Source organism: Bacillus rossius, chromosome 1 (genome assembly GCF_032445375.1).
Source record: "Bacillus rossius redtenbacheri isolate Brsri chromosome 1, Brsri_v3, whole genome shotgun sequence".
In the NCBI taxonomy this organism is placed as follows: domain Eukaryota; kingdom Metazoa; phylum Arthropoda; class Insecta; order Phasmatodea; family Bacillidae; genus Bacillus; species Bacillus rossius.
Genome location: NC_086330.1, coordinates 364,385,243 through 364,516,204, shown reverse-complemented (window position 1 = coordinate 364,516,204; position 130,962 = coordinate 364,385,243). Strand labels below are relative to the sequence as shown.

Sequence of the window (130,962 nt, the reverse complement as noted above, 5' to 3'; positions counted from 1 at the left end):
ATTTGAAACATCAACAGGTAAAATAATTGACTCAGTAAAAAGTCAAGTTTAAACAATGTTACATTAAAAAAAAATCCCTTTCGGCACAACTTACAGGCGTAGGTAGATTTCGAAGTAACGATTTCTTCTGGAAACGTTCTTGAAAATTATATAAACTTCTGGGACATTATAAGAACTTAATGTACATATCATCCTATGTGTTCTACAATATTTCAAAATGATCGATTGAACATTTTCTAATATTACGTGTAACGAAAATTTTTGGACGAATTAGAACGAATTTCATATCATGCCTACATTAATACGTGGTCGTTTAAAAATTAGTTTTGGACTAAGGTTTGAGATAATATTAAGATGGTTAGTAATAAATTCAAACGAAATCGATAGCAAGGGAAATTTTTATTTATTTTTTATTTCAACCCCGGTTTTTACGGTAATAGTTGGTCTCATCAAAAGTTGTTTCAGCCATATGTTTTTGATAATGTTTAGAATTTTCACAATAAATTATAACGGATTATATAGTATACTACTAAAACATTTTATGATTGTTTTTTTGTCTTTGAACCTTGTTATTTTCACCCCTTGAAGTAATTGTTGGTTACATAAAAATTTACTTAAGCCAAATGTTTTAGACAATATTTATAAAATTTAAAATAAATAATAAGGGATTTGATAATGTACGTGGTACAGAAGGTTTTATTTATTTATGTTTACTCCAACCCCCTTTTTTTTTTCACACTCCCTTTCAGTAATGGTTCATCTTATCAGAAACGGTTTCATACAAAAGTTTTAGATATTTTTCACTTTTTAGAAGATTTAGAATTAATAATTATTGCGTGTTTAACAGTTTTCCTAATAAGGGAGTTATGATTTATTTTCCCTTTGACCCATGTTTACTTAACCCTTAGCAGCTTTAGTTGGTCGTATCAAAGATCTTTCCAGACAAAAGTTTCAGATAATATTTATAAGTTTTACAAAAAAATTAAAAGGATTTGTTATTTTTTTTTTTTGTCCTTCAACCCCTGTTATTTTCCATTCCTTGCAATAGCATGGCGGTCAAGACATGCGCACATTACTGCTGTTACTATTTGTTACTGTTACTGTTACTGTTACGGTTGTTTTAGTCTATTGTGAACAAACTTAACGTCGCAATGGGAGGATAAGCGTGCAAGAAGGGCGTGGAAAAGTGCCGTTATGGAAAACTACAGGAGTTTCTCCCTCAGAGTTTGGAGTAAGTAGTTTATAGAATACGTCGGTAGGTAATGCTGTCAACCCGAGCATTTTCTTAGGCTAACTTCAAACACTACAGATAGCAGTTTTTGGGACATACACCATTGCAGTTTTTCACTGTTTGTCATGGAAAAATTCCGAAAATCCAAGACTAATTAATAATTTTTTTTTTTATTTTCGGAATTTTTCCATGACAAACAGTGAAAAACTGCAATGGCGTATGTAAAAAAAACTGCATTCAAACAAGATTCCCCATTGCATGACTCATTTAAAGAACTACAGAAAGCACTTCTGACGGTGACTACATGAAGTTGCAATCATAAATAAACTCAACTGACCGCGCACCGAAAGAACAAAAAATGTTTTCGAAAATGTACTGTAGGTAACACTGTGGTGTTATAACTGTAGTGAGTAAGAAATTATGGTAGTTTTCCAATTAAGGCACTTTTACCCATGTTTCAAGGAGGGGGATGGGATAAGCACCATTTCAATTAAGGCACTTCTCACCCACCCCGTAAGAACGAAGGATCAATTTTTTTTCCCTTAACTAACTAAAAATAATTTAATTTGTTTGGGAGATAAAGTTGCGAGGGAAGACTCTAAGTGCGTCTCAGGCCGAAGCCTATACACCTAATCATGCTGGGTTTCAGCCACGCAGAAAGGGCAGCGCTCATTGGGGATTGGCCAGCCATGGCAGCAACTGATGCCATGACTTACTCCCTTTAATAAACACTAAGGGCCACATTCCAAGACACAAAAATAAGGGTTTAGGTGTTGAATATGCAATACCTGTACCCTAACCATATTCCAAGTGCACGATAGGACACAGCCAGTCCCTTATTTTTAGGGCACTGATTTTTGGTGTCCTATCTGTTGCCGATTTGATACATAATTGTATATATATATTTTTTCCTTTTTAATGAACTTTAACGGAACTTTTACGATTACAATTCCCCCCCCCCCCCCTAATAACTAAAAAAAACAGCAAACATAAATACGGCCAAAATTCATCGTTTATTCTTGTACAACCAAAATTAAATATTTTATTTCACATTATAATTCCATAGTTTTAAAAAATAAGCTAAAATTACGATGGATTCCACGAAGTACAACTGTTTATAGCCTCGCACAAGTCCTCGTTTATTAAAACGGCTGCCGATCTGATACCTTACAGCGGTTCAGTTAGGACACGTTTTGGAATATGACCCGAGAGTTAGGGTACGGCAGTTGTCCAACAAGGCAGTGCATATTCGCTACCTTATTCAAACGTCTTGGAATACCGCCCATAGACTGTAACTAGTTAAGCTGGGCCCAGGTGAATCCTGCATGGACACACAGAGGGAACCCTGGGCTCATTCGTGCGGGGTTAAATAGTGCAAGCATTAAGCATTAGGCAGGTTCAGTACAGGATAAGAAGGGTGGCCCAGGAAGAAGAGTTGGTAAGGGGCAGACAGGTTCACCCATGCCGGGGTCGGAGGTCCGCGTTGTTTCTTGGGCGCGTCTTAGTTGGTACCACTGGCGGTGAGCGACTTCCTTCGTCGCTCGACGGCTGCCGGTCAGCGAAGGTGCTGACTGGCGGCGGAGTGAGTGGTCAGTGTAACCACTCACCACCAGGGGCGCTTGCGTCCCATGTCAAATATTCCAGATACAAATAAAATACAAAGCGGACCACGAGTCCAAGTGCCCAACCCTCCCGCATGGTAGACTCTTTTCTACTCTGTCCAACACTTCATCCAGACCATCCTCTGTCTCCTGTAAATTCCTACACGTAATGCATGCCAATTTACATCCCGCATGAATGTGCCCAGGGTTTTCCCTGTGTCTATGCAGGTTTTACCTGGGCCCAACCTGTCTCTAGTTATAGTCTAGATTTAAGAGTGAGGGGAGTTAGTCATGGCGCCAATCGCTGCCATGGCTGGCCAATCCCCTCCTAGCACACGATGCATGCGACCCTCTCCCTGCATGGCTAATCCCAGCATGACTAGGCGTATAGGCTTCGGTCTGAGACGCACCTAGGTCCCTCCCTAACCCGGACCCCTCCAAAATACACTTAGTTTTAGTTAGGTTAGAAAAAAAATCGAAGACTGTGTTGGCCGCATGTTAGTAATACTTTTTCGTGAGTTAAATTACGTTAGTTGATCGCGTGCTGGCGCGGCGGGGTGTCAACTCCAGAAGGGACAGTCGGAGCAGAGGCTGTCGGCAGTTAGCGAAATCCTCAAATCTGTGATTGCAAAAGGAAGGGTCAGGGGGGAGGGTGGCTAGGGAAGGGGGAAGCGGAGAAAGTCGGGCCGCCGGGGTTCTTGCCCCGGGCAGAGACGCTCGGATGCCCGCGTCCACCCGGAAGGAACCGCCGCGAGGGACGTCGTGCGTGAGACCGCGCCGTCCGCCGATCGATTGATCGATCCTCCGTACAACCGCGCGGGAGATGTCCCCCCCCCCCCCCCTCCAGAGAGAGGTCGAGTTCCACACGTGCTGCAGTCGATACCGCGGCCCGACTTCTAGGGAAATGTCCTCATAGTTGTTATTTCTTTTCGCGGCCCCGACACCCTGAAACCGTTGTCAACTTCGCAAAATGTAAAATTTGTGGTTGGTAGTTTTCGTAAAATTATTATGGGTAAAATTTTTTTTATTATGGTTGATTAAATTTTAAGTTAAATTTATTTATCTTAAAACCATATTCAAACCTTTTTTCAAAAATTAAGTTACGAAATGGTAAAATTTTGTTTGCGTTTATTGGTCTTTTGTATCTTTTGTTATGCTTGGTCGGCTTAGGAGATATAATTAATTATTATCTTCAATCCCTATTTACCTCTTTTTCACCCCTTAGGAGTTGGATTTCACAAAATGGTAAAATTGTGGTTAGTAGTTTTCTTATGTTCATTATTAGTAACAAATAATTTTAATCATGCTTAATTTTATCCGGAAATATAACTATTAATCTTAAAACAATATTTACATTTTTCATCCCGTAGAGTTTGCATTTTTCAATATATCTTCTTTGTGTATATATATATATATATATATATATATATATATATATATATATATAAATCCAGTGTCCTGATGTTTGTTTCCAGTGAACTCTTCACCAAGTCAACCGATTTCGATGAGAATTGGCATTTATGTGTAATTTTTTTCCAACTTGAGAGATAGGATAGTTTTTATTTCGATTAATGGTCTTAATAATAAATTTATAATTAATAATAAACTGATTATCAATGTTGATTGGTGTTTAACCCCGGGAAACAGTGGGTACTTCGTCTCCATGACAACGTTGCGTGCTCGAGAGTCGGGAAACCATCGGTGCTATTCGTTTACAAAGGATTGTATTAAGTTTTTGTCAAAATTAATTAATTTTATTTTTATTTCATTTATTATAACTGTAAATAAGAGATTTGGTCTCATTTCCCCCCCCCCCCCCCCGTCAAAATCAATACAACCGTGCGAAGCCGGGTCGGGCAGCTAGTGTGTGTGTGTGTGTGTGTGTGTGTGTGTGTGTGTGTATACAGGGTGTAAATGAAATGGCGGAAAATCTCTCGGATGCAGGTAGCCAGACCTACACCAAGAAGAATGGGTATAGGAACCACCCCTCTGTTGCCAATAGTATGGGCGCAAAACCACTGTGAATGTTGTGTTGAGGAAACGGTTAAACGAAGATAAATCAAAAACCACAACTAATGAAAAGCTGACCTTCCGGATTCAATTAAGATGCATGACAGCACGTATGCAGGGAATAAAAGGTGACCACAATTCCATCGCATACGTAGGAAACATGGCGTCGCCTCTGTTATTATGTACGTATTACTGTACCTGTACGCCTGTTCTAAGCTATCGTAGTGAATCAATAACAGGAATGACATAAGGAACATAAAAGGTCCTTGTACTTGAACACGCTCAGACAAACCGTTTCTGAGATACAGGCACTCAAAGTCAGAGCATTATGGCAATGCGGACAGGTAGGCAACACGCGCAGCCCGCACGTGGTGACATGCGTGTGGGGAAAACTAGCGACAGAGGCGACGCCATGTTTCCTACTTATGCGATGGAATTGTGGTCACATTTTATTCCCTGCATACGTGTTGTCATGCATCATAATTGAATCCGGAAGGTCAGCGTTTCATTAGTTGTGGTTGTTGATTTATCTTCGCTTTACCGTTTCCTCAACACTACATTCACAGTGGTTTTGTGCCCATACTATTGGCAACAGAGGGGTGGTTCCTATACCCATTCTTCTTGGTGTAGGTCTGGCTACCTGCATCCGCGAGATTTTCCGCCATTTCATTTACACCCTGTATATATATATATATATCGTGGTTGATAGTTTTCTTATTGTAATTAATTGTACCCAAAATCACTAATTACGCTTAATTAAATTCGGAGTATCAAAAATAGTTTCGGGAAAAGGTTTTGGATAACATTTATAAGGTTTACAAACAATTAAAACCGATTCGATAGTTTGCCTAGCATAGGCAATGTGAATGTTTTTTTGTCATTCAACCCCTGTTTTTTTTCCCACCCCTTGCAGTAACGATTAGACGTATAAAAATTATTCCAGACGAAAGTTGTAGATAATATTTTGAGGTTTTACAATAAATAAAAACGTATTTAATAGTGTACATGGAAAATAACGATTTTATTTTTTCACCACTGTTTTTTTTCACCCCCTTGTTCTACCAAAAAATTGTTTAAGACAAAAGTTTTAGATTTTTTTTTTTACAAGTTAAAAACGATCCGATTGGATTCAACAGTGTATCTACTAAGGGATATATGATTTCTTCTGTTCTTCAATCTTTTTTTTCCACCCCTTGCTATAATGGTTGGTCGTATAAAAAAAAATATTTCGGACCAAAGTTGAAGATAATATTTTAAGGTTTTACAATAAATAAGAATGGATATGATAGTGTACGTGGTACGGAAATTATGAAATTATTTTTTTAGTTCCACCCCTGTAATGCACAGTCCTTTATCTACTCAGGCCGGTGTCACACGTTAATTGGCACCTTTACTACGAGACGTCCCGACAGGATTGTAGTGGATCCGTTACTTCTTTGACTGATGGCATTCTATCGGCTGATGGTCCCGGGCGTGTCAGTCGCATGGAGCTAATATACAGTAATACATCTGGAGAGGACATGGGAAGGCCAGCAAAGGATGCGAGGTGAAGCCGGGTATCGGCGTTTATTCCCTGCTTCCTACGCTGGAAGAAAACGAAAACGAGCCAAACTTGTCTCGCGCGGCCGTAAAATCCTCCAAACTAAACTCGCAACAGCTCCGAAACTATCAAAACAATCAAACTGAAAATTTTACTGGATTATCTGTAAACATTCTTCCCCGCACCGCTTTAATCTTTTTTTCGAAACATGAATACTTTCATTTTTAAAAATTAAATACCTATTTACTGCCAAATTTTTTTGTGAATACGCAGAGTAAATTTCAACATCGAGGAAAAATTTTTGTTTGCAACTATAGGTGGGGGACACCTGCGTATGAAATTAGGAAGAAGCTTCAAATTTTATTTATATACCACTCTTGACGCATTCAACCCCATACTTTTATTTTTACAGAGAGTTGAAGTGGGAATAATGTTTCAGTGGGTAACACTACCGACATATGTCTTCGTAACGCACTTCTTTTTGTTATTATACTTCTCAAATTTTATAATTTCATACACAACGTTTATAAAAAACTAATTCTTACTTACTTCATTTAATCTATTACAAATCTCTTGTAATATACGTGTATTAGTAGAAGTTAGAAGTATTTTCAATATCATGTTCATGTTCCAGTCTACTTACTCAACCAACGTAACATGCAAACCTTAGCTAAACACTGGTAGAGAATTGTTTGTAATAACTGTAATGCTATGCATATACTGACAATGTAAGAAACTTTCAATTTTATTAATTGTTTGCATAAGAATTAATAATTTTAAAAAAGCATAGAATAGGCCTTTATAGACTGAAAACCTTTCACGTAGTTTCAAGTAGCGTACATAAAAGTTTTTAAATATATATAATTACCAAATATTGTTGAATATATTTAACATTTTTATACATGTTACAACACACATATAATAACAAGCCTATATAGGATATAAAAAGACAGACGCCAAATTTTAGCATTTTGTATTTCTTTTCTCTGTGTGAATAAAATAACAGTTCTTAACGTAGTTGCTAATACATACTGTACTATATTTCTTAAAAAAATACGAAAACCCCTGACATCGTCACCATAACAATGATAAATTTGCAAAATAATTAAGGCACGTCTTTTAATGGTACGAAGCACACTTTTAAGAGAAATGTTTTAAACTTATGTTGGGATTTATCTAATATCTTAAAAGCATTGTGAAACCGTTCCTTTGAGGGAAACCTTAATATACCGAACACCATATCATCCTTTAATCGAGTTAGATTTTCGCTTCTTAAGACCCATTTGTCTTCAAAATGCACTGTACACAATGCATGGTTCGGAGACGCAGTCCAATTTTTCCGCTTTGTCGCTTTTTCCCAGATCTGTCGTTGATCGTCACGTTTTGGAAATCTATGAAAAAAGTAAAGAATTATACTTACAACTGAAACAACTTCTCTTTGTTAAATAGTTTTCTTAGGTTTTTCGAAAAGTTCGAAGATTAGTTACTTCCGTTTAAAAAATTTGCCACTTTTTTCTGATGCTTCAAAAGTTTTGGGAATTAATTTAGTTAACAAATGAAAAAAAAATCTTTAATACATGTGAAAAGCAACGCCATCCGGCTTGGAATTCCATCGATCTGTACAGCCATATGCGCTACAGGAAATCACCATTGTAGCCGCACACCAGCGCCACTCAAACCTCAAGGACAAGTGGGCTGGGGCTGCGTTTGCAGTAGAAATACACTCTCTTCCTCTTTCTTTTCAACCCTTCTTCGCAACCGGCTGGCTTCGCTCTCGCCCTACACATGTCCACTCCAGATCTTCTTACATGCTCCTTGGTCAGTCGCCGATATATGAAGAAATTGAACTTCACTCCCATACGTGAGAGACAGGCCGGAGACGGAAGAAGGAAATAACAAAATCGAGGAGGAGCCACGGAGGTCACGGAAAAACCTCGCAAAAAGTTCCAGCATATCCTCATAGAGCGCTCTGTCGTAGCTGGGTAGCTGCTGTCAATCAAGCAGGATTAGCTGCCGCCACTGTGTCTGGCTAGAGCGGTTGGGGTTGGGTTGGGCCTTTGAATATATATACTGTATAGAAGTCGCGAGTGGATAGGATCCACAAGTCGATGCCCTAGAGATGGTGGCGATTGCGGCGGTGAATTAACCAACTACCTCAAACCGTATTAGAAATTTTAACCTGGGCTGGCGACTTCTATACAGTATATATTGTCGCGGGTTGAAATTTTGCAGGGTTGTTGAAATCAAATTTAGGGACTTTACTGACGGGACTCTGGGCTGGCTGCTCTGTTCACTCGTCAGCGCAAGTGGCGTGACCATGTAATTGGGGCACGGGGCCGGCGCGGCGCGCTGCGGGCTTGCAGAATTTTGTTTGTTTGTTTGGCCGCGCGCTGGCGCAGCCACGGGCCGCAGTTACTGGGGCGCGCTGTCGTAACAAGCCGCGCGGTGTGGCCTGCACATCGGGGTAGAGGGGGGGTAGTCTTCCCAGATGTTCTAGTTAGTTGTTTAGTAAATTTGACTTCAATAACGAGCTTTTGTTATGCTAGGCGCGGCAGGGCGCGCGAATTTAAGCGCAAGTGATTGGTGACTCGGGGCTCACTCAGGCGGAGGCTATGCGTCTCACCTGTGGTCACGAGTTGTTAGTTCGTTCGTGATGTAGGAATTCAGGCTCACTCAGGCGGAGGCTATGCGTCTCACCTGTGGTCACGAGTTGTTAGTTCGTTCGTGATGTAGGAATTCAGGCTCACTCAGGCGGAGGCTATGCGTCTCACCTGTGGTCACGAGTTGTTAGTTCGTTCGTGATGTAGGAATTCAAGCTTTCGGGCGGAAGCTATGGCCGACGCCAGAGGCCACGAGTCGTTTAATTTAAGTTAGGTCATAATGTAGTCATCTTCAAGCTTTCGGGCGGAGGCTATGGCCCTCGTCAGGGGTCACGCGTCATAGTTTTTAAAATGTAATGTTCGTTCGGGATTTCAAGGGCAGGAGAGGCCCCTACGTTATTTTTTTAAAGTAATCGATCAAGAAAGGCTTTTCGGAAAATGTGAGTATGGACTTATCTTTGTTTTAATTTTAAGTATTAATTATGATTTGAGGTATTCGGAAGGACTAGGGAAGTGTTTAGTGAAGTTCTCTCATTCTCTCTCTTGTAAGGTCGTTCAATCGTTAAGGAAGTAAAGAGATTATTGTTTTAAATTGTAATCCTGCTATTTAAATGTTCTTTAAAATGATGTTGAGTATTTGACTTTAAGAATAAAATAATTTTAATTAAGTATTATGTTATTTTGCAAAATCTCCTTAGTTCAGCTCTCACCAGACATCCTGTACGGGATGACGAACCTATGATCCTAGGTACAGTAAAGTATTTTATGAAGTTAAGACTAGTTGATGCCAAGCGAGTTGTTTCTATGTAAAGAGCTACGATTCTCTCCCCCCTCTGAAAGTGAGACGTGACAGAAATGGCGGTGGCACCGGCTAGGTGCACGTGACAGAAATGGTGGAGGCGCCGGGTAGGTTCTATTTCTGGAGAGAGAGAGGTAGATTTTTATGTTTATTATTAAGTTAGTTTCAGCTTCTGATAGCAGGTTATTAAGAGTTTACTTGAGGAGAGGATTACGGAATTTTAGTCTATAGTGGAGGAAGTCTTTGAGATTTTTTTTTGACGTAACAGATGTTTATTTGAGGATACTTGTAAGGATAAAGTTTATAGTGATAAGTTGTTTTAAGTCGTTGAATTTATTGTAGATTTATATCGGGGATTATTACGTGAGGAGAATACGTTATAAGTTAAATGCTTATTAGAGATAATGCAAGTGGTTTAATTTAATTGAAGTTCATTTTAAGATTGTAGGTTAAGAGAATTATAATTTAAAATAAAGTTTTTTGTCGTAAATAGGAATTATTTTCAAGAGAAGTTTGTTTAGTTGTCGTGCGCGTAGGAGACGAGACGTACGAATTAAATCAGTCGAGGGAAGGATAAACGTTAGAAAGGAATTAAAGAGAAAACGAGAGTTTATGTAAAAGAGAGTTATAGAATTTATAGTGATGTTTTGTTTTAATTAGAAAAATGTTGAGAGTTGTTTCAGAACGACACGTCAGTGGACGTGGCAGAATGAACACGTGACGGGGAGGTGCTGAGACCTAGCGGAGAACGGAGGAACCGCAAGCGAGGGTTGGCGCACCTGATGGAATTCGGTGACGTCACGGGCTCATACGGAGACGTGGACAGGCCGTGACCTTGTTTTGATCAGCTGTACGGTAACTTAGCGATAAGAAAATAGACTATTGGTTAAATACATTTAAATTTAAGTGTGTTTTAGGAGAAGAGGAACTTTCAGTATGTAAGTAATTTAATTTAAGAAGTGTATGATGTATAGGCTAGAAGTGTTTCGTTGTAAGTTGTTTATGTTTTTGTTAGTTAAATTCTACCTCGGTTTTAAAAATATTTTTTTGGGATTTGTAAACATTATTAAGGAGGTACACTATAAAATCGATAAGCATTGAGAAAACTGGGAAGGCTAGATTTTGTGTGTAGAGGGAATTTACTCCAAAAGAACAGAGAGACAAAATTAATGTTTTCATTAGGGCGAGGGACCCTAAGGTGAGGCGTTGTGTCCCTGGGAAGAAAGGGAATTGTAGCGCAGACCATAGGAGATGGGCTGGCTACGTGAATTAAGGGTCAGGAGAATCCTGAGAGTTGTGAGTAGTTTGGGGCAGGAGTTCCCCATGGTAGTACCGAAGTGGCTATCCTGTATGGGATAGGGTACCATTTCAATGAAGTTTGTTGGTGGGGTTAGAATCCCTTGCTGTGTAGTGGGCCTATAGCAGATAGGCACTACAGTGAAATTTTTGGTTATTTTGTGAGGTAAATTCCCTGGAGGTTAAGTAAGATTGGATTCAGTTAGGAAGGAGGGAAATGAGAAACATTGCTGTAGAGAGTTAGTGTACTTGCCTAATGTGAAATTGAATTTTACTAAATTAATTTAGGAGAAAGTTTTGTTCGGTAAATAAATAATAATGGAAGATAGCTAGATAATTAATTAATTTTTTGAGTAAGGTGTTTTAAGTAATGAAATAAAATAAGGTGAAGTAATTTGAATAATTGGGGAGGAGTTTCTTTAAGAGTTTAGATACTTGTTTTTGAATTTATTGAGATATTCAGCCAGTGGAGTTTGAGAGATACAGTGAGATTTTAAGGAAATCGGTTGTTTATTAATTAGGACAAATGAGATTTTTTGATTAAGAGTCAGTAAGCATAGTTAAAATTTACGACATGATATTTGTTGATAGTTTACAGTTATTAAGGAGAAAACAGAGTAATCTATTTATTTTTATTTTAATGGTTTGAAGATAAGATTATGAATTTTTTTTTGGAAGTTTCTTTGGCATGTTGGAATAATTTTTTTTGATTTTTAGAATTTACAGAGAAAATTTAATTGATTTACATTAGTTTGGAAGTATGGAGGTTTAGTGTTCGATTAGCCCTAACTTGATGGTCGGATCCCAAAAGAATGCCGTAAAACCGATAGCCAATTGAGAGGAATGCGGTAGGCGCTTGTGTAGAGAGGGGTTGTGGGAAAACTCCTTGGGACTGATGGCAGATCAGGGGCCCTAAATAGTGTGTGATGCTGTAAAACCAGTGCAGAGAAAGCCTGGTATGCTTAAATTTTTGGGCACAGGTTATGTAAACCTGGGGTTCCATGGGATTTAGTCATGTTAGCTGCTGTGAGACATTAAGATTTCCAGGCTCCATAGTAAATTCAATGTAAATTTTTGTTTTCTTAAAATAATAAATTTGTTTTTAATTTATTTGAGATATTTGATTTGGAACAGTGAATACAGACCCCGAGGAATAAGAGTTGTCATGCTGTGAGAGGAGAAGGTGGTAGGCCTAAAAGGGTACAGGCACCACAGAGGTTATGTGCATTGCATAATTTAAATATAAGGAAACTTGAGAATTTGAAATTTTGTTGTTGGTTTGTACACCCATAAGAAGAGTATAGGCAGAATTTTTATTGTTATGAGATGTCTAATTTAATTGAAAAGAAGAAAGTTTAAAGATACAAGGTAACATTATTATTGTAATAATTGAAAGAGATTAAGAGGTAGAGAGAAATAGGCAGTTTTTGTTTGTAAGTACTAAAGTTTACATATAGAAATTTAGTAACTAAGAATGAATAATAAGTTAAGTCTAGTGTAAAAGTTTTTTTTAAGTTTGTTAAGTTAAGAGTCACAAGTAAATTTTTTTTAGAGAGAATGTCTTTGATAGGAAGTATTAGAAACTTATGGGAATTTTAGGGTAACATAAATAATGTAGGTAATGAATAATAAATAGATGGTAGGTCTTAAGTTAGGATTAACATTTGAAGCAGAATTTAATTAAGAAGAAGGAAAATAAATAGGCCTAATGAAAAGAACAAAAAAGGATTTTATGGTAAAGCATTTTTTTTAAGTAATAAACAATGAATAATAATGTTGTTTCAGGGTAATGTGTACTAATAATACAATTGTTTTTTTTAGGACCAAAGAACAGGAATTATGTAATTTAAATTAACATGTATTTTTGAAACTGTTACAGATTCCTTAAGATGAGCTGAGCAGCAGTCCAGTTTACAAGATGACAAGAGTTCGAGAGACAAGATACAAGATCACTGAAACAAGAGCCAAGACTGAAGATTCAAGAGAAGAGAAAGCTGGCAGCCATGGACTTACAAGTGGAGATTAATAAGGTCATGTAAAGTTTTATTTTTTTTTATGGAAGACAGTAACTGGAGTTTTTTTTTGTTATAAACATTATTTACAGAACTTTTTAGGTTATAGTAATGTAATGGAACTAGTGAGTTGTGGTAGCTGTCAAAAAGAACTAATACCTTAAGTTTAATTTTTAAAGTTAATTTTCTTAATTTACAGAGGGATTAGTAGTTTTTTTTAAAACCTTATTTAGGTTGGAATTTAAATACAATAGCTTATTATAAATGTGTACGAACAGTTCAAGTTCACAGTACTGATAGGTAGGTCAGATGATCTTATTGATTTTGATGATTTGTTGTTTTGAGTTGATTTTTAAGTGTTGTGAATTAGACAATGAAATAGTTCTGAAAACTTAAATTATTTCAAGCTAAGAAATAGTAAAGTTAATTGTAACTCAAAGGACACCAGAATTTAATTTTTTTTTGAATTAGTAATGTTTGAAAATTTTATACTTTACAAGAAAGGTTATAAACAAACAGATCGGATGGAACAAGGATGCAGTAAATCACAATTTCATTTAGAATTATTGATTAGCTTTTGAGGTTATGAAGTAAAAGTAATTATAGTTTAAAAGTTTGAATAAAAAAAAATGTTTTTTTTTATTTGTTTGAAATAGAAAGTTTAAAAGTTAATTAGTCATGATCTAGGTGGGTGATGGGGTGGGAATTGGCCACTCTTTTTCCCTATAACCTCCCTAACATGGCCTTCTATTACAACTAACAGAAATAAAGAAGAAGAAAAATGAAGAATTATTAGTTAGAATGTTTCTTTCATGAAGATACCTGATGAACTTTTACTGTTTGGAAGAATAGAAGCAAGGTTAGTCAGATATTTTTACTCAGAAGAAGAAGAAGATAAAGCAGTTTTATGACTCGACAAGCCAGAGATTGGTGTTTCCCCTCTGCGCTTCTATTGACTACGTTGTTTACTCTCATGGGATAGCTGGTTCGGCACCATGGAGAGAGATTGGTGGGCATTGTGGTTGCCCCCAGAAGAAAAGAAGAGTAGAAGAGGTTATGGGTGGGTCATGTGAACTGACCTTCAACCCAGTTACTTCGTGGGGACTATTTGCTGTATAGAGAAGATCAAGACTCAAGAGTTAGGGAAAATCATTGGAGGTCATGTTTCCCTTCCTTAAGTTTTTCCTATCAAATTATTTGCCTGATTAGATTATGCTAAGGGTGGGATACTTTATGTTAGCAGTTGAATTAATTAATTTTATTTTTTTGTGTGTTTGTATCCTTGCCCATCGATTGCAGTTTAGTAGTTAGTTTTGTATTTGTCAGGCGTGATGGTAATGCCTGTTGATGATGTTTCAGAATTGTAATCTGTTCGTGATGAGGATGGCACAACTCCGAAGCAGATGTGGGGAGAAGTTGTGAGCTGCCCTGGAAGCCAGTCCAGTAGCTGTTGGAGTTGAGTGGTGTTTGCTGATGGCCAGCCCAGGGAGCTACTCTTCTCGACAACACTGACTTCGAGGAGTTGCACCAACCTTCACGAGATAAGAGTTTAATTAATTGAAACACTGTAAGGACACTTAATTTTTTTTGAAGAACGAAAGAAGTATGGTAATAAACGGAAACCGAAAAAAAAAAATAATAATAATTATCAAGAATTTGCACATTGTTTAACGAATACTGAGAAACTAAGAACAGTAATTTAATTTGTAAAGAGAGCTTCACTAACAGAACAATTTTTTTAGAATTGAGAACTCGAGCCTCTGAAGGTTCCTGTGAGAACAAACCAGATAAAAGTTTTACATTTAATTTTATGAATACTTGTTGTTTTAAAATAAATCTTATGCAGAATCTAGATGTATGTTCAGACAGCAAGGAACTAAGAAAATTATTATTTTTGTGAAATGAGGAATTTATAGTTATGGTTTAATGGAAAAAGACAATTTGTAATTTTGAGGTAGCTCGATGGGGCTCGAGCTCTGTGAGGGGAGGGTTATGTCGCGGGTTGAAATTTTGCAGGGTTGTTGAAATCAAATTTAGGGACTTTACTGACGGGACTCTGGGCTGGCTGCTCTGTTCACTCGTCAGCGCAAGTGGCGTGACCATGTAATTGGGGCACGGGGCCGGCGCGGCGCGCTGCGGGCTTGCAGAATTTTGTTTGTTTGTTTGGCCGCGCGCTGGCGCAGCCACGGGCCGCAGTTACTGGGGCGCGCTGTCGTAACAAGCCGCGCGGTGTGGCCTGCACATCGGGGTAGAGGGGGGGTAGTCTTCCCAGATGTTCTAGTTAGTTGTTTAGTAAATTTGACTTCAATAACGAGCTTTTGTTATGCTAGGCGCGGCAGGGCGCGCGAATTTAAGCGCAAGTGATTGGTGACTCGGGGCTCACTCAGGCGGAGGCTATGCGTCTCACCTGTGGTCACGAGTTGTTAGTTCGTTCGTGATGTAGGAATTCAGGCTCACTCAGGCGGAGGCTATGCGTCTCACCTGTGGTCACGAGTTGTTAGTTCGTTCGTGATGTAGGAATTCAGGCTCACTCAGGCGGAGGCTATGCGTCTCACCTGTGGTCACGAGTTGTTAGTTCGTTCGTGATGTAGGAATTCAAGCTTTCGGGCGGAAGCTATGGCCGACGCCAGAGGCCACGAGTCGTTTAATTTAAGTTAGGTCATAATGTAGTCATCTTCAAGCTTTCGGGCGGAGGCTATGGCCCTCGTCAGGGGTCACGCGTCATAGTTTTTAAAATGTAATGTTCGTTCGGGATTTCAAGGGCAGGAGAGGCCCCTACGTTATTTTTTTAAAGTAATCGATCAAGAAAGGCTTTTCGGAAAATGTGAGTATGGACTTATCTTTGTTTTAATTTTAAGTATTAATTATGATTTGAGGTATTCGGAAGGACTAGGGAAGTGTTTAGTGAAGTTCTCTCATTCTCTCTCTTGTAAGGTCGTTCAATCGTTAAGGAAGTAAAGAGATTATTGTTTTAAATTGTAATCCTGCTATTTAAATGTTCTTTAAAATGATGTTGAGTATTTGACTTTAAGAATAAAATAATTTTAATTAAGTATTATGTTATTTTGCAAAATCTCCTTAGTTCAGCTCTCACCAGACATCCTGTACGGGATGACGAACCTATGATCCTAGGTACAGTAAAGTATTTTATGAAGTTAAGACTAGTTGATGCCAAGCGAGTTGTTTCTATGTAAAGAGCTACGATTCTCTCCCCCCTCTGAAAGTGAGACGTGACAGAAATGGCGGTGGCACCGGCTAGGTGCACGTGACAATATATTCAAAGGTTGGGCTGTTATGAAGAGCCAAACAGGAGGGGGGGGGGGGGGAGCGATCTCGTCCTGTGACGTAGCTGGGATGCGTAAGGCGCAAGGAGTGTGTATGCGCGTCCGCTATTTTTGATCGTCAGTTGCTAGCGCGTGCAGTAGTAAATGCTCACGCGCATCAAAAAAATCTGTCAAACTCAACTCGCCATAAATCAAAATCCATTTAGTCAAACGACGTCCAAATTTGTCAGTATAATTGTGAACTGTTTTGCCAACAATAATATCCGTTAATCTTCTTAAAATGAATAATTTCATTTAAATATATATATTAAACCTAGGAGGCTTTAAAAAACCTAACCAGGGCATTTCATGAGCTATCGCTTTCTAGCCACCTGTAAACAAAGAGCAGGCCTCGTTAGCATGAGGCCAAGAATGCTAGAGGCCGGGAGAAAGTATTTGTTTTGTTTTTTCCCGTCGCAGAAGCGCTGTCCGCCATCCTACCGCGACTCCTTTCACTAAACGAGAAAAAAATTAGTGTTTTTTTTTCAAGTGCATAGTAAAACATGCACCACTGCATTGAAATTGGTATCAAATACGCGGCTTTGAAAATATCAAAATATGACTACTCACATTCATACCGGCCTTCTTGCGTGGATGACGTTGATTCCCCTGAATCGCTCCAGCGCATGTTACCGAGTCATTCCCTGTGGCTGCATTGCGCAGTTGCAATGCGCTCGAAGAGCCAGTAAGACAACAAATGTCACACTCAGCTTACAGAAGGTCTGTTTTGAAAATTAAAAAAAAAAAAATAAAAAAAAATATCGTAACTTGAAATGGGTAGTGATTGTGGTCCCTTTTTTATTTTTTATTTTACGCACCTTCAGGTATGAGAATGTGTGTGTATGGTTGGCCTATACATTCTATGAGATAAGTTAATTAGATTAATATGTATGGTTAAATAATGAATATTTTTTAGTTGTTAAAGCAATACTGTCTTATTTTTGTTGTAAATTATAAACTTTCTTCTGGTTTAGCTATTTTTTTTTTAAATTTATATTTATATTGTGTACTTTTTCTCTTAAAAACTGATGTTGAAAAAATAATTAATTATACATTTTTATTCCGTAGTGTAAGTGTGAGTTCTTTTCATAGTTAAGTCTTTATTTCTAAAGTTATCAATTTTTTTATTCTTTTCTGTTTAAAGTTAATTTTTATTTGTAAAAGTAATATTGTTTTAATTCTGTGGTTAAGTGTAAGACACGGCTGTGTCCTCGCCTGAACTTCGTCACTTGTAAAAATAAGACCAATATATAAATAACGAATTATATTGTAAAACAATGATGGCCAACTTCACCTTTTTGAATGGCCTGATATTTTCGAAACTTATATGAGGGCTAGACAACATGAATTAATATTACATTTTTTAAAACAATTTTAATTTAGTGTTTTTCGGTACAGTATGTGACATGTGATGAAGAAAACGAGAAAATATTCGCTTAAAAATAGTACTTACAAAAAAAATTCAGATCCAAGAAGAATAACAACGAAAATAATATAAAAAATGACATAAAAATAAATAACATTTACAAAATATAGTATGTCCCAAAATTCACGCATGATTTTATCTGTGCGCCATTTGTGCATTTAAAATTTTTAAATTTAAAAACCTGTGTTTTCTATCACAGTTATTTCTTGCGTGAATTATGCTATTCTATATACTGTATACTTTATGAATCAATAAAAAAAATTACAATTTCTTATTAAAAACATATGTTTTTTTAATCAAAAATTTATATTTGCGTTAAATTTGGGACGTTCTATACTTCTATGAGAATATCATGGTTTCATAACAGTGCCGTTGACAGCCCATTCTACATTATGCAAACCGAGACGGCTGAAACAACAGTATACCGGGCCGTGCGAATTGAGCGAAACTGGTGTAAAACACGGCGTCATCGCTGAAATAATAATATAATAATAATTTTTTTTCCCTCTTTTTTTAGACTTGACTGCAATAATTCACTAAATTAAACATGAAATTTACCACTAACAAAAGCATACTTGTGTGTGAATGATCAATTCACTTTAATCTACGTGTGGTATTTTGACTAATGTAAACATACATAACTACCAACAGTACATTACACCTTACTTAAATATTAACGAAATCTCATCAGTTATATTATTAAGCCAAATATTGACACAATTTTTTGTTTCATTACGAATCATAATTAAATATTTGTTAGTGTAATATGATTAAGTAACAAAAGTAAATACCCAAACGTATTATACTAATGGTTAGAATAACTACCTTATTTGCTAAATATCTTCTTGGCTTATCTGTCGAGGCCATTGCCTGGTGTTCCGACGTTCCGGCATGCCTCGTTGCAGCATCTTCAAGAGCGACTAACAACCTTGATTTGGAATTGAATGAACTATATAAGTGGATTCTGACTTTTTTGTAAGTTTTATTATGGAATTACCACTACCTAGATTAACATTTGTCAAATAAGAACAAACATATTATATTTCCAACTAATGATAGCTGTGTTACCTGGCTTCGAATGAGTAGATGAAGATTTCCACCAGAGCTATCTATGGTGATCGTTGGCTATTTAAATTTCCCATTTCGTTGCAAAGCATCTTCATGCACTTAGAACTGTATACATTTATGTCTCAATGGAAACTTACAAAGATGTATCTGTAACCGTTCACAAGGCGTAAACCAAGGGGGAAAAAATAACAATTTGCTCGTTTTTTATACGTATTTAGTCAAAATCTTGTTATAATGGAACCATACGTTTACTTAAATTAAACAAAGCCCATGTTCATCTGGAATTATGTAGGTGTACAAAAGGGAAATACATATATATTTTTTTAATTGGTCCAGCGCAAACACTCTTCATTTATAATACTGTATTTTTTTTTGTAAATGGAACATTATTATTCATGTAAAATCCAGATACTTGTAAATTTGAACATTTACACGAAAGGAACTGTACCACTACAAATTAGTGTTCACATTAGTAATACTGGGTTCGTATTCTTAACCAGGCATTTATGCTTTTTGTTGTCCCGATACCTTCAATAGTTGAAGTAATTTGTAAACCGTTTACCTGAATAACTTTCCCGTATTTAATGCGCACATTAATAAGCACAATAAAATTAAATCCAATTACTGAAAAATTCGATTATAATTCTACGGTTTAAAATATATATATATATATATATATATATATATATATATATATATATATATATATATATATAAGCTTGAATGAAACATCAGTCAAAATATAAAATTACTATCTGCCCGACCCGGATTCGCACGGTTGTGTTAATTGGGGGGGGGGGAGGGGGGGGAATGAGACCAAATCTCTTATTTACAGTTATAATAAATGAAATAAAATGAAAATTAATTAATTTTGACAAAAACTTAATACAATGCTTTGTAATGTACCGAAGAAAAAACGAATAGCACCGATGGTTTCCCGACTCTCGAGCACGCAACGTTGTCATGGAGACGAAGTACCCACTGTTTCCCGGGCTTAAACACCAATCAACATAGATAATCAGTTTATTATTAATTATAAATTATTAAGACCATTAATCGAAATAAAAACTATCATATCTCTTAAGTTGGAAAAAATTACACATAGGCTAAATGCCAATTTTCATCGAAATCGGTTGACTTGGTGAAGAGTTCACTGGAAACAAACATCAGGACACTGGATTTATATATATTAAGATAAGATGGGTCAAGTCCCGTAAGAAATACTCAGTATTATCTCGATGAGAGTTATTTCCTACGTGCGTTAGTAACCGCAGCCATGTGTTGTACAAAGATGCAGTGTGTTTCTCGCGGCATTAAAAACCACTGGGACGTAGCCGACACGGCACGGGGAGACACGGGGAGACGTCTCAGAGCGGGCGGGCGTCTCCTGGGCGACGGAGCGCGGACACCCCCCGCCGTGCGAAATGCACGCTCACGCTCAGTGTTCACGCTCACGCTCACGCTCCGCGGGGGACGTCTTCCAGGCGCCTCGGACGACCTCCGAGTGGACCCGACGATGCACGAGCCGGGTGTTCACAGTTAGTACTTTCGTACCAGATCTAGCACTTTTATAAGTTTTTTAGTGTGTGGCCGGCAGGGCCACATTTTTACTTGTAATTTATTTTTGTTGCTGGTCTCTAGTTTTATATGGTTTTTTATTTCACGTATTTTTACGCCTTTTTTAATTAATGTTAATTTATCTGTAAATTGTTTTAATTATATTTGTTTCTTTTAATTAGGTATACGACGTTTGGTAGCTATCGATTATGAGTTTAAGAACATCGATTGTGTTTCACGTAAATACCACTTGGCGAGCGCCCGGCGGTTGGCTGATGACGTCGGACATTCGGCTTGCCGGAAAGAAAAATCAGCTGGGGCCAGGTGGGAGTTTGTGCCGAGCGACCGTCGAGGACAGAGCCATGTGACGGCGAGACTGGTGTGCCGGGCGGCGAAGAGTATGGGGGTGGAGGCTCCACGCTGGGTGACAGGGCAATGGTTTGCCCTGTGATACTGAACTTATCAAGGTAAAGAGAGGCCGCAATTTTGATTTTTACCCTCGTGGTGCTGCACTGGTTTTTGGCAAACCTAGTGAACTGTGTATTTTCCCATACTAAATTTTATTTGGACGGAACTTTTATTAGCCAGTTTGGTGAAGAGGCCCATTTGTTTCACACGTTGTTCCAGTGTGGGATTTTTTAAAAAAGGTCGCCCGTTTGCCTGTAGTTGTAATAAAAGTATAAGTTTGGAAGAAACGAACATTTTGCAATTTGTTTTTGAGACTTTGTCTTCGGAATTGGCATACTTAAAGTTGCATTTAGCTAATATATCAGCTTGTGCAGTATTATTAAATGTATGCGATCGGTATTGGACTACATGCGCAGCCTGATGTTGGCTGGTGCGGCCATTCTACGTTTTTATAAAATCATTGGCAAGTTAATAAAGAAGTAAGACTTTGTTTGAAGCTGATGATAAATACTTCTGTGGTAACATGGTTATGTTACGTGAAGAGTTTTTGCTACATTTCCCTTAAAAATAAGATAATTTTTTTTTGGTCATCGTTCACGCCTTTGTGAATTCGTACCTATGGCCCGGCGTGGCATTAGACTCTGGAGTTGGTGAGGAAGGTCAGGAAGCCAGCGCACGCCTAGGATATTAACTTTGTTTTTTTGGCAAGTCTTTAGCAACGAACATCTGAAGAAAGACTAAACCGTTGATTGAGAGTTTAAGAACTTTATTTAAATAATTTGTTTGTACTTCAGTATTATTTTTGTAGATTTTTTATATATTTGTATTGATTGTCTTGTTTGATTTTTGGTATTAGGGCAGTCAGTAAATTTTGATATTTTATAGTGGCCACGCCTCACGCCCTTATATATTTTTATACTTGTTGTTATCAGTATTTATATTTTTACGATTTTTTAAAGGTTATTGTTAGTATCGCAAATGGGGATAAGATGCTGCCATTATTAACGTCAGCTTTTGTAACTAAGCTTGTATGGTTATGTATAGTAAAAATTATTTTTGCAAATTTCTATTTTTTAATAACATACGTCCAAAGTCTTGCCTCTTGTTTGTTTAATGGTTACTCTGCTATTATATCCTTTAAATTTTTTGGCCTGACCCCTGGGCAGTGGTGTGGGGAATTTATATTGTTTAGCTTTTTATGCCTGGTTTTAATATTTATTTTTTCCCTTCGCGCCCAGAGTGAGTCGGGGACGCAACCCCTCTTCCAATTAAGGAGGAAGAAGGGTTACAACCTGCGCCACTCTGCTTGGCAGAGACTTTGGACTTTTGCGATTTTGCTGACTTTTTTGATTTTTTTAATAATGGCAGTTTCTTGGATTTATAAACTTCCCAAAGAACAGGTTTACGCTAATTTGAAAGCTGCGGGAGCAGGATCAGCACCAGGAATTTTAGTGGTCTTTTAGATTTCCAGTGATGGTTTTGATTTTTTTCCTGTGAGGTTATAGTTTTTATAGTTCTTAGCTTTAGTTTGCAACCTTTAGTTATTGATTATTTTGAGAGAGAAGGTTTTGTCTAATACGTTTCGGATTTGACTTGGGAGCTTGTTTGTTTGTTTTGGCATACTTAGATCCCGTTTGTTCGGTTTGTGAGTTTAGTTTGTCTTTTCCGTTACTTGTTGGAAAATCCTTCTCTTGTTTTTTTTTGAGCGTTGAAATTTTGGCTGGGGCTTTGGAGGCAAGTATTCCTTGTTGCTGGTTTGTTTGTTTGAGTTTGGGCTGGTTTGTTGGATAAGAAGTTTTTGTGAATACTTTTCTCCAAGTCCAGGGTTTTTGTTTTGACGTTTTAGTTATTTAAGGTTGCTGTTTAATTTTTTTTTTTGTTCAAGGCGGAGGTTGTGGCCGGCAGGGCCACATTTTTACTTGTAATTTATTTTTGTTGCTGGTCTCTAGTTTTATATGGTTTTTTATTTCACGTATTTTTACGCCTTTTTTAATTAATGTTAATTTATCTGTAAATTGTTTTAATTATATTTGTTTCTTTTAATTAGGTATACGACGTTTGGTAGCTATCGATTATGAGTTTAAGAACATCGATTGTGTTTCACGTAAATACCACTTGGCGAGCGCCCGGCGGTTGGCTGATGACGTCGGACATTCGGCTTGCCGGAAAGAAAAATCAGCTGGGGCCAGGTGGGAGTTTGTGCCGAGCGACCGTCGAGGACAGAGCCATGTGACGGCGAGACTGGTGTGCCGGGCGGCGAAGAGTATGGGGGTGGAGGCTCCACGCTGGGTGACAGGGCAATGGTTTGCCCTGTGATACTGAACTTATCAAGGTAAAGAGAGGCCGCAATTTTGATTTTTACCCTCGTGGTGCTGCACTGGTTTTTGGCAAACCTAGTGAACTGTGTATTTTCCCATACTAAATTTTATTTGGACGGAACTTTTATTAGCCAGTTTGGTGAAGAGGCCCATTTGTTTCACACGTTGTTCCAGTGTGGGATTTTTTAAAAAAGGTCGCCCGTTTGCCTGTAGTTGTAATAAAAGTATAAGTTTGGAAGAAACGAACATTTTGCAATTTGTTTTTGAGACTTTGTCTTCGGAATTGGCATACTTAAAGTTGCATTTAGCTAATATATCAGCTTGTGCAGTATTATTAAATGTATGCGATCGGTATTGGACTACATGCGCAGCCTGATGTTGGCTGGTGCGGCCATTCTACGTTTTTATAAAATCATTGGCAAGTTAATAAAGAAGTAAGACTTTGTTTGAAGCTGATGATAAATACTTCTGTGGTAACATGGTTATGTTACGTGAAGAGTTTTTGCTACATTTCCCTTAAAAATAAGATAATTTTTTTTTGGTCATCGTTCACGCCTTTGTGAATTCGTACCTATGGCCCGGCGTGGCATTAGACTCTGGAGTTGGTGAGGAAGGTCAGGAAGCCAGCGCACGCCTAGGATATTAACTTTGTTTTTTTGGCAAGTCTTTAGCAACGAACATCTGAAGAAAGACTAAACCGTTGATTGAGAGTTTAAGAACTTTATTTAAATAATTTGTTTGTACTTCAGTATTATTTTTGTAGATTTTTTATATATTTGTATTGATTGTCTTGTTTGATTTTTGGTATTAGGGCAGTCAGTAAATTTTGATATTTTATAGTGGCCACGCCTCACGCCCTTATATATTTTTTATACTTGTTGTTATCAGTATTTATATTTTTACGATTTTTTAAAGGTTATTGTTAGTATCGCAAATGGGGATAAGATGCTGCCATTATTAACGTCAGCTTTTGTAACTAAGCTTGTATGGTTATGTATAGTAAAAATTATTTTTGCAAATTTCTATTTTTTAATAACATACGTCCAAAGTCTTGCCTCTTGTTTGTTTAATGGTTACTCTGCTATTATATCCTTTAAATTTTTTGGCCTGACCCCTGGGCAGTGGTGTGGGGAATTTATATTGTTTAGCTTTTTATGCCTGGTTTTAATATTTATTTTTTCCCTTCGCGCCCAGAGTGAGTCGGGGACGCAACCCCTCTTCCAATTAAGGAGGAAGAAGGGTTACAAGTGGTCAAGTACATTTACGTTCATATCTAGTACTGTTTTCTTTAATATAATAATATTACAGTAACTCCAATATGTTTTATTATTAAGCGTAATTATTTTTAAAAAAATATGAAATGTATGTGTGTGTGTGGTGTGATATTTAAGTTCGAGCATTGCAATGCCATGTTAACTTCCTAAATTGTTAAAACCATAACAAATTATAATTTAGTACTTTTTTTTCAAATGTAGTACTTTTTTCTCGCCTAAGTTGGTACGAAATATTTTTTTCCTTGTGGACACCCTGTGCACGAGTTCTGTGACGTCAACTGGCGATGTTCCTCCAGCTGTTACCGTGTCCGCCTCGCGGTTTGCGGACTTTCACGACAAATTATTCCCCTGGAAACCAGCTCGTCATACCGCAAGAAACATAACTTACCACAACACGTGGCTATAGTTTTTTTTTTTGAATTTATCAAATACGATTTTTTTTCGAGAAAACACTGAGAATTTCTTACGAAAATTGTCGCATAATTTTACGTGTATTTTTATTGGTGTTTCATTCAAGCATGTATAGTTTTTTAAAAACCATGATAAAGATAACAGATTATTGTACAATTTGACTTTATTTTGTTGTATCATGCTTACCAATGTGCGCAGTTGATACTGGAAAGCTATTCAGGAAACGGTTTACAAGTAACTTTAACTAGGTATTTATTGGAGGTACTGGGACAACACAAGGCATAAATGGCCGGATAAAAATCTGAACCCAGTGTTACTGCAAAACACTATTTTGTAGTGATACAGTTGTTTTTAAGTAAGTGTACCAATTTACAAAAATCTGTTTTTTTTACATGGTTATTTTAATTCCATTTACTAAAATCATTTACAGTGTACGTGAGCCACTGCTTCGGCCATAGTGCCGCCGGAAGGTCAACTGACCACGGAAGAATGATGAGATGGATCACGCAGGAAGGCTGCTTGGCCCAAACAAAGGGCGGCTTATTTGCTAACAGAAACATCAACAAAATAAAACCACGCATGCTTTTGGCACATTGTTGGGGTTATCAAATCTCACTACCCTTAAGGGCCCCGCCTACCTGGGCACACATACGGTGTGCAGAGCTTCAGTAAAAACAACGCGATTTCAAAACTACTTACGAATAGCATTTAAGAGTTCGCTGAGGACCGAAAAAGTACTTTTGATTTCGGATTAAGTTTTTAAAATGTATTTCTAGAAGAGTTAAATTGGCTAAAACGCGTGTTTTCAGAGTAACTTTTAGGCGTAAAACCACCAGTACAGATTCTTGAAAGCACTTAAGGTACTTGCATTACACCTTTATCTTCATTTCTCGGCCACATAATGTTACGGTCACCGCTCAAATTTCACAGTTATCCTGTGACGACGAGACGAATGCGCGCCAGTTCAGAGCCTTGCGCTTAGAGGCTATACCGCGCTGGAAGCACCAGCGAGCGTCGCGCTTATCATCCCGCCTCACTAACACACATACACCCCTGACGAGGCGGGCCCCTTAAGATGTAAGTACAATAAATAGCCAGTCGCCTCCATCCGTCCGTCACATGACCTGAAGCCAATCAGATGGCCCGAAAAATTCCATCCTTCCGCCCGCCAAAAGTTTGGCAAACTCATACCGACGGGCAGTTGAAATTATATCTATGGTTGACTGCGCCTGTCAACTAACTGTTCTCAGAATACAAGCCTGTGGTAGTGGATGTTGTTTTTGTTATGTTCAACTATTTTGCGACTGTTAAAATTCACGTCTGAACAATCCAATCATGAGGCTGAATATTCCCGATACAATACGTATGGGAACATGACATGAATAGCAAACAACAAGAGATAAATATCTTGTGGCTGCCCAACCCCTGCATGGTTGATTCCCTCTGCCCCGCAAAACTCTTCTTACCTGGACCTTTTTCCCCTCTTGCCATTAGCTATCTTGCTTGCTTTAATGCATGATTAATTGATCCCCGCATGACCCGGCCCAGGGTTTTCCCTGCGTCTATGCAGGTTTTACCTGGGGCACTTTAGTTAGCTTTGAGGCTAGGCAACTAAAGGGGCGTCAGATATGGCGCCAATCGCAGCCATGGCTGGCCATTAAACCCCAATAGCACACGATGCACGCGGCCTTGTTCTGCATAGTTAAAACCCCGCATGGTAGAGTGTATATGCTTTGGCCTGAGACACACTTAGGTCCTTTCTAGCCTGGATCCTTACACACACACTTAGATTAACTTAGGCTAGGAGAAAAAAATACTATTTGAGAGAAAAAAAATTGGTTGTCTGTAAAGTCGGTTTACGGACGATAGTTTAACGTGACAACGTCATAACAAAACATTGATGAAATGATTGCATACTTTTATGAATAAAATTGAATCATTTTTAAATTTTAATAATAAAAGAATAAATACTTGAAATCATACTAGTAATCAGATTTTTAAAATGCAAGATTAATTAACCTTTATTGCCGAAATTGTTGTAATAAGCAATGAAAACCACATTAACTTATCACTTCACTTTATAAACAGTCGACGAAACAGTTCACATGTAGATGACTGGTAATTAATTTTAAAAGTGGCGTTTAGCTATAAAGTTTAAATATAATATTATGAACAAGTTTTCATATAAATAAAGTGTAATCAAATATCTGACATAACCTATTATTACTGCACTCGCCGACAGATGCCACTTTTTTTAACAATAAAAGAATAAATACTTGAAATTATACTAGTATCAGATTAATTTTCTCACGTACATTTGACGTAGATATTATTTCATATTACACATTTATAAACAAGGTTTTAATTTTTCACTTCTGTCGGTGCGGCGCAAGCGTACAATGAGCGTAACGGGACACAGCGTAACGGAACAATGAGCGTACGGGACACAGCGTAACGGAACAATGTGCGCAACGGGACACTTTCTCGTGCGTGCAGCCGGCGTTCATCGATTTATTAGGCGTTGTCACGTCAAAAGTTTTGGTTGTTGGCCGCGCTGATTTGGGAAACTGCTTCGACGGAAGGAAGAAGTGCTGTGATTCGCTCGGCTAGCTTCACGGAGCCGAGGGACGAAAGTGCGACGGACCAAAGGATGTCGGGCGGACGCGACGGTCTATTGTGATTCCGGTTTCAGAAAGTTCAATTTTCAGTTCAGTAAACGAGCAATATTTAGTGGCTTTTAATACTTTGGTGACTAGTAATCACGTTAGATATTATCTTTGAAAGATTTGTGCAATGGGAGTGCATGACTTGATGTAAGCTTTTGGACATGCGCCATTGCTAAGCAATTTTTCTGTAAAAGAAAACTAAAAAAATACCCGCTTTAACTGTTGTGCTGAATTTTTTTTTTGGTTCAATATTTTTGTACTGTCATCATTTGTAGGGTTTTTTTCGTTCTCTTAGTCCATTTTTCTTTGTTTTTCTTTGTTTGTTGACCATATTCCTGTAATGGAATATTATGTGGTGGTTATATCCTGTTAACAACAACAATGTTTTGCTTAATTTGTGTTTTTGTCTTTTGGGTATATTTTTTTTAGTATTCTTCTACAGAAAAAGTGCTTAGCAATGGCGTATGTCCAAAAGCTTACATCAAGTCAATCACGTTAGAGATTTACATTTAAAGATTTCGACGAAAGCGCCATGTCTGTTGACTGTTGGAGAGCCAGCGAACGTAAACAAACGCTCGCGTCATCGTTTGATTGACAGTTTTCCAACGCACGGCTATGCACCGAGTCTTGAGGGCGTATGTCCCAATACAGGCCATTATTTCATCAGCTCATGTTCTCCGCGAGTTTCGTTGAATGATTGACCAAAATCAGGGAATATACGCATTATTTTTTTATCCACCGAGAAAAAATGAGCAAAACATAGATAACAAACAGCTTGCATGGTATCGGTTGTCAACCACTTGCACCATCAACAGAATATTTAAACAACGTGGTTGAACTTGCCGACTTCTTGAGTGGCTGGACTTTCACATAGTAAATTTGAAAAGTTATTATTCTTATTTTTTAGTTTTTGTGCAGTATTGATAAGGAGATTGAAATGTAATATACAACTGGAACTTTCAAAGTTTAAAGTCAATGTTACTGGCTACTATGTGATATGGTTTAATTTATTTTAGGAAACAATTATTTGATTTTACTAGCCTTTTAAAATCCCCAGAATGTTTATGATTTTAAAAGGCTGAATAAAATTTAAAAAAAAATTTCTAAAATAAATTCATAACATACCACGCAGTGGCCATAAGCATTGTCTTTAAATCCAAATATTCCCAGTTATTCATTCAATTTGGTTATCCTTGTCCATAGTTCACAAAAATGTTACAACTTCAAATTTGCCATCAAATCATGCAAAACTTTTGCACTATGTATTTTTTTTAAATTTTAATTTTGATGAAGTTTGGTCACACAAGAAGTCTGCAAGTTTAACCGTGTTAAAAGAAAATATAAACACGACATATAGCATTAAGGACCCCGCCTACCCGGGCACACACACGTTGCGCAGAGCTTCGTAATAAACCACACGATTTGAAAACCACTCGAGAGATCCGAGAAGGGTCTGTTTACAAAAAGCATTTAAGACTTCGTTGAGGGCGGATAAGTAGTTTTGTTTCCGGATTAAGTTTTTAGTCTGTAATTTTCGAAGAGTTAAAATAGCTTAAAGGCGTATTTCCAGAGTAATTTTTAGGCATAAAAACAAACGTTACAATTACTTTAAAACACTTAAGCGACGTGCATTACACATTTGTCTTATTTTTGTCCGCTCAAATTTCATAGTTGTCCTGTGCACGGCGAGAAGACTGCGCGCCAGTTCAGAGCCTTGCACTTAGAGGCGACACCGCGCTGGAAGCACCAGGGAGCGTCGCACTTATCATCCCGACTCACCAGCACAGATAAACCCCCTGACTAGGAGGGGCCATTGAGGCAACGGGACCTTTAAGATCACACAGTACGCTCAGAATCATCTGGGCATCAACTCAGTGCTCCTGAATTAGAGCCATGCCATGGTGTTGAAGGATCGAACCCGCGACTCCTACCCCATACGTCCCCTGAGTACCCTTCGTGTTATTGATTACAGTTATTTTTTGAAGTGAAAAATCTTTACTGAGGCGGCTACAATTTTCGAGTGTTACGAAAATTCCGATCGCACGAGGGGAATAGCTAGGTACGTGGTGGGGGAACCGGTAGAGGAGGAGAGTGCGTCAGCGGCGACGCCACTCCAACGCATGCGCTAGCGGTCGAATGGGAAGGTGGTGGACGAGGGTGGGGGGGGGGATACGTACGTAGCGTAGCATGTTATATGCTATTAGAGACGGCAGGGGAGAGGTAGAAATGACGCAGCAGTGATGCTACGAAATTCTCGTAACGCCGCTTGTATTTGTCTATTCCTCAGTTTTCGTAACGGCCAACGATTGACCCTACCATATTAATTTTTTTTATTTAAAGTATCTACATTTTACTTATTCTGTGTGGATTAGAGATATTGATTTTTGCAATTACATTTATAAGTATAATTCCTTTTTATGTGAATAGTGTGACTGAAAATATAAATAACGTGGACTCCACGCACAAACATGTATTGGCAAACAGACCGAGGTCCAATGACGAACAGTGCGTACAAGACAAAGAACCGGCATCGCGGTGTTCTCATTTCCCAACTGTCACCTGCAAAGCAACACGTGACGTTAGTTTGCGAACACCGGTAACCACATGAATTTGTTTCCAAACAACTGTTGACAGAACAAAAGTGGCGGAAGCATACCTAGACCGCAGTGGCGGATCCAAGGGGGTGGGGGGATGGCACCAGGGGCAAATGCCCCCCCCCTCTTAAAACCAGTTGTCTGCTACATTAATATTGCCAACAAAAATGATTGTTTCTGAAACCAATAAAATATTTTAATATAATTAATGAATTTATTGTAGAATCATAAAACCTGGTGGTTGGATGTTATGTGAAGTGTGAGTAGATTAAATACAAATTTAGTAATTTTAAGACATTTTTTCTCTGGCTGTTCTGAAATCCTAGAGGTGAACCTCTGGATCCGCTACTGCTAGACCGTTGGTACTACATTTGAGAACTGTCAAATTGGAGACAAGTCACGCGATCAAGGGCGGATTGCCCGTCGTCAGCAATTCGTAACTAGTACCTCGGTCATACCCTGTATTTATTTTTGTAAAGGGAACAGAAATACTCTCGTATAATTACAGATACAACTAAATTTTTTCATTACTATAAAGGCAATATTTACCCTTTATAGAAAGTAAATATTTAATTTATTTAGTATTTATTTTGTTAATTACACTTTATTCCGTATGTTTACGTTTGTAATCTATGATTAATTCAGATTTAAATTTCTTTGGTTAGCGTTTTGTCTATGGATTACTCGATGTTAATTTTTATTTTAAATAATTGTCAAAGCTAGTATAGCAGTATTTTTTGAAACTAATATTAATTTAAAGATGAACAACGACAGTAATTGGTAGTAATTTTAATAGTTTTGTTTTATCAACAACTTTAAGAGAGTCGTTTATTAGTAACGGTGAAAAAGATTCTTTAGAACAAATTGAGACTCGATGAAGGCAACATCTAAAAACGCAACGATTTCGACCTTAATTGATAATTGACTATTCCTAGAAGAATTGAAAATGTTTATTAATGCTAATATTGAATCAGATTTCGAAGGAATTACTAATTTGAATCAACGAAGATAAAACTCAAACGTCAAGAATTCAAACGATTATTTAAGAAGAGAGGGCGACGAATATCCAGATTTCAAGAGAGCGTCTAATGAATATAAATTGTTTGAAACTACGAAGAATAGATGTCGTTGATCATCCTGAAGAAAGAAGAATTCAGTCGAATAATGAAAAGTCGCAGTTCGAGCCCGGGAAGGATGACCGTCGTGCAGTCCAGCCCAGTTCCCGCCCACAGCCCGAAGGATGGAGTCGTGACGGCGCGTATTCCTGCCGCCCGCTAGAGACCGGAGGAGCAACACCGAGTTCACAGTCCTGACTGAGGCGAACCAAGGATCCTTCGAGAACCTACACGTCTCGTGGGTATCCTGCAGCAAGGTTTGGTCCCTTACCCCATCACCCGAAGACTCGCTGATTAAACAAGTATCCTCACGAACGACGATTTAAACAAGACAAACATTTTTCACCGAAATAGAATTTTTTTTTGTTATCAAACGTATTATTTGTATAGAAAGACCGTGTACTTGTTCATCTTTAGATTTATCATTTAAATTACGGAATCGCGATCCCGAACCTAATAATATTAGATATTATAGATGGAACTTGATATTGAAAGAACATGTTGCTATTTTGTTTGACGGGTACTGCAAGTTACTTACCTAGTAGTCCACGCTCTGCGGACTGAAGCTAGTTTAAAATAAATAACACACAAACGATTAACATTTTAACCTAAAGATAATTTACTCTAATGAAAGAATTGGTAGAATCTTTGAAGTCGAGAATAATAACAAATTCCATCTGTATTTTAACATAACTTATTTTAGTTAAGTTATTCATATAAAGTGTGATATTGTGCTTGTCGAAGTATATTGTCACCGTCTGCACAAAACCTTACACGCAAATATAAATATTACATTTGAATTTGTTTACACGTCATTACCAGGTCTAGTCACGAAATTAGTATTTAACATACTTTTGACACACTGTAATTTTGACTTTCAGACACAAACTTCTAGAAACAATTCTTAAAACTGATACAGGTAGGCTAGAGAAACTGGAATTATTAAGTACATTTAATAATTTACATAATTACACTAGCTAACTCTACATTACAATTAAAACAGCCTTATCACTAAAAAAAAAAAAAAAATAGTGGGTTCGGATTCTTACCCGAACATTTATGCTTGGTGTTGTCCCTGTACCTCCAATAGTTAAAGTTATTTTCAAACCGTTCCCTCAATAGCTTTCCTTTATTAATTCCGCATATTAATAAACATAATACCATTAAATAAAGATAACATTTTTCATTATTTGATAATATTTTCCATGGTTTATAATAATAATGCTTGACTGAAACATCAATTAAAATATAAATTTATGCGCCAATTTTAGTAAGAAATATTTCGAAAAACGTATTTCATATATGCAAAAATAACCATAGCCATGTGTTATACAAAATTTACAATATCCATCTTGGCAACTGGTTGCCCAAGGGAATCTTTTGTAAAAGAACAGAACATTTTTTTTTCTGTATTTCGTGGGTTATTTTAATTTCAGACTAGACTTGATTGTCATGTACATTAGAAAGTCACGCGAATGTTCTCATAGGCCGACCTTACGCACTAGGTTTCACATGATTTAATCAAGACTTGTTCTCCTTGTTTGGTGCTGCCGCAGAGTTACAAAGACGTGCCGCGAAAATTGTGGCCCGAACATTAAGGGGGTCTATACCCCGCCATCTTTCATTTCCTAAAATACTAGCCGCTACTCGCAGTAAAGATGTACAGGATGTCCATAAAATAATGTCCCATTTGCAATGGTATATTATACCAGTTTACTTTAGACTATCTACAACACAGACATCAAAATTGAGAGTTAAACTAAACTAGTTTTTTTTTTTTGACGTGAAACGTCTAATAAATCGATGAACGCCGGCTGCACGCACGAAAAAGTGTCCCGTTACGCACATTGTTCCGTTACGCTGTGTCCCTTTACGCTCATTGTACGCTTGCGCCGCATCTATCTATCTTCCACTCGACTGTTTATAAAGTGAAGTGAAAAGTTAATGTGGTTTTCATGCTTATTACAACAACCATTTCGGCAATAAAGGTTTATTATTCTTGCATTTTAAAAATATGATTACTAGTATAATTTAAAGTATTTATTCTTTTATTATTAAAATAAAAATGATTCAATTTTATTCATAAAGTATGCAATCATTTCATCAATGTTTTGTTATGACGTTGTCACGTTAAACTATCGTCCGTAAACCGACTTTACAGACAACCATTTTTTACAAATGTTTAATATGTGCACCTTTAGTTGTACGACACACATTCAACCTAAAGTACAATTATTCCCACACTTTTGTTAACAAATCCGGAGTAATGGAAGTAATAGCCTCTTCAATTCTGTGTCTCAACTCTGGCAAATCATGAGGTAGCAGCGGAACGTAAGACACTATCCCACTAATATTATAAATGTGAAAGTTTGGATGGATGGATGAATGGATGGATGGATGTTTGTTACTCAATAACGCCAGAACGGCTGAACGGATCTGGATGAAATTTGGTCTACAGCGAGCTCATAACCTGGATTAACACATAGATCACATATTAATATGAAATTCCATCCCTAAGGGAGTGAAAAAGTGATAATTTCATTTTATAACAGAAAAAATCATAGGTCATAGACATACAAATAGTGAGTGAGTGTCATTTCTCTATGTCTGACACACGATCATACACATAGTAAGGTCTGGTAAATTCATATTTTTCTCCTTGGTGAGACCAGCCCGCTTAGTGGAGCTCGCAGCGGCTAGCAAAATAAAGGCACTAATAACAGTCTTGTTCTGAACTTCGTCAATGGATAGAGTTGCCTTGAATTTTAAACGCACCATCGTTTGATGCATTTGTAATGTCTATAATTTTCGCTTGTTTGTGCCGTATGCGTTCCTATACCATTCATCCGATTGCGATGAAATTTTGGTGATTTGTTATGCGCATGCCCATGATGGTTATTGAGACGGTATGACTATTTTTCAATAGTTGGAGCACGAATCGTTTCAAAAAATGTGTTTATTTCATATTATATAGCGGCACTTTGTTTTTGTTGTATAAGTGCGCACGCATAACACAATTTATTTAAATATAAAAGAGACGCAGAGATAGAGTGAGAAAGTCAGTGTGAGATAGAGAGAGACAGAGAGATAAGTTGAGATAGAGCAAGGTATAGAGAATGAAATGGGTTAGATAAAGAGATATAAAAATGTATATAGCTATATAGAGATTTATATATAGCAGAGATAGAGATAGTGGGAGGTATATATGTAGATATAAAGAGATAAATAGAGATAGAGAGATACATATATATATAGATGTAGATAGAGATAAATATATATTTAGAGAGATGGATATATTATTTGTTTATGTGAAACTACTTCAAACATATTACAAAACAAAACTGAATGAGGCATTGCAATGCATGCCGAGCATTAGCTAGATAATGGAATCTTTTCAATATTAATAATCTCTTATTTTTCAGATTTTTTCTATAGTGCTTTATAGAGTCTAGATTACATACAGACCGCCAATTTTTAGATATATACAGGTGAATAACTATACACTGGCAGAACAACGTCTGTCGGGATCTGAAAGTGATATAAATTATTATGCACACATGGCATTCAAATTAAGAAGACAATTACTAACTACATATGATTTCTAAAAAGGTCCCCTTCACCTTGTGTTCAGCCCGGGCAACGCCGGGTACTGCAGCTAGTCTTTTATAAAGTCCCAAAGGATAAAAAAATAAATCTCTTGGTGTTATGTCAGGTGAACGTGGAGGCCAGCGAAAAAAAGCTCTGTCGTCTCGACCATTACGGCCAATCCAACGGTCAATGACTTCGACGTTCAACCACTCTCGTTTTCTGGTACAAAGAGATTCCAATGGGGAAGGGCTTCATCCTGTTACCAAATAAAGTTTACAGTTTTACCCTCTACTAATTGGGGAAAGAGCCATTCTTTAGCGCTGCAAGCGATACAAAAACAAAGCAGTATTCGCGCATGCACTTACCTAAAACTGTTTGAGTTACTCTTTAATTGTGACCATGAACCAGAATTCTACAACGCTTACAGTTGATACTATTACCATTTATAACTTGGACATTATTTTATGGATATACTGTATTATTGCGTGCTTCGTCTCGACAAAACACAATAACTAGCTACGGACACTTGTTGAATGAAGCTAACATTCATGTCCAAGTGGGCTACGTCAACTTCAGTCTCCCACCCCTTCAACCGCTACAGTGGGGAGCCTGTTAATTAATACCATTATACTACAACTCAAACAAGATTTAAATATATATATAGTTTATTTTTCAATAAATCAGTAATTTGACGCGCTAATGATTCCCCGTAAGAGAAAGCAGATTTCTAACATGCTCCAAGTATAGCCACTTTGCTACAAAATAAATCTGCCAGAGAGAAAAAAAAAATGCTGTGACGTACCTCACCATCGCCATATTGTTCCGCCCAAAACATAGCGGAAACGGTGCTTGACCACGTCTGATGATGGCTAGTAAGTGATTATAATCTCCGTCTTTAAAAACAAGTCACTTTCATAAAAAAAAAGTAATTGAAAACTGCAAACAGTGCACTTTAGCCAATGTTTTGGGTGTTTAAAGAATATGACGTAACAATTAGCTGAAGGAAAAGAAAAACAAAAGGCTGCACGCAGATAGCACGTAATCATGCAGACATGGCCACCCCCTGAGTTTGATAAACCCAGTGTATCATATATATAAAATTGGATGTTGGTATACATATATATAATTATATGTTTAACAAAAAATTGGTTGTCTGTAAAGTCGGTTTACGGACGATAGTTTAACGTGACAACGCTATAACAAAAAAATTGATGAAATGATTGCATACTTTATGAATAAAATTGAATCATTTTTATTTTAATAATAAAAGAATAAATACTTATAATTATACTTACTAGTAATCAAGATTTTTAAAATGCAAGAATAATTAACCTTTATTGCCGAAATCGTTGTTGTAATAAGCAATGGAAACCACATGAACTTTTCACTTCACTTCATAAACAGTCGAGTGGAAGAGAGATAGATGCGGCGCCAGCGTACAATGAGCGAAACGGGACACAGCGTAACGGAACAATGTGCGTAACGGGACACTTTTTCGTGCGTGCAGCCGGCGTTCATCGAATTATTATACGTTGTCACGTCAAAAAAACAATAATAATCGTTTGTTAATACTACTATTTATTATTTAATGCCGTCATAAAGAGTTGAATAATAGTTATCGGATGGCACGTGGACGGACAGAAGAGTACACGAGCAGCGGAGCACGAAGAGGCGTCCCCCCACTCCCCCACGGGGGGCGACAAGAGGCGGGGCATGGCGCGGGGAAAGCGCCCGCCGCGACGCTATAAGACGGCGACGCGCCACGCCCCTCCCGAGCTGATCCCTGGCCGAACTCCGCCGGACGGACAGAGCTGACGGCAGGACCCCCCTCGGACTCAAGCAGACGCCGCGATGCTCCTAGCGGGGAGCCATCTCGCCAAGGTAAGGCCGCTCCCGGCTCCCAGCCGTCGGCCTCGCGTGCTACACAGAGCATTGGTGTTTATTGCCGGGATCAAAGGGTTTATCTATGTAAATAAAAAAATGTAAATGTTGGTTAGTTCAAATCCTTAAACCTCCGAAAGTTCTCCACCGATTGCTTTGATATTTTGGCACACACGTTGCATTCGAATACGCGCGTGTTTTCATATACATATGTCACATCGGTGACAGGTAAAAAGATAGATAAAAATAAAGGTAGGTAAAAACATATATATTTAATAGTTTAATTGCTATAGACTGACATTTATAGAGATATAGAGAGATATAGGTGTATAGAGGAGAGAGATAGAGAGATATTTAGGGATACATAGATAGAGATATAAGGATATACATGGAGATATAAATATAGAGATAGGGAATTAGAGAGAAATATAGAGATGCTTTGTATATGTGTACATACTTCAAACAAATTCCAAAGAAAATTGAAGCATTTCAAACGCATTCCGGGCATTAGCTAGTTTCGTTATAAAAATCTGTTCTTTACATTTCATTTAATTTTAATTCAATTTCAGTTGTCTCCAGTTTTTTGCAGAAGCGATCACGTGGTAGCACATCACCGTAGCACAGTTCGACGCCCGCCGGCTTGCGGTGCGAGAAAATTCTGGGTTCGAGTCCCGGTCGAGGCATTTGTGTGAATTTTTGTAACTATCTAAATTGGTGACTCATTCGTCCAAGTCACGGAACCGGTTGAAAGAAACCATCAAGCAACAAGTAAATAAAGGGGGAATGTTTGGCCGGTGGGTGATGAGAATCACCAGCGAGCCAAACATTTTAAGAGAGGTCACATCTGCGTTCGAGCCAAGGCTAGGTCGCCAAAGGAAAACGTAGTCGTTGCCGGGAACCGCCAGTCCTTTCCAATGGTAATTGATCGTCATAGACTTTAAACGATTGTACGTTTAGCTTCGATCTCACCAGCAGCATGCTATTTTCCCCTTCATTTCATCATGATTTCTATTATTTAATTACTATTTCTGAAGTTTCAACACGCTTGTTGTTCCGTAAAAAATATTTTCAATATAGATTTTTTTTTCTAAAATTAATATAATAGGTGTAAAATGTCAAGCAAGATTACGTAATAATTATCACTTGCAGGACTTTGCACCCATCATGCTACGGTAAGTTAATATCTGTTGGAAATATTTGTGGCAGGACAACAATGCAGAGGAGGTATCGAGTTAAAATGCCACGACTAGCCGTCGAATAACAGTAAAGACGAGGATAAGAACACAACGAAGATGGCGTGTGCGAAAGGGGGTCGCGCCCCTGATGAACTGGGTGACTCCCCGAGCAGCTAGCGTCTCTGGTCGCGACCAATGAGCGCCCGTCGGCACCGCCGTGGAGGGGGGGGGGAGGGAGGTGGGAAGCGTCATTACCCATCCGGCAACTCATCGGACCCGCCAACTGTTTCACAACAAAAGAAAAATAAATAAATTTAATAATATTCTGCTCTAAATTGCTTCTTAACTGCAATGAATCTTTAAAAAAAACAAAAAAAAACGATAAGATTATTTTCTCTGAACTGCTGTTCATTTACGTATTTTCCTCAAGATTGTGGATTTTTTTTCTCTTCAAAATAAATCACCGTACATTTTCGAGAGGCATTTGTTTTTTTTACTAGGTACATAATTGTTCAAATTAACAAAAAAAAATATATTTCTAAAGCATTCATTTTTGCTTAAGAAGTTATTTTAAATACTAGGGATGATCTACAAGATTTTTAACAACGAAGTTAATTTGCAGCGTCATGCGTTTTTAAAACTACGTATTAATTTCTAGCAGAATGTAATAACCAAAACAATAATGTAAACTGTTAGCACTGGTGGGTGTAACGGGAAGCCTTCTTTTCACAGACGAGAGAGCCAAAACCCGAAGTTCCCCGAAGTTCATGCTCGCTTTTTTTTTCCGGATCTTTAATGTAGCTATCCTAACCAAATAAACCGTCCACAATGTTTTAAAGTATTTATAATGTAGCTAACCTAACCTAATTGACCATTAGTAGGTATCCTTTTATCAACACATTTACAATGAACAAAAAAACAAAAAAAAAAAAACCGCAGATGCACGATCGGGCGTTTGGCTCTCTCGTCTGTGAAAAGAAGGTTTCCCTGGTGTAGAGACCGGAAAAATTCGCGAATTCATTTCGCGACAGGCTAAATTACAAATAGTTATACCTCAGTGCTGCCTCTGCTATTGGCTTACAACTCACCTGGATGACTCTGAGACCAATGAGAAACGCACGGCCAAAGCTCTATAAGAATCACAGGCTGCTACGTTGGGACGTCTCGCAAGACAGCAGCCAATGAGTGGGTGGCGTTTGACCGAGTGTACGTAGAACTATGGAGTTCATCCTGCAGGTCATTGAACCCGCGAATTTTTCCTGTCCCTACGCCGGGTGTAGCAGTCGCGGCGGGACCTGCCTTCCACGTAGCGCGGGGTGAAGGGACCGTCCTCCCGTGTCTGTGTCCTCCAGGCGTGTCTGTGTCCGGTGCTTCTGCCGCGGCGTGGCCTCCGCTTCTCCCGGTGCACTGAGCGGTCACAGCTCATGGAAACACGAGCTTTAGCCATCGTCACTATTATAAAAAAAAAAAAAAATTGGTTGTCTGTAAAGTCGGTTTACGGACGATAGTTTAACGTGACAACGTCACAACAAAACATTCATGAAATGATTGCATACTTTTATGAATAAAATTGAATCATTTTTATTGAATTATCACTATTTTGTATGGATACAAAGAGAGAGTGAAATGAAATCTACAATTTAATTGATAAATTTACTTTTGTTTGCACTTCATTAATTCAAATATGTTTATTACTTCAACGAAGAGATTATTTTAACTATAACTTTCATACATGTTTGCTATTTAACTTCTTACAATCTGTGTTATTCTGTTAAGGATAGGACGATGATAGGAAAAGTAGGAAACGAATGGGAGTGTTTCAAGTTTAATGTGCCTCGAAAAAGTCAAATCGATGGTTGTCCCAATCGGGTGGAAGAGAGTTAGTTGCGGCGCAAGCGTACAATGAGCGTAACGGGACAACGTGCGTAACGGGACAATGTGTCATCCTTTTTCGTGCGTGCAGCCGGCGTTCATCGATTTATTAGACGTTGTCACGTCAAAAAGTTTACTGTTTTCTGCACGAGATAACGCGAGTGTCCGATGTCTGCTCCCAAAGTGAAAAGAGTCATCCGGAAACTTGCCTATCACTTGTAGTGACCAGCTAATGTACACAAATGGTTTACGATGACGCAAGCGTGAACACTTACCATTCCTGTACCCATGCGTAACTCGAACATGCTGAGCCCGGTTTATATTTTATAAATCTTTTGAAACCTAACTTGTTTTCATTACACCCCGCTCTTTAATCAGGCATCCCGATTCAAAATACTGTTCAGTTGAATATGTTCTTCTCAGCAGGAAAGGGTGTCTCTCGCCCGCACTTACTGCGCCGTGCATTTGTTCCTGCGTGTGCAACAGATATATTCATGTCAAATAATATATATTTGTAAACTTGTACATTCGCATGAAAACAAATGTATCACTGCAAAATAGTTTTCGCGGTAATTCGGGGTTCGGACTCTTACCCTGGCACTTGTGCTTTGTGTTGTCCCAGTACTTCCAATAGTTAAAGGTTATTTGTAAGCATTTCACTGAATAGCTTTCCAGTATTAACTGCGCACATTAATAAGCACAATAAAACAAAATAAAGTCATTATTGTTGAATATTTGATTATCTTGAAGTGTTTTCAGAATTTTCCCTTTTCTTCTGTTATTTTTCAGACAGCTCCAAGGATGAGCGACCAAAATTTCAAAAGGGTGTGCCACCGTTGGGTGATCAAAAATTCTATAAGTATTTTCAGAATTACTCTATGGAGTATATTTACTAAAATGCCAATATCTATAATGTAAAATGTGGTCTAGTTGGGCGCCGTGAAAACTCTATAAAGTACTAGTGCTGTGATTGTGTATGTAGCACAACTACTAACCTCTACAGAATATTAACTAAAATATGTCTTGTTATGTTGATAGTGAAAATAAATTATTCTCAAGTTGTATGTACTGGAGTAGTTTGACACAGTGTGAATACCAAACAATAAAATGTCGTATAATTCCTTAGCAGTATGTCTCCTTCTCTTTGGTGTAAGTATTCTGACCTTAAAATCAACAAATATAAGTAGTGTGTTTAAAAGCATTAACTTCTCTATGACTGCTGATCTCAGTGTAATAAAAACTAATTATTCTTTCAAGACAATCCAAGCTAAATATTTCTGTCTATCTGGTTTAACATACACATGATATGTAAGTATGGTTATCAATCGGAAAATTAAAATATAATGAAAATTTAACTTTTTACTAGGGTCAAAATCATGGTTGTATGGGTGACAATACTCTTTTGCAACATATCCAACTGTAACATGAAAAGTGACAGAGTCAATGATTAGCAAGCAACATACAAATACCTTTGAGACAATTATTCATGTTTAAATAGGTTTTTCATTAAACAAAATTTCAATATCCGTTATACTTAAATGTCTTTCAGAACTAATTACGTTTTACGTAATTGTATCACTGAATAATAGTTTGGTTATCAGTCAATATTTTAAATATTATTGAAACACATTTTAACTGGCAAATTAGTCTTTTCTTTGTTTTTACTAGCTCAGTCTCTTTCGGTAGATCAAACTGTCTCAAGACTTCTGGACCTGGGGCTATTCTTTAAACATTCAAGACAATTAATGACTTTAACAGATTTTAACTTTGATATCGTACATATTACTGATCAATGTCAGTTAACCAGGTCCAGTATGTACAAGCTACAAGTCTTTACGTAGTTAAGTAGTATTAAGTTGTTTTTGCGAGTTTCAAATTAGGTCTTGATCGTAAACATCATAGTTTAAGATATCTTGCCATTAAAATAGGACAGGTAACTTCTCGCTGTTCTTGTTAATTCGGGGATGGGGCAAACAAACCTCGTCGCGTCGTTACAATACCAAGAGGCTGTGGAAAACCTCTCCGAACCCCTGTCTCTCCTCCGATGTTGCTGGTTGGGTCTCCGTCTCGATGCACCTCCTCTCGTGCTGCTGGTACTACAGCAGGACTGGCGTCGGTCACCTGGAGTCGTTTAGAAGGATGATGTCCTCCGGTACACCGTCTACGATGCCGTCTACCGCTGTCGAACTCCTTCCATCTCGAAGATTGATAGTCCTTTTCTTCTTTTTTTCTTAATTCGTCGTTGATCCAGTTCTATTTATGCTGTTAGTCAAAACTTATCGTCGTCGTCGATTCTTTAGTAGAGCTTCGAACATCGGTAACTACCTCTTCTTCATTGTGTAGTTCCGGTATTTATTATAAAATCATCAATTTCACGTAGATTCTAGCTATTCAGTCGTCGTACCAATGTTTTACGTGATATTCTTACATTCATTTATGACTAAATCACGGAGCTCTTTCTCTCTAATCCTTCTCCCATGATAGTAGAACAGAAACTCCAGTTCCAATTTGTTTCAAACAGTCAAAGCTTTCTCTATTGAACACTCTCCGAAATCACACTGGAAATACTAAATTCTTTAAATAAAATATATGCGCAGTCGAGCGTCCAATCACATATACTCTTTCCTCAGTAATGACCCAAAACAATATTAAAAGGTGTAAGCTCATTTCCTATTCGTCGCCGTTTAACAAATGTTTGCAAAGACATTTCATAAAATTATTACTTAGATAAAACATGAAAATACTTAAAGAGTAAAACCAAATTGACCTGACCATAGAGATACAATACTGGTAAATATAATTCATAACAGGACTAAGACAAAGTCATAGAGGTAAGAAGTAAAATAATAAACATAAAATTCATTTCTATTGAGGGCTTCTCAAATACCTCTATAGAATAGTCCCCTTCAGAAATGTGACTAACGAACTATACTCTGATATAGGTCTTAGGACCATTTCTCATCATACAAACATCTCATCTATATTCTAATTATTTGCAGAAAATTTACATTTCATATTATTGACCTTATTTACATACTTACTTGCAAACATAGAGTATTGTCACCGATATATGTCTTCAAACGGACATATGTGTAACAGTGTATACTATTCTACAGGAGTGTAATATTTCCTCAACTGCGTTATATTATAGTGTCCTATTACTTGTTTCGTTTTAATGTCAGACAGTTCGTAACAGTTACTTCTAATAATCTTCGTGATCATATATGGTCCATCGAAGAGTAGAAATAGCTTCTTAGTAACGTACTTCCAAAATTGGCTTACTGGATTCGTTCTCTTGAGTACTAAATCTCCACAATTAAAACTCATCTTGCTGGAATCTTTCTGGTATTTTCTCCGAAGATCCGCCGTGGATGTCAACTTGGCTGCGACCAACTCTTCAGTTTCCTTCTGTATCTCGACTAATTCTTTATCTTCTGCGGCCAGAGCTTCATCGTGATGTCTCGGTAGTAACGATGACGGTATTATCAATGATCTTTTTCCTGTTAACGCTTCATATGGAGTAACACTGGTAGAACTGTGTACAGTATTATTCAAAATGCATTCAATGAACGTTAATTTACTCATCCAGTTCTGCTGTGTATCGTGGCAGAATGTCCGCAACATATTACCAAGTGTGCGCATTTGTCTCTCCACAGGATTACTCTGCGGGTGTCTCACCGAAGACGTGGTGGGTACGATTTGCAGTTTTCTGAGTCCTTCTTGCCAAACTTGACTCATGAATTGTGTGGCATGATCTGAAATAATTTTCTCCGGTCGACCCACTTCCGCGATAAACTGTTTAACTTTCTGGAATACTATCTTGCTGGTGGCATTGACTATGGGATACAACTTGGTGTATTTTGTAAATAAATCTACCATCACGAACACATATTTCACCCCGGCTGTTGATATAGGTAATGGTCCCAATACATCCACTGATACCAACTGCAGTGGTCTCTCCGGAAGGATAGGTTTAAACTCACCTTCGAGATTTTGTTGGGCATGTTTCGCTTTCTGACACAAGTCGCACGATCGAGTAATGGCGGCGACTGACTTGTGCAGATTCGGAGAGTATAGCTGCCTAATCAATGACTGTGTCAGCTTCTTTGAACCAATATGCCCGCAATTCCTATGAACCTCCCAAATAATCGAGTTGATGTTTCGCTTCGGTATTACCGGCTTCCATGGCTCTTCAAATCTGGCTTTTCCCTTGCTATGATTGAACAATACTCCCTCCGACATGCAGTATCTCTCCTCTAACCTAGTTGGAACCTCTGAACCCTTCAATTTATCTATTATGACCTTGCAGAATTCATCTTTCTGTTGCAGTTGAGCTATCTGGTCAAAAACATTCTTGATTGTTGCGTTATCTTTAAGTTGTTGTGTCACAAGATTAGCTACCAAAAATTCCTTGGAGTTCTTCCTCGGTGTCAATTCATCATTCAATACATCGGGTATTCGACTTAGGTAATCGGCGACTACATTCTCTTTCCCTTTAATGTGGCATATTTCCAAGTCAAACTCTTGCATCAGCAAGCACCATCGTGTCAGCCTGCTACCAAAAATTTTGCCTGCTTTTAGACACATCAGGGCTTGATGGTCAGTCATTAGCTTTATATGTTCTCCCAGAAGCAGGTCTCGAAACTTCTGCAGAGCCCATATTATTGCTAGTGTCTCTTTCTCCGTGACCGTGTAATTTCGCTCTGCCGAATTCAATGTTCTACTCGCCATCGCTACGGTACGTTCTACTCCCTCATCGTCCATTTGCGCGAGCTTCGCCCCTAAGGCATAATCAGATGCGTCTGTGTATAGTAGAAATTCCCGACCTAACATGGGATGATAGATGACTCGTTCTTCGAGAAAGACCTTCTTGAGTTCTTCAAAAGCTTCCCGCTGTTCTGCTTCCCATTTCCACAGCTTGTCCTTCTTGAGTAGATCAAACAATGGGACTGCGATCTTGGCTATCTTGTCGCTGTAATTTCGGTAAAACCCGATAACTCCCAGGAATGTACGTAGTTGTTTAACATTCTTTGGTGTAGGGAAGTTGGAAATACTGTTCAATTTTTCAGGATCGGTATGAATTCCGGTCGGTGTCAGAATATGCCCTAGAAATGGTAACTCTTGTCGGCAAAATACGGATTTTCGCAGTTTCACCGTCATTCCTGCGTCACGTAGTTTCGTTAGGACAATGCCGATATGCTCCAGGTGTTCTTCGAATGATGACGATGTAATCAAAATGTCGTCGACATATGCTCGCGCGAATCCTTTGCACTCAGATCCTAGCGTTTCGTCCAGACAACGAGTAAACTCAGCTACCGCATTACATAAGCCGAACGGCATGACTTGGAACACATACTGCGAGTTCTTGAATAGGAATGATGTGTACTGTCTAGATCTTTCTTCTAAGGGTATTTGCCAGTACCCTGCCGACAAATCAAGTGTGGTTAGAAACTTGACACCCTGATATAATCGCAGAATATCATTCGTTGGTCTCGGACTTTCCCGATCTCGAACAGTAATTTTGTTGATCTCCCTCGCGTCAAGGCATAAACGTACTGTTCCGTCTTTCTTTCGCACACAGAGTATCGCATTCGTGAATGGGCTAGGCGCTCGCTTTATTACATTCCATTCCAACATTAAGTCTAGATATTCTTCAGCCTCTTTCAAATATTTCGCCGGGATGGGATACGACTTTTTATGGAATGGTTCACCGGGTATGACCTGAATACTAGCTGTATATAATTTGTTTAACCCAGGTTTTTCGGAAAATATATTTTGAAAATTTCTTAAGACATGAAGAAGATTATTTCTACCGGTTTCATTTACCATGGTAATTCCCTTTACAGCTTCTATTAAATCAGCTCCGGTCGCCATCAAATTTATGTCACTATTAATACACGAAGTTTCCTTATGAATGATTGCAATGCATTTTTCCGAAACTTCCCAATTTTCAGTAGTTTTCGTATTTTCTGTGTCATCCATAGCAGTTACCATCCAACCTGCAAAATTCAAAATTATTTTATGGCTAGTTAAAAAGTCTACACCGAAAATTACTGGTTTAGCCAATCCTTTTACGATTAATACATTAATGTACTTGGTGCTACCTAAACCTTCTACTTCCAATAAGGTCTGACGATTAATGATGGGACTAGCCCTTGATGTAACCCCTAGAATCTTTAAACTCGGTACTGGCATTCTCGGTAATGATATTCCGGTGCTCTCTATCATGGCTACGCAGTCTTCGCTGATGCAGGATATCTCTGCGCCGCTGTCTAATAGTACAGGCACTTTAACTCCGTTTAAAGTTAACGATATCTCCGGACATAGTGCTTGTTTCGCTTGAACTTCGGTTTCTGTGGGCTCGCTGAGTAAAAATTCACGCTCGTTTTCTTTGAACATAATGGTGTGTATGCTTCGACAATTATTCTTGTCATTTGCGTCGGGATCCAATTTTATACTAGCCCCGTCTAACTTACAATTAGGGACTGACGTGCGGAGCGGGTTTTCGCCATCCCTAATTAGTTTACCGCACTGTCCTTAAATCCTCTAATTTGCTCTTGTGACAAATTAGCAAATCCATTATTTGCATTCGGTGAAATCAAAAATGTGTTACTACCTCCTTGGTTTGTGTCTGGGTTTCCGCTAGATTGCATGCGCGGCCATTCCGTGTTGCTTTGCTCGTGACTTGGCGCTATAGAATATGAATTTCTTTCTCCTTGTCGCGCGTCGTGAATGGTGGTGCTAAAGCTGTTCCCTTTTTCAGACGGTACAAACGTTTGTGCATTTATGCTGTACTGACCTCCGGAATGATTATTGTAATTTGCCGATCGTTCTTTCGTTGTTCGATTTTCGCCTGAATTCTCTCTGAAATTAACTGTCCCCTCCTGACGTTTATTCTCCCACTGTGATTCATTTTCGCGTCTGTCTTGTCGCTTCTCGTTTCTACGACGATAGTACTGTGGTTTATAAAATCCGTTACCATATCGCTGACCTCGATATCTATTGTGATACCAATTACTTCCGCAGTTTTCAACGTTCAGTGTGTGAATTTGAGGTTGTTTGTGTCCGCTGTTCTGCCCTTCATTTCGGTTACGCCAGTTATTGTATAACGGTGTCTGTTGGTTCGTGTTCTTGCGCTCGTTAGTTTCTTTGTGCGTTACCGTTTTATCGAGCTTAACGAGTCGTTCATACGTTAACAGTTGTTCCTTGAAATCTACAATATTACTGTATTGCCGTCCACTAAGTTGTAATTGATAATTGAGTGGTAATTGCGAAATTATCATGGCCATAAACTCTTCGTCTTCCATACGGCAATCAAGATAACGAGTTCTCTCGTACATATCGCTGATATGCGCCTCTAAATTTTGAAATTTACGATTTTCGAATTTTTCAGAATGCAACTGTATTCGCAAATTGCTTTGGATACGAGTATTCCAAAATTGGGATATGAAAGCTTTCTGAAACGATTCGTATGCGTGTACCGAATCTTTCGCCAACTCCCACCAATAATATGCAGTGTTTTTCAAGCAGTGGCTAACGCATTTCAATTTTTCTGCGTCTGTTAACTTAAATGTGTGGCAATATTCTCCAAACTGATTTAAGAATCTTCGAGGGTTTTCATTACTTTTCCCTGAATATGTTGGAACGTCATCCAACCATTTCTTAGAAGGGTGGTGTAGTGTAAGTACCGGATCTGCTGACATAATTGCAGTACTAATATTCGCGGGATTTCGCTCGGCTTCTATCGTTATCGATTTGTTTACCGGCGTGTCTTCCTTGTCGGTATTACATTCGCTAGTGTGGTGAGTCGTTAGTTGGGGCGAGAATGTTGCGATGTGTCTGGATTCTCTTTCTATTTCCCCTATTTTCGCCTCTACCATATCTAACCTTCCTGTTAGACGCTCGCTTAAGTGTACTACTTTATCGTCAGTGCGTTTACTGAATATTTCTACACCTTCAATACGAGTGTGTACACTGGAAAACTTCTGTTGCATCTCGTGCTGTGTTTCAGTTAAGTCATGCCTGATTTCTGCTGTTTCATCTGCAATCCTGCCTAAAGTGTTATTTAAGACTTGCACTAAATTGTCTAGTCTTTCGGCGTTTTCTCGCTCCTTTTGTTCCCTTTCTAACTTCTCCTCCTGTTCTATACGCTCCCGTTCTTGTTTCTCCCGTTCCCGTTCTAGTTTCTCCTCCTGTTCTTTACGCTCCCGTTCTTGTTTCTCCCGTTCCCGTTCTAGTTTCTCCTCCTGTTCTTTACGCTCCCGTTCTTGTTTCTCCCGTTCCCGTTCTAGTTTCTCCTCCTGTTCTTTACGCTCCCGTTCTAGTTTCTCCTTATTCATGAACTGGAACAGTGCATCTAGGGTAACAGTTGGTGTCGGCGGCGAATGACCCAACTCCATTTCCTGCTGTGACTCCATACCAGTAGTCTCGATGTGCTGTTCTGGTACTACTTCTCTAGGTTCTCGTTCAGGACTAGAGTCAGAAGTGTCATTGCTACCTCTCAAAAAATATGACTTCCTACCTGTGTCTGTCATCTTGACAAAATAAAATTACTGTCTGTATTTTTCAAAGCGTCTTGAGTTGTTCAAAAAAAGATCATAAAATAGTCCCTAACGTTGGCTTACACGTTGTGCGCCAAAAATTCTGAAGTATTTTCAGAATTTTCCCTTTTCTTCTGTTATTTTTCAGACAGCTCCAAGGATGAGCGACCAAAATTTCAAAAGGGTGTGCCACCGTTGGGTGATCAAAAATTCTATAAGTATTTTCAGAATTACTCTATGGAGTATATTTACTAAAATGCCAATATCTATAATGTAAAATGTGGTCTAGTTGGGCGCCGTGAAAACTCTATAAAGTACTAGTGCTGTGATTGTGTATGTAGCACAACTACTAACCTCTACAGAATATTAACTAAAATATGTCTTGTTATGTTGATAGTGAAAATAAATTATTCTCAAGTTGTATGTACTGGTGTAGTTTGACTCAGTGTGAATACCAAACAATAAAATGTCGTATAATTCCTTAGCAGTATGTCTCCTTCTCTTTGGTGTAAGTATTCTGACCTTAAAATCAACAAATATAAGTAGTGTGTTTAAAAGCATTAACTTCTCTATGACTGCTGATCTCAGTGTAATAAAAACTAATTATTCTTTCAAGACAATCCAAGCTAAATATTTCTGTCTATCTGGTTTAACATACACATGATATGTAAGTATGGTTATCAATCGGAAAATTAAAATATAATGAAAATTTAACTTTTTACTAGGGTCAAAATCATGGTTGTATGGGTGACAATACTCTTTTGCAACATATCCAACTGTAACATGAAAAGTGACAGAGTCAATGATTAGCAAGCAACATACAAATACCTTTGAGACAATTATTCATGTTTAAATAGGTTTTTCATTAAACAAAATTTCAATATCCGTTATACTTAAATGTCTTTCAGAACTAATTACGTTTTACGTAATTGTATCACTGAATAATAGTTTGGTTATCAGTCAATATTTTAAATATTATTGAAACACATTTTAACTGGCAAATTAGTCTTTTCTTTGTTTTTACTAGCTCAGTCTCTTTCGGTAGATCAAACTGTCTCAAGACTTCTGGACCTGGGGCTATTCTTTAAACATTCAAGACAATTAATGACTTTAACAGATTTTAACTTTGATATCGTACATATTACTGATCAATGTCAGTTAACCAGGTCCAGTATGTACAAGCTACAAGTCTTTACGTAGTTAAGTAGTATTAAGTTGTTTTTGCGAGTTTCAAATTAGGTCTTGATCGTAAACATCATAGTTTAAGATATCTTGCCATTAAAATAGGACAGGTAACTTCTCGCTGTTCTTGTTAATTCGGGGATGGGGCAAACAAACCTCGTCGCGTCGTTACAATACCAAGAGGCTGTGGAAAACCTCTCCGAACCCCTGTCTCTCCTCCGATGTTGCTGGTTGGGTCTCCGTCTCGATGCACCTCCTCTCGTGCTGCTGGTACTACAGCAGGACTGGCGTCGGTCACCTGGAGTCGTTTAGAAGGATGATGTCCTCCGGTACACCGTCTACGATGCCGTCTACCGCTGTCAAACTCCTTCCATCTCGAAGATTGATAGTCCTTTTCTTCTTTTTTTCTTAATTCGTCGTTGATCCAGTTCTATTTATGCTGTTAGTCAAAACTTATCGTCGTCGTCGATTCTTTAGTAGAGCTTCGAACATCGGTAACTACCTCTTCTTCATTGTGTAGTTCCGGTATTTATTATAAAATCATCAATTTCACGTAGATTCTAGCTATTCAGTCGTCGTACCAATGTTTTACGTGATATTCTTACATTCATTTATGACTAAATCACGGAGCTCTTTCTCTCTAATCCTTCTCCCATGATAGTAGAACAGAAACTCCAGTTCCAATTTGTTTCAAACAGTCAAAGCTTTCTCTATTGAACACTCTCCGAAATCACACTGGAAATACTAAATTCTTTAAATAAAATATATGCGCAGTCGAGCGTCCAATCACATATACTCTTTCCTCAGTAATGACCCAAAACAATATTAAAAGGTGTAAGCTCATTTCCTATTCGTCGCCGTTTAACAAATGTTTGCAAAGACATTTCATAAAATTATTACTTAGATAAAACATGAAAATACTTAAAGAGTAAAACCAAATTGACCTGACCATAGAGATACAATACTGGTAAATATAATTCATAACAGGACTAAGACAAAGTCATAGAGGTAAGAAGTAAAATAATAAACATAAAATTCATTTCTATTGAGGGCTTCTCAAATACCTCTATAATCTTTTCCACAAATCCGCACGGATTAGCTTAGCAACGCCCAGCTCTTCCGTCTACGTCATTCCGTGCGACCAATGAAACCGAGTATATGTCCGCTGTGGTAACCACGTTTATTCCAAATATAAAATACTTAAAAAAATTTCCAAGTACAAAAAATATTTATTGATATGTATATCATTACTTTGAACGTCATTTTTTGACGTGACGTCGAATAAATCGATGAACGCCGGCTGCACGTACGAAAAAGTGTCCCATTACGCACATTGTTCCGTTACGCTGTGTCCCGTTACGCTCATTGTACGCTTGCGCCGCATCTATCTCTCTTCCACTCGATTGGCCTATGCGTCCGAGGAGAAGAAAGACAGCGGCAGCACACAACTTACATCTGCACGTGAACTGTTTCGTCGACTGTTTATAAAGTGAAGTGAAAAGTTAATGTGGTTATCATTGCTTATTATAACAACAATTTCGGCAATAAAGGTTAATTATTCTTGCATTTTAAAAATCTGATTACTAGTATAATTTCAAGTATTTATTATTTTATTATTAAAATAAAAAGATTCAATTTTATTCATAAAGTATGCAATCATTTCATCAATGTTTTGTTATGACATTGTCACGTTAAACTATCGTCCGTAAACCGACTTTACAGACAACCAATTTTGTTTAATATAACATTTTAATCCTAACCATGTTTCGTTCTCGAATCTCATTTTTTTTTCTCCCAGTTAAATGAATTTTTTGCAACCGTGAAGTTTACACTCATTGGTTACCGTTTGTTATGTTTCAGTACATTATAGAAGCGACAGACGGATAATGAAACGTAAATGTCTTATAGTCCGGATCCGTTTCCGTTTCCGTGTGAGAACGGACCTTACTGTTGAATGCTAGGAAATCATGTCGTTTTATCTACTGATGAAGCTTGCAGCTGTCTGATCATAAACAACTGAGCGGCGACTATTTATAAATCTACACTATGTGGAACGAATTACAATTGTTAATTTTGTTCGTACATAAATTTTCAGCAGCCATCGATTTGTCTGCGTGTAAACGTAGCCTCAGTCACTATTCTCCCAGGTTTTGAGGTTAAACTAACTGAACCTCAACCTCAATATATTTGTAGTGATTTACCATCGTATGCCATATGTGTGTGTATAAATATATATATATATATATTTATACACACACACACACACACCCATGTTGAGAATGGTTCGTTAAGCATTTTATGAAGGCGTGATGAGCTTTTTGTTGACAAGACGTTAATAAACAAAAAAATAGACTTTTTAAGGACAAAAGCCGTAAATAAACTGTTTTAACAATCACCACAGACCTCCATTAAATAAGAGAAAATTCAATTTTCATTTTATGAACTTTTTTAAAATTTTTGCTTTATAAATCTATTGTTTTTGTGTTTTATTAAGTTGCAATGTGAAAGATGTTAATTTTTTGTGAAATAGCTGCTGCAAGTCAAATAAATTCAGTAAAAAATAATTTGATGTCTTGACTAGACACAAACTATATTAATACATAATTACTCTTTTCATTAGGATATTTTCATATGCTCGTCGATTAAATTCTAATATTAGATTTAGCAGATTATTGCAGGCTGTCTAAGCTCCGATTCAAAACTGCAAGTCGCGAGTTAGGTGACACGAACACTTCAGGCGCCACAATAACGATAGCTTCCTCGGGCCACAGCTTCGTGCATCTTCGGCAATGTTCGTCCTCGACTTCCGAAGCTACACGGAATACACGGAGTAGTTCCGTATTAAAAAAAAAAACAATATTGGTGGTTCACGTCTCATTATATTTACTGTATATGTTTTTGTAATAATATTTTGTGAACATTCAGAAGTTGAAAGTGTACGAGATCGGAATTATCTGTGATGGACGTAAAAAATAACTAAAAGAAAGGTTATGAAATTTTTTCTCACATTCAAATAAAATTTGTTTTAAATTTTGCTTCGAAAGTATTATCAGACCATTGTGTTTTGTCTTACGACAGGCCTAAACTATTTGTGCCATGGGACTTAACGACTTATATACATTACGCTGGATATCCCGATTCTAAAACATGGTTTTGAAAAAAAAATTACTAAGAGGGACAAATTTTCTCTTAAAATGCCCGAAACAAAAGCTAACGGGAACAAGGTTTTTATTTCTGAAAGAGAGAGAGAAAAATATATATTTGCTCCAATTTGAAACTTGTGATCTCAGTACAGTACCAGTTCCCTGGAACTTTAATGTGTATGCAATCTGCATTACAATTGTGTTTCGCAGCGAAGTATCCTGAATTGTCACGGCGCTTCGTTCCAAAACGATTGCGTTCGGAATGTTTCTGCTGCAGATGTTAGTGATGGAAATGGGGGTATTGAAGGATTGATCAACCAAAATGCCGTTTAATGGTACTCAGTTATAACCGCATATGGATCGCATATGAATACATTATAACAGTTTTCTTAAAATCTGTAAAAGTAAATGGCATACTGATTTAAAGTCAGCTAAGCAGGAATGATTAAAAGAATATATAATTTAAAAAAAAAAACATTCTTTAAAAAGAATTAAATATGTGTAAAATTCGTGAAATAATTTTTAATCCAACGGAAATTTTTGAATCTTTAGTACTTATTCCAATTTGATAATTAAGGGGTATTGGTTGTAAACCAACATTCATCAAAAAAGTACTTATTCAGAACATTTGGAACGAATCCAAACCATGTAATTTTATTAAAACGAGCTAAGTAGCATTTTTTACTTATACTATTCAAATGTTTTAAATATTCGCTAAATGTTAACAGAGGTTTGACATGGTATTTATGATGAGAAAAATATAATTGAATTATTTCCGGATTTATAGTGTTAATGTATTGAACAAAAACATATAACATATTAATTTTTTTGGAGAAAATAAAAAAAAAATGGCAAAATCCCAAATTTTACGTTATCGGTTTAGCGGAAATGTTTAAGGAATACCATAAGTAAATTAGATGGAATTGAATCAGTTTTTAGTTTAGTAATAAAGATTAAAAATTTTAACTTTTTGTGTTTGGATTACTTTAATGTAAGGCATATCTTTGTAGATATTGCTGACTACATTATTTATAAAGTGAAGTAGTGAGGGTTAAAACAACATTCGTTTTCATTATGGATTTAGTAAGAAATAAATAACAAAATTAATTGAAATCGGCCAAGTTGAAAGGTTGATATAGTTTTATTTAAGCACGATAAATTCTTAAAGAAAATTGACAAATATTTTAAGATAATCTAATAGGGAATCAATTATATTAACTTTTATGATATACACATTTTTAAACGATACTTTTTTTAATACTGCATATCATTAAATTTTAGGCTGAAGTAAAGTGCTAGAGTTTTTCAATTTTAATAATAAAAAATCGTTAATTTTTAACGCATAAAATTACTACCAAATGCTCAACAAAATTGGATATGAGGTTAATATTTTATAAAAATGAGTAAATGTACCAAATTCTTAGAAAATGACCGATTGTTCTTACAAAGACACCACAAAAAATTTGGTTGTAATAATTTTTCATGTGATACATACTTTTCAAGTTTGCATTAAGGGCCTTAATAAAGTGCTAGTTTTGCAAATACATTTTATCTTAAAATGTATGTTAGAACTAGAAAACTAAAAACTTTTAGATAAGAAACTTAATCAAAATCGGCCCAGGGGAACAAATTTAATACGCAGGCAGAAAGGTGAATCTAAGAGAAAATTAATCTTTCCTTTTAAATTACACAATACAAGAAACCAAGTTTATTTAATTCTCCATCTCTTTAGTTTGTGAAAACTATGAAAACTAGCATTATTAATGCCATCATATACACACAAACTTGGGACAACGGGTAGGTATTACTTTTCAAGCACCATTTATGGCAAATTTTCTCTGAATCAAATAACCGTTGTAATATTTAATAGTATTTCCTTAAAAATCTACACGGAAATTTGGAAAAGTGGTTCAAAATCCTTGTCTCTCTGGAAACTAGTCATTTTTTTACGTCAGACGGTGAAATCTTTGTCCGATGGGAGAAAAGATACCTCATAATCACTCGAGAAAAAAGTCGTAAGTGGTTTTCGTCAGGACAACGCGACTGAGAGGATAAGGCTAGTGAGATTAGACGTCAAACTGATAAGTCACAATTTGAGGTAGCCGGAAATAGCCACGAAAACAGAAATGAGCTCTAAGAAAATTAAGCGACCGTCAGTAACTTAAGACGACTAACTGCGAAAGCAAGTTTACGTTTAACGAGCCGCAAAGCAACAAGAAAAAAATATATGTGTTACAGTTCAGAAACATGCAGATCAAAATTTTTTTTGTAATAGTTATAACTGCAATATCAATGGATGAGAGTAAATGCGATACTTCGGCATCAGTTATATATATATAGGCCTATATATAATCTGTGTGTGTGTGAGCGAGTTTTTCTGTACTCTCCAGAGATATGTAACATCTAACCTCGGTAACGATCAAAATTCATGCAAATAAACATATAATTCGAAGCCGTGATAAACATACAAAAATTAGTGCTTTTTCAAGCACATTGCTCGACGCGAATTACACGTAGTTTCCACATCCACCTGTAGAATTCGCTGCCGGTGTATTTAGTCGACTATAGAATCATTTTATTAGCAGAGCGAAATTTCAAACTATATAATGAAACGGCTCGGATAAAAGCTAAAAGTCAAAAAAAAAAAATAAACCCTGGCTTGGGACCTGATTTCCGATAAGGAATTTCTTTAAAATTCCACCCATCTTGTTAAAATTAATGTGACCGTTAATACTGTAATGTTTCCCTTTGTCCTTGTGAACTTTGGTCCGCGCCATCCGCCACAGATGGCAGCACTGCGGTTACACATTTTCGTTCCACGCTACTTCCGTTCCATTCACGAAATTATCCCTACGAAATGCCGTAGACCGAGAGCTAAGAAGTTTACACATAAGAAAAAAAAATGACTTCAATAAAGACGTTTGCAGCCAACCGTGAAAAAAAAAACACAATGTATGAAGTGTTACGGTGTGTTGCGGCATCGGGAATCTGCTTTTCGTATATGTGCACGTGCGATAATCGATGCGTATCCGTGCGTGAACGCTGTGAAACCACGCACGGGGAACACGGACACGCATGATTGTTCCGAAACACACACCGAGACGGCAATTCCGTGGCACGGGCGCGGCGCGACCCTGCCACGCTCCAATTGTATTCGTGCGCGACATCCTCGGACAGTGAGTTCACTGTGGACTCATTACGACCCTCCAGCCCGCGCCAATCATTCACAGACCAGCACTTGAGGATCAGGCTGGGGAAACTAAGATAATAAAAAAAATTGGTTGTCTGTAACGTCGGTTTACGGACGATAGTTTAACGTGACGTCATAACAAAACATTGATGAAATTATTGCATACTTTTATGAATAAAATTGAATCATTTTTATTTTAATAATAAATGAATAAATACTTGAAATTATACTAGTAATCAGATTTTTAAAATCCAAGAATAATTAACCTTTAGTGCCGAAATTGTTATTGTAATAAGCAATGAAAACCACATTAACTTTTCACTTCACATTATAAACAGTCGAGTGGAAGATAGATAGATGCGGCGCAAGCGTACAATGAGCGTAAAGGGACACAGCGTAACGGAACAATGTGCGTAACGGGACACTTTTTCTTGCGTGCAGCCGGCGTTCATCGATTTATTAGACGTTGTCACGTCAAAAATAAAAACTAAATTTGTCCAAGAATATAAAAGCTAGAATAAATTATGACTGTCCTTTTTTTTACTGTAAGATACGTAAGATATCGTTTTAATATTCAACTTTTATTATTATTACTTTGAGGAGACTTTGCCTTAGTTGTGTGTTGTATGACGTATATTTATATATCATTATGCGTGAGTTAATCAAAAATATCATTAAATAAGAAATTACAAGCGAATACTAGTTTACCATTTTCAACGTGTCACTGTATTCGGATTGTTCACGATCAACTGATTAAATATTTGAGAAATAATTATTCATGCAAAATGAGACAGTCCGAAGTAATTATCATCAGCGACGTCGACCCTTCAAGAACCTTGAAAAATCCTGTTATTTTAATAAGTCAGGAAACTTTTTGCGATCAAATTATAGTTATGAAGGTGTTAAGTGTGAGAAATACTGGCTGAAAGTATATTTCCTCTTTGTTGATGAAGTTTACTGGTGATGTATTGTTATCGTATTAATGTCTGTAACGGTGGAATGAAGTCGATTGTTTTAACCGATCATTAACTAACATGTTGAAATTATTTACAGCAAAATAAAATAAAATGTTGCCTTAGTGCTACATTCTTATTTCAACGGTTTTCCTTGAAACAGCACAAAAGGTCTGATAGTGTGGGGCTGAATGAACAGCGTTCATTACAACCAACGTAATTTGCGTCGCGAAAGTTGAATGACATTACCGCAAATTGTCATTCGCTGCTCCATAGAGGTGCGGTGGGTGTCTGTTCTGAAGTTGATGTCGACTGGTTAGCAATCGGAAAGCAAAACAAATCGTAGCTGTATAAAGACTGATATGCTATATATTTTTGTCTAATAGCTTGATCATAACTCGGTATAATGAATCGTAAAGCTGCCGTCATTTAGTGAGTATTGCTAAACAAGCATAATACCTTTACATCTGCAAGGAATTAGCGATAAACTTCATTACAACAAAAATAGTTTTGCTATGCAGATAGGAAAAGGGGTGGGGGTCTTTCTCGTTTTGGCTTCAAGAATCAACACGGCAAAGAGAGTCCACACTAACTCCCTTACTTCTTACATCCGTGCGCTGCGCTATCATTGCATCGTCTTATAGATAGAGACTCGAAAAATTCGCGATTTCGATCTCTAGGATAGACTCCACAATCCCCTACACACTCGGGCAAATGCCACCTGCTGATTGGCTACTGTCTCGTGACAGCTGTCAACTGGGACGCTTGCGATTCGATACTTTTTTGGTTGAAGGTTTTCCATTGGCTCAAAGTCTTTCAGATGAACTGTAAGCTAATCAGAGAAGCAATATAAAGGTACAGTTGTTTGGATTCTATCATATCGTGAATATAATCCGCGAATTTTTCCCGGTCTCTACTTATAGATACAAAAAAAGACTCTCTAACGGTTGCAAATCGGATTTATTAGTTTAGTACTCAGCTCGCATTCCTGATGGTCCGGGTTTGAGTCCCGTTTCGGGAATCTTGGTTTAGACTTCCAATTGTTCTTTCCGGAATCTGTCCAGACAGACATTGGGATGGTTCCTTACCCAGTTCCCATGAGCTGTGTTGTTGAGTTTATCCACCTCTAATGACCTCGCTTTCTGCGAGACGTTAAGGGGTCCGCCTAGTCTGGGATATATCTGTGTCAGTGAGGCGGGATGATAAGCGCGACGTTAGCTGGTGCTTCTAGCGTGGTATAGCCTCTAAGCGCAAGTCTCTGAACTGACGCGCAGTCTTCTCGTCGTCACATGATAACTGTGAAATTTGAGCTGTGACCGTAACATTATCTTGCGGAGAAATTAAGATAAAGGTGTAATGAAAGTCCCTTAAGTGCTTTCAAGAATCTGTAACGATTGATCTACGCCTAAAATTCACTCTGAAAACATGCGTTTTAGCCATTTTAACTCCTCTAAAAAATACAATTTAAAAACTTCATCCAAAATAAAAAAAAGTACTTGTCGGCCCTCAGCGAACTCTTAAATTCTTTTCGTAAACAGACACCGCTGATGTCTCGGGCAGTTTTCAAATGGCTCTGCGCAGCGAGTGAGTGACCGGGTAGGAAGGGCGCCGCCTCTGGTGCAGCGCGCGCAACGGACAGTCCTGTGTCAGTTCCTTCCTGGTTTCCCGCGACGACCGAAGAGCTTCGGGCAGGCGCCGCCCGCGGGTTGCGCAAAGGGAAAGGCAAACGGCCCCACTTTCCCCGGCGCCCCGTCTCGCGCCGCTGTGCACGGCTCCTTCGCGGTTTTCGCCCCGTAGTACTGCTCTCGGGCCTTTCCTCGCCTCGTTTTTGTCGCGCGCTTAGCTCCACGCCTCAATGGCGGCCGGTTTCCCCTGTAGCCAGGCGTGCCAACCTCACCTTGCGCAATTCCCCCCCCCCCCCCCCCTTCACCGGGCCAGGGTCGACAAACTGCCTCGCGCGGCTATCGATACTCCGTCGGAAACCGGAGAAGCCTTCATTTCACAGACGAGAGAGTCAAACCCGAAGTTCCCCGAAGTTCATGCTGGTTTTTTTCCCCCCCGTTCTATCTCATTGTATAAACCGGTGTGGCATTAAATTTTGCGGTCGATTAGGATAGGTTAGCTACATTATAAATACTTTAAAACATTGTGGATGGTTGGTTATATTAGGTTAAGTATAGCTACAGTAAAAATACTGTAAAATCATGTAAGGTTGCTTAGCAAATAACTTTTTAATATGTAGCTATCCAGCGCTAGGAAACCGTTTACATGATTTCACAGTAGGATCTTTAATGTAGCTATCCTAAACAAATCAACCGTCCACAATGTTTTAAAGTATTTATAATGTAGCTAACCTAACCTTTTACAATGAACAAAAAAAAAACCGAAGATGCACGATCGGGCGTTTGGCTCTCTCGTCTGTGAAAAGAAGGCTTCCCTCGGCAACCGCCGGTACCAGCCTACTCGCGCACACGTGCGGTGCGCAGACCACGAGCTTCAGAGGACACGACTTGAAAACTGCTCAAGAGTGCTGTCTGCTTACGAAAAAGCATTTAGAAACAAGCTGAGGACGTATGAATAATTCTGCTCGCACGTATTTCGTTTTCAAACTTTATTTTTATAAGAGTGAACATGTCTAAAACGAGTCTTTTGGAAGTAGTTTTTTAAAGTACGAAACACCCGGTACGGATACTTGAAACCATTCAAGGGCCTTGCATCACACATTTATCTTCATTTCTTCATCAAGCCGCTTCGTTACCGCTCAAACCTCACATTTGCCTACGCACAAGAAGACTGCGCGCCAGTCCACAGCCTTGCGTTTCTGCGGATTCAAATAGCGCCCGGCTACAAATTAACTGTTCCAAACACATATATCATTATAATGACGCTGGTGCGTGTATCTACGTAACGCTCGCTAAGCACTATATACGTAGTCAACATATTTTGTACTTATATACATATATCGCGCTCAAGGATATTTTCCAATCTCCTTGGTTGCAACCCACTGATACTCATTCATTTTCCCTATTTCCCCTAACGACACGAAAACGTAAAAAACGGAAACGAAACCGGACCTGTAAGATATTTACGATTCCCTATCCGTCCCGTCACTTCAATGCACGGAACTGTTAACAAACAGCAACAAATAAGATTCAACCTTACGGTTACTAAAATTTAATTTAATTGAAAACAAAAAATTGCTATCCAAAAACAAAGCACGGTCAGGCTTTATGTATAACTATACTGCGAAACTGCTTCACGTATGAGTTCTGGAAGGAGAGGTCAATAAAGTGTGTACAGGAAAGGTCTGTATATTCTTAATTTGATTTGAGGAACTCCAAATACCAAAACTGTTATTGACAGTTCCGGGCACCCTCCTCCCCCCCCCCCCCCCCAGGGCAGGGCAAGCCCAGGGCCGCGCGCCGATTTTTTTTCACGTGACGTCAATAAATCGATGAACGCCGGCTGCACGCACGAAAAAGTGTCCCGTTACATACATCGTCCCGTTACGCTTTGTCCCGTTACGGTCATTGTACGCTTTCGCCGCATCTGTCTCTCTTCCACTCGATTGGAACAACCATCGATTTGACTTTTTCGAGGCACATTAAACTTGAAACACTCCCATTAGTTTCCTACTTTTCCTATCATCGTCCTATCCTTAACAGAATAACACAGATTGGAAGAAATTAAATAGCAAACATGTATAAAAGTTATAGTTAATATAATCTCTTCGTTAAAGTAATAAACATATTTGAATTAATGAGTGCAAATAAAAGTAAATTTATCAATTAAATTGTAGATTTCATTTCACTCCTTCTTTGTATCCATACAAAATAGTGATAATTCAATAAAAATGATTCAATTTTATTCATAAAATTATGCAATCATTTCATCAATTTTTTTGTTATGACGTTGTCACGTTAAACTATCGTCCGTAAACCGACTTTACAGACAACCAATTTTTTTTTTCCATTTTTATTTTTCTTGTTTCGTCGCTGTCCCGTCTCCGTTAGAGGGGAGGAGACGTGGCGGATTTCGCTCGGTCGCTTCGCTGATGACTGGATGTTTGCTTGTCCGGCGCCAGCTCTGAGGCGGAAGGGGACCGTCCGGCCCAGTGTGGCTGACAGAGGACGTCACCCGCGCGGACACTTAGTGGACTGCTAGTTGGTGCACGTGTGTGACGAGGCAAATAGGAGGCGGGCGGATTAAGTCGCAAACAAATACTTACAGTTCAGTGGCAATTTATTAGAGCACAGGGCACTAAGAAGTTATCTTTGAAAGATTTGTGCAATAAGAGTGCATGACTTGATGCACGCTTTTGGACATACACCATTGCTATGCACTTTTTCTGTAGAAGAAAACTAAAAAATACCTAAAAGTAAAAAAAAACACATACATTGCTTAATTTGTGTTTTTTTTTGTCTTTTGGGTATTTTTTAGTTTTCTTCTACAGAAAAAGTGCTTAGAAATGGCGTATGTCCAAAAGCTTACATCAAGCACATAAAGTGCCGCTACAAAACACACACATGATACAAAAGAGAACAAACAGTAAAACAAAAGTAACAAAGAGAGGGCGCCTCGAGACCGCGTCTGGTCCGGGCGGTGGCCTGCAGACCAGAACGCAGGGACCACACTCCTGCGCGCACGGAGCGGAAGTGACGTCACAAACACTGCCGCGGACAGGACTGGAACCCGGGCTTTGATTAAGAGTCGAGGAGGTGCGACGTCAGTTTGTCTAGTGTTTTTAAAATATGAACATTGATGAAGGGGAAAATAATTACAATTTTACTAGCATGAAAATTAAAAATGCTGGCCAATACCAATTTCAATTCATGATTTCGTATTAGCGAAACCTCCAAATATTTCCACGTATGACTATGCGATTCCACTGGACTTTGATCGTAAGCATTTATAAAACTGACCCGACGTTAACATTTCTTAAGATAAATGAGCAAAACCGTCATCGAAATTTTAGTTCCAGGTTGGCTTGCAATTTTGGTTGAAAGAGTAAAATTTCTTTCCCCCCCCCCCCCCCCCCAGGGGAGGGCCTCCATAAAAGTAAAAAGCCCAGGCCGACAATGCATGCCCCTCCCTTCACTAAGTAGTGCAGGCACAAGCTTACATACTAGCGTTTCTTGGCTTGTGGGATTTTGTCGCGTTGAGGTCGCCCTCATCAGGGCGCCATCCCAGCATGCTACCCTGATGATGGCGACAGCGATGCCGACCGAAACGTCGGTGAAACTTTCGCCCTCTACACGAGTAAGTCCCACAAGCCAATAAACCTTAGACGATGGCCGCGAAAGGCTGCGATCTTTATTATGCCCACTCGATATTTTTATTTAATTGTAAATTTGTGTGATTGCTAAACACTCGTCACATTTGCGTGATTGCTAAACACTATATCCACTAGTTTTTCGACGCAACTTCCTGCGTTCAACGGCTGAGAAGGTAGATGAGGGTAGAAGAGTGCAGATGCAGGGTGTGATGTGGTTGCAGATACTGCTGCTGGCGGCAGCGGTGTCGTGCCAGCAGTACGCCAGGGCGCCGCCGCAGTACCAGGTGCAGGACAGCGGGGACAGCCCGCAGCAGGTGGACTACACGGCCTACCTCGGGCCGCCCGCCCCGGCCAAGGCGCAGGCCGCGGAAGAGAAGGGCTTCCTGGAGCCCATAGACTTCTCCGGGCTGTTCGCCGGCGCCAGCAGCGGCGTGGCGGCGCTGTCTCCCAGCAGCGGGCCCGTCCTCCGGAGCTTCTTCCCCGCGGCCGGCGGCGACCCCTTCTCCGCGCTGGGCAGCGCCACCTCCCACTTCCCCGCCGAGGTGGAGGCCGTGCCCAACAACGGCTCGGGCTTCACGAGCCCGCAGGTCCAGTTCCAGTCGCTGTTCGACGTCTCCGGGTCGGCCCCCGAGGCCGGCTTCCGGCCGCAGGACTTCCTGCAGCCCAAGAAGGCGAGCGAGGACGAGCAGGGCTCGGAGGAGGCGGACGCCTACTCGCCGTCCTACGACTACAAGTCGCCCTACGCCAAGGCCGCGCCCGGCTACCGCGGCGGGGCCAAGGACCACGAGCTGTACCGCGCGTCGCCCTCCGGCGAGAGCCCCGGCTACAGGCCCGAGTACACCGCCGGCCCGCCCAAGTACCTCAAGAACAAATACGTGTCCGAAGTCGCCCCGGGAAAGTCCAGCTATCCCGCACCACCTTCTTCCCCTGCTCTCTACTCCAGCCCTGGAGCTTACAGGCCTGTTTCAAGTGAATCGAGACCAGAGAAGGCCAAAGCACAGGAAGAGTCTTACGGTGGATACTCCTCGTATGCGCCGCCGAACACAGAGTACCGTTCTGACGCCAGTGCAGCACCACAGGGGAAATCGATTTACCCCGTTCCGTCATCGGCTTATGGAGCAAAGTCTTCAGAAAGCAATGCTTCACCAAACGAAAAAAGGACCTATACCTCTTCCCCATCGGATATCTACAAGCAATTCGGCATAGAAGCTTCTCAACCCTCCACCATAAGCCAAGCATCGCCCAATACTGCGATACCACAAGCTCCTAAAACACCTTCAGCTTCATTCGGCATCTACCCTTCAGTGTCCACCACACTTGGTTCATACCTGCCACAGGCTACTGATTACAGCAGCGTCCCGAGCAACCAGGGACCAAACTTTGATAAAAGGGGAGCTGGTGCCCAGCCCAAAGAAGCGAGTGCCACAGAAAACCAAGAAAAAAAGTGCAAAAAGGTTGAAAAGCACGTGAGCTCTGATGATATTGTCAAGGGGCGTTTCCGCCGTGATGCTATGTCGTGCTTCGTATGTGAGGATCCCAAAACAAAACTCAGCTACGAAAAATGTTCCTATGAGCCTGAACCACAAGGTTCAAATTATTTCAAAGGCCACACACAATCTTATAAGGTTAACCTCGCTAAGGCACCAGGTTTCAGGTTCCGAAGGGACTTAGCAAAAATTATATTTGACTTTGAAAAAGAATGGAACTTAGAGAGTACAAAAATTTACCCAAGAAAGGTGCGGCAGCCATCGGCGTCAGGATATGGTTACAGCGCAAAGGATGGCTATAAGTATGGACCTGATTATTTTGGACCATACTACGAGGATAAATACTCATCCCCTGCTGAGTACACGCCATCTGCCTCGGCGCCAGATCCTAAAAACTGCAAGAAGGTCGAGAAAGATAAAATGACGTGCTACGAGTGCACGGACCCAAAGAATGGCGGCACTTACGAGCAATGCTCGTATTCTGCTAAACCTAAGGATAAAAACTATTTCATTGCACACGAGACCTCGTTCAACAAAGACAGCAAACACGATAAGCCTCAGACGAAAAACGAGAGGAATCGGAGGGGATTCGCGGGGAATGGCGACGGCGTAGGCGAAGCCTCATCCCGCATACCAAGAGAAGATTCTGGTTCTGGGTACGGTTATAAGGCCGATGTCAAAGCCAGCGCACCAGCTAGCAGCGAAGGCGACAAAAGCTATTATTCTCCTAGCGAGTTCTCGACAAGTGAAAGTAAGGAAAATAAAAATACTGGACCGGGTTACGAGCCCTACGCGTACAGTGGACCTGACTACTACAATGCCAAAGACAAGACATCTGAAGGAAGTGGTCGTGTAGAATCATACTTCGAGCCGGGCCGCAACTACGACGAATACTTTCGAAAGTTGTTTCCCGAACTAGTAGAGGCTGAAAAAACGTCTGCTAGCACAGATGACTCTGAAAGACACGTGAAACCGCTCTACACGTACACTCCATCCACGCCATCAGAATCTCAGAGTCAACACCTGAAGTCAGCACCACCAGGATTCTTCACAAACAACGAAAACAAGAAAGACTTGGAGAAAGTACTGGGCGAGTTCAGCAAAAAGGACTGGTCTTCCTGCAAGAAAGTCAATAAGGATAAAATGACATGCTACCAGTGCGTCGACAAGAACGGCCTGCAGCACGAAGAGTGCATGTTCGTGGCTGCTTCAGAACCGAAGACCCAGCACCTCGCCTACCACGAGAAGAAGGAGTTCAGGTTAGTGCCAGCGGCCAACGATAACGAATCTGCTTCCGCTTCTGACACCCAGTCCCAAGCCTCTTCTTCCAAAGACTCCGACTCCTCCCCGTCCAACCTGTCCGAGGAAAACACTTCCCCAATCTGCACACTTGCCAGCAGCAAAGCTTTGCCGAGCACTCTCACCCCCGCAATCACTAGCAAACCCAAACGGAAGACGTTCTTTAAAAAAGTGACCACCACGTCCTCCCCGGCGGACAGTAAGATTGACGAGACGCAACAGAGACTTGTGAAAAAGACGAGGGCGAGGGCAGGGGACAGCAAGTCTCCCGCAGTGGGTGTTAGGTTGACCAGAAGAACGACCCAGTCCGTGACCAGCACGAGGAGGGCCTCGGAGACCACGCCGGCCCCGCTGGCCACGCCGGAGGGCCAGCCCGCTCGCCGGCTGGTCCGGCGGAAGGTCACCGTGTCCACCACGGACATGCTCGAGTCCGCGAGCTCCCCGGGCAAGAAGCAGGCCCGGCCGAGGTCCCAGGCGCCCCTGCCGCCAGAGCCCCGGCTCTCGGAGCGCGACCGCAGTCCGGACGGCTACTACAGCGCGGAGACCAGGACCCGCTTTGACCCCGTGCTGAAGGTCACCTTGCCAGAGTACATGCTCAGTCGGTCCGAGCACGAGGCCATCTTCGATGAGGTCATGGCGTCCGGACACAGGCAATAAAGGCCTTGCTTACAAGTAATTTCATCTCTCTTCGTTTAACATAGCATTATATTTTCTTTGGAGTTACAAGTTAGTGAGTTTCATGGTTTACGTGAATTCAATGTCTATCTATGCTGCACAACTGGCAATAAAAAAATTGTACAGGAAACTTGTTGCACACTGTAAACACTGCTTTCTGAGCTAAGTATCCCTCCATCACCAGCAAACACTGCCATTTGATTTCTACGTAATCTATATCACAACACATGACTCCACCTTACTGCAATCTATTTAAAGATATAACAAGTCAGTCGGAAGTTTGTTGTAACAATGTTTTTTAAATAAAACTTTTGCTTAAATAACTGTTTGAATTTTTACAAACTAGTAAATTCAATTTTGAAGTTACCAGTTAATGAAGTTGTTTTCCAAAATCTACATATTTAAATTCCCAAATAACATGCAATTCAAAATTAATTTTTTAAAAGAAGGGTTTATTACAAGGGGCATGCATTTTTCACAGAAAGATTTCAAGACTAGCTCAAAGTCCAAACTGTAGTATTGTCTGTGTTTCATGATTGGTTGAGTTTCTTTCAGTGAACATGTTGACGTCAGCCGGGGCTTCGCCCCACGAGCCTGATCATCCTCCGTTCCCTCTCCCAACACCTTCCCTACCCGGCATTTGTGTCGTAACGTACGTAGCCGTGTGCGATTCAAACTGCGCGCCACGAACTACAGCAAGAGGGCGCTTAGATGCAGTGCGCCGCACCCCTAAATATATTAATTCACATTGTAACCCTTTTTATTTTATTCTTTTGCCCCAGTGTTTTGTTACAGTTTAATCAGGTGTTTCTTTAATTTAAATATTATGTTAAATATAAAACTATAGACGTTGCCCGGGCGGACCCGAATAGGCACGGACTTGGACGAGGGTAGAAATGTTTATAATAATTCTCAATAACTACGTAAACTGACGTGTCCCGGCAGCAGCGTCGGGTGATGGAGTGGCATGAAGTGGGGCGACAGGCCCCAATGGTAGGTTAGCAGCTGCTCCTTGACGCACAGATATTGGTCTAACCTGCCCTCTTGCTTGGCATGAGCGAAGATAAGGAAAAGGGGGGGGGGAAACAGGAGCCTAGAGCGAAATCCCCGAAGGGCCGCTTCAAGGGGGGAAGGGAGTCTAGAGCGTAATCCCGAAGGCCACTCCAGGGGAGGAAGGATGCTAGAGCGTAATCTCGAAGGCCGCTCCAGCAAAGAATTACAGAGCGTAATCCCGAAGGCCGCTCCAGAGGAAGGAAGAGAGTAAGAGAGAGAGAGAGGAGAGGAGAGGAAAGGAGAGGAGAGCAGTAAGTAAAAACACCAATTCAATATTACTGCTATATCTCCCCAGATTTCTCTGGGATAAGGATCTCTGGCTAGGCCGCCGTTTCCTCATATGCTCGGCCGGGAGCGTGTGACAGCGATACCGGGAACTATTACGTTTCCATAACTCGCTTCTGGCTAGGCACATTTCGACTTAGCTTAAATACAGCTCCTTCAGACATTGGTCACTGACAAAGCGACAATCTTTCCCCAATACAGGAAAACAGGCCATCCTGTGCCCTCCCCAGTAATTCACACACTAGGATATTATTTACTTATAACATATATAGCACTGACACACATTTTATATTATACAGTCATTAATAAATCCATATGCACTGCTATAACCATTCAAAAGATGCGTGCTGCCATCTATGATATGTAAACGGCACCACTCGTAGCCTATATCCCACGGCTGGTGTAGAGAAGCCTGTTGGGATACGGCTTTCTTGGCGAAGCGGCCATGTTGGTTGCAGAGAGAGGCCGAGGACAAATATAGGACACAACAAAGCATTGACGTATATTAAATTGCCAGTAATTTTTATATATTTATTAATGTAATCTATTATTTACTTAACTTTCACCGGGGCACGGAATCGCAGAATGTTGTAACGGTAATTGTGTTCGGCGCGAAGGGCGCCATGTTGCCACCTGCAAACCATGATCTCATCCCAGTCTCCTTCTACAGCCGGCCGAGAGCGGACGTCTCTGTCGACACCCCGAGGACATCACCGTTGAGTCACTGAGTAATAATTCCATAGTTTAATTTATTCGAATCTCTTTCTTTCATCCTCGGGGCCTCTCTCGGTCGGAGAGACTGTTTAAATAATTAATATTAACTCCTCGGAGTTTTTAATATCACCATCGTAATACGTAACGACTTGGGGCGGCCACGTGCGTGGTCCGCCTCTTCATCTAAGCCGATTCGTGCCCCGGGCATTTTATCAGTTGTACCAGTGAAAGAACGTGTACGGAAATAAATCGTGAGTACAATAAACTAATTAACTGTGTTACGTGTCTTTGTGTTCGGGGGACCACGTGGGACCCCAACCTGGTCGGCGGCGTGTGGGACGCCCTGAGAACCCACTGCGTGTTAGAAGCGTGCCCGACGCTGGGAGCGGGCTTAGGTAGGGTCGAGAGCGGCGTGTTCAATATCCAGAGGGCCAAATATCTCGTCGCACACGGGCCACGTAACGCCCTGGGTTAGAGTCTCTCGCCGGGTCCATGCGCCCACTCACGTGGTGGCGCCCACTAATTCGCTCCGATAATTTCTCCATAACACCGTACGCCTTCAATGTTCACTGCTGATACACCAGTTACAGCCATTTAGTGCTGAAGCAAACATGTTCTGACTTGCCCCGTCATACCTTAATGCAGTACGAGTGTTCAGATTTTTTGGCGGAAAATAAATTCCCCTATTTATGACCTTCCCCCTTAAAACCCTCTTACAATAGGTAAAATGTAGTACTTTTTTCAAAAAACTTTCGAAATGCAAAATTGTTGAAAATCTGCTTGCTGTGTTGGCTGTACAAATTAGATACTTTATTTTTATAGTAGTCTTAATATATTAATTCATGACATCTTCCATAAATTACAATTTTGAAAATCGTAATCACTGGCAAAACTAAATTGATACTCCAGACTTAACAGTCTTCATAAAATTATTGTAAAGATACCAGCTCTGTACTATTTTGATACTTTAAAAAATTTATCATCATTTAACTTCCTAAATAATTATCCAGTAATAAAATGCAATGAAATCTGCTTATGCAAAAACTGTTTTCAAGTACACATCAGACAAATTAACTTTCAGTACATTTATCATCCATTTATGCTAGCAAATCATAGAGCATACAAATTATTTCATAAAAATTTTCATCAGACTTGGACTTAATTGTCGAAATTTTAATTACTTTGGGTTCTCAGTGGTCCAAATGCTAATGTGTAATATTTGCGTGGTTAGAGTTGTTCGTTCAGTACAAACTTCAAGTACAACTAAATTAATGAGCACTGAATGTATGTCCTTTCAAGTTCAGCATTTCTTTTATTTTTAATGAATGCACTTAAATAGTTACAACAGCTTTAACCACAAACCCTAAATTTATAATTTTTCTATTTGTGTATTCATTTATTGGCAGTAATATAATGCTCACAAACTTAATACTGTACTGGATGGTGAAGGTCAGCTAAAAAAAAATGCATGTGTATGTCAAAAAATTACTAAACATCAAAAGGTGTTTCCTTAAAATGCTCAAGTTGATGCTGTATGAACCTAATACACATTATACAGGTTTTTTCTTTTTACCCAGCTCCCGAAACTATTCTAAATTATTTATGCCTAACTTTTGTTTCTTTTCAGCCTTATACCACCGGAGAAATCTCGCTATGTTGAGTACTGATGAACATACATGGACATCATCGAAGAAGAAAGCGTGCTTAAAAGATGAAGTTATTTATGAAGACACACACTGATGACATGTTTCCAATATCGGCTTTGTGTGATGGACTAATGTGTAGAAATCATAAACCGCATTGTGCACTGGCCAGAACAATAATTGTATTGAATTGCAATTCCATACTTGTTACGTGAACATTTTTAGTACTTATCATAACTGACTATTTTTATTCTTTAATCTGTAACCAGAGCAAGTCCAGATTATAATTTATGTACATACTAACAACATTATAGGAATAACTAACAAATGCACCATTTAGATATTGTATACTGTCTTCCCACAAATGGTGACATAAACAGCAATATGGTACAAATATAAGTATAGTTGTTGAATAAAATCTCACAAGTTTAAGCATACCTACAGTAATGTAGATTCGAAACAAAAATGGTAAGGTATATAGACACACAAAAAATAATTTATGCCAAAGAATATTTATTTACCTCTCCAACGGTTAAACTTTATAAATTAAGGGGTAAGTAATAACTATGTTAAAAATTACTTGAAGCTGTGTTCAGGCAATACAATTGAGTGATTAAAACTCATCTAATATATCTGTTATGCTTTGAGAGATTTTAGTTCTAAGTGTTAAATAAAACAAGTTTAAAAAAACAAGTATATTGTTAGAAAACCATTTTAGGTAGTACTTGTGAATGAAACATATTTACAACGAGGTTTACGACTAACCAACTGGGCCTGTGAAAAAAAGTTCACTAAAACCAAGTAAAAATTGTTTTATGATGAGATACCTTTCCCATGTATCAAAATCAGAGTTCTTTCATGAAGCTCACCATACATTAGTACCACAAATTTATTATTCAAAACCATAAAAACTAAACCTATTCAAGTTTTATTTGCATTGCATTTTACTGTTAAATTTTTTCCATGCATTTTTTTATATGAAATATCTTCCAGTAAATCTGATTAGTTTAATATAGGCCTACTCTAAGTAGATAAATTTTATTTTAAATGTTTGATGAATATTTTTGCTATCTAAAATTTAGTATTTTAAAACCAAACTGGAACACGAGCATGGATAAATTTTGACATTTTTTTGCAATTCCGACATAGTGGCTCTGAGAACCAACCCAAACGTCAGTGCAGTGATAATATTACACACCCTGATCAGAGCACAGGATTATATAAAAACTTTGGCACAGTAATTCTGCACATTATTAAATTTAAAAAAAAAGTAAAATATTGTTATAGAAGTGCAGTGTAAGTTCTCCAGAATGCAAGATGCTTTCAAGGTGGGCAAGGCCGACAACCTAAATTCCTGAACACCACAAATTTTAGAGCCACGCTTATTTCGCAGATTCATTTCACTCCATTTCACTCGACTTACCTATAGATAATCAAGAAATTTTAAGAGTACTTATTGGTCAATAACAAGGACACATTCTTTGGTGGGTAAAATGTAACTGGGTAACCCCTCCTCCTTGTTTATAACCGCCAAGGGTTGTCAAGTGTGTCAAGAACAACTGTGGTCCAATCAGCAATGTGATGCAGATGCATACATGCTTCAAGTCTGTTTTGCTGCCCAACGAATTCGCGAAACACTCCTGGCTCTCCAAATGGGACACTTGGGGGCAGAACAGGATTGGAAGAGGGGCAGGACAGACGTCGAGTGCCCCAATGACACACACCAAAGCTCACAAACAGAAAATCTCGGTTCGGGTACGACTGCATTTGAACCTTGATCGCCTTCGTGACGAGACATGGTGCCTGGCAATGTAAAATAATGACTCAGTATTACAAGAACATGCGAATAAGTAGGTTTAACTTCTACTTCTTAGCCACAGACAAAAAGTAAATTAAATATTTACAGACACTTGGGTTACGAGCTAAGAGCTCGGTATGCTTCTAAACTCATACAAATTGTTTAGCACTCTGTTAAAAAACAAAGCTAAAGCATATATGCCTTCAAGACTGTGCTCTTCAAACAAGAGTACAAGAAATATTCCTGCCTCAAGCCCCGGATTACATACTGCTATGTATTTCATTCCTCCATATTTCTTTAACGAGTTATTTTCTTCTGCAAATTTAAGTGTAACAGCCATACAAACAAACGTACAGCAAGTTAATACTTATACCAGGGTATCCACACAACTCTGTGATAAGATTTCCTTAACTTTTCCCCGAAAACCTTTTTAAACAATTTGTCTGTGTTGAAATAGAGAAAATCCAACTTTCACCATCTCCAAATCCGGCCTAGTTCTATCTCCATCTTCTGTATTTCAAACAGAACCTCGCACATGCCATTTTATAGCATGTATGACTATACCATGCACTGAATAAAACACTATCTGAAAGGGAAAAAAATGCTTTCACAGTTTGGGTGATGGCAGACTGGAGCAAAACATTTCCATCACATTATAATAACTAGATTATTTCTATAGAATCCCTAACCAATTAAAACTTCCCTGTCTTTTCCCCATACTTTCCAAAATATGAACATACTGCATAAAAAAATTATCAGCAATTAATAACTTTTATAAATTGCAACTTACAAATGATTAAATTGAGCCAAGTTCTCTTTCAACGACATTAAAAATACGAGACTGTCTCATAGTTACCATACACTGCGTACAATAGAAGTTCTGGTAAACTTATTAAAACTTCTTCACAGATAGCAGGAAGGAAAAAATAATAATTTCACGCAGCATGGTGTTGTCTGAACCAAAATTTTGAATCTCTCCCAGAAACAAATAGATGAGCAATTTCAAATACATGTGCACACTCATTGTTTTTACAAGTACTGGCTTAAAGCTCCCCAATCACTGGCCAGAACCCTTTTAAGGAACATCAAATGGTTTTTCTAAATATTTAAAAAATAAATAAAATCATGAAAAGAATTTCTTTCACAAAACCATTTAATTTCTAAATGAATAAATAAAAAAAAATAGTACCAAAGGTGTGCAAAGCTTTGCGATTTCAAAGATCTTCGTATCATGATACTATCCTATTCAGTTTCAGTTCACTACAGAACCTGCATTTAGCCTGAGTGTAACCAGAAACGTGGCATTGGCTGTGTTGAAGCACATCTAAATTACAATTAAAAAGAAAAAAAAAATTGATTTCACCTTGTTGCTAATGCAAGCTTGTAATCACTGTTGCAAAAACAAAAACTCATACTTATTTTGATATAAATACTTAAGACCTGTTTAAATAAATTAAAAATTAATGTTAAAAAAAGTCACAAAACAAGTAAAACAGTAATGCAAGAATGTACGACAACGTACATACTACACTTGTGCAAAGCTTCGACTAAGTGATCAATGGAAGCTCTTTTTAATATTAAATTTGATGTTGCCAAGAAATTTGCTATTTGTTTTATTTGAAGTTTTGATTGTGATGCAAAGCTTCACATCTGATGTGAAGCTTTGCTTTAGCTACAAAGCATTTAAACATTAGAAGCCTAAAATTCACTCGTGAAAATATTTAGTTTTTTTTGTATGTTTTGAGAAAAATGTTTGCAATTTTATTTGAAATTGGCTTCGCTTCAAAAAACTAGTTTTCGCACAGGCTTTGTACCTACTTACACATCGGTGGTAGTACTTTCAGACACCCTCGTAATCACCAATTGTGTAATTCATTTACAACAGATGTGTGGTCATGTTTTGCTAAGCTAGCCTCATAAGTCATAACGTGTCAGAAATTAGACACATAAGAATAAAAATGATAGAGATAGTCTGTAGCGAATACATTATACACTGAAAAGTAAATGAAGATGAGGGGACAAAAATTAAAAATTTCATACTGCGACCAAATTTACTAATTCTAACCAGTCTGACAAAAATTCAGAGACACTGAACAAAATCTTTCACATAAAAATAATAACAACAACAAACAAATTACAAATAGTTTCATACCACACAAATACTTGAAGAACAATACAAAAAATTTATTATATTCTTTTGTTACTGAATATAATTTGATACATATCTCGTTTAGGATAAAATTCAGCTCTAACTAAATCAAGTTACGACTGAAACACTTTGTTGTCAGGCAACAAAAGTTGGTTACTTCAAAAAAATATTAAAAAGATTTTACAACACTCCACACGCACATTAAATACAAGCTGTTGCAGCACTGATAACAGTTTAACAATACTCAACAGGCATTATGCTAAAGTCGTGACAGCAAAAAAATTGTGTTGTTGTAAATGTGATAAAAATTAATCCTAAACCAACAGTTCTTCGGAAAAACTATTTTGCGTCAGCTGAAATTCAAAGATTTCACACCAATTATCAGCCAAAGGAAAAATAATAATTGCTGTGTTGACAAATTAGCATTCATGATTTTTTGATGTGGAGACATTATTGTGTCCAGAAAAGACCAATTAGAAATTTATTCAATTTAACGTCGCATATAACATGTCACATCAGATGAGCGATTGTGATTACAGTGAATTAAACCCTAGTTAAATTGATAGGTAAGAAACAGTTTTTAAATATGTATTCAACATAATAAACATGTAAAAATAAAAGTACTCCATTGACAATGTTTTTTTTCTCCTGACTACATAAGTGTGATGTCTAAATGAAAATTGAACTTTGAGTCATGATGTACCAATGCAATAATTTTAGTATCTTTATCAGTCAATACTTCCAGATTTCTGGTTTTTCAATGTAATATTTTCCAAACACTACTATTTTTTTTTTGCAGTAAAATACTTTTTTTGTCTTCTACCAAACAACTTATTAATAATGTACTTACTTAACACTTACAAATATCGAATTTATGGAGACTTGCATAATGAATATTTACAGAATGTATTGAAATGGTTATCAGATATGCTAAAGAAATGAATCTGTAATTGGAATGGTATCGGTTCTTATCATCTTCACCCATCACTACTTTTGAGTAAATTAATGTTAATGCTTGGCATTAAACTAAAAGTTAATGAAAAATATTTTTCCATAGTGTTATCAAAGAATGCAGTTACTGCATAATTTTCCACTCAACATTATCCTGCCTTCATTGTTTGAGATTAGGTTTAAAAAAAATTTTTAGTCTGAAAAAAAATATATATATAAAATACTGAACAAAAATTGAATTATGAATTCAATACAAACAGTAGGTATTTCAACTACAAAGTAAAATAATTTTATTAATAATAATATTTTAAATAGGGAATATATTATTGTAAATAATATCAAAATTAATACCTATTAAATTTGTTGCCATTGTGAAATTTTGGCTTTTCTAAATTAAACCAAAATATTATATAAAAAGAATAAATAAAAAAACTATATCTTTAAGTAGTAGTACACAATAAAGTAAGTTTATCAATTTCTATGTCTGGGTGATAACAACCAATAACCGTAAATATTAAAATTTTTCCACAATTATGGCATAAAAAAATTTATTTTTTTACTGTTTGAAATGTTTCTTCATTGAACACAATACAATGTATTAAATTGACAATAAATGGAACTTAACAGTTAATACCTAATTTTGAAATTAATCTATATTTATTTATATTTACATATTTTGCTGTAGTTTTGTAACATTCTGGTTGAGCTTTGGATTGATTTCCCACTAATTTCGACTTTAATCAATAACTGCAAATACACATTTTGGAGAAAAATTTACTAACCACACACGTAAACCTATGATACAAATATTTCACCAATTGAATCCCCAGTTTTATCACCAGAGAGAGAGTTGTTCAAGCCGACAAATTTTGGGGGACCAAAAGTATGAATAAAACCTTGGTTAAACATTAAAATACTACAACGCAATAGAAGCATTGTTTCAAGTCCACCCTATTACAATGGAAAATAATATATATTATGCACAATGCTGCTAACGAAAATGTCTGACATACCCAATACAAGGCAGATATTCAAAAGTATAGCAAATTTTACACAACACAAACAGCATCTTGTATTTCAATTGAAAATATTACAACTTTGCATATTGTTTTCAAGTGAAAATTTTGTTGTGCAGAACTACAATATAACATCTTAAGTTATATTCACAAAAATCAGTTTAGATTACAACAGAATTAATTAGCAAAATCAGTATTTCACCAGTAAAAACATGCACACAATCCAGACAGTTAAAATTAGAAACTGGTTTGATTAGAATGCATGAATTATATTCTTATTCCATCATACTTACAAACCAAAAATAGTGCAACTACTCTGTCCTTAATATAATTTCAGAAGCAACATGTTTTATGATCAGTAATAAATTTACTCTAAAAACTTCTATGAATGAATCTAGAAAATTTATTTGCAAATTTTCAGGAGCTCCAAAGGGTTTACAAACATTTGCAGGTTCTAAAGAGCTGTTTGGTTTTGGAATCCATTCAAGAATTCAAGTTCCGGAGAACACTGTTACTAACAGCCACAAGAATAAGCATCATAATCTTAAATATTTTATCTTACTTAAAGAGCAGTTCCATGTATGCTGTTTCTCTTCACATTCAGATAATAATGAAACTATTGAAAAACTTCACACAGCAAGAAGTATCATTTGTTTTATTCAAACATAAAAAGCAGTTTACTAGAGTGAAATCAGAATTATAACTAGATCTACAAAAATACTGAATTGTTCTTAAAAGCAAAAAAGATAATCAACAAATAAAAAATTGGTTTGTTTTAAAAAATTCTTAATTAAAAACAGGAAAGTTGCAAAAAAAAAGTAAGATAAAATATTTTGTAATTCATTAACGTAAAATAAATGTTTCTAAAATACTATCACTACAATGGTAACCCAACGGCATAAAATTGAAGACATGATTATCACAGACATTTAAACTGCAATCAAGAAATAAAAGCTTTTACAAGTTCAATAACGACTTTGGCAATGATAAATTTAAGACTAACTAAACTTTGAACGTATATATAGTGAAAGCACCAGAGCAATCCCCAACAGTCAGCACACTGTGATGCTGCGCAAAGTCCAGTGCTGCCTGCCTGCCTCGTGTCTTCACAACCACTCCCGTTCTACCTCGAGTTGGAATTACATTCATTCTACTTCACTTTCTCTTTGGCTGGTGGACTGATCACTTCAGATATCTTGATGATCACTTCAGTGAAGATCATCGTCCCGAGAAACACCAGGAATGTTCCGACCCAGTGAATCGTGGTGAACTCGTTTTTGAAGTAAACAATGGAGAAGAGGAGGCTGACGAATTTGCGAAGAGTCACGACCAGCGTGACGGTCAGCGAGGAACACTCGGTCGTCAAAACATACACAGAGTTTATGCACAGGTACCTGAATGACGGTTAAAGGAAATTACTATTTTGACTATCACAAAATCATATTCTCTTTACAGTAACACTTCACAGGTGTGACCTATTTTATGTAGTTTACAAATTATAGTACAACGGTAAAACATATTGTAACACTGGCTGCCGGCGGCCGCCAGAGTCCAGGAGAGGCTACGGCCCCTTCCCACCCCCCAGCGAGAGGGGTTCGTCGTCACCTGGCCATTCACGGCCTTCCCCTGCCCTCCCCCGCTCACAGCCAGAGCCTGGGCATGGCATGGTATCGACCGACACATCGCCGCCGAGATGTCTCGAGAGTTCTGAGGTCGTCGCCTCGGGGGACGGGCGACGCCTGCACCAATGGGTCAGGGACCCTTGCGACGTCAAATGCGCGACTGGGTGTTTCCACGGCTGACCTCTGCGGGTAGAGAAGGTCCCCGCCTCCAAGAGAGAGTAAGAGAGCGGAGTGGCGAGAGAGTGTCGTCCTACCGGCGAGTGACACCGGCAATACCAGCGTGGCAGCATCGGAGCGGCTGTTCGGCGGCTACTAAGGAAGAGTCTCTTTGGTAGCGAGACCAGCGAGGGTGACCCGCGAGAGAGTGTCTCGAGAGCCTCTTTGGTAGCGAATATGGGCGAAAGTAGCGACAGTTTGGGACGGTGTTGCGGCGCAGCGTGGGGGAGTGGTGAGGTAGACATCCAAAACAGAGACTGGCAGTGGAGCGAGCTACTGATGAGCCGAGCTCCAGTGTGCAGGCTAAGGTGTGATTGATCGGCATGAGACTGATTTACAGACAGAGATTGGACAGAGGGTTCTGGATTAAATTTAAGGTGTAGTTATTAGTAATTAATAAAACTGAATAAAAATTACTAGCAAGATAAAAAAAGGACCTATTATTATAGTCTATATAGGAAAAAGTTTTCTAATCTACCTAATACTATAATACTGCCTTTGATAAAATATGTTTGTAAAAGTAAATTTAAAAAAAAATTCTACAATGACTAACACATTAGCTAATAAACATGCACACACATTAATGCATATTCAATCACACATTACTGACACCACAGATAAACTTGAGCCTGAAAGTTTAGCAAATACCTGAATAACGTTTTCTTAAACACATTACTTTGAAACACGGACCAGTCAATCACTGTTTCTGAGTGGGAAAAAAAATGGCGGTAGTGCAGATGAGAAAATGATGTCACGCAAAAAAAAACATGTGCTGCACAAAGAGCTTCAAGAACAAACAACTCTACAACAACATATTCCCGAAACATGCAAGGACAGCACCCAACTTGGGTCACTAGAGCTAACTGGAGAATGCTATCATGCACATACTCCTCAGTCCTACTTCATTGGCACCAACAAAATGTTACTCATGAGGGTAAAAAATAAAATCAATTCTTTATAAATGTTGAAAATAATATTTCTTAAATTCTGTAAGCTTTTTAAAACATTTATGTATTATGTTTATGAAGGGGAAGGGGAGGAAGGGACTGTTCAGAAAGCTAAGAATGTGATAGTCGGTGGGTTGCCTGGGAGGAGTCACAGTGAAGAGAAGCAGAAAGAATCCAGTGACAAACTCCATCTGCATCCTCTCCTTCATCCTGCATCTCTCATTCTCATCTGTCACAACTGTACACAGAGGTTCAGGAAGCCCCAGACTAAAGTGGCACAAGTGATGCAGTTTACAGGCAGAGCGTGTGGTTATTTTTTTAACCGAGTGGAGGTTCAGGAGGCAGTATTTAACAGCGGTAGTGACACATTTAAGCGGCAGAGCCTGTAATTTTTCAAGCAAGCTGTTCCCAATGCCAAGATACAAGTACTTATGTATCCTACATGACAAACATTCACAAAAAAATAATTTAATTACACATGCAGATGTGCCCCAGACCAACTGCAAAATGTGAACACTGTATTGTTCTGACTATAAGTTGGAAATTTCCCCCTAAATTTTTAAAGAAAAATGCACACCCGATTTACATGCAGGTCTTTCAGAAATTCTCTCTCTCTCTCTCTCTCCCCCCCCCCCTCTCTCTATACACACACACACACATACATATACACATAGACACACACCTTTAAACAGGTCAATTATACTGCATATATGACATTTTCTCAAGTTTTATAATGGTGCACATTACTTTTAATAAATAACACATTTGTAACATATAAATTGATGAGTTGCAATAATAATTTGTGTATAAACTATGTTTGAAGACATGTAATCATGTGACCAGCAGGTTTGCAAGAAATACATTAGGGTATTTGTATTTGTAAACAAGGAAATATTTTTTTAATGTTTTTAGATCTATTAAATATTTTTCCCAAATTTTAAATTGAAAAGCAATAGGTTGACATATGCGAGCCGACTTATATTCGGGATAATACGGTACTCTGTGAGTCAGGTTATAGAGTTTACAACACAAGGTTGTTTCTTCTCACGTGTGAAACAATTTTGAAAACTGTCAAAAAAAATGTATAGCTTATATGGCATTTTATAAAGGATTTATTAATCAAGCTGTAAAAAAAAAGCATTTATTTAGAAAATTAGCTAAGCTAGCATTATTGCTAGGCTATAAATCAGGAGAGAAAAAATCATTTGAAGTGTAAATTAGCAAAAAAAAATAGCAATAAAGCAAGATGTTACTTTTTCTAAGCCCTATTAATTTGTGATTAAAATAAAGGCTGTTTGCAACACTTTAAAGGAACACACTAGTGTTTAAAATTACTAATAAAGTTTGGTGACTGATATTTCACAATTTTGACGTGTTTTACAGGTTCAGAAGATAACTTCTCAATTTCCTGAGTTTCCCCTGTTTTTCCTGTCTGCGGGAACCCTGTAAATTCGACTCATTGTCATTTAACCAAAAATCCTTATAATACTTAATTCTAGTAAGGTACTGACTTATTACTTAAAAATATTTAACTTCTGGAGACTTGCAGTATGATAACTTACAAAAAAGTATTGAATCGGTTTTGAACTGATTTTCGGATCTGTTAAAGAAATGTACTATCAATAGACCTGTGCGAATATCAGTTTTTTAGTTAGAATAAAATAGGAATATCAAACTATTAGAGAATACGAATATCGCACAGTAATCGGGGTGGTATCGCTAGAGACCGGAAAAATTCGCGTATTCATTTCACGATATGCTAGAATCTAAACAACTGTACCTTTATATTGCTTCTGTGATCGGCTTACAGTTCATCTGAAGGACTTTGAGCTAATGGAAAACCTTCAACCAAAAAAAGTATCGAATCGCAAGCGTCCCAGTTGACAGGTGTCACGAGTCAGTAGCCAATGGGCAGGTGGCATTTGCCCGAGTGTACGTAGGGGGTTGTGGAGTCTATCCTAGAGGTAGTCGAAAGCGCAAATTTTTTCCGGTCTCTAGGTATCGCTCACCAGGTGGATAAAAGGATACTGGGTGAGCACGTTCCCTATCAAGTAGAGGTAGAGCTTCGGAATGGCGAGCCCCAGCAGCGGCAGCTGCACCAGCGGGCTGGACGCCATGGAGACGGCATGCTCTGCAATGTTGCTGTACACCAGCAGGAACCCCGGCAGGGGCAGCAGGTGCTGGGGACAAGACAACGCCTCAGAGGGGCCGCCAGCCACACGGCAACGCAACACCAGCTGCCCGGACCGCAGTCTCCGAAAAAGCAAACTGCAGTTCCAACAAACAAAAAAACCATGTTCAGACTGTGTATTAGTGTGTGTAATTTCGTGTTAGTAACATTGATTAGACCTCAACGTAATCAGTGCTTCTGAGCAGGGGCGCAACAACTAAATTTCCAAAGGGGGGGCAATATACCTTTTTATAAAGAATCATCGATCCCCCCTATTGAAGCGGAGGGTCCGGGGGGCCTCCCCCGGGAAAATTTGTATTTCAAGGTGGAAAATGGTGCTATTAAAGCAGTTTTATTATCTAAAAATTGATTACACAGCACTTTCTTTGCCCCCGTTTGCCCCCACTTCAAGGTTTCAGAGGGGGGGCAAAATACCCTTGCCCCCCCCCGTTGTTGCGCCCCTGCTTCTGAGAAGTCTCTGAATACTTCAAGTTGTATTTCCCGCGCTGCTGTGTAGTGGCAACCATTATCCAGCATCCTCTGCCAATAGTTGGCAGCCCTGGACTTCCAGCCAGAAGTCATTCGTATTTTTCATCATGGCGGTGAGTAGTACCATGGTGTAACCTCACGGTTAAATTGTTGTATTATAATGGCATCTATAATCATTATCGTATAAAGTCCACTCAGTCATCGCGCTATAACAAAACATGTAAACTACAAGCTGGTATTGGTCTAGGTCAGTTTTGTTGAAAATGCTATATAAACAGGCCAGGAAAATAAATTCCAAAAAATAAAATTCCTGTTCTGCAGAGTGGCAGGACAAATTGTGAGTTACTGTGTTTTGTTGCATAATCGTCACACATTTGATGCTAAAATCAAGTTTGAAAAGTAGTGATGCGATTTATGCGAGAAAAACATTTTTGTGAAAATCTTTTTCCTTCATAAAAACAAAACATGTAGCATTGAAAGTACATTTAATTATAAACCAAAGCATACAAAAGCAGACCAAAAAATTTAAATTAATTAGTCATATAACATAAAACATATTTCATTTAACTTATATAGAAAAATAAAAAACGTGAGCCATAACCAACCAAGTGTTCTTAGAAGTATGGTCGTAGTACACACTAACCACTAAAGCGACGAAAGAGTGCGGGCTATCAAATGTAGTTTACTCAACCCTAGATAGAGTGCGCACATTGCATGCAATCGGCGAGCTATCAATATCAATATTTAACTAAGTGCTCACACTCTATACGGGCATCAACATAACCAAACACAATGTCAACTAGCGATGGCTACATTTTTATACGTGCTACACTGCTACAATGAAAAATTAAAGGTTTAAATGTTGGAAAACATCTTTAACATCGTATCTGTTAATTAAATAAGTAAGTGGTAATATCTTAACGAAATAATGGATTTCAATTTTAAAATACATTGTTTTATGGGAACAAAAAAGTACATCTTACTGAGAAAATGGCAGGATCAAAACATCTGACCGTATTGAACGGGAAATCATATTGTACAGGTACATCTTAAATGTGTTTTACTACAATTTTAATTAGTGTAGTTTTGCATTATAACTACCAAACTGCCCGACAGTAACTTGAAAACCGATAACTGTAGCACGGTACGTTGTCCTGTGATCTTCGGCAAGGTCATGTTTATTACCTACGTCCTACACAGAGCACTTGGAACCTAACAGCGGGACCATAAACATTATGCAACTTTTATGCCAGATTTTTTTTCTTCCAAATTTTGACCCTTAAAATAACAGTGCAATTATTATCCACGTGCAACAATTATGGGATAAACACAAAAATACAAACTATAAATTTGTGGATAATCTAAATCCTTCAATAGCCCGAACCAATTCAGGAGGAAAGGGGATAAATAATATGAAGCCTGGAACAGTAATCATACAAAAATAAAAGTGAGAATAAATAGATTTTCATGCGAGGATTACACGCACAGTTATTGCTTTAATTGGTGTGCACAATCGTAACTGTACGTGCATTTGTGTGTGTGCCCAGACTGCACGCAGAAGCAAACAAGTTAACTTTTCCAAGGAGCACACTTTACTACTTTACTGCGTACACGAGTTTGTTATACATGTTTACATGTTCATCAGCTGTAAATATAATTTCAAAATGTTCACAGGATATTTTCTGTACCATATTTAACCTGGACTTTCATTAACTGGAATAGCTGCAGTTCCATCCGACTGTATGATTATATTTTCGGAGATTCTTTTGATCTCTCTGGCTCCGCCTCCAAGTACAAAGTCATTATTTCATTAGGTAATACAGATGGTGTCTTGCAACAAAAACTCGCAGAAGTGTCAGCGGCCTCGCTTACACTGAATAAGAATATGTCAACACCTAACTACCAAGCATCCTGTATTTTAATACTTGTCTAAAGAATTAATTTATAATTTTTTTGCTAAAAGATTTATGGCAGGATTTATAAACTTCACATAATCTATGTTTTTTAAAAATATATGTGAAAATTAAAAAAATTGATTTAAAGCTTCATTTTCTTTCAGTGTGTAATAGTTTAGAAAGTGAAAACATGATGTGTGAGATGTAAAGACAATTTGTAGTCTTCTACACACAACATCTGCAGAATTAGAAGTTTTTCGGAACACTTTATTTATTTCAGATGCAGAAGGTGGGAGCGCAAGTCAAAATGCCAAAAGATGGTCCATGCTTGCTTTGTGTTTATTTCACATAGAGAAATTTACACAAGGCTATTTTAATGCACTGCTGATCAACTTTTAGCATCTTCAGTTTCTTGCTTTAAACTAAACTTAGCTACTTACAGTATAGAACAATGCCTCGCTCGGGTGCTTTCCGTATCTTCCATACAGAACTTCCTGGTAGATCCCCATTCGGGCAGACACGAATAATGCAACCGTCAAAAGAATAATACCTGGAAAACAATTGTTTGATAATATTTCCTAAAAACCAACAATAGGTAATAACACACCAACTTCAACGCAACATTAAAAAATATAGGTTTTATAGTTCTGTCTGCTAAGCCATTACCAAGGCAATATGAAAGCTCACACAAAAAAAAACCACTTGACTCAAATAATTACAAATTATTTAATGATACATGAAAAGTTATTTCTCAAGCCACGTAGTATTATCATGATTGACCCGAACTCAAGCATACAATGCAGGGCACTAAATGCTCTTTTTTCATATTTAATATGAATATTAGTAGAATGAATGTTTTTAAAATTTGTATTCATTTTTCTACAACATACAAAAAACACAATTGTAAGTAAATGTTGACTAATTGCAAGTCAGGTGAGTTCAAAACTCAATAAAATTTACTGATTTTGTTTGAGTCTCTTTACTTTCTTGCACTGTACAGAACATTACTCTGGCACACAAACCTATTCTGAGGTGATAATCAACTTACCTACTACCCACCAAAAGAACACTTCATATTCGTTATTTTTCACATGTTCTTGGCCCGGTCGTGTGTCTTTCTGCAAGAAGAAGTTACACCTTAAAATCAAAACAACTTCAATGTCAAGATTAAGGGGTTTGTTGCACAACTGCATACTCCTAAACTGTACCTTTTTATCTCGAATTGATTGTTTTAAGAAATGGGAAGCTACAGTCTTTTACACGTCTACTAAGACGTTGGGTTTGGTTTCAGAATGTACACACTTGCAACAATTTTAATTTCTTCAATGTTATTTTACATTCTTCTTTCAAAAATACACACTCACAATCCCATTTTTTCAAAAGTTTCAAAAATGCTTTCTTCCAAATTCCTTTTACTCCTTAACATTACCAAAAACATACCTAAATTAAGAACCCAAAGAGTTATATTTAAAAATCTAAAACTATAAAAGATGGCCTATAACTATCTCATGTTAAAATGACAATTTTATAAGAGCCAGGCATTACTGATTTGTAAGACAAGAGTTTTATTAAAATTCATACATGCACTGTGTGTATCGTGAGAAATCTTGAGCCATACGTAATCAAACACAATGGTCTAATATGGAACAGGAGATATTACTAAGTCCCAGCAACAACAACATTGAATGTATAGGTAATGAAATTAAATTACAAATTATGTAGTTGTAATAGTTACTTAAGTTAAAAAATCAAGTCAAATTTACCAAGGTTGTATTTCTGTAACTTCTATTAGATTAAAGAATTCCTTCAGACAGCAGGAAATGAGTTTTAATATAACTTGTTTTAGAATAAAGCCACAGCCAAGTGAAGTCACTAAATGTCTACATGGCCAGTCAACTGAGAAGCACACGAATAAGTAGATACTCACAACTTCTTTTCCAGACACGATTGTGCACATGACAATTCCAGTTGTAATCATGATCACAGACAGGTACTTTGAGAATGTGTAGGTCTTCTTTAGAATGAGTATTCCCATTATCATGTTTGTGATAAGTGAACCCTGGAAAAAAAATATAAAAAAGGGAAAAAGATCACACCACTTAAATTTTAAGTAAAAATTTCTAGCAACATGCCATGCTAAGAAAATCTGCTCGGAAAAATTCATGATGGAGATTGATTTTCTTAAATGGGAACATACACACAATAAATACTCATAGTTAGAACCTGCAAACATTAGTTGAAGATGTGTGTTTACAAAGTCTGGGTTTAATTGAAAATGCAATTCATTTCAGGCATACAAATGGCATTTATATGGAAGGAAAAACCATAATGAACATTTTAGTTATTAAAAATATGCTAACATTCATAAATCTTTGGGATTGGAGCAGTAACTGCCATTATGACAGCCATTTTAATTGCTAAATTCACATGTACTTAACACTGCAAAATTTTTTTTTTTTTTTTTTTTTTTTTCACTATTGAAATAGGCACCATTGCAAATTATCAATGAAGTATTCATTGTGACAATACACGAGTTTTGCCAAACCTGCCAAAATCTAAATTTACAAGTCTTTTAACACCAATCATCTGTGATGAGTTGTTCAAAGAGACTTGCATCATGTGCCAGAGAAGACGTGACGTAACAAACAGCCTTCTAGGCTGGAGGCGCACACATCATGACAATGCACATTTCAGTCCTTGAAAGTCTCCAGACTATCTCGTCAGCACATGACTCAGCATTTGCAGGCTGTCCGAAAAAAAAAGATTAGTCTCTAGAGCTGATACCTGCAGTAGAATCTTTCATCTCTCAAAGCCTATAAAAACATTCCTGAACTTTAAAACCCTGTTGTGTACTGATTACACAGTATGTATTTCCCGCAGACTGATTTTTCCTGCTTCCTGAAACCACTTTTCCTTGTAACTCTAGAAAAGAAAAAAAAAATAAGAGGGGTTGGGTTGTATAAAACAAAGGTTGATCAAGATTAAAATTTGGGGAAATGAAATAAAAACCAGTTTTTTCTGTTCAATTTATTTGTCCAAATTTATTTATTGTAGCAGGTTTAAGGCTTCTACAGCCTGACATTTAACTAGAATAACCCAAAAGTAAAAAAATTACATCAAATCTGCATTAACATTTTATCAGTCAAGCATAACAAAGATAAGCCACAATTTAGTGCCATACTTTAACTATTTCCCTCAAAAAAATTAAAAAAAAAAAACTGAATAGACATTTATTGTAGTTTTGAAAATTTAAACTGTCTGTAGCTGACAAATCTGCCATCTCCCACTTACTCTAAAACTTATACATCAGGAAAATTCTGTACAATCTCGGATCAATGCTGCAAATTCCTAGATGCAGGCAATATGAATGAACGTCAATTCTTGGTTGGTGTTTCAAAGTTTTGAGCTCTGAGAGAGATACCACCCTAGTGTGGCTAGTTTACCCTGACGTCGACCAGGGGCTACGCACCTCCCCCCTCCCCAGTGCTAAAGTGTCTCATGCGGGGAGTTTGTAAGAGTGAGTAATGTAAATAAAGCAAGGATGGGAATATGGACGACCGCGTGGAGAGACATCGTGGGCTGTCTCCAAGAGCCTACTTAGTTGTCTATCTTAACTTAATATGGCGTGTCCACCACTCAGAATGGACGTTTTTCATGTCACACCGCTGTACATAGGCGACGTCACGGCCCTGAGATTAGAGTAGCTGGGTCCACTGACTAAGATCCAAGTGGTGGCGCCCTACGCAAACGATCCGTCCTGACAAACCGAAACAAACCCCCGTGAGATACCAACCAAGAATTTCAGATTCCCAAAACTTTCACGTCCGCAAGAAATGGCTGGTCGTCCCAAGCCGATACAAACCGCGAGCTACTCACAGCTCTGAATATCATGTGCAGTGGCATTGGAATGTTGAAGTTGAAGGCATAGTTGTTGCACAGATTTGCAACGAAGAACATCAACACCAGTAAGCTGTAATCCCTGTAAAAAAAAAACATAATTACAAAGATTATATTTCATTACGAACTTGGGGTCTCCAGCCAGCAGGGGTGTGGACAAAGTTTGATTATGCAGAGGAAAAGGGACAGGTGAGGAGGTGAATACAACAGGATTTATTTCACTGTAGCTATGTCTATGTTCTGTTATACAACTCCCTGAGTTGATATCATCTAGGACACTTTACAAATCACACAGTCCCAAGTAAAGTCCACCATCATGGCGTTCTCTGGCAGTGTTGCCAACTCCTTACAGCACACAGACCATATAAGCCTTTAATTGTGGGGTTAGGGCGGAAGTAATTACTGATCAACGACTTTTCACAACAGACTAAAAAACTACTGTTAAATAAGTATGGTTGTTTTAAATATCTAAGTATAGTATTACCGGCTAGAGAAAACAACAGTTTATGAATGGTCGGTAGCTAAAATGTCACTTCAAATTTTTTCAGTGCAGTCAATGCAATCAATTTTGGTAGGTATAAATATTAATTTAAAAAAAAAATGACTGACCAAAGGACCAAACGAAAATCATTAAAAATGGTATTATTAATGTCTGTGAATACAGAACATATTCGAAACCAGCTTTGAGTTAGGTAAACGTAAGGAAAGAGTGTGAGGTAAAAGGATTTGTTAGCAACGACGAATATAAACTCGAGAAGGTATTTATCCACTAAGGGGCCTGCCTAGTCAGGGGTGTAATTGTGTTGGTGAGGCAGAATGGTAAGTGCAATGCTTGCTGGCGCTTCTAGCGCGATAACGTTTCCAAGCACAAAACTCTGAACTAGTGCACAGTGTTTACGGTACCTATGTCATGCATAGGGCAATAAGAGGTGACAACATTATATGGCATAGAAATAAAGATAGAGGTGTATTGCAAGTCCCTTGAGTGCTTTAAAGAATCATCAGGATTTTCATACCTACATATTATTTTGAAAAGACACATTTTTAGCTTTTGCACACTCGTATAAATACAGTGTGAAAACAAAATTTGGAAACAGAACTACCAATCAAACCTCATCATATTCTTAGTACTTTTTTTTGTAATTAGACACCATTCAGATATCTTGAGTAGTTTTCAAATAGCGTGGTTTTTTCTGAAGCTCTGCATAATGCATGTGTGCCCAGATAGGTGGGAGCCTGAAAATAGTTTTAACAGAAGGTGCATCAAATAATGAAAGTTGGTATAACTGGAGGGTTTGGGGAGGCTTGGCTAGTGTTACATCACTAAAGAGGTTCAATCAAACATGATTATCAGTGAAAGATTAAGATAATTCTGATATGGAAAAAGAAGATAATGTTTAGCTGATTGTGGCAAAATGATTTCAGACATTGGAAAGATAAGGCTATAAGCACACTGCAGTTTCAAAAACCAATTAAAAATAACTGTGACCAAATTATCTTTATATCTTTGCAATAGAACACTTGTACAGTAACTACTAAAGTGAATAATTTATGTCAGAACATAAACTCTGTGTAATTTAACATGAAACAAATTATTCAGTGTCAATTAGTATGATTAAATATTTTATACTTGGTCTTAAGGTAAACCACTTTACAAGTAAAATAAAAATTAAGCTCAACATGTCAAAGAGAATCCCCTAATAGATTTACAGATGCCAATACAGATTGAACGAGATCTTATTATTTCTCACGTGAGGGTAAATAAAGGAATACCATTAATTATTTTTGATAAAGTTTATAGACATAACAAAATAACTGCCGCTGAACAGGACTAATTTTAGAAAAAAAATTTCACAATAGAATTACTTGAGCCTTGATGAGGCTGGATTTTACTGATTATAAAATTAAGTCACAAAGTAATACATAAAAATCCAACACTAAGAAATCTGATCTCCACTAACACTGTCACCTCTTTGCAGTGCCAGATTAGCTTCAGTACAAAACCATTAATAAAAAAAAAAAAGAAAAAAAGAAAATTATTTGCCTGGTTAAAAATATCCTCTAATTTATACTTTTATTTTTATTTTAAAAATAAATATTTTGAAATACCTGATATAATAGTTTTCACTATACACTTTATGTATAAAAATGTGGTATCTACAAAATTTTTAATTTGTATAGCAATGTTGCAGCAAGCAATTTTAAGAAAATACCACACAGTAGTATGTTAATAAATTATACGAAATAGCAGACACATTTCGTGTTTCAAAAACTCTGCAAAACTATTTCGTTTTAAATTTCTTGACACAAAAGTCGCAAATGGAATTTGTAACAGACAGAGGTGGGATAAGTACGATCAAAGAACATAACCCAAAAATAAAATCCAGGCGGCTATCTTATGTTTAGAAATTTTTGCAGCAATGATCTAGATTCAAGCAATCAAACATACATTCAGAAATGACATGGGCTTGAATGTCTTAGTCATTGCCAATTCATGTAATCAATGTAACCACATGATTGACTAGAAAAACTGCTTGTCTCAGTATTCTCAATGGGGTTTCAGACTGACGTAGCATATAAAAACTGACTACGAAGCACTGATGAGGGGAACATGAAACTAAAATCAAAATGGACTTACCATAATCCAATCCTAGGTTTGACAGTTCCGAATTTTGTTGTGAATATAAATCCTATCAAGGAAATGAAGAGGAACTGAGAAACTGTAATGATGTTACCAGCTCCCGGGTCATCCCTGAAACCAAGTCAATTTAACATCACTCTGGAATAAAGGTTTAAACATTAACTACCCAGGCGGGAATCTTGTCGAATTGTTCTTTCCATCAGGGCCGCTGAGAGAAAGGGGCAAGTGTCAAGGGCCCGTTAGCCAAAAGGGCCCCGTGGAAAATAACTAGTAGCTGGAAAAACATTTTCACCCAGCGAATACTCTGGCCGGCAGATAACTTGGCGTCTGAGCTCCCTAGTCCTGTCTGGGGGGGGGGGGGGGGGGGGGGGAAAGAGAAAGCGATACCCTATTGTCAAGGTCAGCGGCCAGGTTTGTACTAGCAGCACATAAAACATTCGGCGCGTGACTTCCTACACTACGTAAGTCTGTATCCACGTCCGTGGGAGCCCCAGGGCGGTAAGACCTTTTGGCTACGAGCGCTGGGTTACCAAACCAAAAGTGAGAAATCCTATGAATTGTACTTGTACTACGTAAGTGTAACATTGTGTAAATTGCAGTGTTTATGCTCGAATATTTGTACTCATCTGTCAGGAAAAGTATCAAACTATTATCTAAACCTGCAACAATTTTACTTTGTCCATCAAATATACTTATGGTGTCTGCTAATTATTATGCTAACCAAAATTAATTGAAATGTTGTAAACTCAGTAACTAGCGAAAACCAGACACAATTTATTTTGGAAAACTATGCTTCTCAATTCATTGTGTTCTCAAAGTTATTTTTAAAAAAAGTCTTACAAGAAAAAGCAAACGACCAAAACATTACACAATTGTAGCTCTCCGCGAGAAAGCTATCTCACAGTTGATGACACAGGAGCCAGTCTAGCCCTTATCGTTCTCCAGTTTCCGTACCTAAAATGTGCCATTTAGCGCTGGATTTACATTTAAGTAAACATGGAGCTTGTTATGTTATATTTGCTTCTTTAACTTCATGTCAGTCGTTTTGGAAACACCTGACTACCAACGTTAATGGCATTTAAAAAATGCTTGTGTATGTGTGGCTTTATATTTTAATGCACCTTTAAACGATTATTTTTTAAATGTAAATACAATTTGCATTGTACTTCCACTTTAGAATGCATATTATAACCTTCAAAACCTCATATATATTATATGATTTGTTTAATGTAAGCGTGAAGTTCTCTTTCCATGATAATTGATTGTATTAGGTGACGAAAAACCAAATTAAGTTATAATTAACTACTATTATTACTATTCGATTGTCAGCATTCATAGTGTACAAACAATGCAGAACATATAACTTACAATGTTAAAATTTCCATTGAAGCTACTTTTGCGCTTTTTTGGAGTAATAGCAACTTATACCATAGAATAAACGGTTTTTATTATTTCCCGCTCTCCGCTATGTATCACTTTACCGCACCTCTGCGAGCTGCCACCTTCGCCTTCCATTTTCGGGTATACATTGAAGGGTGATATTTTCCTAACAGCCACTACACGGCTCTCGGCTACATGTCGCCTGCTTACCCCCTCTTCTTTCTCCGGTCCCGCTGTCCCCGCACCCCCGCGCTGAGAGACGCCAAGATAACTGCCGGGCACAGTAAAACATCTTGTTCTATTTCACTTTCTGGTTTGCAATGTTTCTAAAACACCCGTTGAACACCAATAACCTAACTCACAATTCAACACAGAGAAATAGCAAGAACGAAAATGCCAAATATGAGCAAAAAGGTAGCTTTTCTTGCCAAATTTATTAACTAGGGCTTCATATGTAAAATTAGTACAACCAACCCCTGCAGTGACAAAATAAACCTTCACAAGATTAAAAATTGAAAAGGCATAAAGCCCTTGGCACAAAGAGCGAATGTGCCTCCCGGCTGATCCATGCTGGTTTCTGAACTATGATGAAATTTCTGATGCTTTGCCCTGCCCTTCTACAGGTGGCCTAGAATGTATGTAGCTTGTAAATTAGTTATTTCTGTACATATGGGAAGTTTGTCATTTATATTCATTAGCATACATATTTTAGTATTTAAATGAAATAACACATGCTGACAGAATTACAATTAAACATAGATTAATGAAGGGTAAAGGATGCACACACAATCTGAAAGCATAAATTTCTTGAATATAACATTGGAATGGCAAACAAAGTTTCACGATGTACAACAGGTGGTGAGTTGTTGGGGTTATTTAACATTGTCGCTTTGAAAGTCTGAGTTTAAATGCTGTGTTTGATATTTTATCATTAATGCACTTACATATATTCTCACCCAAATTACTACTAAACATTCTATAATTTTAACAGAAACATTAAACTGTTGCAGCAAAATTTAAAACAAACACACATGATAAGAATTACAACAGTTGACTTTGACAGTACTGGTGGAAAATCGTAAGCCAAGCCAACATATGACTTGTGTGGCAAAGACCACAATATATCTTGGTCTATATAAAATTAAAATCTTGTGTCCAATCCTAGAAACAGTGGTAGCAGAATTAGCAATATCAAAGAACCAGTATCTAGTAGTTGCAATGTAGTTACTTTTACTGTTAGGTACCTATAAAATTATAACTAAGCAATGACAGAATTAAAGGGTGGAAGCAATGGAAGAGTCTCAAAGAAAATCCACTGGCTTACAGCAAAATCCAAGTTATCCACTTATGTAAAACTTGGGTGCAATGCAGCCGAGAATCAAAACTGGGTTATTTTAAGGAGAATGTGCTCATTGAAAAGCTAAATAGAATCCCAAAAATAATATTTATGAATTCATTATAATGGATGATTCTGTAAAAGGGCATTAAAATGTTTCAAGTAGTTTACCATTATGAACATTTGTTAGGTTAGGTTAGGTTAGGTTAGGTTAGGTTAGGTTAGGTTAGGTTAGGTTAGGTTAGGTTAACTACATTAAAAAAAAACTATAAATCGGTTTTAAAGGTTGATTTGGTAAGTTTGAGTGTTTAGTGACATTAAAAATATTATCTGCGTTTTCGGGACAAGTAGAACTCAATTTATTTTCAATTTTTTCTCACTTTAGGGAGGAGGAAAATTATTAATCGAAACGCGTCACCGGTTTAAAATCTTAGAACATGCACGCTAAACGTTTTCATTTACGTATTTAGTAACATTTTGCAACAAGTATATACCACACACACTTACCTTACTAGCAGTTCTAAAAAAACCACATTACTACAACATCCCACAAAAACAAAAAGAACTGCAAATGCTGGATTCATGATGATGACTTTAAAACGCTTGCCTCACTTAAACAAACTATCAACACGAAAAAATAACCACAGTTTTATATTATTTGTAGCACTATTAACATAACCTTTAAACTCAGCGGGTTATATACATCCCGCAAGGCATAGAATAGCCGCAAGGTGAGTTAACTACATTAGGTAAACCCACTCCCTCTCCCAGCGCAATCATAGGCGTACATGACGTAATTGGGAGCTCTTAGCTGCTGGGATGTTGGCCTGCTAACACAGCCGTACGCAGCGGCAAAATAAATTTGTCATTGTGAGAAAAAAATAACACACCAAACTTCATAAACATTTTAAGTTATGTTCCTTAAGGTACATAGCCTCCAGCTGTCAAGTCTTTAATATTTCTATGAATATAATTTTGCAGCATAAACTAATACATTGCAAAGTGATTTTAAAGTTTAGAAAGTAATTTAGTAAAATTTTCGTTAATGAAAGATATTTATTTCCTAACGATACTAAGTAGGCAATGAAAGCACATTGACGACAGTCGTCGTACCCTCCTAGACATAGAGGCCGTACCTGTCCACCACCGTGTGCCTAAGGGAGACACCTTCCCCACTGGTGCAGAGCAGTTCAGTGAAAAGGTCAGGGACGCACCCGCGTGCGCCCTATGACATGACTATAAGAACCGCTCACAGAAGGCCACATTTTAGTGTAAATATTGTATTTGTATAACTCATGTATGCTTATTTCATAATTAACATTGTATTTGTATTTTGTTGACATCCCTCGGCCTGCGGTCCCTAAGTCCCTGTTGCGAATTTTCCTGAGACTCGCCCTAATTTGCCCGCATAGCTCCAGTCGGAGAGAAAGTGGAGTTCAGGCCAACGTGGCTGGGACCGGGAAACATGGGTCCGGGAGGGAAATTTGTATAGGTAAGAGGAAATGTAGAAGGTTGCAAGGAGAAGACGTTGTTGTCCATTTTCACGAGCTCCTTTATTCCGTCGAAGTCCTATCGCAGCCTGGCCGACACATTGCGGGACGAGCGTCCTCCCTCGCCACGACCCGGGCTCCCGGAAATACACTGGTAACAACTGGAACGCGACTCGATGTGACTGCGGAGGCAGTCCCGTGACGAAATGTACTGGTTACGGAAGTTCAGACGTGCAAAGCGTGCGTCTCGAGAGAAGCGAATTGCGAAGTGAGGAAGATGCGATCTTGTTGACGAGATTTATCACTGGAAAACCTGTCACAGCCTGGACGACCACGTCTGTTGACGGACGTTTCATCAACGCTGCGACCCGGACTCCGTAACGTTCTACTTCTCGTGGAGTGGAGCGAAGCAGGTCTGCTCCGTGCGGCAGCCAGATAGCAACTGACACTCTGCCGCCCACCCGCGCGGGCTGCGGAGGGGAAGGGAAAGCGGGCCGGTGTGGGAGATAACATAGTGACGTCGTACCGACCATGGCCTTTAAGCCCGTGCTCCGCACCGCCAGAACCGTATCCCGTTTTCGGAGCGCGCCCCTTGCCCAGCCGGATTGAGTCAGGCGAGCGTCCCGGGCGTGACCCCAATAGACAACTAACCTTATTAAAAGTTGACGTCGTCTGGCCGACGACCACCCCAGAGCCCGACCTGCACCCGCCAGTATACGCTCCCGCTAATGGAACACACCCCTGGCCATGGCCCACCCGAGTCAGGCGACCCGAACAGCAATCAAAGACAAAGCCGCGGAAACCTGAGTAGACAAGAGAAGAACCGTACCCATTCCTCCTAAAACATTAAATTAGGATTTTAGCGACAATAAAATCTCTTCCAGACACACCCGTTTGGAGTCTAGCGTAATGAGGTCACGCCTGGCGCGAGAGAGGCCGAGCCTCCCTCGGACGCCATGCCAGTTCGGCAGTTCAGCGCAGCTCACGGACCGGGGCGGACCTACGTCCCACGGAGAGGCAACATCCTTTGTCTACATCGAAAGTAACGTCCGGTAAATATAGTCACTAATTAACAGAACCCCTTTTATTACTTAACCTCTCCGTGAGTACCCGGTCCCTTTTTTCGGTCCAGGACCTAATCCGGCCGCATCAATTTAAAGACACCCCGCACCACACTTGGTCAGCGGGGCTGCTCTTCAGTATACGGCACGGGCCGCCTCCCGCAACTTACAGAACTTTATTTAAGGTCACGCGCACGGCGCTGACCACAAACCCGCAAGGGCACTTGGACAAACTTAATTGCGGTGCGTGTTTTACCACAGTGGGCACAACACCCGCGCCGAGACATTTGCATACGGGATTGGCCGTCTCCAATCGTCCACCCCCTTAATTCAGTGTATTTTTGTATCCCGTATTTTGTATTGCTAACTTACGTTACCCGAGTAACGAGTGCCACGTAACTTGTGCGCGCCCCCTTAATTCAGTGTATTTTTGTGTCCCGTACTTTGTATTGCTAACTTACGTTACCCGAGTAACGAGTGCCACGTAATTTGTGCGCGCCCCCTTAATTCAGTGTATTTTTGTGTCCCGTACTTTGTATTGCTAACTTACGTTACCCGAGTAACGAGTGCAACGTAACTTGTGCGCACCCCCTTAATTCAGTGTATTTTGTGTCCCGCCTTTGTGTTACGAAATTACGTTACCTGTGTAACCGGTGAGACGTATGAGACGTAACAGCGTCCGAGGCCACGTAACGCGGAACACAAACCATACGGCGCCACGGAATAATGAGTAAACCCCCCCCGGGGACCTCTGTAGAGTGTTGTATTGTGTACGACTCGTTCCTATGAATAAAAGGTACGACACCACCACCTCAACTCCACGCCTCTTATTTAAAATCATCTCACGCAACACCGCCGCCGGCCCTAGTGGGCCACGCAGGGGCACATACATCCACGACCCCCAAACTCACGACTAGAACCGAGCTAGTCTGGCGCCCACCCGGACAATACGTAGCAAGAACCGCCTTTTCCCACTAGGAGCCACACCGGGACTCGAGCCCGAGACCCCGGACGACGGCAAAGTCACCGCGGCCACTGGCCTTAATTAAAATGTCCGTGACTAGGATCGTGTCAGATTAGAAGAAATCCAACTATTACAGCTCACAGTGAGACAATATGTTGATAAATTTAGTCGCCAACTTGATGTCACATTTTAAATAATTAAAGACATTAAAACTATTGTTAAGCCTTAAGCTCCCAATTACCAGGTGCTACATTTTAATTGGGCACCTGGAACATGTTTTAACTGGTAATATAGCAAATTTAATTAATATATGTTTTTTGACGCCGACTCACAAAGAAGAGAAAGTTTCTCTTCCTTGCGAGGCGGCCATGTCCGGCAGTCTCGAACCACTCCGCGCCGGGAACAGACGTGTGTCCGTGGGCAGCATCCAAGTTTCTTTCATTTTATTAGTTTTTATTCTATACTAAATCTTTAAATTTAAACCTCATTAATTCATAGCTGCCCACGTCGACTCGGCGCGTATTTTACGGAACCGGGCCTATCCCGACCGTCATTCATCGTGATACCGTGCGGCAGATCGTATCACTCACGTAAGTGTTTCACCTAATTTAGGAGCCCGCTCATAGAGCCCCCCTTGCACCCGTTAACTTTTGGCGCTGGCCGTCTCCAGCGAGCATCGACCCGCGTCCCGCGAGACTGCCGCGGTAACCAATAGTGTCGCGTAGTGCTATGTTTTTTCTGTGGTAATTGTGTAACGGCTAGCCGTCGCCAAGTGTTGGTGAGAGTGTTTTGTAGCGGAACTAGATTAAAGGTAATTCTCACCAACTCGTGCATACTAATTTTCCGGAGTCTCCCGTCCTCCACACGGCCGAGCGGCCTTCACAGTCAAGGGAGAGCCATTCAGGGTAGATTCAAGCCGTGTACCTGGCGGGGCACGCGGGGGCAGAGTACCCACGACCCAACACCAACGGCCTAGCAGCCCGCTAGCCTGGCGCCCCTCAGGACAACAAGAGCACCTCGACGCCCGTAGCGCCCGTCAGGTACCCCCCGGGCCTTTCACATAGGTCGGGTGACGGCAATAGGCACTAAAAAATATATACAAAAATCTTTAAATGCAAATTATTAAAAAGTTAAGACAACTTTATAAATTATTAACCAAATGTAGACGCTCGTGAATTTTTACAACAGTACACTGACACAATAATTATAAGATAGAAGAAATTATTTACAAAACACGTATTCGTTTATGGACGCTCCAGGGCGCACGCGGGGGCGTCCCTGATCGTTGACACTACACTGCACTGGTAATGCAAGAGAGAGCGCTGACGAGGCATAATGGCCTGAAGGAGCCGGGGAGACACTTGGGTCGATGTCATTGTAATTAATCTTATATTTTTATTCAGTGTTTGTGTAATTAGTTTGTAAGACCCGCCGCCTGACCTGCCGCGAACACGTCTTCCGTGCCGGCTCACCCCCCCCCCCCAACCTGTGCGTAGCAGCACGCGCGGGTGGGCGGAGAGCGCAGTCGCTGTCTAGCTGCCGCGCAGAGCAGACCTGTAACGCTCCACTCCGTAAGCAAATACTCGTCTCGAGCACGTTTACGCAGGTCGAGCTATCGCGATTAGCTTCTTGTACCACGGGGTAGTCATCGGCTACCCTACTGCACCGCGATTGTTTTCTGTTTATAATCAGGGAGTCCGGGTCGCGGCGTGAAAGAAACGTAGGTCTCTTGTCATGGTAGGCCAGACCGTGATTAGGTTTGCGAGGAAAGCTTGCTATCAATAAATATCGCCTTCAGATCTGAGCGAGACGTCTTTTTCCACTGCCTTCGTCAACATCCCCAACCTCTCCTTAATTCCTTCCCCTGAACCCGCATATTCCGGTCCCGACCACGTTAGGCCTGAACTCGCCACTCTCCGGCTGGAGCTGCTCAGGCAAAACGACTTTCACAGGGTGAGCTTCGTCGGGGACCGGGAGACTTAGGTCCAGAGGGATGACATATGGCCCCCAACTAGTGTGGCCAGAATATATAGTGCGCTATACGCGTGTGAACGGCGATGCGGGGGCCGGGTCGGGTCCCTCACACTCGGGAATGAACAGGAAACAGGTGCGGCCGCGCGACGTGGGAGCGACACGAACCGGAGACGATGGTGCGTCAATGATCGTCTGCACACGATAACGCCACGTGTAAAGCGTGGATTGTATTACCTATCTACTAACATTACTTTCCACGTCAGTAGTGCCACTGAAAATGATGGTGGGGGCGAAAGTTGAGCAGGATACGGACGATCTGATAAACTTTGAGACGGAGATGGGTGATGAAAAGGACACCGGAAAGGATGACATGACAGACATGGTGTGCGGGGTGAGTGGCGAAGCTAAGCATGTTCACGACATGGACGTGAGAGGTCACGACAGGGAATGTATCCGGGGAGACAGGCGCGCGGACATTAAGAGGCCAGTCTTGAAGTACATGAGTGCACCATTTGTATTGCCGGTGTTCTCGGGGAGCGACAATGAGGACCCGCGAGAGTTTGTGCGGGAGTGCGAGCATCTCCTGAAACTGTATGGAGTGCGACTGGCCGAGTGGGTGTCGCGGGTGATCGGACAGCTCCGCAGTGATGCGAGGGACTGGTGGTTGATGGCCAGGGGCTATAACACTGATTGGAGGGACTTTGTAGAGGCCCGGTACGACAATGATCAGGCGCGCGCTATGTGCCAGAGAACTTTTTACTGCCGGACGCAAAGTGAGGAAGAGAGGGCGGAGCACTTCATCTATGAGAAGCTGCGCCTGCTCAGACGATTGGGGACAGATGGGGACATGAGCGCGGCATTACCGACCATCGTCGAACAACTGTTGTCGGGGTTTCGCCCCTTCATGAGGACGGCAGTCGGGCGAGGCGCAGAGGAGTTCGTGGCCCTCACCCAAGTAGTCGAGCGTGACCTGATGCAGTGGAGGACGACGCCTAGGGGCGTGCAAGTTCCCCAGGTCCACCCCTGGTAAAGACGGGTGACTTTCAATGAAGTTCCCGACAATGACATGACAGTTGTGAAGTTCACTGAATGTGTGGGTCACCGGAGGGTGCTTGACCTGGGCGACACCGGAGGACGTCTCGGGAAGTTCCCAGCAGAAGGGGGCCGACGCGGGAGGGTGGAAGCCAGGCCGATGGGAATGTAGGAAGGGGGAGGCAAGGATGAGTGCTCACCACGATGCCGTTTTTGCCAGGAGGCGTACCACTGGCATCGCCTGTGCCCCACCAAGGCCACGCGGGAAAGAGCGCACAAGGGCAGCGCACCGTCAGTGGGAAACACGGAGATGGGGGCGGACAGACAGCTGGGCTCTGCCTCCCGATCCATCAACTACCAGCAGATCCAGTAACCGAGAGGGCTCTTCTACCATGGCCTGTGCCGAGACCCCCAACGTCACATTTGCCGTTGGGTGGCGGCGAGAGTCGGGCACACTGCTCGTCAAATGTTCCCGTGCCCGGGTCGCTGTTGGGACAGCGGGGTGCCAGCACGACTCCGGTGACCACGACAGCAGTCATCCCAGAACCGGACCTGCCACTCCGTCGGCCTGTCGCCGGCGGTGTGGGCTACCAGAATGACAGTGCGCCGACTCCACAGCGGTCAGGCGAGTTCTCCTTGGGTCCCCCATGTCCGGACGGCCCGGATGCTGGGGACGAGGGAGACCAGGCAGCTGCCCATCTGGGACGGGTCGGATCCGAGGAGCCTGAGCTACTGCGGATACCCGTCCGCGCCGACGGGCAGGAGATGCTGGCCTTGGTGGACACCGCTGCCAGGAGGTCTTACATCGCAGCCCATCTGGTGGCGGAGGAGACGGTGATCCCGCGTCCAAAGCTGGTGCAGCTGGCCACCAAGGATGCCAGTGCGATAGCAAGGGGTACCACCCAGGTAACACTGAACATCGTTGGTCATGTTAGTCACATCGAGGCCTGGGTGGTGCCCGACCTGCGCGAGGGACTGATCATGGGAGCACCGTGGCTGTACAAGGTAGAAAATCATGATAATACCATCACATTTTCTTTTGATTGCAAAAAAAAAATATGGTACTACCAAAGGTACCAGATCAAAGTGCCTATTTTAGCAGGCAATTCTATGTGTATAATTTTACTGTTTGTTGACGATGGTCTAAAATAGAACAAACCACCAATAACATGTTTATTTACACATGGACAGAACTTGATGCACACAAAGACTCTAATGAAATTTCATCATGTGTTCACCACTGCTTGCAGAATACTGGTTGGATTAGACAATAACAACTATAAGGCTTTCTGCTGATGGCTGCGGAGGCCAAAATAAAAATAGTACGATGGTAGGTATGGTATCAAAATGGTAAAAGTATGAAGCACCACAACAGATCAAGGAAGTGCACATAATTTTCCCCATACATGGACACTCATTCCTGCCAATAGACCGTGTTTTTGGTCGTATTGAAAAGAGGGTAAAAGCAAAGGAAGTGATAGTGTCACCCAAAGAATATTTTGATATATTTGTAGAGTTCGGAACTGTTATCAAACCTGGCAATGCTGGTTTTTCTTTCTACGATTGTAAATCAGCTAATAAAGAAGTTGTGCGACCTACCAGTTCATGGCACTTCAAATTCTGTAACACGAAGCGGTTCATTTTGAAGAAATCAAAATAAAGTAAAGTACTTGTTCGAGGGGAACCCAATTACCGAACTGACCTTATGGAAAGTAAATGTATTTGCAGATGTGGCAAGTGTTTCCGGAAAATTTACCCAGTAAAAGTTCCACTAGGACTCCACCCAAATGCTGCCAAAGCCAATGATGTGAATAAGCTACTGTCGAAGCACTATGGGCCTGAGTAGAAGTTTGGCATTTTATAGACATGTTCTTGCCGGACAATACACAACTGTGCATGAAGATCTTCATCCTCGCGAGGATGATGATGAAACTATAGTGGGTGAAGATTTGAGAGTATGATGTTTTGAAATAGTTCAACAAATTTTTTAGTTGACAATATTGAGAAAATAAGGAGGAACTTCAGTAAGTGTAGGATCTTAATATGCATTAGAAATACTATCATTTTGTGTTAAATAATGTATTTTGTATCATTATTACAATACAAGATGTAATCAAAGAGTTTGTTACTGGTTTTCCTTACAAAACAATTAATTTTGTATTACATACTGTTCCAAAATTCACCTTGTCCAAAGTATTGTTACAAAACTAATCTTGTCCAATTTATTTTAATGGTTTTAATATTTGTGTATACTGTTACATTTCAAAGACCTCAAGAAACATATTTCAATTTAAGTTTTGAAATGATTCATACCTACGGTGTGTTGGCTATGTCACAACCTCTTTGCATAACCGTTTTTCTCGATTTTCTCTGTTCCTGTGAAAGAGGACAAGGTAGAGGTGGGTTGTTACAGCAATTTTCGGTATCTGTTCCAACCTGATACTTATACAGTAATGTACCTAGTTACAAGTCTCTAATACTTTTGTATCAGTGCAGTAGCGGTCCCAGGAAGCGACAAGGTATCAGCATTCTTGTTACAGGATACACATCCTCCGTGCCGTCATCACCAGCATAAAAAGGTATCGGTGTCTCTGATACATTATTTATCACGCCCGGTAATTCTCTACCTCTGTTACTCTCATGCCCGCCTGATACAGCCAGTATCAATCAGTTCAACATTCACTGCAGTTCGTCCTGGCCGTGTATTACCACCATGTACATTGTTGCGGGCTGTCATGCTTTGTAGTTAGTATATTTATAGTGAAATAAGGAATGTATAAGTGCAGGAAAAAGACTTCATTTGTGTGAAATTTTTTTACGGATAATAATGAGTTTGCTAACTGTAATTTGTGTAAACAAAAACTGAGTTATAAATCATCATCGACTAATCTGAAGAAACATTTGAAACGCAAACATTGATATAGTATGCTCACTAATGTACGTATGTTTTTATTTTTATTTTTAATTTTTGATAAAATCGTAATCTTTTAATGTATGAAAACACTAGTTACTAATTGTATTCGGAAAAAAAAGTCCATATGTTGATTACATCTGTTATTAGTGTCAAATGAGAATTTATTTGCATTTTCATAGCTGTTAGGTGCACAAATATAAATATTATATCTTGTATTAATGTACTTTTTAATATTAAAATTTCATTAGTTTTATTATTGAACGAGACTGTGCACGCACTGCGCACTGAGCGTACTTTGATGTGGGTTAATAACCAAACGACTCGTAACAATTTCGCTTTGCGCCTCTCCTTCAACGCCTTCCCCTGCGCTTCCTCCCCTACATTATTTCCCTTCTTTATCCCTTATTCGTCGTTCCTGCTCCCTCCCCTTTCACAAGCTCCGCCCAAGTGACCGTCATCTGCGATCGGGTTCTGCGCACATTGGCCGTGGTGTTGTTCCAGGCGAATTCTGAACTGATACTAAAGTACTTGATACTTTTCAAGTGTACTCGTTTGCCGTTCCTGATACAGGCGCATATCAGTGCCAAAGTATCATGTTGATACTTTTCGACCCACCTCTAGGACAAGGCGAGTTTTGGAAATGGACTACTCATATGTAAGTGCATGTGCTTTAATGTACCTACCTATTTGTATATAGGTGTAACTCCTTAACGGTAGTCTTATAATACCGATAACAATTTTGATTAAATTTAAAATATAGTAGTTTTGAATTTTTATATTTTATTACGTAGTACTGTGAGGGGTTTACCTAAACAACTACCTACATAGACGAACAAGGTGTGGAGTGTCAGCAATTATTTTATTACACAACTTCATGCACTGAAAGGGTAATAAAGGCAACAAAGTATTAAATGGTATCAGAGACAGCAAAACTTCTCTTACATGTTTTTATAGGAGACCCCAAAAGTGCTGCTAATAATCAATATGATAACATTAAGTTATACTTTCATAAACATTGAAGAAACAATTCATAAATATTTAGCAACAAGTGGCACTTAGGGAGAGGCGTCGTTTAGAAACCGTCCCACATAATTTACATAAGTATTAAACTTAATCAAATTTGCAACTCGCCTTGTGTATTTCGGGAACAGGAACGAGTTGTCCAAGCGAGGGAGTACTTATTCTTATTGCGGCAGCTCTGCTTCGCAGCGTACCTGGCGGGGCACGCGGGGGCAGAGTACCCGCGACCCATCACCAACGGCGTAGTGTCCCACTAGCCTGGCGCCGCCGCCGCCCCCCCCCCCCCCCCCCAACACCACCCCCGAACAACAGCAGCACCGCGACGCCCGTAGCGCCCGTCAGGTACTTCCCGGGCCTTCTACAGAGGCCGGGTGACGGCATAACAAACATAGACACCATCTTGAGTGGGTGATATATTACTAAAACAGAAAACATTAAACTCCTTAGTTCAAAGTTGTGTAAAATACAAAAACATTCAGCAATACAGTGTTCATATCCAACAGGAAGCATGCATCATGTGCTAGGAGGGGGATTGACCAGGCAACTGACTATTCTAGACTAAAAACGAGATAAAGTTGGGCCCAGGTAAAACCTACATGGACACAGGGAAAACCCTGGGCACTTACATGCGGGATGCAAAATTACATGCATTATTGAAAAGCAGGTTTATTACAGGAAATAGAAGGATGGTTCCGGAAGAAGAGGTGGACAGAGTAGAATAATTTCATCCCATTCCTCATAAAGGTGGTGTCGAACATAAGAGTAACGACTCATACACAGAACGCCATTACAATATGGGCGTTACATAAATGGTTATATTAAGGATTTATTTAAAATCTCATGAAAAAAAGAAAGAAAAAAGGAGCACGCGTAACTCAGTACACGTGATAGAAGTTAAATTTCTTTGACAAAACCTCGATTCGTAAAAGTATACTTTATACAGCAGAGAGCAAAAGACAAATTTAAAAAAAAAAACGTATAGTATTAATAGAATTTAAAGAAAGTATTTAAAGGATTAAACTGAAAACATTATAGCCAAAATATCAGTTAATATTTTGAATTTATTTCTTCCATATCCACACTAATGATGATATTATAGCTTTATAGTAACTAAAATGTATTTAAGCGACCGTTCACACATTGTTTACAATAATTTAAACATTTTAAATTCTTAGTTTTGATGATTTCTTTAAAAGTCATAAGTACATATATACGCATTAATGTTATTAAATACATGAAACACATTTGTCAAATTTCTATTAAAGTCATGCTTACAGAGTGACAATACATTATATCAGTCCACTAAAGATATAACAACAATCCTTCCAAAATAATCTCTATGTAACCTTATGTATCCAAGCTGCTATAATTTTCTTATTTTGTCTTCACTTATGTTCTTTTTTATGTGTAACATCTTAGTTCTCAGTGTACGCCATTTGGTAGGAGTAATTCCGTGAAGGGAACGAAAGTCCCACGGAACAGAAATGTGTAACAACGGTGCTGCCATCTGTGGCGGATGGTGCGAACCAGAGTTCACAAATCCAAAGGGAAACTTTATTGTATTAACAGTTTAATGAATTTTAACTATATTGGCAGACTAAAAAAAAAAAAAAAAAACTTGTTGAAAATAAGGTACAGTGTTTCAAGTCATTTCGCTTCCATCGGAACCGTTTCATTATATAGTTTAACATTTTGTTTGTAAATCGAATGATTCGATAGTTGACGTAGCTTCTCCGGCAACGAATGCTAGCGGTGTCTGTGGAAACTACGTCAAGAAATGTAGTTGAGGAAAAAAAAAATTTTCGTGTATTTATCACTCTCAGCATTATTTTAAAGAATTCTACGTTAAGTTTCGTATTATTTTTATATTTGAAACATGAGAACACATACCGAGGTTAGATGTACACATCTCTGGCGAATACAGAAAGACTAGCTCACGTGTTTTTTTTGACGTGACAACGTCTAATAAATCGATGAACGCCGGCTGCACGCACGAAAAAGTGTCCCGTTACGCTCATTGTACGCTTGCGCCGCATCTATCTCTCTTCCACTCGATTGGAACAACCATAGTTTTGAATTTTTCGAGGCACATTAAACTTTAAACACTCCCATTCGTTTCCTACTTTTCCTATCATCGTCCTATCCTTAACAGAATAACACAGATTGGAAGAAGTTAAATAGCAATCATGTATAAAAGTTTTAGTTAAAATAGTCTCTTCGTTAAAGTAATAAACATATTTGAATTAATGAGTGCAAATAAAAGTAAATTTATCAATTAAATTGTAGATTTCATTTCACTCCTTCTTTGTATCCATACAAAATAGTGATAATTCAATAAAAATGATTCAATTTTAATCATAAAAGTATGCAATCATTTCATCAATGTTTTGTTATGACGTTGTCACGTTAAACTATCATCCGTAAACCGACTTTACAGACAACCAATTTTTTTCCCCCTGAAGGGAGGGGTTAATGAACCCGACCTCAGCATCAAGCGCGTTGGAATGCGGATGTTCATGTCGATCACGCGGGTATCGCGGCACGCTCGCTGATGCGCGGGTTGCATAACCACAGTTACGAGGCGCGCCAGGGCTCAGCAGCTAATCAGGTAATGGTCGTTACCGCACTTAGGGCCTGCGCCGCAGCCGGTCGAAGGGAGGGATTATGCAACAGGGCTGCCACTTCCCGTCAAGGCGAAGTAATATCCCTGAGAGGGGCCACGCCGCCGCCAACATGGCCGCCAATCCGCGGCTGCGAAGACAAAGGGAAAGGCGAAGGTGTAGTTTTACGTCGCCATTACAGGACAGCTCTACGCAATCTACACAAGCCAGCTTGAAACAAATAAACTAGTGGCATGGAGTTACACTACTTTTTTTCTATGTGTAACATCTTAGCTCTTGGTCTAGGCTATGCCCTTTTGTAGGATTAATTTCGCGAATGGAACCTAAGTTGCATGGAACAGAAATAGAATCCACGGTGCACCATCAGTGATGGTTGGCGCGAACCAAAGTTCGCAAAGCAGAAGGGAAACTTTTGAAATTTTACATTAATAACTGTTTAATTAATTTTTACAAGATGGGCAGTGTTTTAATAAAAATTATTTTCGTTAATCAGATCCAAGGCCGGGGTTTCGTATTTTTTTAAATGTATTTTTCGCTTTTATCGGAGCCGTTTCATTATATGGTTTAACATTTCGGTCCGCTAGTTAAATTATTCGATAGTAGACGTATCTGCTCCGGCAGCGAATTCTAGCGGCGAGTGCGGATACTACGCGTGATTCGCGTCCAAAAATGTAGTTGAAAACTGTATTTAGGTGATATATGTATTATTTGAAATAATTCTAAGTTAAATGGGGTTAACAAGTCTCATATTGTAAGTGCATTTGAAACGCGAGAATACACGAGTTTGCTCGTTACCTAGGTTAGATGTCATACATCACTCGCGATTACTGAAAAGACACGCAGACATATTTTCTTTCTTTCTAACGTGCTCCCATGTCCGCTGAGCCACACAGTCGCGTGGGCCTTCCGGCACACATGGTGAGCCTTCCGGGACAAGCAGTGGGCCTTCTGACACACGTGGTGGGCCTTCCGGCACAATTGGTGGGTCTCCCGGTTCATTGGCGGGCCTTCCGGCTCGCTTGGTGGGCTTTCCGGCTCACTTGGCGGGCCTTCCGGCTCACTTGGCGGGACTTCCGGCTCACTTTGTGGGCCTTCCGGCTCACGTAATAGGCCTTCCGGCTCCCAGGTGGGCCTTCCGGCTCACTTGGTGGGCCTTCCGGCTCACGTAATAGGCCTTCCGGCTCCCAGGTGGGCCTTCCGGCTCACTTGGCGGGCCTTCCGGCTCACTTAACGGGCCTTCCGGCTCGCTTGGTGGGCCTTCCGGCTCACTTGGCGGGACTTCCGGCTCACTTCGTGGGCCTTCCGGCTCACGTAATAGGCCTTCCGGCTCACTTGGTGGGCCTTCCGGCTCACGTAATAGGCCTTCCGGCTCCCAGGTGGGCCTTCCGGCTCCCAGGTGGGCCTTCCGGCTCACTTGGTGGGCCTTCCGGCTCACGTGGTGGGCCTTCCGGCTCACTTGGTGGGCCTTCCGGCTCACTTGGTGGGCCTTCCGGCTCACGTGGTGGGCCTTCCGGCTCACTTGATGGGCCTTCCGGCTCTCTTGGTGGGCCTTCCGGCTCCCAGGTGGGCCTTCCGGCTCACTTGGTGGGCCTTCCGGCTCACGTGGTGGGCCTTCCGGCTCCCAGGTGGGCCTTCCGGCTCACTTGGTGGGCCTTCCGGCTCACTTGGTGGGCATTCCGGCTCACGTAAAAGGCCTTCCGGCTCACTTGGCGGGACTTCCGGCTCACTTCGTGGGCCTTCCGGCTCACGTAATAGGCCTTCCGGCTCCCAGGTGGGCCTTCCGGCTCACTTGGTGGGCCTTCCGGCTCACGTGGTGGGCCTTCCGGCTCACTTGGTGGGCCTTCCGGCTCATGTGGTGGGCCTTCCGGCTCAAATGGTGGGCCTTCCGGCTCACTTGGTGGGCCTTTCGGCTCACGTGGTGGGCCTTCCGGCTCACTTGGTGGGCCTTCCGGCTCACTTGGTGGGCTTTCCGGCTCACTTGGTGGGCCTTCCGGCTCACTTAGTGGGCCTTCCGGCTCACGTGGTGGGCCTTCCGGCTCACTTGATGGACCTTCCGGCTCACATGGTGGGCCTTCCGGCTCACTTGGTGGGCCTTCCGGCTCACTTGGTGGGCATTCCGGCTCACGTAATAGGCCGTCCGGCTCACTTGGCGGGACTTCCGGCTTACTTCGTGGGCCTTCCGGCTCACGTAATAGGCCTTCCGGCTCCCAGGTGGGCCTTCCGGCTCACTTGGTGGGCCTTCCGGCTCACGTGGTGGGCCTTCCGGCTCACGTGGTGGGCCTTCCGGCTCACTTGATGGGCCTTCCGGCTCACTTGGTGGGCCTTCCGGCTCACTTGGTGGGCCTTACGGCTCACTTGGTGGGCCTTCCGGCTCACTTGGTGGGCATTCCGGCTCACGTGGTGGGCCTTCCGGCTCCCAGGTGGGCCTTCCGGCTCACTTGGTGGGCCTTCCGGCTCACGTAATAGGCCTTCCGGCTCCCAGGTGGGCCTTCCGGCTCACGTGGTGGGCCTTCAGGCTCACGTGGTGGGCCTTCTGGCTCACGTGGTGGGCCTTCCGGCTCACTTAGTGGGCCTTCCGGCACACTTGGTGGGCCTTCCGGCTCACTTGGTGGGCCTTCCGGCTCTCGTGGTGGGCCTTCCGGCTCACGTGGTGGACCTTCCGGCTCACGTGGTGGGCCTTCCGGCTCACTTGGTGGGCCTTCCGGCTCACGTGGTGGGCCTTCCGGCTCACGTGGTGGGCCTTCCGGCTCACTTGGTGGGCCTTCCGGCTCACGTGGTGGGCCTTCCGGCTCACGTGGTTGGCCTTCCGGCTCATTTTGTGGGCCTTACGGCTCACTTGGTGGGCCTTCCGGCTCACTTGGTGGGCCTTCCGGCTCACGTGGTGGGCCTTCCGGCTCACGTGGTGGGCCTTCCGGCTCACTTGGTGGGCCTTCCGGCTCACGTGGTGGGCCTTCCGGCTCACGTGGTTGGCCTTCCGGCTCATTTGGTGGGCCTTACGGCTCACTTGGTGGGCCTTCCGGCTCCCAGGTGGGCCTTCCGGCTCACTTAGTGGGCCTTCCGGCTCCCAGGTGGGCCTTCCGGCTCACTTGGTGGACCTTCCGGCTCACTTTTGGGCCTTCCGGCTCACTTGGTGGGCCTTCCGGCTCACTTTTGGGCCTTCCGGCTCCCAGGTGGGTCTTCCGGCTCACTTGGTGGGCCTTCTGGCTCACTTGGTGGGCCTTCCGGCTCCCAGGTGGGTCTTCCGGCTCACGTGGTGGGCCTTCCGGCTCACTTGGTGGGCCTTCCGGCTCACTTGGTGGGCATTCCGGCTCACGTGGTGGGCCTTCCGGCTCCCAGGTGGGTCTTCCGGCTCACGTGGTGGGCCTTCCGGCTCACTTGGTGGGCATTCCGGCTCACGTGGTGGGCCTTCCGGCTCCCAGGTGGGTCTTCCGGCTCACTTGGTGGGCATTCCGGCTCACTTGGTGGGCATTCCGGCTCACGTGGTGGGCCTTCCGGCTCCCAGGTGGGTCTTCCGGCTCACGTGGTGGGCCTTCCGGCTCCCAGGTGAGCCTTCCGGCTCACGTGGTGGGCCTTCCGGCTCACGTGGTGGGCCCCCCGGCTCTCTTGGTTGGCCTTCCGGCTCATTTGGTGGGCCTTACGGCTCACTTGGTGGGCCTTCCGGCTCACTTGGTGGGCCTTCCGGCTCACTTTTGGGCCTTCCGGCTCCCAGGTGGGTTTTCCGGCTCACTTGGTGGGCCTTCTGGCTCACTTGGTGGGCCTTCCGGCTCACTTTTGGGCCTTCCGGCTCACTTTTGGGCCTTCCGGCTCCCAGGTGGGTCTTCCAGCTCACTAGGTGGGCCTTCTGGCTCACTTGGTGGGCCTTCCGGCTCACTTTTGGGCCTTCCGGCTCCCAGGTGGGTCTTCCGGCTCACGTGGTGGGCCTTCCGGCTCACGTGGTGGTCCTTCCGGCTCACTTGGCGGCCCGACGGCGCACTACGCGTTTTGAGACCTGCACGGCACCAGGCAGTTGCGTGAAGATGAGCGCGTGTTATCACCAGGCACAACGGCACAAGTGTCAGCACACCCTGAGCTGTGGGGTCCATCTTCACAGACATGTAAATACAAACACAAGAAGCTAGAAGGTTGGAGCGATTTCAATAATTTTTACACAATAAGAAGAAAAAAAACCAATTGCAATAAATTGTTGGAATGGATCATTATTCACAAGCAAAGGCTAAATAACAAAACACCGATTTAAACCATTTAAAGCTAGTAGCTGGTGGGAGTGTTCGGCTGGTAGACACTAGACCAGAGATTTAGACAAACGGCGAGTAATTAGTAATTTCGCCTTGTGCGAACAGAACTGTTTGGTCGAGTGGTTTGGTAAAATGGAGATTGAGCTCGATCCAGTGAAATGAAATAGTGCACAGAAAATATTTTTCTGTACGCTTACAAAAGATTCCTTTGGAAAGCAGTTGCCAAGAAATAGTTTGGAATACGACAAGAAGGATATTGTAACTATGTAAAGCACATGGCTAATGTTATTTTTGCATAATGAAATACTTTTTCGAGATAATTATGAGTATTTATTAAGAAAATTGGCACATCATTTTATGTTTTAATTGGTTTTTCATTCAAGCATATGTTTTTTTAACAATGGAAAAGATAAGCTAATTTATACTAATATTATAAAGGTGAAGAGTTTGTTTGTTTGTTTGAACGCGCTAATCTCAGGAACCACTGTTCCGATTTGAAAAATTCTTTCAGTGTTGGATAGTAAATTTATCGAGGAAGGCTATAGGCTATATTATATTATCAACAACATTAGGGATCCTTACTAAAAGTCCAATTTAGAATCAAATGCGTTGGAGGAGGTTAGATACAACATGCAGTACACGTACGAAGTGTGTGTTGACAATGCCGCAGGCGCTAGAAGTTTATTTCCTATTGTCTATTAACATTGTTGCCACGCACTAGATGCCTTATTATTCTTAATTTCCCCATACAAGTAAAAAACACCCGTGTGATATTAACAACGAAGCAATCAGTACCCTCATAAAAATGTGAAATTGCCATTAATTTTATTTCAAATTATTATTTTCTTTTACTGTACGAAAATTTAACAGGCTAAACCGTGATATATATTATAAAACAACATTATGTTCTTGTATGCTCATTATCCGTCTTTATAAGTTTTTGGAACACTTCCCTTCAAATATAGAAGGTGAGAATGCAAACCGAAACGTAAGAAGTTGAAAGTTGGCCAATTCTTGGGTCGCGTTTTTTGCGTCTTGCGTAGTTTATAAACGAGTATTTGAAAAACGTTTTTGACGTGACAACGTCTAATAAATCGATGAACGCCGGCTGCACGCACGAAAAGTGTCCCGTAACGCACATTGTCCCGTTACGATGTGTCCCATTACGCTCATTGTACGCTTGCGCCGTATCTATCTCTCTTCCACGCGATTGGAACAACCATCGATTTGACTTTTTCGAGGCACATTAAACTTGAAACACTCCCATTCGTTTCCTACTTTTCCTATCATTGTCCTATCCTTAACAGAATAACACAGATTGGAAGAAGTTAAATAGCAAACATGTATAAAAGTTATAGTTAAAATAATCTCTTCGTTAAAGTAATAAACATATTTGAATTAATGAGTGCAAATAAAAGTAAATTTATCAATTAAATTGTAGATTTAATTTCACTCCTTCTTTGTATCCATACAAAATAGTGATAATTCAATAAAAAATGATTTAATTTTATTCATAAAAGTATGCAATCATTTCATCAATGTTTTGTTATGACGTTGTCACGTTAAACTATCGTCCGTGAACCGACTTTACAGACAACCAATTTTTTTGTGTAGTTTATAAACCCAGCCCAAAGGTCAGATACGCTGCCAATCCCTCCAAGTAAAAGCAAATGTGCACAGCTGCAAACCACGCGAACACGAGCTGAGTGGTTAGTTCCTTTATCACGCCGTGGTCCCGTCTCGGACCTGGGTTGAGGTCTCCCCGCAGAGAGCTATCGCCCGTCGCCTCTGTCCCGAACGTAATTCAGATTGTCTCCATGGCAACACTGTAGGGATATACAGATACGGCGAAGTTACGTGCATCGATTTCCTCTACTTCTGTACGAAATTACGTTCCTTAGCAGCATATTGTTTGGCTAGATCGCGATTAAGCCTTGAATCACGTATCCCTCATTTTTGTTTTAGTCTTCTTTCATTTTATCTCCATTTTTTTCCCTTCCCCGCTGGAAGGTTATGCATGACCTCTAGTAAAGGCCCCCATACTCCCGCCGATATGAATTCTCTGTGCAATCTAATACGTAACGAGTTTTAAAAGATTCATCTGAACGTATCGTACCATTAGAGTTATTGGAGTCTGGCTGGCTTCCGATGTGACACTGCAAAGGATTATTTTTTGAGTTGCCCTGGCCTTTCTCGAACCGTGAACTCAGAAGCTGGTTCGTCTGCTACCAGGCTGAGTTACAGTTTTGATATCGGTCAATTATTTTGATATGTTTCAATGTTCACCTCAGCGCTGTAAAATTTTAAATTACGGAACATCTAGAAGTAAACAGCGTGAAATATAATCGAGTGAACATTACTGCTACTTGATTTCTTTGATTATTTGTGAAAAAAAATAATAAGCCAAATATAAATCTCGAATGATGAGTGGGGAGCATCTATAAATATCAAAAATTTTGAATACGAAAACTCTGGGCATATAATACATTCGCAATTCAATGCAATAAAAAAATTAAAAAAAAAAGAGACTTGATATTGTTCTTTTTAAATGTTTATTTACGACTCTTTAATTGATTACTAGAGCGAAGACACTACAGAAATTTTGACTTCAAAGTGTTACAGTCCCAGTGGAATATCGTTTAAAAAAAAAGTTGTCTGTAAAGTCGGTTTACGGACGATAGTTTAACGTTACAACGTCATAACAAAACATTGATGAAATGATTGCATACTTTTATGATTAAAATTGAATCATTTTTATTGAATTATCACTATTTTGTATGGATACAAAGAAGGAGTGAAATGAAATCTACAATTTAATTGATAAATTTACTTTTATTTGCACTCATTAATTCAAATATGTTTATTACTTTAACGAAGAGACTATTTTAACTAAAACTTTTATACATGATTGCTATTTAACTTCTTCCAATCTGTGTTATTCTGTTAAGGATAGGACGATGATAGGAAAAGTAGGAAACGAATGGGAGTGTTTAAAGTTTAATGTGCCTCGAAAAATTCAAATCGATGGTTGTTCCAATCGAGTGGAAGAGAGATAGATGCGGCGCAAGCGTACGATGAGCGTAACGGGACACAGCGGAACGGGACACCTTTTTTCGTGCGTGCAGCCGGCGTTCATCGATTTATTTGACGTTGTCACGTTAATATACAATATGTTTTTTTTTCTAGTTTGTAAAAAATTATGATAGTTAAACATTTAAAAACAAACAGGCCCGGGCCCTGGAGCCAGGGGTCCACCCAGCCCCGCCTTTGTGGGGGCCGTGCTTCCTGGTGAGATGCGGCGGGTCGTTTTGGGCACGCAGGTGGCGCATGGCGCGGCGCGGCTCGAGGTCCGGAGCTCCTGCGCATGCGCGGCTGTGACGCGTGACTCCCGCGCGGCGAGATGCGACCTTCCGCGCACCTTCAACCAAACTGACAACCACACTTTTCTATGAAAACAAACAATTCCACGTAGATGTAGCTTAACAGTACAGGACAGATTTCTCCAATAAATAATAAAGGCATATTTCTATTGCTTCGTTCCTATATGTAATCCCTGTTAGGGTATAATAGGAGATTTATCAATCTAGTAATAGTTTTATCTTCAAATCATATAATCTTTATATTAACTTATTTTCAAAAGGTTTATCGGGGTTAGTGAGAGATTATATTGACTTGTCCCCATAGTTAATGTTATATGCATATTATATATCTTCATGTAAGATTAATTTCCTCTATCCAAATAAATGTTAAAGTAAACAAAATAAATAATATTAAACACAAGTTTTCTTCTTTCTTCAGAATCTTCTGAATATATGCCATCACCAAAAATTATAATAATAATAATGGCATATATTATAACAGTACAGGACAAAAAAAGTTTTGTATGTCGCAAAATGTGGTAATTTTGTAGTTACAAGAAAATCTTTAAAAATTAATAACACCTAATTTAAACATAGCCTATCATCGCAGCTGTAGGTATTATTTACTTATATGTAAAAGAATATTTAAAAAAAAAATTATATATTTCTCGGCAAAACTTTAGGTTCTATGTGCTATTTTATTATTTTACACAGTGGTCTTAAACTTTTGACCGGTACTGTATATAGGCCGATGTGTAGCATCTTAGCTCTCGGTATATGGCATTTGGAGGAAGTAATTTCGTGAATGGAACGGAAATGTGTAACAACCACGGGTGCTGCCATCTGTGGCGGTAGGCGCGAACCAAAGCTCACAAACCAAAGGGAAACTTTATAGTATTGAACTGTTAAGTGATTATTTTTTTTTAAACATGATGGGCAATATTTCAACAGAATTTCGTGTTGAAACCTAGATCCAAAGCTGGGGTTTGGTTTTTTTAAAAATTATTCTTCACTTTTATTGGAGTCATTTCATTATATAATTTAAAATTTCGGTGTGCCAATCAAACGAATTTATAGTCGACGTAGCTGCTCCGGTAGCTTATTCTAGCGGCGCCGGCGGGTGCGATAACTACGCGTGATTCGCATCAAGAAATGTAGTTGAAAACACAGTTTGCTTTGTTGCACTTCTGAAGGTTATTTTTAATTAACGAGCGAATAATTATGTAACAATAGAAATACTTTTATTTTCAAAGTGCAAGTCAGACAAAACAAACAGAAATATAAATCGGACATTGCACATGCTCTCTTGTTACTCGCTTCCCTTCATGACTGGCGAGTAGTTCGCTCGCGAAGTCAGACAACGGTTAAAAAATACTAGAAAACATTAAATTATTACTCATACATATTAGCCCTAGCTTGGTTACAATTGCAGTGGCTAAACATGAAGAATCGTTGACTGTTATGATATCACAAATTATATTGCTTTTACACAAAATTATTACACGACATATTTGATATGTTTTTTTTTTGCTACAGGCAGTTTCAATATTCAAAATAAAATGGCAACAAATATTTAAGCAGTGAAGTGTTTCAATAAAATACAAAATTATTTCACTTCACAAAAAAAAAAAAAAAAATGTGTGCAACTGTTTAAACTTGTGGTTCCAAACGTTCTTTGAAAGATTTGTGCAATGGGAGTGCATGACTTGATGTAAGTTTTTGGGTTCAATATTTTTGTGCTGTCATCATTTGTGGGGTTTTTTCGTTCTGTTAGTCCATTTTTCTTTGTTTTTCTTTTTCATTTTTTGTTGACCATATTGCTGTTACGGAATATTATGTGGTGTTTATATCATGTTGACAACATCAATTTTTTGCTTAATTTGTGTTTATTGTCTTTTGTGTTTTTTCTAGTTTTCTTCTACAAACATACATGTGCTTAGCAATGGCGTTTGTCCAAAAGCTTACATCAAGTCGTACTTAAACATCACAGCAGGTTGCTCCTAAGCAACTTGTCCACGTTCTGTTACTTGCGACTGCGAATATGCTGATTGGAAAATTATGCATTTTGCACAACGTGTCTTAAGTGTGCCGACGGAAAAGAGTTACTGGAAATAACCCCCGCCACTTGGGTGTTTGCTGTGGCCACACTCTCCTGGTGTCCTGCACCGACTTCTCCCGCGGTGAAGACACCAGGACGTCGTCACTGAAGAAATTGGGGGAGCTGAATTGTTGCCCCTTGGAAGGGCAGCCCTTCAGGATTTTTCTGGCAATGGTTTGTCTGTACAGCGACTGGAAGGGCAGCCCATCCAATTTCTGAAAACATGTTTCTTTAAGTGTTTAAATAATCCTGAAAACTTGCCCCTTGGAAGGGCAGCCCATCAGGATTTTTCTGACAGTATTGTTTTTTGAAAGGTTGTCTGAATTTTTGCCCCTTGGATGGGCAGCCCTTCAAGATTTTTCTGACAGTGGTTAGTTTAGGTTAGGTTAGGTCAGGTTAGGTTAGGTTAGGTTAGGTCTCTTTACAAACTAACCACTGCCAGAAAAATCCTGAATGGCTGCCCATCCAAGGGGCAACAATTCAGACAACCATTCAAAAACACCACTGTTAAAGATATCCTGATGGGCTGCCCTTCCAGTCGCTTTACAAACTAACCATTGTCAGAAAAATCCTGAAGGACTGCCCTTTCAAGGGGAAACAATTCAGACAACCATTCAAAAACACCACTGTTAAAGATATCCTGATGGGCTGCCCTTCCAGTCGCTTTACAAACTAACCACTGTCAGAAAAATCCTGAAGGACTGCCCTTTCAAGGGGAAACAATTTAGAAAACCTTTCAAAAACCCTTTCAGTCGCCCCAAGAACTCGGCGGCCAGGGTCCACCCTCCTGCCCTTCTCGGCGGACGTCTGGACTTCGATGACGAGACCTCCCGGCGAGATATCTCGGGTCACACCACGAAGCCCTGTCTGATGACCTCCACTCGAGACTGGCGCACAGTTGACGCAGCACCTTTCCTTCCAACACTGCCACAGTTCATGTCAGTTACAGACCATCACTTCCTGTTTCGGTGACCTGGTGATGATGACTTCGACACGACCTGTCGCGTCTGCAAAAAGGCAAATTCCTTGTTTATTTACTAGGCTGAGAAAACAACTGTCTAGGCTGTTCCGAGTTCATTAATTCCTGACCCGCGGGTACTTGGGTCATTGTTGCTCGCCGGCGACGTGAACTCGCTCGTCATCACTCAACTCGCCCAGCGAGTGAAATATGCGACACTTCACCGGCGAGTACTTTGACATAACTTCAGCTGTTCTACAGAACTGAACCTCTTCAGATTCCACTGCGCGATTTTCCAGGTTTTACTCGCCCAGCGAGTCGGCTACGACAGCGAGTGCGGACTTCATCTCCCTCGATGAGTTACGTTTGTCTTGAGGACTATCTCTGTAACAAGCCACAAAAAAAAAAACACCTGTAAAAGCGTATATTTATTACGCTCGGCATTATTTAAAGAATTCCACGTTAAATTTCGTGTGAGTTTTGTATTATAAGTGTATTTGCAACATGAGATCACATGAATTTGCTCGTTACCGAGGTAGGGTGTTAAACATCTCTGGCGAGTACTGAAAGACGCGCTCACGTTTAATTATTTATTTTTTACTTTTGAGAAATTTGTATGTTTCACCCAGTTTAAAATATCCGTGAACCATTCGTTTACAGAAATTTACATCAAACTAACAGAACGTGGTTTTTCTACTGAAATTTGAATACGAAACATTCTATTGTATACCGTAGTGCGTCACCATTATGCAGTTGAAGACCTCCCTTTCGGGTTGGGGCGCAGGCACCGTACCAGAGGGCCACTTCGAAAGGGAATATGGCCACTAAAACTTGGAGTGGGCAAAGCAATGCCAACGTCGGAAATAAAGTGGAAAATGTGCGGAAAATAAAATAAGTTTCTTAAACTTTTATAACTTTAGTGAAATAGTTCATTTACTCACACGTTCATAGATCAGAGGAGGTGGGATGGTGTTTATAACGTACGTACGTAGTATATTAAAGACTGATGTCAAAATATATATTGTGATAATTTCGCCAAGCTTTATTGACGTAACAACGTCTAATAAATCGACAAACGCCGGCTGCACGCACGAAAAGGTATCCCGTTACGCACACTGTCCAGTTACGCTGTGTCCCGTTACGCTCATTGTACGCTTGCGCCGCATCTCTCTCTCTCTCTTCCACTCGATTGGAACAACCATCGATTTGACTTTTTCGAGGCACATTAAACTTGAAACACTCCCATTCTTTCCTACTTTTCCTATCATCGTCATATCCTTAACAGAATTACACAGATTGGAAGAAGTTAAGTAGCAAACATGTATAAACGTTATAGTTAAAATAAACTGTTCGTTAAAGTAATAAACATATTTGAATTAATGAGTGCAAATAAAAGTAAATTTATCAATTAAATTGTAGATTTCATTTCACTCCTTCTTTGTATCCATACAAAATAGTGATAATTCAATAAAAATGATTTAATTTTATTCATAAAAGTATGCAATCATTTCATCAGTGTTTTGTTATGACGTTGCCACGTTAAACTATCGTCCGTAAACCAACTTTACAGACAACCAATTTTTTTCGTGATTTTGGTAGCCGTGAACTACTCTCGTGACTGCTTAAACCTCGCGCTAGCCTGCTTCGCTTACTTCATGTCACCCGTATGAACGGGTGAGTCTGGATTTGACCGTCAAATTTCAGCTGCAGGTTTATCACGTGAAAATAAGTTGACTCTTTGTGAATATTCCAGAAAGATAAATACAAACTACTTGGACATTTTCATGAGTTGTGTAACCTCTGCCCATTGTTCCAAGCAGATATGACAACTTGCCCGCTCCCTACTGGCTACTACGCGTCGTGATGCAAAATCCACAAACTCCCCAAGTAAATAGAAATTTAAATGGACTTCATAAAAAAGACACATCTCTACCCTTGTTTATCACAGGAGAAGGCGTAACACAAATAACACAAAAAAAAAGTATGAGTGTTCTAAAGCAGGAAATAAAATTATATACGTACTTAAATTTGCAGCATTACCAAAAATGAAGAAGGCCAACGCATTTTGAGATAACTCTATAATTAAATAGAAACCCTCTACACTATACGCAGCTACATTCAATATCCCGTATAAAAAAACTAAACAACTTACAGGTTTCATATAACTAATTACCTATGGTTTCTACCATAATACTGCAACGGTTAATAAATTTTAACGTATATCTATACGCTCCAACCTATATAAAAAAATATAAAATAATTACTGAGTTGTTTTATAAGTAATTATACATTAAATCATTATCAAAACAAACTTACATAAAATACAATTAAGCCTAACCTTAATTTTTTATAACACACATTTAATGGGAGCTCCCTGTGCGCATTACGTTAATCACACCTAAAACTTTAATTAAGTTGTGTGTTTCATGTATTTTTTTTAATAATGCGAACTAAGAGCCACAGCTTAATAATTATAAAACTGATTTTACCATCTAATCTAAACAAGAAAGCCGCAAAGGCAATTTATACTTCATATGATCTAAAGTGCTTACAAGAATGGTATACGCCTTTGAAGTTGCAGCTGAACCAGTAGTTTTTTTTGACGTGATAACGTCTTATAAATCGATGAACGCCGGCTGCACGCACGAAAAATTGTCTCGTCCCGCCTGAGCCGAGCGTGCAAGAACCGGCCAACCACCGTGCGAGAAAATCTTCTATAATATGAAAAAGGTTAAGGCGGGCTTTTTAACTAATTGTTCGTGATTCTATTTAAACAAATGATTTAAATTTAATTTGCAAATCCTGTAAATAATATTTGAAAATTAAAAAGTATGCAAATTTTCATCAATGTTTTCTTATGACGTTATCACGTACAATTATCGTCCGTAAACCGACTTTACAGACAACCCCCCCCCCCCCTTTTTTTAAAATAATATTTATGTTGAAGCGCCAAGCGTTTGGGTAATGTCTAGTTTAACAAAATTCTACAAACACTGCAGATCTCGTCGCTGGAGTAAAATTATTTAATGGAGATAATTTAGGGTAACACCCTTAATTCCCATTCAATTTGGTGACGCGGAGGAAAAATGTTGTATTCAAAGGTTGATAATTAATCCGCATGTCAAAAGTAATGAAAAAGGTCGCCTTGTTGTACTAGCATATACCTCACCGTTTTCGCGAGAAACTGAAATAAAATTTTGAACGAAATACTTCGACGCCTGGCTGGTATGCAACACTCACTACACTCAGTTTGAAACATCTGACTGATATCAGGGGCACAGGTTAAGTGATGTACACGCAAATGAAGGTACTAGTAGTTCGAAGAAAACATTTAACTAATAATTAAAACCAAACAACTGCAGACGTAGCTTCAAACAAATAAGCGTCAATGTTGGACAAATCAAACGCATCATAAAACACCACAAAAGAAAAATATTGTGGTCTCACCTGTGTTTGTGAGGAAAGATTTTTGCCACAAACTTAACTTGTTTTACCTTAGGTTCCACAGATCACAAAATTTAGCACTTAAAACCAGGAGATTTCGTTTTAAATTTAGACGTTTTTAACAAATGCCCACACTTACATCAACATAAGCACAACTACTTAGTTACATCACTGCGATGATACATGTATGTATTTGACGGTAAATAGTACATCCTGTTTCCAGTGGCTGTCTTTTATGGCGTGTTGACTTTCAGAATTGGAATGCAGTTATCACACTTTATCTGCTAGATTTTATGAAATGTGGTACATAAAACAAAATAAACTTTAATCAACAAGTTATGTTTTATGACAAATATTTCCTTACAAACAAAAGTGCGTACAAAATTTTACTCTTGTGGTGTTAAACATTCTCGGATGGTAAAAGGTCACAAAAATATGTGGAAAAATAAAGGTGTTACTCCCAATTATTTCAATAAAAAAATTCGCTGCAGCGACAACACTTGGCAGTGGTTGTAGAACATCATTAAATCAAACATAATTCAAAACCTCAGTGTTATATCGTTAAATATTTATCTGTTATTTAAAATAAAAATGTGGTTCAGCCCCAACTTCAAAGGCGCATACCGCCATTGGGAAGCACTCAGGACCTTAAGGCGTATTGTTTGTTTTCAACTCATTTTTTCGTGATGAACATGCAGCCGAGTTTTGTCGGTCCAATTCAGACTCATCCTGTATAATAAATACGAAAGAAGATATCATAGGCTTGGTTGCAACTTCCCACAAATTTTAATCAAATCTTTTTGGACGCAGCACTGGTTTGTGAATTTAAATGTTTTGAATTAATCGCTTGTAAAATATTTGCTCGCTAACAGGTTTTTTTTTTTTTTTTTTGTAATTTGTTTTCGAAGTTACAACCGTTCACAATAGTGTCATAAATCCTTAAGAGAATGTCTAAAGAAAGGTAGGAAATACAGAGTTTGCGAAGATACGAACAAAGTTTTTTTTTTTTATTTCGAAGAGATGTTTGTGGAGTTTTTTAAAGGCAATGCCGTAGAAGCACAAGCAGATTAAATATGTTTCGGGTTTCTTTTTCTAGTTACAACTTCATCTCTCAGAAGAAGATAATTGTGAGGGGAAAAAAAGGAAAAAGTAATAATAAAAAGAACGTAAAGTAGCTACCTGCTTATTAGATGTTTTTATTTGCAAATTTGGCTTATTACCTTAAGCTTCTTTTTGTTTTATTTAATTGAGCACATAATAGCACGCTGGAGTGAGCTAATTTTTTTTTATTTCCAGGGTTTTCATTCTGGCGGACATCTTAAATTTCAAACTCTTTGCGAGCTTTCGGATCCCACTCCCTCTTTTTTCCCCACTTTTTTTTTAAGTGTCTGTGATTACATGACAAACAATAACAGCAGCGCTAAAATGTTGTTTAAAGTTTTGTACGGGAAACTTCAAGTCACATAGACATGAAGCCAATAGCAGAGCAAGGCGCTTACTTGTAGTTTCAGACATATATTTTCAAGTTCACTGATATGACTATAACTTTTATCTGGGTAGTTTTCTTTAGCATATCTTTCACCGATGCGGTTTACTTTTAGTGGTGGCCTCGGTGTGGGAGAGAAAACACCGGTGATTCTGCAGACTGTTCGAGTCGCCACACCGAACTTCAGTCCATAGTGGACCACAGAAGAGACGCTGTGACCCGTGATTGGTGATTGGTTCACAAGGACTCAGTGAACAACCCTGCACTAACAGAACCGCCTAGCATAGTCATCGTTAGGCTTCCAGCGCAGGAACTCTTAATTATCGCTTCCTCTCAGAGGGGATATCTACTGCCTCACACAATCAGTTCAGCTCCAAGCTCGGACTTCTCAGTCCGAACTGACAGTTTGGACTGAACTGAAGCCTTCCCAGCGCACGTTCAGTCTTGTAGTTGCTGCTGCTTTCGGACGTATCGTTTCATCGTAGAATACGGAAGAAACTTTGGATGTTGCAGTTGAAGTTGCACTTTTAGTTATAAAGAAGGGGAAATAATTACCAAAGAAACCAAAGAGTACGAACAAAGTTGTCTGCCAACGACACTCAGCTGATGGTCTGATGGACTGATTATCTGGACTGACAGTTTGGACACGGCAGTTCGGACTGAGTGCTTTTGAGCCCATACAGTCCGATTTGATGGAGAGCCATCAGTCCGTCAGTTCCAACTGATCAGTCCACGACGACAGTTCCAACTGTTCAATTCCGACTGATCGTGTGTGAGGTCCTCAATCCAGCCCCAAACTAAACCCATTTCCTCGGCAGTTTTCATACATTTTTGACGTGACAACGTCTAATAAATCGATGAACGCCGGCTGCATGCACGAAAAAGTGTCGCGATAGTGTCGCGATTGTGTCGCGATAGTGTCGCGATAGTGTCGCGATAGTGTCGCGATAGCAACATGAGAGTTATAGCACAAGCCCGCTTGTGAACTCTTTGCTTAAGCAACATGAGAGTTATAGCACAAGCCCGCTTGTGAACTCTTTGCTTAAGCAACATGAGAGTTCTAGCACAAGCCCGCTTGTGAACTCTTTGCTTAAGCAACATGAGAGTTCTAGCACAAGTCAGCTTGTGCTAGAACTCTTTGCTTAAGCAACATGAGAGTTCTAGCACAAGTCAGCTTGTGAACTCTTTGCTTAAGCAACATGAGAGTTCTAGCACAAGTCATCTTGTGAACTCTTTGCTTAAGCAGGATTAAATTTGGACTTTTTTTAAAAAAAAAAGATAATTTATGGTGTTTATAAACGACATCCTCCCTGATGGATTTCTCCGTGTGCTTCCGATTATTCTTGACAATATTATGGTGGTTTTCTCCGTGTGCTTCCGATTATACTTGACAATATTATGGTGGTTTTCTCCGTGTGCTCCTGATTATACCTGACTAGACATCTTATGGTTTTCTCCGAGTGCTCCTGATTATACTTGACTAGACATCTTATGGTTTTCTCCGAGTGCTCCTAATTATTTGGGAGAAATCTAATGGTTTTCTCCGAGTGCTCCTGATTATTTGTGAGAAATCTAACCCTGCATGAAGAATTTTTTTACATAATGAGTCATGTCATTTCTATTCAGAGTTACATTTAATTAGTAAAATTCTGTCAATAAATCAGCACATACAATATTTTTAACAGGTGGATTAAAAAAATAATAACCTTACTCAGAAAAATAATATGCTTTGAGACAGCTGAGAAGCATTAACATAAAGGACAAACTGCATTGTCCTTGATGTCTAAGACAGGTAATTTTATTCAGAGTTTCGTATAAATTTCCGAAGTCATATTATCAAATCAACACTTAAAAAATAATTTTAACAGGTGGAAATCAGGCAAAAACAAAAGTTATTAATCAGACGATTACTACGTCATGAAGCAACTGAGAAACGCTATCACACACGAAGATTTCCCTTCCCCTTGAGTTCTAGCGAAGCCATCCTTCTGTTGCGATCGTTAGGGAGCATCCTGCATCCCACACAAATCATTGACTGTTTGTACAGACAACTGATACATGATGGTTGCTAATATGTGAATAGATTATCTTGTGATTCTTGCTAGGCCATGATATTATTCACTAATTTTTAAATAAGGTCAATGTTCTTCCTCTTGAGATCTAGGGAGGCACACCTTTTTCAAGAGATCGTGAGTGAGCATTCCGTAACCTACAACCAACTTTGGTTGCTTTTACAACATAACATTATGAGGAAATATGAAGGTGGGTAGTAAAACTACGTGAAACATGATTTTTTGTTTTCAAAATGAGAAAAAAAAATCTTTTTTCGTAAATAATTGATGAATGTTCATACATAAAAATACGAAGTACCTAAATAATACTTTTAGTGGCTATTCAAACATTATGGAGTACATACTGTCTAGTGAAGGTACGATACTCAAATATCGATCTCGATCTGAAGGACATTGTACATACTGTAGCAAATACGTTGATAAAAGCTATAATGCTCGTAGACATGAAAAGACCGATTGTTTTAAAAGTCCATTCCGTCAAATACTAAGTTGTGACAAGTGTGGTAGGCGGATGACACGAAGAGAGAATTTAAAAAGACACTATAAAACTTGTAAAGCCAAGCTCGATCAGGAGATAAAGTACGAAGATGGAGACGATATGCTCGGGGACAGTATGTCTTACAATGAAATTGATCGAACTAGTCTTAAAAGCGATTGTGTTAAAATCTCTCCAGGTCTTGAGAGTAGTTGGAAATGGGGGGTTCAAGCACAGGCGCAGGAGCCAGGAGCCCGCCATCTTGGATGACGTCATCGGCGGCCATCTTGGATGACGTCATCGGCGGCCATCTTGGATGACGTCATCATGACCTTTGACCTTGACCTTGTCAATCTATGCTAATCTATGCTAATCTATGCCAATCTATGCCAATCCGTATGCTAATCTATGCTAATCCATGCCAATCTACGCTAATCTATGCTAATCCATGCTAATCTGTATGCCAATCCATGCTAATCCATCCGCCATTTTGTATTTCTAGAAATTTCCACCAACTTCGAATCATGACGTCACCGTTGCACTTTGTGTCACGGGCGCCATCTTGGATTTGAATTTTTTTTTTCGAACTTTGAAATTCGATGTAAACATCAACCGCCATCTTGTTTTCGTCTGCTGGTGGCCGCCATCTTGTTTTCGTCTGCTGGTGGCCGCCATCTTGTTTCGTCTGCTGCAGGCCGCCATCTTGTTTCCGTCTGCTGGAGGCAGCCATCTTGCGACGTCATATAGTTCTGTTGGTCGCCACCAGATAGCAGCAGGGATAGTTTTATTTTTTTTCTTTAACTAAAATAATTTCAGTGACGAGGCTGGGATTCGATCCATGGGACGTGAAAACGTCCAGGATGTCGTGGTTACGAGGCGGACACCTTGACCACTAGACCACGAGACCAATTGGGATATGGTGGAATAAATAATCTATATATGCCACGTACTGACGTCAAGTTTTATGATAAAAGGGGGGAGGGTGTCTTTGCCTTCCCAAATGCATGAAATTCAAATTATTATTATACCATCGCCATCTTTAATTCCAGCACAGACTACCAGATGGCGCCAAATTCAAATATTAGTTAGGGAGTCGGCAGGCAGGTGTCGCATGCCGCCATCTTGGTTCTCAAGTTGGCTGGTAGATGTCGCTAGTATCGCGCGCCAAATTCAAAAATTAGTTACCAGAGGCGCCGCCATCTTGGTTCTCAAGTTGGCTGGTAGATGTCGCTAGTATCGCGCGCCAAATTCAAAAATTAGTTGCCAGAGGCGTCGCCATCTTGGTTCTCAAGTTGGCTGGTAGATGGCGCCACCATCGCCATATTTTAGTTCATACAATCGATACCAGATGACGCCACCATCGCCATCTTTAGTTCCTAGTGTTGCTACCAGAGTGTGCCACTGTCGCCATCTTTAATTCCTAAAGTTACCGCCGGAGCGCGCCACCATCGCCATCTTTAATTAATAAAGTCGCTACCGGATGGCACCACTGTCGGCCATCTTTAATTCAAGGTATTGTCGCCGGATGGTGCCAAGTTTGAATTTAAAAACCTACAAGTGTTATGCAATGTGTAACCAGTCGAGATAAGTTTGGAACCTGTAGCCATATTATTATTATTATTTATTAATGTATGTTTATTAAATATGATAGAGTATTTATAAAATATTGGTGTTGTGTAGAGTCTCTCTCTCTTCTTCTCGTAGTGGCGGAAGACATCTCGAAGGTAGTGTTAGAATTTATGTATTAAAGCAATCACTCTAGCTGAGGAGACTAATAACTTATAGTTACAATTCAATAATAGCGGCAATTAAATGTTTTGAAATTAAAGCAAACAACGTAAATGTTAAACACATATTTATTTAAATCTTATTACAAACAGCAAGGGTTAAGAACAATCGATGATTTAAAAGAAGTAAATAACGAGTAATAAAATCACATAATATTCACACACTACACATCATAGTGACAAAGGCAACATTAACTCGAGACCCAATACCTAAATATTAAGCATAACTACAAGTTACATAGAGTATAATAAACTCTGAAATACATATTAAAGAGAAAATTGATATAAATAACATTATACTTTGCTCAATAGTTCCAGAAGTAATGAACGTACAGCTACACGGGCAATCTCAACAGTTCTTTCATCACTAGTGTTTTCTGTGGAACATACTTGAGTGGTGTCTTCACTGATCGGACCTAGATGACTGAGATCTCGGGTTCGACTCTTGCGAGATGTAGGAAGGCGAAGCTGACGCCGGCGTTTAGGCTGGACTGCTACTGATGTAGTAGGTGCTGGCGATGTAGCACCCATCTGGGTACAGGCAGTTGATGTCTGTACTGGCGAAGTCTGGCCACATGCAGATGCTGGTGGTGACCGAATAGCTGGTAGGTTGAATGCATGTGCGAAAACCTCTTCAGGTGTTGCAGGGAGAACTGTATCGTCTCTCATCATATTCACACTACAATGTCCATAGCCCAGACAGTTGATAACTTCTAGAGGTGTATCTTGAGGTCCTGGGTTTAAAACCTGTTTCACGTGAAACACAGCGTCACATCTCTCCGAAAAATGTTTTAAAACCCCGTCGATAGACTCACTGTAATCAACAGTACCTAGACCGGGCGTTACACTGGAGTATATCATGTTCGGTTGAAAGTTAGACATCTTGGTTAACTACTTCTGCTGTAGGTCCTTACACCACCACAGTTTCAGCTCGACTGCCATCGCACGAGGCGAGGGTCGTATTTAAAAATATATGTATCACTTGGATAAATATGTCTGTTATGCAATTCCATAGAGTAGAGCATTTATTAGAACAGTCCATTGTTAAAATTGTTTTCAGTTGTATACTATACTCTATGAGATGTTAATTGCTGATTCACTTACGTTTATAAAGTTAGACGTTAGATTTGCTCCTAGCATGAGATGCGATGTCCGTGCTGGTCTCCCCACAATTGATGGAGGTGACGGTCTCTCTTTGATTGATGTAGGAGGTGATTGACGAGATGCAATTGGCAGTGGTTCGACAGCGATGATTGGTGGTAACATTGGTTCACGAGCAGGTTGAATTGTAGGTACATCTCTAAAAACTTGATGTGCGGACTCTATTGGCGAACGATCACGCTCAGGGGATCGTCCCCACGGCTCTTCACGTGACCAGCGTCGCCCATGTTGTCTGCAGTACTCGATTTCAAACCAATTGTGTAGAAATGTTTCCTCATCCTCTGCTTCACTTGGTATGTCCTCTAAGGGTATGGTCCTAATACATTCACACGTATTCCGCCACAAGCTGTTGAAATCATTGTCATAGCGTGAAGACATAATAACAACCGCACGAACCTTCAAATTGCTTCTTAGCTTACAAATTTAACTGAAGGGTGTGAAGCGGTAGAGTCTACACAGTAGAAAGCTGCAGGATGTGTACCAATGATGGTTAACGTAGGTGGTGTTGTGAATAAACCCGTCACACTGTTCCTTCCAACTAATAACTGCCTCCGGATCGGTGTTGCGCCGCAACTCGCACCTTACTGAGGAATAGTCTGGTTCCGAGCTTATAGTTTCAGTCGCTGATGCAGCCTTAAGCGCTTCTAATGTTGTAGGGAATGTACTGTCAGGTCTTAGATAATGGACGACACAATATACCTTGTTGCAGGATGTCTCGATGATGTCCGGAGCCTCCTCGTCACAATCACTGGTCCAGTGATGACCGAAGTTGCAGACCTCTAGTTGAAAGTATCCATCCTCGGTGATGTAGTTCACACGGCGAAATCCCGGCGTTACTTCCGCATACTTTGCAGACGGATCGAACGGCATTTGCTTGAATTTGTAGCAGCAGCACTATACCCACTCGACTATGAGTTGACTGCTGTGTCTAGGGTGTTGATGTCAATTTATACCGTTAGGACCCCCCTCCAGTCCAGTCACATGTACCGTTGCTTCCGTTGTTGTCCCCACCGCCTTGCTGACGCCCTCCAACATTCCAACGCGGTGATCAACCATCCAAGCCCTAAGCATGCTTGCATTGTGTCTTGAGATCGGACCTGGACATGTATTATTGCACGTGTACAATTTATTTAATTCTTTCAATGATGGACAGTCATATTCTGCTTGTACATCTAATATTAGCACATGATGCTTACAAAAGCTAGCCAGCCACCGTTTCTGCTCTATTCCTACAACCAATACAGGTCCGGTCAGATGACTTGTCAATATGTTGGGTATTGAAGCATAAGGAAAGAGTCCGTGTTCCCAATGTAAACCATGAAAATTTCTAGTGAGCCAAGCATTTGTTTTTTGATGCTTCCTGGTGAGATATCGCCATTCAAATGGAGGTTGAAAGTTACGTGTTATTACATTTCCTTCTTCATCTGCAATGCTAAGTTCCTTGATAATAAACCCATACTGACTTGAGAAGCCTTGGAGGTTTACACATTTCGTCATGGCAGTCGAGACGAGACTAAGCCAATATCCTTTCTAGGTCAGTATTTTAACAGTTTTGTCTCTTGGGTTATACGATACAAGTCTATCATGTAGTATAATCTCAAAGGCTTGAGTTAAAGCAGGGATGTTCCTTGAAGTTGTAACTTCAATTTTGCAATCTATTACATTTGAAGCAATCCTTTCATCCTGGCGAGATACATCAAACATAAACAGAGTTGCTCTGTCTTTGAAACTTTGAGGAGTCAAAAGCGGTGCACATTGCCGTCCATAGAAACTCGACTGGAAGTTTGCATACATGTTATATGCAAGTAAGTAATATCCATTAGTGACATTGTTTTCTAAATCAATGTAGGGGTAGCTTTCTGAGTTGAGGTATACTTTGATATTCTTTACGTCGCAGTGATCAAATCTCGATTTATCAGCATTAATGGTGTTATGTCTAGCAGTTTGAAATGCTACGATTATATACCGTGGCTTCTCTGTGGAAAAACTCGATTTCACATTCCAAGAAATTGTTTGAGCATGTGGTAAACTAGGATATGATTCTATGCTCCACGATCTAAAAGCTAGGTCGATATTTTTTCCCTTCTCCACCAGTCGAAGAAGCCGTGTTCTTTGGGATGGTGAAACAGTGATCTGTGGAACAAGCCATTCGAAGCTATTTAGAGTTAATGACACTTGTTGTGGTTGGACACTTACATCTACAATGGCATTAGTAAATGTATTTGCCAATACTATCACTAGCTCTTGCTTTGCATTTATGATAATATGCTTATAGTCTTCTGCGAATCCGAGCAGATGGTTTAGTGGCACACAAATCTCAAACTGTCCAGCTGCAGTAACAGGAAGGCTGTAGTTCTCTTCGAGACTCCACCCTGACATTTCACTAAGTCCATTTTCATCACTTGTGCGTGACAAGTAGTTTTTCACGGTAGATACAGTCCCCACATCTCGACACTCATCAATCTGAACACCATTCAGCTCATATGCTATCCGACTCATCATATGCATTATTCCATTGTTTATAATTTTTGCATTATCCGGTGCTGTACCATCTGCCTTGGTGAAAGTGCCACGTATGCGTAGAATGCTCTTGGAGATTAGAGTGTAGATATCAGCATTTTGTATTGAAATTCTTACCTCAGAGCTTGCTTCATAGGGACCATGTAGGAATGGCCTATAAGAATGGTATTCACTTTTGGTAATGTCATCATCGTATTGTATCGGCTGTTCAATTTCTAAAATACTATCGGCCATTTTGATTAACTTTATACCCCAAATTCTTAAGTAAGCGTACGTTTACACGTGTTAGTCGCTTGAGGTCTCGTGATCCACTGACTCTAGGTTTCGTCACTCCCCTACCTTTATACAGATTAAAGTATTTCACGCCCATATTTCCTCAGATGTAGACGTAAAGTGATTTGTTCGTTTCGAAAGTTAATTAGGTAACCGTCCTGGTCAACAACCCGCACAATCAGTTCCTGTATTCTCTTGACGGTGACTGGAGTATAAATGAGACTTTTTGGTAGTTCCGTTATTTTATATCCGGGTGGTACAAGTGGAGCAAACTCATGTAGCGTGCTGTTTACCTTTCCGTTGAGAAAACTGTTGCCGACGATATTGGTTGTAATACGTATGACGTTCACTGGAAGGATATTCACAGCCAGTGTTGATTCATGTACTATTCCTTCCTTGTAGATTCCAGCTTCAAAGCCAAGCATGCTTCGTAGAGTATCATTTGCACGAAAATCTATTGCTGCATCACTATACATTGCACACTGTAGTGTGTTGGGGTTGCCTCTTAGTGTGAAGATGATGTTAGCTGGTAGCTTTTGTTTCACATACATCTCAATGTCCGCAATTTCATAACTGCCTGTTGGTAGAATCAGCTCGTGGGACTGCTCTTCACCCTTTAAGATATAACGAAAATAATGGTTTGTTTCATGTACATTAGGAATGCTATTATAGCTGTGAAAGTCGACAAGAGCCATTTCCCACTCTCCACCACTAAGTTCCAATGGAGGAAAGTGTGTGGAACATAGTTCCGAACTGTTTCCCGTTAGTATTAACGTAATCGACATTTCAGGTTATACGATTACGTCTCTCTATGTGGTGCCACTTTCCCTCGTTTTTGAACTGTGAGCCTAAACTCTCACTTGTGTTTCTTATATACAGAGAGCAGAAACTGTATGCATAAATGACCACAGTTCCATGAGTTCATTCTCTGCTGCCTAGTATAGTTGTAGGTTATATTTGATGGATTCAAATATTGTCTTAGTTCCAGGGGTGGAGGTAAATCTCCAAAACTATCGTAATATGTAACATTCAGACCCTTCTTGCTAAAGGAAACCCAATGACTTCCAGGGCCTTCAGAGGAATCTAAATTAATAATAGCACATTCGTTATGCCATGGTTTTCTTGGTAGGTTGTTCCTCATAAACACATCTCTAAAGTAGGGAATTTTTAATTTTTTTATTGCTATCTTTAAGTCTACATTGGTAAGAGGTCGTTTCGGTAAGTTATTTATTATTGTTTCTTGTTTCCCTTCTTCTTGCTTCTTGGTTTCTGCCTTCCTCCTCCTCCCATCACTGGGTAAGGTTGCAAGAAGAGGCCGGACCCGTTTTTTGAAATGTGTGCTAGTGCCTGCATTTTAGCATTATGCTGAGCATTTTGACTTAGCAATTTCACCTGGTTCTTAGCAGTGTTAACAGATTTGGCTATGCCTGCAGCTCCACCAATCAAACTACCTAGCGCAGCCAATGCTGGGAAAATAAAGGGCAACAGTCCACCCTTCTTTATGGGTGCTTTCCTATTCTGTTTTTTCTTCATAGGTTTGTGTCTTATGCCCGATCCAAGTTTACGTTTAACACGCATGATTTTATTTACACCCCAAGCCGCAACTTTCTCCCCGAATTTCGTCCCTGAATTCTTTGCAATTTGCGCAGCTGTGTCTGCTAATATACCATCTGCTATGTGTCTGTCACTTAGATTATTGCTTTGCGAATAGCTAATATCATGCTGCTTGCATGCTTTGTCTAGAGAATTTATGCCTGAGTCACCACGTGCTAGTCGTTTCGATAATTTCGTCCCTGGACCACAGTATTGATATCCTGGCAGGTGTAGTTCAATTGGTAGCTTGTTAATAACAGAATTTATTAACCCTCCACCTTTCTGTACCTTCCTTCTTGCTCGAGTCATAACAACGAACTGATAGTATTCTTTATAAGTATGCCTGTTTTATAGGTTTACACTCAGTGTCATGGAGCTCGTAGCACAGAGCGAGTCGTTACCAGTATGCATCACTAATGATGATGAAGTAGATGCTTGTGATTCGCGACATGGGTCTTTATTACCCTCAACTGTTCGATGCATAATCGCAGGCCCATCCAACTGCGGAAAAACGTGTGTACTACTGAGTTTACTAGAGGAACCAAACGGTCTTCGGTTCGAAAACGTGTACCTATACTCGAAATCACTACAACAGCCAAAGTACTTGCGCTTAGCCAATGTTCTACGCTCGGTGGAAGGAGTGGAGTATTTTCCATTTAACGATAATACCAATGTGGTGCCCCCTGACGAAGCGAAGCCTAATTCGGTGATTAT

At 39.7% G+C, this 130,962-nt stretch overlaps 3 protein-coding genes across 5 annotated transcripts; 1 reads left to right on the top strand and 2 right to left on the bottom strand.

Annotated features, from left to right (window-relative positions):
- The first annotated feature begins 30,983 nt into the window (after positions 1-30,983).
- Positions 30,984-70,097, top strand: LOC134528351 (adhesive plaque matrix protein-like). Of its 3 annotated transcripts, XM_063361911.1 has the most exons (4): positions 30,984-31,487; positions 36,479-36,718; positions 62,270-64,794; positions 69,189-70,097. In XM_063361911.1, exons 2-4 carry the CDS (start codon positions 36,689-36,691, stop codon positions 69,226-69,228), a joined length of 2,595 nt encoding a protein of 864 aa, XP_063217981.1. In that variant the 5' UTR covers positions 30,984-31,487; positions 36,479-36,688; the 3' UTR covers positions 69,229-70,097. The 3 variants fall into 3 exon arrangements, 1 of the variants encoding a protein (XP_063217981.1); XR_010074389.1 differs by lacking the exons at positions 30,984-31,487; positions 36,479-36,718; positions 62,270-64,794 and adding an exon at positions 67,428-67,575; XR_010074388.1 differs by lacking the exons at positions 30,984-31,487; positions 36,479-36,718; positions 62,270-64,794 and adding an exon at positions 67,428-67,812.
- A 4,536-nt stretch (positions 70,098-74,633) lies between these two features.
- Positions 74,634-92,584, bottom strand: LOC134528352 (UDP-xylose and UDP-N-acetylglucosamine transporter). The gene is made up of 8 exons (XM_063361912.1): positions 92,219-92,584; positions 88,993-89,106; positions 86,334-86,436; positions 84,385-84,516; positions 83,506-83,575; positions 82,898-83,007; positions 79,932-80,083; positions 74,634-76,512 (listed from the first exon to the last, which is right to left on the bottom strand). The coding sequence occupies exons 1-8, from the start codon at positions 92,293-92,295 to the stop codon at positions 76,269-76,271; spliced, it is 1,002 nt and encodes a 333-aa protein (XP_063217982.1). The 5' UTR covers positions 92,296-92,584; the 3' UTR covers positions 74,634-76,268.
- Positions 92,585-105,886: 13,302 nt separating this feature from the next.
- Positions 105,887-107,770, bottom strand: LOC134528530 (histidine-rich glycoprotein-like). Its single transcript, XM_063362237.1, has 5 exons — positions 107,393-107,770; positions 107,288-107,338; positions 107,017-107,193; positions 106,536-106,774; positions 105,887-106,418 (listed from the first exon to the last, which is right to left on the bottom strand). Exons 1-5 carry the CDS (start codon positions 107,768-107,770, stop codon positions 105,887-105,889), a joined length of 1,377 nt encoding a protein of 458 aa, XP_063218307.1.
- Positions 107,771-130,962: the final 23,192 nt, after the last annotated feature.

Bases quoted from the DNA above. Each gene is read 5' to 3' on its own strand.
- LOC134528351 (XM_063361911.1), top strand. From the start codon at position 36,689: ATGCTCCTAGCGGGGAGCCATCTCGCCAAG. The intron at 36,719-62,269 runs GTAAGGCCGCTC...ATGTGGTTGCAG, and splicing joins CGGGGAGCCATCTCGCCAAG to ATACTGCTGCTGGCGGCAGC. The intron at 64,795-69,188 runs GTTAGTGCCAGC...GTTTCTTTTCAG, and splicing joins CACGAGAAGAAGGAGTTCAG to CCTTATACCACCGGAGAAAT.
- LOC134528352 (XM_063361912.1), bottom strand. From the start codon at position 92,295: ATGAATCCAGCATTTGCAGTTCTTTTTGTTTTTGTGGGATGTTGTAGT. The intron at 89,107-92,218 runs GTAAGTGTGTGT...ACTTGGTTTCAG, and splicing joins TTTTTAGAACTGCTAGTAAG to GGATGACCCGGGAGCTGGTA. The intron at 76,513-79,931 runs GTATCCTTTTAT...ACCGTCATTCAG, and splicing joins ATAGGGAACGTGCTCACCCA to GTACCTGTGCATAAACTCTG.
- LOC134528530 (XM_063362237.1), bottom strand. From the start codon at position 107,770: ATGAGCCGGAAGGCCAACCACGTGAGCCGGAAGGCCCACCACGTGAGC. The intron at 107,339-107,392 runs GTGAGCCGGAAG...GTGAGCCGGAAG, and splicing joins AGAGCCGGAAGGCCCACCAA to GCCCACCACGTGAGCCAGAA. The intron at 106,775-107,016 runs GTGAGCCGGAAG...GTGAGCCGGAAG, and splicing joins TGAGCCGGAAGGCCCACCAA to GCCCACCAAGTGAGCCGGAA.